Source organism: Mya arenaria, chromosome 9, assembly GCF_026914265.1.
Source record: "Mya arenaria isolate MELC-2E11 chromosome 9, ASM2691426v1".
NCBI classification, from domain to species: domain Eukaryota; kingdom Metazoa; phylum Mollusca; class Bivalvia; order Myida; family Myidae; genus Mya; species Mya arenaria.
In genome coordinates this window covers 21,599,710-21,743,888 of record NC_069130.1, presented here as the reverse complement: position 1 = coordinate 21,743,888, position 144,179 = coordinate 21,599,710, and the positions used below count along the sequence as shown (strand labels likewise).

Below are 144,179 nucleotides of genomic sequence, written 5' to 3'. Positions count from 1 at the left end.
ACGGACCATGGGCCGGAACGGACGGACCGTGCGTTGGGACCAAATATAATGGACCATGAGCCGGAACGGAAGGGACCCTATGTCGGGATTAAATATAATGGACCATGAGCCGGAACGGGAGGGACCCTATGTCGGGATTAAACATAACGGACCATGAGCCGGAACGGAAGGGACCGTGCGTTGGGACCAAACATAACGGACCATGAGCCGAAACGGAAGGGTCCGTGTGTCTGGCCCAAACATAATTGACCATGAGCCGGAACGGAAGTGTCCCTGTGTCTGGACCAAACATAATTGACCATGAGCCGGAACGGAAGGGTCCGTGTGTTGGGACCAAACATAATGGACCATGAGCCGGAACGGAAGGGTCCGTGTGTCGGGACCAAACATAATGGACCATGAGCCGGAACGGAAGGGACCGTGTGTTTAGACCAAACATAATTGACCATGAGCCAGAACGGAAGGGTCCGTGTGTCGGGACCAAACATAATGGGCCATGAGCCGGAACGGAAGGGTCCGTGTGTCGGGACCAAACATAATGAGCCATGAGCCGATACGGAAGGGTCCGTGTGTTGGGACCAAATATAACTGACCATGAGCCGGAACGGAAGGGTCCGTGTGTCTGGACCAATCATAATGGACAATGAGCCGGAACGGAAGGGTCCGTGTGTCTGGACCAAACATAATGGACCATGAGCCGGAACGGAAGGGTCCGTGTGTCTGGACCAAACATAATTGACCATGAGCCGGAACGGAAGGGTCCGTGCGTTGGGTACAATCATAATGGACCATGAGCCGGAACGGAAGGGACCGTGTGTTGGGGCCAAACATAATTGACCATGAGCCGGAACGGAAGGTACAGTGTGTTTTGACCAAACATAATTGACCATGAGCCGGAACGGAAGGGTCCGTGCGTTGGGACCAAACATAATGGACCATGAGCCGGAACGGAAGGGTCCGTGTGTCTGGACCAAACATAATTGACCATGAGCCGGAACGGAAGGGTCCGTGCGTTGGGTACAATCATAATGGACCATGAGCCGGAACGGAAGGGACCGTGTGTTGGGGCCAAACATAATTGACCATGAGCCGGAACGGAAGGTTCCGTGTGTTTGGACCAAACATAATTGACCATGAGCCGGAACGGAAGGGTCCGTGCGTTGGGACCAAACATAATGGACCATGAGCCGGAACGGAAGGGTCCGTGTGTCTGGACCAAACATAATTGACCATGAGTCGGAACGGAAGGGTCCGTGTGTCTGGACCAAACATAATGGACCATGAGCCGGAACGGAAGGGTCCGTGTGTTTGGACCAAACATAATGGACCATGAGCCGGAACGGAAGGGTCAGTGTGTAAGGACCAAACATAATGGACCATGAGCCGGAACGGAAGGGTCCGTGTGTCTGGATCAGACATAATGGACCATGAGCCGGAACGGAAGGGACCGTGTGTTGGTACCAAACATAATGGACCATGAGCCGGAACGGAAGGGACCCTATGTCGGGATTAAATATAATGGATCATGAGCCGGAACGGAAGGGACCCTATGTCGGGATTAAACATAACGGACCATGGGCCGGAACGGACGGACCGTGCGTTGGGACCAAATATAATGGACCATGAGCCGGAACGGAAGGGACCCTATGTCGGGATGAAATATAATGGACCATGAGCCGGAACGGGAGGGACCCTATGTCGGGATTAAACATAACGGACCATGAGCCGGAACGGAAGGGTCCGTGTGTTAGGACCAAACATAATGGACAATGAGCCGGAACGGAAGGGTCCGTGTGTCTGGATCAGACATAATGGACCATGAGCCGGAACGGAAGGGACCGTGTGTTGGTACCAAACATAATGGACCATGAGCCGGAACGGAAGGGACCCTTTGTCGGGATTAAATATAATGGATCATGAGCGGAACGGAATGGACCGTATGTCGGGATTAAATATAACGGACCATGGGCCGGAACGGACGGACCGTGCGTTGGGACCAAATATAATGGACCATGAGCCGGAACGGAAGGGACCCTATGTCGGGATTAAATATAATGGACCATGAGCCGGAACGGAAGGGACCCTATGTCGGGATTAAACATAACGGACCATGAGCCGGAACGGAAGGGACCGTGCGTTGGGACCAAACATAATGGATCATGAGCCGAAACGGAAGGGTCCGTGTGTCTGGACCAAACATAATTGACCATGAGCCGGAACGGAAGTGTCCCTGTGTCTGGACCAAACATAATGGACCATGAGCCGGAACGGAAGGGTCCGTGTGTTGGGACCAAACATAATGGACCATGAGCCGGAACGGAAGGGTCCGTGTGTCTGGACCAAACATAATGGACCATGAGCCGGAACGGAAGGGACCGTGTGTTTAGACCAAACATAATTGACCATTAGCCGGAACGGAAGGGTCCGTGTGTTTGGACCAAACTTAATGGACCATGAGCCGGAACGGAAGGGACCGTGTGTTTGGACCAAACATAATGGACCATGAGCCGGAACGGAATGGACCCTATATCGGGATTAAACATAACGGACCATGAGCCGGAACGAAAGGGTCAGTGTGTTTGGACCAAACATAATGGACCATGAGCCGGAACGGAAGGGACCGTGTGTTTGGACCAAACATAATGGACCATGAGCCGGAACGGAAGGGACCGTGTGTTTGGACCAAACATAATGGACCATGAGCCGGAACGGAAGGGACCGTGTGTTTGGACCAAACATAATGGACCATGAGTCGGAACGGAATGGACCCTATGTCGGGATCAAACATAATGGACCATGAGCCGGAACGGAAGGGTCCGTGTGTTTGGACCAAACATAATGGACCATGAGCCGGAACGGAAGGGACCGTGTGTTTGGACCAAACATAATGGACCATGAGCCGGAACGGAATGGACCGTATGTCGGGATTAAACATAACGGATCATGAGCCGGAACGGAAGGGACCGTGCGTTGGATCAAAACATAATTGACCATGAGCCGGAACGGAAGGGTCCGTGTGTTTGGACCAAACATAATGGACCATGAGCCGGAACGGAATGGACCCAATGTCGGGATTAAACATAACGGACCATGAGCCGGAACGGAAGGGACCGTGCGTTGGGTCCAAACATAATGGACCATGAGCCGGAACGGAAGGGTCCGTGTGTCTGGACCAAACATAATTGACCATGAGCCGGAACGGAAGTGTCCGTGTGTCTGGACCAAACATAATTGACCATAAGCCGGAACGGAAGTGTCCGTATATTGGGACCAAACATAATGGACCATGAGCCGGAACGGAAGGGTCCGTGTGTTGGGACCAAACATAATTGACCATGTGCCGGAACGGAAGGGTCCGTGTGTCTGGACCAAACATAATGGACCATGAGCCGGAACGGAATGGACCCTATGTCGGGATTAAACATAACGGACCATGAGCCTGGACGGCAAACATAACGGACCATGAGCCGGGACGGAAGGGACCCTATGTCGGGATTAAATATAACGGACCATGAGCCTGGACGGTAGGGACTGTGTGTCGGGACTATACATAACGTACCATGAGCCGGGACGGAATGGACCCTATGTCGGGATCAAACATAACGGACCATGAGCCGGGATGGAAAGGACCCTATGTCGGGATTAAATATAACGGACCATGAGCCGGGACGGAAGGGATTCTATGTCGGGATTAAATATAACGGACCATGAGCCGGGACGGAAGGGACCCTATGTCGGGAATAAATATAACGGACCATGAGCCGGGACGGAAGGGACCCTATGTCGGGATTAAATATAACAGACCATGAGCCGGGACGGAAGGGACGTTATGTCGGGATCGAACATAGTTAACCATAAGCCGGGACGGAAGGGACCCTATGTCGGGATTAAATATAACGGACCATGAGCCGGGACCGAAGGGACCCTATGTCGGGATTAAACATAACGGACCCTGAGCCGGAACGGAAGGGACCGTGTGTCGGGACTTAATATAACGGACCATGAACCGGGACGGAAGGGACCCTATGTCGGGATCAAACATAGTTAACCGTGAGCCGGGACATAAGGGACCCTACGTCGGGATTAAACATAACGGACCATGAGCCGGAACAGAAGGGACCCTATGTCGGTTTAAATATAACGGACCATGAGCCGGGACGGAAGGGACCCTATGTCGGGATCAAACATAATTGACCATGAGCCGGGACAAAATGGACCCTATGTCGGGATCAAACATAATTAACCATGAGCCGGGACAAAAGTGACCCTATGTCGGAATTAAACATAACGGACCATGAGCCGGGACGTAATGGACCTTATGTCGGGATCAAACATAATTGACCATGAGCTGGAACAGGAGGGAGCCTTTGTCGGGATCATTCATAATGAACATAAAGATCGATTCACATTAGTGCTGTTATTATGGTATGATATTTGCCTTGGGTATTAATGTATTGACTGTAGTGGTATTGGTTAGTTAATATATAATAAATGCCCTGGTTTATACCATTGAAGAATTTTAATTCAATGACATAGCAGTCTGGCAATACCTACTTAAGCTTTTTATGACATGCTAAAAAGTTCACTTATGTTTTAGATAAGTTTGGTCTCATATCAGCATTTTAAATTTGAAATCCCTACATTCTTCAGCGCTTTCAGCATATTGTTTGAGTTCTAATAGTAGTCAAGGTATTATACTTGGTAACCCCTGGTATACCAGTGTCAAGGCATGCCACTTTGCATTCGGAACTCCTCGGCCATTTTTATCGAAAACAACCTCGGATGTATGTCGGTACATCAGTAGAAGTAGTTCGCAAATTTTTGAATGATATCATTAATTCAATGTAGTAGTTAGCTTATACTTGTTGATCTAAGTTTAAATTGATTGCCAGTGAAGTGTATTATTGCAAACATATTTACAATTCCCAGGAGTCAAATCATTACCTTTAACTGCAAAAATAATTTACTACGCGATCTATTTAAAGTGGACTTAAACATACCAAGTTCTGATTATGTAAACCGATCAAATACATCCGAGGTTGTTTTCGATAAAAATGGCCGAGGAGTTCCGAATGGCTACTTTAAAACAATAATGGCTAAACTGCACTAATTCACACATAAATTATTTGACTACTGTGATCATCAGTTCCCAGCTAATACCGATTAATGGCTTAGTAACAAACATTGAGTAATAAGTATTACTTAGCATCGAATGTTAATTTCGTATAAGCTGTGTTAATTAAACTGGCGATCCCTGCGTAAATCATTGTGTCGTACGAACGGCTTATGCCGACTTAATAGCTAAGTAAACTATAACAAACTAATAATAACTATTAATTAGCACCGAATGCAAATCCCAAAAGACAAAACCGCATTAGCGAGGTTAAATCAACGTCTGCATGCAGCAAGAACGTTCGGATACATTAGCGTGTTTTCGATTTGAATATGTTTGTGTAAATATCAGAGAAACTTAAATTTGAATAGATTACACTAGTCATTCTTTAATGTCGAAAAGGGTCAGCACTTGAATATAGAGCGTGAATTTAGATATTACCCTCAATGTTTGCTTTATATGTACATGTTATTGAAGACGAATTTCAAATGTTGATAAGTTGCACCTTGTATTTAAATTTGTAGGATAAATATTTCAAATCTAACTTTATTACCAAAAACAAACAGTACGGAAACAAAAGTCTACAGCATAATGTCCGAAGACTCAAAACACAATATATAATTGATCGCAAAGTTCATTTGTAACGCTTTTTGAAACAAGAGAAAGGTTTTCAAACTCAATAACGACCGTTGATATAACACTGTTTACCATATACGCTTTTTATTTACCACAACAATATGTCAATATGAGCACTTTATTTCTATATCGAATGCTTTCGTACGGAATATTGAAGAACATACAAGCATATTGCACCAATATAACTTAATATATGAAACCATAAGTGGGATTATTTTGCTCGAACTTAAATAGTATTTGATCATAACAAAACAAATAGCTTGTTTATCATTGTACTAATGTTCATGTTGTTATTTTGTATGTAAGAATAACTGGGTTTTTTTTAGGCCGGAGGCCTTACTTTACAATACACTCAGTGTAATATTCTGTAAGGCATAAAAAAAAATATGTCCGTTTCGGGTAACCCGACTATTTTTTTCCGTTTCTGAGCAAAAAAAATATTCGTTTGCGAATAGAGAGTTACGAAGGGCGGATAAATGCAGATTTTTATCAGGATTATTGTTTATATGATAAAACAAAGTCAGGCAATGACAGTAATGTAGGAAAGACTACCATGTGCAAGAAAACACTCTGAACTTACGACAGATTTTGAAAAAAAAATTAAAAAATAAAAAAAAATCCCTACCTACCCTACCTAGAAATTTTGGGAAGGTTACCCTAAACAAACAATTTTTTGGCCTAATTAAAATTATTGCCTTACGGTATTTGGTGTTGGCTCGTCTCCAAAAAGTTGTTGCGCCTCTAACTCGATTCTGCTGCATATGGTAAATGCTTATACAAAAAAGTCGTGTGTTTTACAATTAAAAAAGTACAACTTAAAATTAAAAGTACACTTTCTAGATTATTTGTTGAAGTATTCATTGCAGCATGACATAAGTTTCTACCTGCATTCGCATTTCAATATCATTATCATGTTCACTGGGGTACTTCGATGGAACTTAAATTATACTATACACTATAACGACTTACAAAAAAATTATTCATTTCATTCCTAATAAAACACCAACATATGTTTAAGATATGTATCATGTGCTTCCGGTCCAGATTATAAGTATCTTCCATGGCCGAGAGTGTAAGATAGGTTCATTCCGACCCGAGCGTAGGGTGTTTTACGGAAACGAGGTTTTACGAGTTTCCTCAAAACACCCTGCGCGAGGGTCGGGATGAACCTATCTTACACGAGCGGCTATGGTAGATGCTTTTTCTACCACCCCAGTTAAACAAAATTTAGTAAAAATGTATTTTGTGCTGGAACTCTTTTGTGCTTAGTGAAAATAATTGCGTATAGATATGCGATAGCACGTGGTTGTCATGGATATGCGCGCAATGATCCAGTTAATGTTAATAGTCAAATCGGTATTTTTAAATAGTTCTAAGGAGTATGAAGCATTATTTCTTGAATGGTGCTTGAACACTGTTTTTTGGTGACATTTGAAGCGAGAAATAATTAATTAGCGTTCTAAATATTACCATAAGACAAGATTTCCTTGATACTATTGACGACAGTCTTCAACAAGGGAGGTAATTACAATGTTGTGACCATTAAAAAAGGAGTTCCATACGAGCAGTTTATCTTCGCCCGTGGGCTAGATAAGAATATCTAGCATGGTTAAATTATTTGATCTACTTATCTGAGGTGGGAGAAAAAAAATCAAACCCGACGCTGGCCTTGTTACCGACCAAGCAGCATGCCCTAGGAGGGTCGTGTTCTCGATCCGGACAGGAAATACATGATATATATTTTTTCTTGCAAACCTTCAATTATGCATTGGTGAAAACTTTGACGTAGTAAACGTATTTTGTACAATTCAATAAAAAGCGCGTGCGATGTTGTTTACTGAAGTCATGACGCGTAGTAATTTTAGACCAATGCAGACGTCAAACGGAATATTCACCGGAAATGCATGTCCGGTGTGCAAGAACTAAACGTTTCACAAATGCTACCATTGCCTATCAAAGAACCAAAAATGAGGCTGAACCCAACTCACTCCGACCTTTATTACACGGTATTCGGGACCTGATAACAAGTACTCTTGACCCAATCGGTCGGAACGCGGTGCGTATAAACTGTATGGGGATATATACACCCATTAAAAATGAACGAAAATAGCATTATACAGTTACATTTTAATATGTTATGAGTCAAGTACCATTTTCAGTAATTTTAATAATGATTTTGTATGCTTTTGCATTTTCCCTGATTCAGATTTTTTTTTCTAAAATTAAAAGACAATATCGTTTTTTTTCAAATATAAAAGAATTATCATTGATTGATCAAGACTCCTGAGTTTCGCTCAGCGGTATTAGTATGTATATGAAAACTACAGAAACAAGCTCAGTGGCCAAAAAAAACGTTTAATGGCACAGGGTAAACGCTAAAGACATAGAATACAAATACAAACAATCACAAACAAGACACATGTTACAACAGCGCAAAACTCCACAAACAACACAATACATATATACTATATATAAAACTAGGTATGTTTACCAAGAATTGTTAGGTACCGCCTTGCAACGGTCAGTAAAATGTGAATATACTGGGGTTTTTAACCAGTTTGTGTGCATAACCTCACTCTTATCCCAACAATCCCGACCAAAGACAATTTGTCTATGTATAATTAAGCCAAGATTAACTGCAATTAATTAATATAATATTACGTATAAACATCGCGCTAACACTGTATAATGCGAGTATCGTAATAATTACATAAAATTAGATTTATAGATTTAGTGTTGCGTATTTTGTCTAAGATGGGTTGCAAAGATTCATCGATGAACTATATATATATAATCAAATGTATATAGTCCTTATTGTCGGACAAATTTACATGGGTAATCATATATAATGTATATTATTTTGATTAATATTCTGAAATTTAAACGGACACAAACCACAATGTTCGAACAAGATATGAACGGAATTACAAAATGAACTGTTTGTATCATTATTTCATCAAACCAGTAAATGGACTTGAGCGAAATCTACCCACGATGATTCCGCTGAAATCAAAAATAGGTTTCGGATCAGCCTTTGGAACGACGTGTTTAATAAACGCTGTGGCATTGTATGTTATGTTCATAACCAAAAAAACTCCAAGACTCAATCGCTTTTTATCTACTGGATTGATGGTGTTTCACATTATGTCAAACGTTTGTCTCATTGGAGGAAACATTACATGGGGAACCATCGCAGCATTTCCATTTATAGGAATTTGTCGGACATGTGTGTCATTACATTTTATAACAGTTGCAATAATGGGAATAGAACGAATGATTGTTTTCACTTCAAGTAGGTTTTATATAAAGTACATTATATACACCCGTACGAGAAACGCGGTTGCTGTATTTTGGGTTGTCTATACGGCATTTTCGTTGAGTTTCACGTTCCTCAGTTGCACGTATGTTGCCGGGGAGGTTTTCCCAAAGTGTGAAAGCAACATGAAATATGAACCTGCATTTGCCATTGGAATATCTTTTTTGGTGTGCTGTTTTACTTATGTCAAGATTTTCATCATTGTGAACAATTCTGTGAGGGATCGTTCTGAAAGAAATAATTTGTGGAAAGACATGATTCAAAAAGGCACAGGACTGTCATTTGCATTTCTGTTTGCCTCGATCATTCCTCTCCTTTTACTGATAGTGAGTGCAACTGTTGAAACAGACAACGGTATTTACCAATACACAATGTTCAACATTATGGAACTATTTGCATCTGTTGCTGATCCTTGCCTCTACGTATTTTGGTTCAAAGAGTGCCGAATGCAGCTCCTGAAGATCGCTTCTATAGCTTTTCCGAGACTTGAAAGTCGGGTTGAAGCAATGCGAATTGACATCTTCAATATCGTGGTAGCAGAAAGGTCTGGCAATCAGCCTAATGCAAATTCATGTCTTTAATATTGTGAATGGGAGTTGACGTCTTCAATATTGTTTTGCGGAAAGAGGAGGCCTTCAGACTAATGCCAATTCCTGTCTCTTATATTTTTGGTAGCGAAAAGGTAGAGCCATAAGACATATGTGATTTTATGTCTTCAATATTGTGAAAGCGGAAATAGGAGCCTATCAGTCTGATGTGGAATCATTTCGTTAATATTGTGGTAGCAAACAAGTAGAGGCAATCAGATTATTGGGATTTCATGTCTTTAATATTGTGAAAGCGGAAAGGGGAGGTCATCAGTCTAATGTGAATTCATGTTTTTAATTGTTTGGTAGCACAAAAGTAGAGGCCGTCGGACTATTGTGAATTCATGTCTTTAATATTGTAAAATCGGAAAGGGGAGGTCATCAGTCTAATGTGAATTCATGTTTTTAATTGTTTGGTAACACAAAAGTAGAGGCCATCGGACTATTGTGAGTTCATGCCTTTAATATTGTAAAATCGGAAAGGGGAGGTCATCAGTCTAATGTGAATTCATGATTTTAATTGTGTGGTAGCAGAAAAGTAGAGGCTATCAGACTATTGTGAATTCATGTCTTTAATATTGTGGTACCCTACAATAAAAGGCCATCAGAGTAATGCTAGTTCATGTCTTGAATATTTATTTTTGGTGCTAGGCCATCAGACAAATCCTTTAAAAAAATACTTCCATCAAAACATTACATTTATTTATATGTATTCATTAAAAACATAAACAATTACAGTTTAGTGCTAACTTGGAACTTCAAGGTTGGACTATATTTTTTTGTTTTCTTTTCATTTGGAAGAAAATACTTGTCGTGTTTTTATTTTAATAAAGTATTCTTTGCTGGTCCCATTTTTAGCACACTGATGCTTTTAATTATGAAACTCTGTGATCACACAGTTACCAAACCGTTTATTTACTAAGGCAGACTGTGTGTGATGTTCATAGTTTCAAACAAAAACTGCATCGTTTCTTTGAAAAGTTAATGCATTAGGTACTCTGAATTGTATTCCTTCGTCTGCATATAGAGTTGGGATCGCTAATCATATAAGTACTTGGGTTCACCTTTTGGTCTATTATTATTTGCTTTATGATTAAGTTCCATCAAGTTATTGCATACTTTGATAAGATCTTCTTTTTACTATATTCTGGATTGTTGGGATGAATGTGAGGTTGTGCAAACTGGTCTAAAGCCCCAAGTAAATATACTTTTTACAGACCGTTCCACAGCGGTACATTACAATCCTTGGTAAACACACCTAGTTGTTTCATGACGTATATGTACACTGTCTTGTCAGTAGAGTTTTGTGCTGTTGGTCCATGTTTCTTGTGATTTTTCGTGTTTGTGTTCTATGTTCATTGGCATTTACCCTGTGCCATTAAACGGGGTTTATTTTTAATCATTGGCTACTGAGTTTGTTTCTGAAGTTTTCATACGAATATCATTTTCCTGTTGTTATATTTTACAATGTGAAGGAGTATTTATATATATATATATATATATATATATATATATATATATATATATATATATATATATATATATATATATATATATATATATATATATATATATATATATATATACATTTACATACACATTTACCTCCATATCGGAACGGTTAAAATTAGGCGGACCTTGCATCTAAACAAGATCGCTATTCATGTCATAGTCTGACACAGTTATGTTTGTAATACTAGTAGTCTGACCTTTACCCTTGACTTTAATAGACTTTATGTAAGAGTTCTTTAAATATAGGTTAAAATCAAACTGCTCATGCTTCATACACAGAACAATAATGTTAAAAACATGAGGTTAAACTAAAAATTCAATGGATATTAATCGTTCATCCTTAACATTGAATTGAAAACTGTCTCTCGGAGCAATTGATATTGCTTAGACTTTGTTTATCTCTCGCTATGGCGTTGTGTGTCTCATAATTTGTGTGCTTGTTGTCTTCTTATGTTTACGCTTGTTTGTTGTTTCCAGGGTATTTTTTTAATATTCTTGAGTGTCTGTGGGGCATTTAATGTTTGTTTGTTTTTTAAATAAATTTTCTTCTCAGCGTTGTAGTGTCTATTGCATTATTAAATAGTCTTTCTATATGACGTACTGACTTAAACTTAAAGAAATCTGATGAATTTCATTACTTTTCAAAATCGTACATTTTTTTTGCATTTTTTATAAATTAAATTAAGGAAAAAACAAAGATGGTTCTTTGTAATTTAATAAAACTGATTTTCTGAATCTAAGACTATACTTGAACTTGAGACTGTACGTAATCACGGTTCGGGTCTTGGGGCCGAATTCACTAACGTCATGAGACTCAGGCTAAAAAAGGCGAATTTCAAATGTCGTGAATTACCTATAATATAGTTCTTTCTTTACTGAGAATGTGTACATTATTGATAAACATGGAATGGAACATATATGTCTAATTTAACAACATCGCTCTCTAAATATCCACTGTATACTAGAATAAAGATTTGCACTTTTGAATCTTGAATCTCAAACTGCCAATCAAGACGTAATTGAATACGGACCAAGAACTTTTACAATATATTAGGTTGTCCGGTTAGCGCAATGGTTAGCGCACTCGGTTCTCACCTAGGCGACCCGGGTTCATTCCCGGCTTGGGCGCATGTGAGTTTGGTTTGTGGTCACCAAGCCGGACAAGTGGGTTTCCTCCGGGTTCTCCGGTTTCCCCCACAACACAAGACCACACTCTCGCGTAAAATCGTGCCAACGAGAGTGATTAATATAATGTTGTAATAACTTGTTTCACAATCGTTGTAAAATAAATATGTTTAAAATAAACTAAAATATGCGGTAATGATGTATGACTTATTCAATAATATCGTAAATATTCCTATGTTTACGCTTCTTTGATTCCAATCAGGATCAATTTGAACACAACTGAACGATCGTCTGAGATGATATTGTCCTTTAAAAATGATTCTGAAATCTTAATATCAGTCCATTTTCAGTCTTGATTTCCCATAAGAATTACATTATCTTAGAAATGTGACAACATACAAAAATAACAACTGATTCGAAAACTTTTTGTCGGCCGTAATCTGTTAAAAGATTAATCATTAAACCGTTAAATCCCCTGTTGATGTTCCTCTTAGAACGCAAAAGATTGAAAAATAAGGGAACTATTTCAAAACAAAAGAACAACAACCTTAGTAAAGTTCGATTTAGAGTATAACTTCAGTCCATGAACCATGTTAGAGGTCGGAATTAAAGACAACGCTTTATCATAAAGAATTTCAACGTTCAGCTGGCTATTCAAGCAACACCGACTCAGAAGCTATTAAGGCGTCACCATATTTGGAAATGTACTTTTTGTGTTCGTTATAGTTTGTGTTTTTTAAAAATACGATGCCTTATTGTTTCGTTTTCTTTACTTCATTTAATCTCCCCTGAAATTAAACTAAAACATTACTAATAACATGGAATTTTTCTTTATTACTTTTGCTCCGTCATTTTACGTATGAATGATGTCATGGTATTTGTTGTTTTTAATTTAAACTAATACTCTTCAGTATAACATCAACCGGAAAATACTATAGGAACCACTGATTTTTATTCTCAAATGCATGATAATCAATTTTAAAACATTTCATTTCCGAAAATGCTGTTTTTCAAACCAAAATCACTGTAAAACTTAAAATCAGCCGATTGAATGATATTAGGAAAATGTGCTCCACTGTCTAAATTATTGTCAAAATCAAACCTCCCTCTTTGGTGTTATCCTGTCTAAGACATATATTCCCTGTCTTTGAAACAGTTGTTATGCTATACAACATAGTTTAACAGGTGTCAATATTCATATTTATAGTTACTTAAGCAATGAGACACAGTCTGCATATTATTGAAACGAAATATTAGTCAGCCTGTAGTAAATGTACTCTTACACGGTTTAATATTTTCCGATTTGAAACATGTATATTCAAAGTGTCACTCTTCAAAAAATCAATGCATACACATTTTTGCAAAAATACATTTTGAGTATTACACCTTCAAAGGGACACTCTTATTTAAAATCAATACATACACATGTATAACAAATATCTGTTTTACTGATAAACCTATCACTGCTTACTAAAAATGAATTTATAAAAAAATATTGTTACTGAAAACAAGATTGTAACCGTGTCTTTAATAGCTGAAAACGCAAAATAAAAAATTTAAATGATTGATGAATGCTAAAATATTTACAGTGATCTACTTTAGCCTCATAAGGTAAAAATACCTGGTTTTATGCACATTTTTTTTCAAATTAAACTCTATATCCCTCATAAGAACCATTGTTTTCGACATGTGTTCATCCTTTTTCGAATATTTAAACAATATTTTTTATTGTGTTATATCTTGTATGTGAGTAATTATAATAATGCATCTGTAACTACTTTCTAAATAATGCCTTTATGGAAATTACTAATAACAAGGTTGTAACCTTGCATTTAATGTATTTGTGGTAAATCATTTTTTGGAGTAAGAGTGCATCTTTAATAACAATATCAGATATAAGTATAGAATATAAATCATACTGGCGTTTGTACAAATAAACAAAATGCAAAGCCGGAGAATGGAAGTTGATGGTGCCCTCATTTAGTAGGCGTGTAACTATTGCATAATGTCAAACAACAAGGTAGAGTAACACATCGGGAACGATAGCAAACACAATGAACACTTATCTCCCTTTGAATATTCGAGAAGCATTGTGCATACGGAACATAGATTCATTAACGTGTGCTTATGTCTAATAAGAACCATGGATATGAGTTCCAAATCATAGGAATACAAATACTCGGGCGTGATAATGGCAAAGGAACAAGAAACCAAGCATTATTAGACAACAACACGTGGTAAAATATGTATCATTTCAATTCAAACACGACACATTTGTTACGTTTTTTTTACACAATTATATTCAAATCGTATGCCAATTAAGCGACTATTATACCATTTTTATGTAATACTATCTTCAAATGGTTCCCGCAGTCATTTACCAGGTTACTAGAACCAAGCGTGCCGGTATCACCCTGTGATGGTGTAAACAAGACTATTTGTTATATTAATATTTTACTTTTAGTTTATGACGCATAGTAATCTTTTTTTTAATAAACATTCGCTCCCTCAAAAAAATATCATCATCTCATCCTGTGAGATTATAACGGCACGTGAGAGCAATTATTGCCCGATGGAAACAGCACGTGCACAACTGACGTCATATTCACGAAAATGGAAATGGCGACGGGTAGGCATTTTTTTTAAGTGATTTAATCGGAACAAAATTTGCCAGTCAAATAGATATTACCTTTTAAATACAAAATGAAGATTTGCAGTTTTAGTTTCGAGTGTCAAATTCATAATTAAGACATTAGTGAAGACAAACTAAAAATAATTTAAATTTCTTTCAAACCTAATAATTCAATTATATTGTTAATATTGTTAATGTTTGCTGCTTTGAATTTAATTGAGATATTTTTTAATTGATCACAACTGAACGATCGTTTGAGAACCGATTCCAATTTAGCAACACAGATATCTTTATATCAGTCCATTTTTCAATGATTTTTCTTGATTTCCCATCAGAACTAAAATATTAGAGATATGACAAAAGAACAAAATTAAATTGATACAGAAATAATGGGTCAGCCGTAAATTAATATTTTATAATATTTATTATACAAACCTTTAAGCAAAATGTCTTAGAACGCATCATTTGCAGTGACAGCATGTTTTTGATTATACATTTATTTGACAATAATTCGGCACAGTATCTATCAAAAACCAACCACACGCTTACTCAAGAGGGGTGTAAAAAGCCGCCTAATTTCTTAATTAGTAAATCAATGAATGTGAACCAATGTAATGGACTTATATATTAATAATTGATCATATCTAATAATAAACAACAAATACAGATGATATTTTCAAAATACGGATGTGTAAAAGGATTTCGGGAGGGTGATGATTACACTTATGGTGGTGCGCGATCACGTGATCAACTTCAAAGCAATCGGTTAATGACTTCGAACAAAATTATGATTCGCTTTTTAACTTTCACCCATTGAGCTCACCTAAATGTAATTTACGAATTAAATATATTCATCTACCTTAAGAGTATATGCAAAAATAAAGTACAAATGGAATATTACAAACATTCGACACGGTTGAATGAATATAGTAGCAAGTTTTGCCCGATGACATAGATATGCGTGACTTATACTGTTGGTGCAGTGTGGCGTTAACTAGGTTTCAAGTTTACGGTATTGCAAGGTATTTGACATGCATTAATTTTGATTAACACATTTAGCGGACAATGTATTTTGAAATTATACTCTAGTTGAAGGAAGCATAATGATAACAAGTTAGTAGTCAAAGTAAGCGAATCTTTAAAGAGTACTTTGATGATCTTTATCCAAACAGCTATAACTGTGAACAGATAAACAGGAAGACAAAACATAACTACATTATACTGACAAATAGTGCGAATGTGATAACTAAGAGAGGTTTTGAAGTATTTTAAAAATGATCATACGCGCAATTTATTTCATATATGGACATATGACAGGTAGATTTGAATTAAAATAAAACCGAAAAATCAAACTTAAAAGATTGTTCGGTATATAATAACATGAATATTGCGAAAAGACCCATATAACGCGTTCGGTGAGTAAACACGTATCCGTCTCGATGTGATACAGGTAACCAGAAAAACGTCCTGACATAATATACACAATGTTCAACAAGGCTCAAGACTTTGGATAAATAGGTATCGATGTCATTAATACAATGGAAATTGCAAAATCAAGCCTAGTTGTCGAATGTTTAAAAGTAAATTTACTCAGTGGTACAAGGCAAGGACACAAACGACAATGGTCTAGAGATGCAGACATATTATAACCACATACGCAAATATTAACAGCCAAAACAAACTGACACCACGTACACACATTCAAACACACCACGCCCTCGTCGAAATTGCTTCGCGGCGCTGTCGTTCGTTTTATCATGCAAATATACACATGTTTCCGTTTTCAATTTGGCTTTTAACTTTGAGCATTGTGTCAGAGTACAAAGTATCCGTCGACTCTTCACCTTCTGTTCGATAGTTCCTAGTACCTTCATAATGTAAAAAAGGTTTTTTGATTAGGTAGGTAGGCTTGCGTCCGAATTTTTAATGTACAAGCCCTAGGGCGCACACCTCACCTGAAGTACCTGGTTAAAGTACTGTTCTAATAATAGACAAACCATACGAGAAACATAATATGCAAATTGAATGCAAACAATGCGTCTTGGATTTTTATTAACTCTATGTTACAAATACATTGATAAAGGTTTAAAGCATTAATCGATATTTTATATTGTGTTGTCTATGTTGCTGATTTTCCATTGCAGCAAATTCTTGTTAATGTTACATTGCCCAAGACCATTTGTTGCTCCTCACTTCACTTCTGATTTACACATCGGAAGTCACACACATTGCAGTAGGTCGCCCTTAAACGACAATAAGTTATAATTATGTGATACAGAGGATACTTGTTTGTTTTAGTGTAATATAATTTACCGAGTAAGCAAAAGCTATATTCCACGAGTAGTCATGAGTGAAATATTTTCTTTTGGTATTCAAGACGCATTGGCAAACGTCTACCGGATTCTGGACATGAGCACATAGCGTACAAATACTAGACACATCACAAAAAGATCACAAATGGTTTCAACATATCGTTATCAATAGATAATATGGTTAATGCCTTGGAACTGTCATCGAAACTGGAGTCACTGGGGAATTAAATGGGCACAATTCAGGTTGACACTTGATAGGCCCAAAACAAAACAAAATACTATTAGCCTTTAAAAATAGGATTTTCAATTAATAGCTACGTGGCCACAAATTCCACAGTTCAAAGCGCCAAAATATTGAAAATATTTTTAATTTGTACACATATCATATACTAATTTTGTTTTGATCATTAAAGTTGCGCTTTCACAGATTGAACGTTTTGACACTAATATTATTTTTTTGTCTTAATCCAAGCCAATTTATGCGAAAATGCATGTAAACCAGTCATATAAGACTGCTGACAAAAAATAGATCGCAGATCAAGTTCAAAAATTGATGTTTTATGCATTTTTCTTAAACCGTTAGTAACGCTTTTAGCCATAAAACATTAATTTTCGAACGTAAGTATAAAAATCTGTGATCTGATCGTTTGTCAGCAATCTTTTATCACAGGTTTCCAAATATTTACGCAAAATATTGCTCATTCCAAGACAAAAAATAAAAAAAAAGTTGTAAAAACGGTAAATCTGTGAGAGTGCAGCTTTGAAGTCAAATGAGTTAAACATAATCATGGATTAAAATTAAAATAAAATTATATTTTTGCAACCATCGTGTGTAACCTTTATGTTGCCCCTCTAAACTAATTTTTGGTACCATACCACACATTTATCCTTACAATTCATTTCTTCTGTCGCCATAGGCTAAATTAATCAGACATATTTGTTCAACATCGACCAACCTTACACGTTTCTTTTATGTACAGTGTTAAATCACTACATCCACAAAATATCACCTAATGATCTATTAATATTAATATTAATAACACTGATTTCAATTTATACTTCAATGGTTAACATTTAGAAAGTTTTACCAAAACTTAACTTGAAATTAGGGATTTCAATAAACCATTTTAATGAGTTGGGTGGAGTTAAATCCATAGATGTGCGAACAGGCTTATATCATTTGCAGTAATATAAAGCTATGATATTTGTTGTATTTATTGTATCCGACTTGGTACTTCCGAAACATTGAAGCGGAAGATTCCACACTACTCGTACTAGGTATGAGCAACCGCTGATTAATCGGTTATGATTATACTTGCGTTTTATTAAAAAGCGTTTCGCCTTTGAGTTTTTGTATACTTCTCTGTTTATTACTTACTCGCAGGATGTTTGTCCGGGGCATGTGACACCATAACAGGGATTAATAAAACACTGAACATTTGTGCAGCTGTTGCCGTTCCCGTTGTTACCGCCATTGCCACCATTACCGCCGCCGTTATTTCCTGTCGGCGCCGCCATCATCACCAACACCACTGCAAACATGAGGTTTCACAATATATATTCACAAAGATATTGAAATTAATGTTTATCTCCGAAACATGAATAATTGTCTTTGTTTCAAAATGAAGTATCAAACTAAATAGATACTTGGTGGTTAAAACATACCTTCCCAGCCGATGAAACTGGGTTGTTCATTTTAAAACTACAACGCTAAATCGTGTAAATGTATTTGGCAATGTAAACAGGATATTCGTTAAACGTTTAGTTTCAGGGCTTGCCTCTGAAGATTATATTGTATTGTTTTTATTAATGTCTCCCTGATGTTCATTGGTGATTAGACGTATACAATGATGACGTAGTGCATATATGGAAGTCCACACGTACAAGAAGTGTAGTGAAGTGTCACGTCTCCGTTTAATTTTTGTACGTCAGACAACGTTTGAAAAAAAAATTCTATATAATTGGTGACTTTGTGCTGGTATGGTTTTTGGCTTTTGATCATTGTAACATTAAACAATTTGTTTCATCTCCGCATGTTTTAATTGAATGCAATATATCAGTAAGCTCCATCGTATAATCTTAATAGCATTTTGTGATGAAAAGTTTGACTTTCACTTAATGTATTTATAAATTTGTACTTCTTCAAGATAAAGTTTGGGTTAGTATGTCAAGGTAAACATATTCAGATTGAATAATACCGTGTATGCATTAATTTATTAGTAACACTGTTTATGGATTGGTATGCAAAATTTGACAAAATATTAAAGACATCGCGAAGGAAAGTAATTAATTGAAAAATAACCATGTTTGCGTGTTTAAGTCTTTTGTAAAATGTAATTAGCCCATGTCCATTTTGATACTTTACAATAATGTTTTTGTTTGTTCACTGTGTTAATTGACTGTAATGCTTTAGTGTTCACTTTGTTGTTTTACTGTAGTGCGTTCATGCTCACTGTGTTAATTGACTGTAATGCTTTCTTGTTCACTTTGTTGTTTTACTGTAGTGCGTTCATGCTCACTGTGTTAATTGACTGTAATGCTTTCTTGTTCACTTTGTTGTTTTACTGTAGTGCGTTCATGCTCACTGTGTTAATTGACTGCAATGCTTTCTTGTTCACTTTGTTGTTTTACTGTAGTGCGTTCATACTCACTGTGTTAATTGACTGTAATGCTTTCTTGTTCACTTTGTTGTTTTACTGTAGTGCGTTCATACTCACTGTGTTAATTGACTGCAATGCTTTAGTGTTCACTTTGTTGTTTTACCGTTGTGTTTTAAGCGTCATTCTATCAAAGGCACTGTGATAATTTCCTGTAATGCTTTCATGTTTATTGTGTTTGTATTTTCGTGCGTTTATGTTCACTATCATATTTCATTGCAATGTGATCAGCCCATGTCCATTGTGTTATTTCAGTGTCATTCTATCAAAGGCACTATGATAATTCCCTGTAATGCTTTCATATTCATTTTGTTTGTATTGGCATGCGTTTATGTCCACTATGATAATTCATTGTAATGTAATCAGTCCATGTCCATTGTGTTATTTCAGTGTCATTCGTTCAAATGCTTTGTGATAATTCATTGTAATGTGATCAGTCCAAATCCATTGTGTTATTTCAGTATCATTCGTTCAAATGCATTGTGATAATTCATTGTAGTGTGATCAGTCCAAGTCCATTGTGTTATTTCAATATCATTCTATCAATTGCAATGTGATAATTTCATGGAATGCGTTGATGTTTTTTTTCTCATTTATTTTTTACACAGAGTACAAAAAATACACATACATTAAGGCAGTAAAAGCATAATAACTATTCTATGGGTTTTTTATCTATTTATAAGCCCTAATCCCCCCGCCTACACACACACACTCCTATACACAAACGCACACAAACACACACGCATCCACTCACACATACACATTCTTCAAATCTCACAAGCATTTTCCCTTAATGGATTTTACAAGCTTAGTTTGTAGTAAGTTATACATACTTAAAGGTAGAAAGGTAATAATAATCAATTATTGTTATAAAATACTGAATCAAATAATGGTTTTAAGGAGTAATTTATGACCGTATCATACGTTATGTTAGAGTGCTGAAGTTATGCACCAGTCAATTGTAACCACGGCGCAACCAAATGCGTTAATGTTTATTGTGTTACTTTACTGTACTGATGTCTTGTCCAGTGTGTTCTTATTGTATTCCGTTATTGCTCACTGTGATATTCAGCTCTAATACGTTCATGTTTATTGTAGTATTTTAGTGTCATTCTTTCAAATTCATTGTCACAATTTCCTGTAATGGTTTCATGTACAGTGCCCTTTTCCTGTTCTGCCTTCATGTACCATTGAAAAATTCTACTGTAATGATTTCATATTCATTGTGCTATTTGACTCTAAGGCTTTTATTTGCAATGTTTTTTTTCTACGATCATGTTAATGGTCCTATTATATTTTTGTCCTCTTTAAAGTTGTGTAAAATATACTCGGAAAAAAGGTCTTGCGACATGGTTTCTAACTGAAATATATGAGTAGGTGTTCAGATCCAGTTTGTTTTAGTATAATATTATATTATAAGAAAATTTAAAACGCGTTACTGCACTACCAAATTCAAAATGATGTAAAACTTTGTAAATGACAATATGTCCTGTTTCTCATGAAATGTTGTACTGTACTAAGACGTGAAAAGTCACAAAAGAGAAATTTCTCGGTTAACGATCGATCAAAGTCCAATTTCAAGTACGCGTTTATCGACATGTAGCCTAACACAAATACGACTTTTAACAAAACTTACGATCATTTTGATGACGATGTGAACAAGACACCGTTCGTATTTAATACATATTGTTTCACCTACATATTAGGGTAGGTTAGAGATTTCAATTTTCTTAAATGTTTACAACATGTAACTGATACACATTTACTTTGAACTATCCATATTTAAACTCGTTGTCGTATAAAAAAAAATTGCCAAACATAAATTTGTTTTAGTCCATGCACCCGATAACACGCGTCAAAGTGTTCAGGTCCCCATAATTATTTAGTGCAAGCTAATTATATTGCAGGCATTAAGTGCTTTATGGCTGCTTTTATTATAAGTCGTCCGGTACTTCATCCGCAGGGCTGTTGATCTTGTGGGATTCTTTATATTATAGTGAACGTCTTAATGACGCTGTGACACAATTATCGCGTAAGCCGGTGCTAAGGGCACCTAAACTGTAAAAAGCACTCTTTTATGTGTTTTTTTAAAATAAAGTCGAGATGTAGTCAAAGCTTTGGTGTTATTGTCATCGCCTGTATATAAAAACCATTTAAGATATTAAAATGAACTTGGATATATAGGCGCGTTATTCTTGCATTACTATGTTTTGCGTCATGCCCCTCTTTTGATTGACAAATGACAGTAAAAATGAACGGTTCGCCGTTGTCTTGTAATACCTTTATAGTATTTTATGCTTTAAAAAGATAGGCCTGCCGAGTTATCGGTAACGCATCGTGCCCGAGCCTTGGATCATTATCTCCGGATCGAAAAAAACAGGATCGTTTTTTATTCCATATTGTAATTTATCCAGTTGTGTAAATATTGTCAAAGAAAACGCATTCTTCGAAATTCATCGAAAATAGCGTGCAAAATTATTTATTGACGTCTTGCCGTGTTTGAATTTGATATCAATGTTGACGTCAGATATTTAAATTTTTAAAATATATATTTTAAAAGTTTGTTTACATTTTTAATCCAAAGTCATGTTAAATTTTATATAATCATACATTTAATTTGGCGTTATTGAAATTTACTACCGTTTGCATGTTCTATAATCATACAGTACACTGAGTAAGTAGCGCACAATAATGCGTGTAACTCATATTGCATGGGGTGGGCCAGACGGAATTTTCCAGCTCGGTCAAATTTACCTTTATATATACGGTTTGTCACAACACTTGACATTCTGTAGCGGACAGAAAGGGGACGTTTAACTACATGGAGTTTAATAACCAGGCCCCAATTTCTCGAAACTTCTTAAGTCCCTTATAACAGGATTAAGCTAAACTCACTATTTTTGTTGTTCTATAATATGCGTTATATTTACCTCTTTAAAAGTTTTTAGAAATTATATAAGAAAAATCTGTACGCTAATTAGAAGAAACCATTTTTCATTTATCAAAATCCATTATTAGTATGTATTTTGGCTAATTGAAATAAGCGACTTAAGCCTGTTAAGCTTAAGAAGTTTCGAGAAATTGGGACCAGGCAGCAAACTAGATCGTTAATTCAAAACGAGTACATGCAAATTGACTTATACTCCGCTTATATATATATAACACACACAACACACATGTTAATGAAAGTCTTAACATCGTTTATGAAACTTTATCAAATTTGTTAACCACAAGCATTTAAAACAGTGAGAGTGGAATTGGTGTCCTACTTTCACCCATGATGTTGTGGGTCCGATGCCAGCCAGGAGTACCTTTTTATACCTCTCAAAATAGACACCTGTACTGGTTTTTGCCCAGGTAACGGACTCGAGCGTGATTATATGAGCTGTCAGCTTTCGTCACTATTGAGCTTAAAGAGATTAGTATGAATTAAATAAAAACATAATACATAACCAAATAAGTAGTTAATAGATAAAATAATCTTACTGTACATCAACGAAGGATTTACGTTTGCACATACAAGCCAAACCTTAAGGGTTTAATAAACGAAATCGGTACCCTTGGACTCGTCATATGGCATAATTGTTTACTATGTATGCGCGTTTTATTACCATTTTGTTACCCAACTTCTTCCCCCATTTGAATTAAATTAAGAACACATGATGGTTTGTATAAAGTATATGTCTAAAATTTAGAAGAGATGATTATATTCCTCTTTAATGGAAGCAGTTAGCATATCGAATGTATGTCATTTAATTGTTGAATATATAGCTCATTTGGTTATACTTCACGAAAGTATTATAAAAGGGCAATGAGAGACAAACTTACGTCGATATAAAACGGATTTTGCCCTTAAGCAAATTTCCCTATTTATACAAATTGCGTTTTGAATCGTTTGAATCCCGAATGGAACGGTGAAGTGTTCCGTTTGATAATGGTTGATCGATGAACGTATGAATGAAGGGGTGGAAGATGATGTTCTAAGTGGCTCCTTTTAACAGGAAGTTGTCTTATTCAAGTACATAGTAGTAAAAAGTGGATGTTGGACCATAGTTTACAGAAGCCCATTTTAAACAAAAATGTCCACTTGATTGTATGTATGAAACAAACAATTGAGGCTCGATTTAGAAGTTTCATTGAATTTGTTACAGAGGTTGCGTTTCGGGTTAATATTTAGATGATCAAATTTATCAGATTTAATCTCAAAACAATCTCACAACCATGGCCAGATCATTAAAATTGGCTTCGCTGTTTGTTTCATAGAAATAACCTAAATGTTGACGCTGTAAATGATTGGTGAATATTATTTAACCTACATATTAGGTTAGGTGAGAGAATGCAATTTTCAAAAATGTATTCCACATGTGATTGATTAATACTTATTTAAAATATCAATAAACGCCTTGTCGCATAATTTCTTTTACCGAAAATAAATTGGTTTAAATCCATGGTCCCGATAATAGCTGTCCGGTCACTATAAATAGATACCGCTAGATATCAGTATGTGCTGTATGACGGCTATAATAATATGCCGTTCTGGCTTCGTCTATAGAGCTGATGATCTTTGTCTTATGCTTCGGAGAAAATAAAATATGTTTTAATGATTCTGGATCATTCGATACTGCAAAACCCTTCACTTATGACGTTGACAGTATTTCTCTCTACCCTTCAGTGATACATTATATATACTTTTTTTCATGTTATGTCTTCTTAAGAAGCCGAGGTGTCGTATTGGCCATAGTGCCGATGTCGTCGTTGTTGGCAGCAGAGTCATCGGTTTGCTAAAACTCAAACGTTTACTTTTGTTAAAGATAATTAAATGGAGGTTGGTACACATATTTCAATGCACGCATGTACAATAAGGCGGATATTTCCAGCTTGAAGAAATTTGGCGTAATGCCGCTTTTTCGACTGTTAAAAACGATGTCAACGGTCGCAGCCCTTTGCGTTCAATCCGCTCGTGTTATAAAAGGGACATTTGATCTGCTTCCTAAGGGCATATATTCAAGAATGTATTTTCCGCTCCTATCCAGTGTTCATATTAGTCGGCTAGATGTTTAACATAGGTAGTTAATAAAATGTGCATTTTAACTCGTTTTGAGCTCGATTTTATTTATTGACAGAACCTGATAGTATGTAGGGGACAGAAAGGCCTAAGTATGCTAGTTTTAATAAACAGGCGGTAAAATAGGTCATAAATTCAAACCAAGTGCATGCAAATCAATTGACGAAACAGTTAGCAATGCATATTCCCACAAACAAAACCTGTCCAATGTTCAGTTACTTTTCCGTAACCCCAAATCACTTAAATCAAAGACAAAGTTCATGCTAAAATAATTTCAAAAAGAAACATTTGTATGTTTCTTCCTTTTTCAATATTATTGGCAGTTCAAGTCCACTTCCTTAGTCTCTTTTGACTGCAAAATAGGCTTAATCTTTGTATCGTCAACTTTCTCCATCTGGCCCCAAATCTTTGAGTATGAATAGAACAACATGAAGTTGTTTACAAATATTGGAATTATCACAGCCAACAGACACACGCCAGATATCGCACACAGCACTCCTACAAGCTTTGAAAGCGCTTCTTTTGGAACAACGTCGCCGTAACCGACGGTTGTCATGGTGACAATAGCCCACCAAAAGGAATCGGGTATCGTTGAAAATGTGTCATCTCCGGAGAAGAAAGCCATTGTTGAGAATATCATCATAGCAACAAGGAGGAACATAATCATCAACAACATTTCGCGGAAGCTTGCTTTAAAGGCATACAATAACACTAAAAAGCCTGTGGAATGCTTTACCAAACGGAATAACCGGAGCACTCGAATAATTTGCATGCAGTGCAAGACATCAAGGAAGGATGCCTCGTACTTCTCACGTGGATAAATATATTCAAAAAGGTACTGAATATACATCACCAGCAGTGCGAACACGTCCACCCAATGAAGGAAGGAATAGAGAAGAAGCCTTATTCGGTTTGGGCAAAACATGCAGCGAATTATCAAATCAAGCGAAAACAAAGCAACGCAAACATATTCAGTTATGTCCAGGGCGGTATATCTTGTCATTGAACCTTCAGGGAGCGGTTCTAGTTCACTGCCTTCTGCTTCCGGTTCAGGTGCTGTGTCGTCAAAAAAATGTCTGTACTTGTCCCATTCGGCTCCGTAGTATTCCTTCCATTCGTCCAGATTTAGCTCCCTTTGGAACACAGGATGGGTGCCAGCGATTAGGGCAAATAGGGACACCAGGACCAGGATGGCGTTCAAGGCAAAATATACCTGAAAATATATAAATATTGATACTCTACAAGGGATGAACATAAAAGAGATTTCCGACTTAACGTTCATGCTTATTATCTATAACTTACCATTTGTAAATTGAATTACAAGAAATGCGAACAAAAGGTGAAAAATAAACATCATGATTGCATAATATGAAATGACAAATCCTTATATTTTCCAGACTTAATAAATATTTGATAAATTAAAAAATATGCAAACATAAAAAGAGCGAAAACACCAAATTTACTTCTTTAAGGGTAAAGGTCATGGTCACTGTTATTCAAATAAGATAACCGTTTGGTACTGAATAACTTAATTAGGGTTGACTTATTGTGACCAAACTAGGTATGTCCTTTTGGATATCTTCAAAAGTCCAAGATAAAAAATATATATCAATAATATCATAATAATTTGGCTTCCATATGATTGATTTCCATCTGTCCGCATTCATTAATTCATATTAATGTAAGAGACAATTTTAAATTGCGTAATTTAACATGAATTATATAGGTTTCATTTAGTTTCTTTCTTCTGAATAATAAAACATGTTATGTATAGAAGACCATAGTGAAGTCCATTGCATTCTAAAGTGCGGACTATAAATCAGAAAAAAACTGAGGTCGTTAGCATATAGATAAGCATGCAAAACGTCAGAGTCCGAAGAACGGTGAATTAAAAAAATGTATTGCATTTTCAGTGCCATCTTTAAGCTTTATGTACTTAATAACCTTTGATAATGAAAATTTGGTCGATAACACTTCCGTATAAGACAACAGATCAAAAAGGCGATATTTTTCCATAACAGAACAGATCGGAAATGCCATTGAATCTATTGAGACTTAATAACACAGTCCGCCTATCATTTCACATAGAAGCGTCCAAATCTATACGTTATCTCAACTGTGAGAAAGCAACTTTTGATTAAATAAGTTCATTTCAATTCCCGAAAATGTTGTCCACGTGCGTAAATAATGAATAAAAAGATCGTGGTAAAAGCCGAAAGATCAACCTCCAGGCAATAAACCAATGAACAAAAACAATGGAACCAAATCCCTTTTTATCAACATATTTACAATGTTATATCGTATACTTCATGCGCATGCGCAACACTGATTGACTGAGTACCAGGTTCGGGCCCGGGTCAGGGCCTATATTCACAAATGCACTTAGTCAGTGTTTTAAACGCAAGACAAAAAATGCGCAAATATTTATTTATTAAAATATTCTTAACCAATGCTGGTTAAAATGCTGTACATGTAAAAAATGACATAGTTTAACATTATCATCTCATGTTATATTGATAATAATTTTACAAATTTTGCATTTCTGTGGGTCTTCAACTGACCGATTCTCAAACTCAGATGTAAGATGATAGTGAAACTGGCCCGGTTTTCAATAAAGACATCAGTCGATTTTATTTGTAAATTTAAATATCTTTGTATCAAAATTAGTTTATATTTTTTACTACATAGATGTGTAAATTGAACTTTGCATTGTATCGAAAATGAAAGCAAAGTTAAAAAACGCAAAACAATAATTAATTATCAGCTAGAAGCAGTCAGATTTATTTTGGAAGATACTACTAAAATCGTTGAAGGAAACTAGCCAAACGCCTATGAAAGTGGTGTCCATATATCTACATGTATATAAGTAAAGAATATAATAATTTTAGATTTTGACGAATGCACCCATAAATAGTTAGAGTATATTTAAAACTGTCTATTTTTCCACCAATGTTTAACTAGTAAAACTTGTAAAAGGTTGCATTTATATAGTGTTCGCGTTTTTGTGTGGGCCAATGACAATCGATGTTTTTTTCATATTTCGTGTTCATTAATTTCACTTTGACCGATTCTGACGAGTTCACCAACCAACACCAAATAAGTTAAGAGTCCAATGATTACGATCTAAATGAAATGGAGCTGAGTACCTCTGTCTGCACTGAACAATACTTTCACTGATAAATCCCTTTAAATCACCGAAAAGCATTTGTTCATGTGCAACGCACCAAACACGAACCTTTGCAGCAACAGAATAGAATGGTTCATTCAGTATGAGCCACATACGCCCCTGTACGGATTTCCAACCGCCACCTCGAGCCATGCTCAGTAGAGAGGCTGTTTCGTCCCTTCGCCTTTGTTCGTCTTTCTCAAGAGTCTGAAATTTAGGAAACTATAACATTAGAATCGTTACATTTAAGTCTGCAAACTATCTCTATACAGCATTATTTTTTTTAAAGGAATCTAAAGCATTGTGTACAATCATGGGTTTTTCAGTTAAAAAAGAAACCTTAATGTAAATTGTATTGTGTTGTGTTTTGCCAATAATAATAATTATTGCTAAACGTATTTTACCATCTGGTGATTGTTAAATAGTAGATTGGTAATGGAGAAATAGTATTTTCTACTGTTTAGAAAAAGGCATGGTGTGTTTCGTTACCGTTGAGCATTTAATTGCCATAGACATTAACTCAAACACTTTATTATAAAAAGTGTCCTGTGTGGCATCCTTTGTAATAAAAAAATAATAAAAACATCCAAATTTGCATAGAAAAGGGCAAAATTAAATCTTACAATATGCAAGTAACAATAGGCATATATCAACACGCTTCCCATACTCAATTTCATCGAAGTTATATTGTGCATTACTCGTAACGGAAAAATAGAAACATAACATTACGACTGTGCATACATGTCTGTTGTAAGGATTCCTGAAACGGTTGATCAATTATTTACATGAGTTTATGTTTTCACAAGAGTTATTCATAACGCGTGAGCGATTATGTGTCCCGTTTGCTTTTTAATGCTTATCCCATCCGATACAGTATTTTCCTTTTGTGTGTAAAGACGAGAGAGCGTGTTTGCATTATTAATGTCGGAAATACGATATGTTTGACATGTATAGAATTAAAAAATGAAGAAATGGGGACACATATGAAAAATCAAACCTAAACTCTGTTAACAAAGGCGATGCCAAAAGGTTTTAGTTGTTTAACATATACAACGACTATCATTAAAATTCCATTCGAGTTTGTAATTTGGTTCAGGACAAAACGTGAATCTGTTTTCCTGTATAGTACATAAGACTCATGTCACACTGTTATGATACACATATATTGCTACGACGATATTATAACTCCCCTCCTGACGAATTAAAGCCAGACAGATATAGCTTCTTGTGGTGTGGGGTCGAAGTATGTCAACGTTCATTGCATATTGTCGGAAACGCCTTGCAGGCCTTTAAACCGTTTACAAATTATCATCATTCAGAAAGTATGAAACACATTCCTATTCTCTTTTTCGTACTCGTGTCACCAACTGTATTGTGTCGTCTGTTTTCTTCGTCACAAAGAAACTGCTGAGTCAAAGTATGCCAAAGTGGTGACTGCATACGTATTGATGCCACATAGTTTGCGTGGTGGCGGCTCCATTATGACATTTCATAGAATAAATTCAATATTGTACTACACTGTGCGTGTGTTTTACAAGGAGTCCACATTAGTGCCATTTAAAACCTTTGTGTGCACCGTTTTGGCAGATCAACCGGAATAATCATTATCAAAACTACTACCAGTTAGTATTAATTTAATATTAGTATGTATAATGGCTCTTAAACCATAACTGAACTCGATATATAGTACAAGGAGTCATTGTCATACCGTACTTATGTAGACATATCGCATTATATGATAAAACTTCGTGTAATAATTGCAAAATATCTATATGTCCGTGCTTTTCTGAAATAATGTCGATTACGTATCTATATATGTTGCTACTAGCTGATCTCGATATTAACATGACGGAATCATCGTTAAATTATAAAGGTACTCGCTACACATCTCATGTTGGCTGCAGAATAGTAATACTATAGAAATCAGTTCCTTTTTAAACTATACATTAGTTGCAATAAACAATAATCAGCAACATGTAATTTGCTTTAGATTATAAACTAAAGCTTTCAATAGGTAAACCTTTGCTTGCATATAAACGGTAACTAAAGCCTTCATAAAGACCTTTATCTGTAGGATCGACGACAAGCCTTAGTTCCAGATTTTGATTATCACAAATGTGTATTGAAGGTTTATAAAAAATTGTCCGTGTCGTAACAAAAACATTAAACTATGCCAACTATCTATATTTACTCGAATGAACCAGTACGTGATTAGCAGAAACAAAGTGTTTTCAATGTATAATCCGTCAGATCTTTATGAAGTTATTATCACATTCAATTCCATGCGACTTAAAGCAGAATATTTTATCTATATACATACATTTACATTAAATAAAATACCCAGGAACGATTCCTTCCCATGCTGAAATCAATAACAAAAAGGAAATGGTCCCACATAGTTACAAAGATAAACTAATGATATTTAAACCCGTCTCAGACGACTTTCATGCCGTTTAGCTCACCAAAAACGTGTGTATAACTCGATATCCACCGAACGTAAACAAAACCCAGACAGGAGTCATATTGGATGGAATGTGAATTTAACAAAATTATCATATTTGTTACCTGTAGTACAGCTTGGTCATCAAAGTATCCTATATATTTCACAAGACAACACTTTGACAGAGCAGACTTCTTGAGGCCCCAAAACTCCATTTCCCTGAAACGCAATGGTTTATACAAGTTATATTTAGGTGTTTGTGTTCACAACACTGACCGCAAAGCGCTCGAGCTGAAGTTATGACGTCGTTCTGATCGAAGATTGAATTATATCAATTAACTTCATTAATATTTGAATAATAGCAATAAAGTGTTAAGTTGGTATTCGTTCTACTGATGAACTTTTATTCAAGATATAATAAAGATATTCAATTTGATATCTGCAAGTTATTCCATTAACCAGTAAGCTAGAAAATTTCGAATGTTGTCTTATTATATGATTATTTACCAGAAAATGCTAACAAAAGAGATTCAAATAGTGCTTATTGAAACAAATCTGACAACAGCCAAAGAGAAACGCTGTTAAATGTATTTAATTGTATTAGCGCGAACATAACACAGACATGAACCCCTGTCCCGGTCACCACTTACCTTTGAAAAATCGAAGGACACATTTCACTTGGCATATGCAGTTGTCCGCCCTGATGATATTGCAAGATACATTGAAACGCCGCAGGGTTTCTTTCCAGGAACATCTGATCGGGCCTCTCAATTATCTCCCTTGAACACTCGATTGGCATAATCGAAAGCATTTTTGACCACGTGGTGCTCAACATCTCGAAGTTGGTACCGCTGACGCTCACAGACTGTATTTGTAAAGCCAAAGCTGAATCCATGTCGGTTGTAATAGGACGACTGCCTTCCGTCATTTTCTATTGAAAATATTTAAAGACAACAGCTGAAAAGAATTTTACAAATCTTAATATCGGACGGCATTCAAAACGAAACATGATGTTTATATATTAGAAACTATATAAATAAGGTGTTTGTCACGTCCCGTAACGTTCTGTTATATCAGTAAATATGAAAAATACACACACACACAATTTCACACGTTCCCCTCGCCGGACTCAATTTCAAATTCGTGAATGAAATACATTGTGTTGTCTTTGTGACGACACTCAACCCAATTCAGCCAACGTCTTTTTAAAAACGGGGTTTATGTTTAACACCATTAAAGGGGTTTATGTTTAAACTTATGGCTACTGGGCTTGTTTCTTTCGCTTTTTATATAGATATTTATAACAATTTGAAGAAACAGTATGCATTTATATAGCATCAATTTGAGGAATATAAATGTAATAGTTTCATTGTCTACTGGTTATTTATAAACGGTTGTCTTGGGAAATATGAACTTTACACTTTTGAAAAATAAGTTTCTATCATACAGCGAAAATGAGTTTGTATACTATAAATTGTTTCAGTATACTAACTTTATTTTATTTAATCTACATCAAACTTTCATTAAAAAAGAGTAAAAAACAACTTCAAGTATATTGAGATGGTATAAGAACAGTAGAGAACGAAACAGACAGTTTATTAAGACATAGACATCAGTACATATATGTAACAATGTTTTCTACTTAAATATATTTAAGTCATTTATAAATCTTTGGACAAATAAATAGGTTAACTATAACATTGTTTTATAAAGGAAATGCAGAAAAAAACAACAAAACGTTTTACATTAAATTGTATCATTTTCATTGAATTGTTTCTCTCATATATTTATAAATATTTTCGTTATATTTAAATGAATTCAGTAATTAATGTATTTTTAAATGTTAAGAAACATCGTTTGATTCAAGTTATCATAAGTTGAAAATAGCATTGACAAAAATATTGGAACTTGATCTTACCTTACTGCTGTATTTCCAGTGTTCTCATTGGACTATGATAATAATAACATATAAACAAAACATTTAAAACAATAGATTAATTTTGATAATAAAAAATACAAAATTATGAACTTATAATATAAGATAATTTTATAAAGTCTCCATCCTGGCGATTGTTTTAGTAACGAAATAACTAAATGAAGCGATCATTTTAAAACACTCATTCAGATCTTAAAACTTTAATGACTTCAAACCAGTGTATTAAAGCAAACCATTAAAGTTAAAATGAAATTCTATAACCTATGTGTATATTATAATAGTATTGTCTATCTCTATTGAACACACTGCTCTGGTGATCTGCTGGCACTGGAGGCTTTTCAAGAAATCTGTTAATGATTCCTACATTGATTATTGTAAAAATAGAGATTTACTCTGAATTCCCTGCCTATTGTCGGAAATTACGAATGGTCATTATAAGGACATTTCCAGACAATTAAGAAAATGGCCATAAGCTAATTCAACCGCCATGACCGGGTTAAACATATGAAATTGTTATCATGTTAAAGCTTGTTGAAATTAAATAAAGAATTTGTATTACATTTGAAAACAACATTATAATAGCTCTGAATGGTAAATTGTAAGATTGGCTATTGATATTCAAATTCATTTATGAAGGAAACGCAAACGACATCAAACACTCACACTGTATCTTATTCATCATAAACTTGTAAGCACGATTTGTAAATTTATTTCAAAGAGATACAGTCATTCATTATAATCCTAGAATGTTTTTTTCTATTCCATATTAAACAGTGAAAAAAGCACAACGCTTTCCAATCACTTATCATGATACTGCTTTGTGTTTAGGTTACATACTACTAATTAATTTTCCTATACATTCAATGCAAACAGACAACACTGCAAAAATGCCATTTCTAGCGTTTCGCGTATATGACAACCATACATTCCTTCAAATATTCAATTCAAACCTAATTGATTTTAATAATAAAGATGGTATGTCGCGTTTCAGACAAGAACATTGACTGACTTTGAAGTGTTGTCCAGTTTATTTTTTAAGGAATCTGTGTTGCATCAGACCGGAAGTCAGTAATTTCTAGTCCGGCAAAACTCATAAGAAACTTTGAGATTAATATACAAAAGATTCCCTCTAGGTGAGATTCAATTTAATGAACAACAACTATAATTTGTGTGCATAACTCAGACATGAAAAAATATCAACCTTTAGTAGCATTCGCAAAAATTAAATATAGGGCATCCTGGACCACATCATGTTATTTTGGATTTAGATAATTATGATGTTTTGAACCCTATTTAGTTATGAATACTTTAAGTATTTTAAGAACATACTATAATTTCTAAAGAAATTATTCTAACAACATCCAACTGCGTCCACATTTAAGAAAATGTACAACGTTGGATAAATGATATTGATTTATGACGTCATTTCAGAATTTAAAATCTGACATGTATCGTTTAAAAGCTAAGTGCATTTTCATTGGTTAAAGAGCGAACATTGCAGTAGGTAATAAATAAGGTAAATCTTTCGGAAATACATAACTGTTAGTAAAAGGACATACATTAATTCGAACCTTTGGACACAAGGCCATACAATACTATTACATAAATGAATGCCAAACAATAGGATATAAATGAATGTAAACCTATAGCACATAAATTAATGTGAAGCAGTGCGACATAAACTCATGTAAAACTACAGAATATAAATGAATGTAAAACTATAGGACATAAAATAAAGCAGTGGGACATGAATTCATGTAAAACTGTAGAACGTAAATGAATGAATAACTGACATAACTAGAATATATTAAATGAATGTTAGACTAAAGGACATGAATAAATGTAAACCTATAAAACAAAAATGAATGTTAAAATTTATGACACAAATGGACGTAAAACTATAGAACATAAATTAATGTTAAACATTAGAACATAAATGAATGTCAAATGTTAGGACGTAAATAGGTATGAATGTTAAACTATAGAACGTAAATGTATGTAAAACTGTAGGACATAAATGAATGCAAATCTAGACAATTATGGAACCCTAGTAATAGTCAAATGCAATTGTAACAAAGCTATTGAACAAACCATTTAGAATAGGAAAGGTTTGTTTTATGTAATAAATGTTAAAATGGTTACATGTATACTTTAATCATATTTGATTGGAAAGTTAATTACAGGTTTACAATCCAAATGTTTAATGATATAAATGGAAATATAAATGATACCATTGTTACACTAATGCGCTGACATCAAGTACCTTTTTATCTAATGCTTATGTAAACGTTAATCAATTGACCCAGCAAGGCCTTTGTAAAAACGCTTTCGAATCCAGTCAGCGTGGTTCAATTACCACGTTGACTGATCTATTAGACTAGGACTCAAAATGATAATTGATGATGTTTTGTCATATTACCTGTTTACCGATGTTTTGTTTCATCATGTCAGGTAATTGTTTCTGTTGTACTGCCTAAGTTTACGAAGTGTGCCTTTATAAATGGGGTTTCCCTTATATCAAATGCTTTACTTTGAAAATATATTTAATGAAACCGATTTAGTTCTGTTACTCAACGCACGACCACTGTGGCCTATAATTTGACCTGAGACCCTGATCTTCAATGCCCAAGCTCATCATCGTTCTGGTATGTCTTCTAATTTACTTATTTGTAATAAGTCACGCTAAAGCCATGGTAATTTGCTTTTATGTTTAACGTACGTTGGCTGGTAAGTTTTTAGCCTTCGATATGAAAAGAATAATAAAGAAAAATCAATTTGTTTTCCAAATCAAAATAAAACAAAGCCATCTTTTGTATATTTTAAAATGATAAAGACAGGAATTCTATGCCTGACGAAATATATATTGTAATAAGTGGGTCCTTATAAACATAATTATAATTGACAGTTCAATGTCTATATAAATATGGAAGTGAACAGGATGTTCACTTTCTGGTTTTGGACAGATCTGACACCATGTCGGGTCTTGATCTGTTCACATATCTCTTAGGCGAATCCATTGCATAATGCGCTTGTGGTCCCCTCGCCTTCATTATGTTATACTCTTACAATCTCTTAAACAGTCTTATCGGAGGTAAACTAGTGTATCTACTCCTCAACAGCCTCGTTGACAACATAAACCTCCTGTTTGATATATTAGCTATGGAAAGAAGAAAAAAGGCATCAGTGTTAGCGTTTTGGCACAAAAGCCTTCTCGCACTTGAGAGATGTCAGGACGACCACTCAGCTTATTGAAAGCTAGAAGGAAATCCAAGGCGGAGGACATGAAGATAGAAAGGATCGAAGGCACTATGCTATGAACTCTTCACCATGGAGGGATTGTAAACAACTTACAAACGGTTACCACATAATTCCCTAAAAGGTCTAACAAGCCAAACCAGGAAGCGCAAAGAAAATTAGAACATAAATACGCATGGTAAGTGGCTCAGTGGTAGCTTTGAGCATGAGCCAAACTTCCAAGCAGCCTTTACCCTGACGACATTCATTTCTTTTCGGACGAGGAAATCACCTTAAGGGCATACTGCCATTACAAGGATTGTGCGGGTGCTATGTTTGTCGGTTGACATTGACAAGGTTACTAGGCCAGTCATTGTTGCTGTTTATAAGGACCAACTAAAATGCGAGGCAGAAGTAATGCACAGAGGCAATAAGAAATCATTTTTTTCTTTCACAACAGTGAGAGTCTAGTTTGAGAACTCATTTACACGAGCTCTACTAAGTTTTTAGAGAGTTATTGGGCTTTTCAGACCAGAGCACGTACTGGTCCTATATGGGGGAGGCATCGCAATCCTCCAAGCCAAGCCATAAAATACTTATTATACAATCTAAGAGGCGTTGTACAGAGGCAGAAAACGTTTCGTGGTCACTGCTTCGTTGGGCCACAACATTAAAAAATACACTTATGTTACGTCTGACTTACCGATGATGCACAATACACCGAAAGTGGGCTTTCCGTCCTTAACACAGGATCATCTTCAACGAACTTAAGCTTTAAGTACACTGGACCAAGTTTAATAAACGTTTACATTATTTCACTATTATTCAATTTTGGGTCAATTCTGCTTACATTGAATAACAAACATAACATCTGATCAATGGTTACTAAACATAAATACAAACTGACTTGATACCTGGTGCATAAGATGATACTTTACTAACTAGAAATGTCAGATGAATAATTAAATACTCCCTCGGTATTAAAAGACTTCAAGGCAGATAACGCTTGCATGTTATGAACACCTTAATATGTTATTATTAATTCATTGTCTAGCAGTATCGAATAAACCGTTCCGGTGACCTGATGCCACTTGGCGTTTCAAGACAGATTTCCAGATGGTGTATTGACTACAATTTCAAGTTATATTTATTGGCATATCGGCGTCCTTACCCTTTTTTATTCAAAATACATAATAATATGACTAAGAAGCATATCTATATACAACCGTGATATGAGTTCCGGTATTATAAACCTAACCCAGCACCAAGCTTTTGCTAATGAAATAGTGTAGCGATAGGTAAAAAGAGGGAGACGAAAGCCCTATATGGCTCTATATAATGCCTCAAACATGAATGATGCAATTCCATTGGTCCACGGCTGGTCATGCGGTAACCCTCTAGTTTTCCATATTTAATAACAATTTTTTGCATCGTACCAAAATGGTGTTTTTTCCGATTCCGATAAGTCAAAGAAAACGGCATTATAATCAGTTTTAATATGTTTTGGACGTGATACTTAACTAGCGGACTTAAACATACCAATTTGTGAGTATGCAAACCGTCCAAATACATCCGATGTTGTTTTCGATAAAAATGGCCTAGGAGTATCGAATGCCCTTCGCTCTCGTCCGATGTGGTTTTCATTGCCCCGTACATCCCATATCGAATCACTTATAAACCCCATAACCTATAATATGGTTTTGTTGTATTGCCTAAACATATACTGGATATCAAGTTAAACAATGAAAGGCGTTTCTACCAACTAAAATTGATCCATATTTAAAAGAACATGAATTTGAAGGTTGATTACACACTCTGTCTAACGGTTTAAACTGTTACTTTTGTTTAACGTGACCTTCACTTTGTTTTGACGACTTGATAAACAACTTTACCAGACCAGCATTATGACCAAGGTTACCGAAGATTTGAAAATGTTTGTGATCTTAACATTATTAGATAATGGAAAGGTACATGTAAAATGGGACCTACTTTTCGAATTGTCTTTGTTATTCTGGTATGTTTAAAAAGGGAAGTACTGTCTAATGCTCTTTATAACTTATTGTCCAGCCCGATTGTATATCAATTAAGAATATGTACACCTCAACTTCCATTCCTTAAATAAACTGCCTTTCGGCGATTGCATTTATCAATCGATGAACGCAACGTCTTCTGATATGTTCGGATCGAAAACCATCGCATAACAATAAACATGAAACCTATTGATCTTGTTATTGTTTGTATTGTGTCAGCAGGTCCCGTAAAATATGAATCAACATTTTAGAAAGTGTTTATTTATTATATTTTAAATGTATTGTTGCCATAAGTGTTTCAGGTTTACGTTTAAAAATGATCAAGTGGCTGATCTTTTCCCACGTTATTGTGACATCAATTGAAAAAAATGTTTCTGGTTACAGTCGGGTCGTTCAATTTACAGAATGGGTAAGAAAGGATTACTGAAAGGTATTTTTAAATGAAACAATTATTGAATGAAATAATGAATTATTGGTGCAAATATAAGTAATTAATTGTCATGATATCATTATTGGAGAAATGAACGCAATTGGGCCGATTAAAGTAAGCGTGGAGTTCTGGACTCAACACACCAATTGACCAGCCCAATTGCGTTCATACCCCGCCAGTGACATCAACCCTGCAATTCATTCCTTAAATAATGTGTTGCAATGATAACAATATATTGTGCAAATACAGTGAAAATGATGAAACGACATTATTCAATAGGATTTAATTCATTTCTATACTTTGTAAATGCTCTAGAAATTAATTATTTTCAGGATTTTGCAAGTATCTATTTACAATATTGATACATTTCAAAGACACTTTTGTTATCTTATGCTAATTATGACCATAGAAACAATAGAATTTAGACATAATTAACAATCTATACCATTGAGCTATCAAATGTGCTTAGTAACTGATGGTTTTAAACACAAATCAATTAATACAGCTTTTTAGATTTTAGTTTGCATTGTTCAGTTGTAATTTCCATTACTTTTGTATCTTTTCTCAATGTTGGATTATTGTCTGTGCGTGACTCATAACTCATATTGTGCCTTATTACTATGGAAGGGATTATCCGCCAGTTGATATATGCTGCTTTATGACATTTCTTATTTTAAATTGCAATTGCATTCGTCTAAATGACAGGTGCCTTCGTGCAATTGCTTCGTGCCTTTTTGTTATTGACAAACGCATTTGTCTATGTATACAACTTTAAGTTGCCTTCACTTTATTGCTTAGTGTTAACGTCTAAACGACATATGACATGTGTCAAGTTCTTACATTTAAATAACTAAATAACTAAATTGTGTACAAAACTACACCTTAACTATAACTAATAGTATTTCTATACTGTAATACGACCATTGAAAGCTAAAGTAATATTCATCAATAGCAGTATGCATTTGTCAATAAGCATATAGACGATAGACGAATGCATATAGACGAACGCAACTAAACGAATGGAATTAGAAGGGAACCAGTAAATATTGGTATCCTGCGTCAGCAACATTAAATGGGAATGGAAACCAAATGCTGGTACCCTACTTATCCACGGGAGTGTACTCTCGCGACTTTTGCTACGGTGGCAGTCACAGTTTTCGTACAGGAGCTGTCAAAAATATATCTAAAAGAGGTAACGTATAACATTATCTGACCCTAAAAAAATGATATTGCTTGATGCTATTTTCTGCTTATTATTTTTTCCTGGATGTTTTTATTCGGTACTGAGCGAGACACATATCCAAATTCTTATCTGAGTTTCGGCCTGAAATTGAAATGTGTTGTCTGCTAGGCGGTGAGATTTTGACCAATTGTCGATGGATAACATGCATATTTTGAATTTTCTGAGGCCATTAAACAAATCCAAGTATGAGCATAGTGTATCATTCGCAAGAAAATATGTACGCCTGGCTGTCATCTATAGAAATCTATGCATGTGTCTCATTCACTCAAATGTTCAATTTCTTTGTCTTCACTGGCTTCAGGACATCCAAAGCATGTATACTAGAAATTTGTTATCGGCATCACTAGTAAATCCGGGCGGGGGTGGGGGCGGTGTGGGAGGTTGCCCCCCCCCCCCCCACCTATAAATCATCCAAGTTAACTTTTATTTCAATATCGGAGACAAAAAGTAATAAAATGCGCCAAAATTGCACCATTTTGGACTAGAAATTGCTAAAATTATATTGGGGAGTACCCCAAAACACCACTGCCAACACCTTAAACCAAAGGTGGGGAGCTGCAATCCAACTGCAATTAAGAAAGTCACACTTCACACCTTAAATTTTCATCGGGCTTATGTGTTAGGCAATATCCTCGGGGCGGATCCAGGATCTGACTTTAGAGGGGGCATAACGTATGGACGCAACTTTTTTGACATGCGCCCCTCCCTCAGAACCAATTATTTTATAGGAGGGGGGGCGGGGGCAAGCTCCAACACCCCCCCCCCCCGCCGGGATTCAATAGTGATGCTGATAGTTTCATAATTTATTTCATATGCATAAAAGCCATAGGCCCATGAGCATACAAGAATTATGCATATATACATATATCATGACAATTCATAGATCAGTGGTCAAATACAATTTCATAGATACATTTTTTACAATAACTATCACTATATTATTATATAATTCAAACTATAATATATATATATATATATATATATATATATATATATATATATATATATATATATATATATATATATATATATATATATATATATATATATATATATAATACTATTATAATATAATTACAGTGAGGAGACAGTGGCTGTTATATAGATATAAACTTATTACATATGTTAAATATAAACAAAAGTATTTCTTAATTCAAAAGCATATGTACATACATCGATAATTTTCTACATGTAGCTTTCCTATCACTGGCAATAAGTTCAACAATTTCAGTACATTTGGTCTTTTCCAATAATATTTACAGATATATTGTTTTCTTAAATCAATTTACAATGTAAATTCTAACAAGAAATGAAACTCATCTTCGAGAATATTACAAATTTGACATTTACGTTCATTAACAGATAACAGATTTCTGGTATACATACTTTGGCTGTCCTGAAGCCAGTGAATGCAAATAAATTGAAATTTTGAGTGAATGAAACACATGCATATATTTCTATACATCGTCTATCGTCAATATGCTTATTCGTAAATGCATACTGCTATGTTTGATTGATGAATAATTAAGTTACCCTTTAATGGTCTTATTTCATTATATCATTATTATTAGTAATACTATAAGAAGTTTAATTGTACTCTTGTATTTTAATTAGTATACAATAGTCAATTAAAAGTAAAACTTGACATGTGTCATTTATCGTTTAGACGTAGACACTAAGCAATAACATGAACAGGACTAAAAGTTGTACACATAGACAAATGCAGTAGTCCATTACAAACACGAACGAGGCAATTGCATGAAGGCACTTACGATTTAAAGAATGCACTAGCAATTTTAAAAGAGAAATGTCATAATGCAGCGTGCATTAACTGGCGGACAATCCCTTCCATATATGATGCATTCATAGTTTAAAGAACGAGTTCATTGGAACATATAAATCTAATAGATTGATCGATGCTACTCTATTTATGCACAACCACAATGTGGCGATTTTGGTTGCCGATGTAACAGATCAACAGTCCATTTGGCACGTATGGTGAGATGTTTAACAAGGGTTATTTTGGACCTATGTTTTGATCAAAGACAATTGCTAGCAAACGACCTTATAAGAATGTATTCTTAATTAGGATAAATATTCCTATAGTGTTTTATTACGAGTGGTTTGAAAAAAAGCCCAGTAGAGCATTTAAATGAAATTTTGACATAGCGACCTACTTTTTTATCCGAGTTGACCTTTATTGTATAATTTCGTGTAACTTATTAACAACAATTGACAAAGGTTTATACAATCTGTGTTGAAAATATGTCCATTGGAGGGTTTAAAATGTAGTTCATACATCTGATATAATGAGCTTAGTAGTTTTACCAGGCATGACCTATACTCGAACTTAATCCAGTTTTCATGAAGACAAACAGGTCGATCAAGAGTATGTGGCCTGGACTTGATAGTTTTAAACAGGACCTTGGATGAATCTTCTTTTTATTCAAACATATACAAAAAGCACTTCATACAGCTATACGTAGAAAACATTTGACATGTATATAAAAAGTATCTTTCATATGAAGAACCAATTGTTTTGCGATTTCCTGATATAGAAAAAAGGGGGGGAGATTGGGCGAAAAAAAATGAAAGAAAGAAAATACCCATATTTTTTTTTTAAATAAGAAAAGGAGAAGAGACAATCTGGCTTTCTAAAATGAATTATATATCTGATGATTTTAAAAGAAAAGCCCATTTTTGCAAATGGGCATTTAATTTATCTTTCATAATAGCTATTTTACGTTCAATATTGATTCGAATATATAAGTATTTTTTCAAAATTTCGGAAGTAAGGAATGGTTTCTCTGTGTTTTTAACAGAATATGTAGAATTTTAGAAGTATAACTATGAAGTTAATGCAGCTATAATTTCTTTCAACGGTTATTCCTAATACAACATTTTTTAGATTTAGTTCAATTCTAATATTTTTGAGTGGAGAAAGCGTTTCAAATCATTCCACAGGTCTTGTATGATATGACATTCCCAGAACATGTGGTTTATTGTTTTCTCAAAGTTGCATAAACTAGAATAATGGATAATTTGCATTTAAATAGATATTTATTTGTTGGTATAATTCTGTTGATAATCTTAAACTGAAAGGCGCGTATACATGTGTCGATTGTTGCTATATATGGCAGCGAATATACTTCCTTCCAAATAAGTGTTTCGTTTAAAGAGTTTTCCCATATATGTTTATGTTTTATTTCAAAAGTGTTATTTTTAATATGTTTATTATACAGAAACTGCGTTATCTTTTTTTTTCCAACATCGATTTTTTTTTCAACCAAAACCGTAATATCTGATATTTTTAGTTCATTTTTCATATATTGCGGTATATTATTGATAAGTTGGAGATACTTTAGATAGTCACGATTGGGGATTTCGTATAGAAGTTGCATGTTATCAAATTGATAGATTTTTTTTTAAATCTAAAGTCGATGATGTGTTCGAGATAGAGTATCCCCTTATCGTGTCATTCTTTATAATATATTGTTTCATTATTACATTTTAATTCGGAGTTGTTGACCTTTCTTATGTGTGTGTTGGCTTGCTTCTTTTTAAACATGTTCCAAGATGTAAGGATGTTTTGAAGAAAATGTTTTGACCACATAAAATTTTGATATCGTCTTCATACAGATTACTGTCAAATATGATATTTCCACCCTTTTTGTAAAGTATTTTATTAAAAAATATTTTCCATTTCCCATGATTACTATCATCAAATAATCTTTTAATCCAGCTTGATTTCATAGCTTGTATAAATAATTTTAAATTCGGGAGCCCTAGTCCCCCATTTTCACGAGAGGACTACTACTTGGCCAAGTTTAAGTGTTTGCAATCAAATGCCAGTTTAACCAGTTGCAGATTAAGGGGGAGGGGGGGGGGGGGGCTTAGCTTGTTTTTTAAACTCCTAAATCCTCACTAACGCCATTCACAATCCGCCTGGAGTATCTAAAATAACTGTTTGCGACATTTGATAGAACAAACAAGTATGAATATCAACAGAATGCATCATTTTTGGATAAAAAATAGCCAACACTTTTCGTATTAAAGTACCATGGACCCATACACCAAGTTTGGAGCCTCATTGTTTCAGTTTCTATTAAGTGTGCCCCCTCAACCGTCAACTACTGGATTCGCCTTGTTTACTATCAGTAGAATAATATTTGGCTCAAGAGCTGTAACCCAGCTATTACAGTAAAACAGTTTGGTTAAGTTTAGTTAAGTTTATTCTGTTTATTCTCCGTAGATGAAGAGAAGTATCGCTTACACATATATATTTACATTGCAAAGTATAGCCTTTAAAAAACAAACATTATGGACACAAATAAAACAAAAAAATGTTTACTATATACAATACATTGAATCTCACATTTTGACAGTAGCAGACGCTTATTTTATGTTTGTAATATAGTAAGTCCATCACTTTGATCTAGTTACAATGGCATATATTGTCAACCTAATATGTCTTTCGCAAAATTTGACACAACTATGAATCACTGGATTCGACATTCATCAGTGATGTCGTGATCGACGATTCCTCTAAACATCTCAATAAGTCCATGGTTGGGATTTGGATCATAATCGGTATCTCCCGTTTTCAAAAAAAGAATACCTTATGCAGAACAATTTCTTTTGTTACTGCATCACAATAATAGCATTCGATGCTGTATTTATTTACAAATTATATGCATACTTAGCCGTGCATTGAGTAGCATTGCTCTTTTAACCTAAGAAGATTTTTAGAAGTCGCCATATCAGACAAAATTAATAATTTTAGTGAACAAGGGAAAATGGTCCGAGGTTTTCAATATCGCTTATTCTTATTTTTCACGGTTTTATAATATGTTTGGAAATATGGGAGATTTAGAACATTCTGTAATGTATGAAGATAGTTCGTATTTGCAAATATATACGGTATTTTGTGCATGTTATCATTTATATTAAAACTTATAATAATAGCTCAGTGATTTATTTATTAATTGGTTTGATTCCTAGACAACTGAGTGCACTTCCTGTGCGTGTTTCTTTAGGGACACCTTTGACCCACTTGATGCATGAATGTCGGTAGACTCTTTCCAAGGGAAACAACTGGTTCGAGGTAACACCACTTCAGAGTTCGTTTCCGTTAAATGCAGCGTTTAGTCTCCATTGTCCCGTTATGAGAATCAGTAATATCCTTTCAAAATTCAGCGCTGTTGAATGTTGAACACTACAGGGTCCAATAATTATATATCATTTGATTCGGCAAGTCAGCATACAGCTGCTGTTGTTTTTCCATTTGCGAACTGTTACCTTCCAATTTCACGAAAGCGTCATCTTGCTTTAACATCCACGCATTTGTCCATCAACCAAATATGGTGGTTGAGTTCTGCCATTTCGATCTGGGATATTGGCTTGTTGAAACCGAGAAAAATTCTGCATTTGTCGTGTTGGCGCGCTATTTGTGTCGTTTATATGCGCCAAAACACCATCATAGCAGTACGGGATAAAATATTAAAGCCATTTATGGAGCGCCAGAGGTCTATCTCAATGACAATTTTAGTCGATAAGTTAAAGTATTTTAGAGTGATAAGTTTCAGTGTATGCATACCGTGTGACAAATTACGTCACATGCTCTTTCGGAAGGCAAAATTTTGCTTCAAATGAAGACTTTAAACCAAGATAACTTTACTATTTATTCACCATTTTAAATAAAAAATGGCACAGTCTACGCCGCTTACATACACTGCCTCCGGTCTTTTACCAGAATTTGATTGGTAATTTAGTTTCTTAAAACACTCCGAAAATCCTTTTAACAACACCGCCACCTGATGGAGCAATGTCAAAACATTATTTTGGATAAAAGTTTGTCGAAGTGTTTGAGAACCTTATCAAACCCCGGTGGTAATAACATAAAGTCGGTGCTCTTTTAGCGGCAAAGACTGCCCTTTGATTCATTTAAAAATGGTGAAGAAGAAATCAGTTATCCTTGTTTTAAGTCATCATTCAAAACAAAATGTTGCCTTGCGACGTAGATTTTATGACGTAATTTATCACGTGGTATACACACACTGGTTTTGTTATATTTGTATTTATGTGTAACAACTGAATAGAAAAGTAGTATTTAAGTAAAAAACACACCTGAGGACACAAAGTCAGTTAACATACCAACTGTGACGTTTCCATATATATTTAAAACAGAAAATTGCGACTAAATTCCTTTATCTATATGAGCTCTTTTGAGCGATTATGAAAATTGTGTATTGGCTCTCTCAATATTTCGTTGTGGTTTGTTAGCTTTTTGGCGGGGACAAATACAGCATTTATATAATTTAACTAATGTGCTTTTATCTCCAACCAAAAGAATGTATGTTTTATAAATAAAGATTGGCGGAGCGCTAACTTGCAAACATTTCAGAACGAGGTGGCAGAAATCGGCAACAATAGTAAAATGAAGCAACTTCGATTATATAATTATGATAAGTAGGACAAAATTTATGAAAATATACTAATGAGTTCTTTAAGGTTCTTGACATGTTCAAATCTCAGCGAATTTCATACGGGGCCCTTAAAGCCACATACACATATTTTTCCAATAATATATGATTTTCGATAAACTTAAGTTCTTGAATACTTATCTGATTTTTGTCAAATACAGATGAAAATGCTTGAAATCATAAGTAGAACAAAATATTGAACACACATTTATAAAACCAAGACTCCTTTATCGATAACTGGAACAATCTACAAATATGAACACTGATTTACATAACATTTCTTTTGTTATATATGCCCATTTGAGGCCCCGCGGTAAAATATACAAAAATGAAATCATCATCATCATCATCATCATCATCATCATCATCATCATCATCATCATCATCATCATAATCATCATCATCATCATCATCATCATCATCATCATCATCATCATCATCATCATCATCATCATCATCATCATCAGAATCATCAACATCATCATCTTCATCAAACATTTTCTAACCTAGTAATCAGATATAATTTATAAGATTAATAAATCATATAATGTATAAAGCACGAATTTGAACTATCACTGCAAAAAAAAATATTTTAAAAATCGAAACATATTTAGAAAATTTCAGAACCTTCAAACGGTGCAATAATTACATAGAGCTTTATGTAAATTGTAAAGGTTTAATGATACCTTCTTTGAGTCGTATTTCGCAGGCCTACCTTGTTTTGATTCGAGGGACACAAAAAGGTCCATTCCCAATAGAACATTTAAATAATTGTTATCATTCATGTACACTGTCATCGTCGGCAACCACGGTACTTTCTTCCGTTACACTTCATACATACCGTGGGGAAATTGACATACATGATCTTGTTTATATGAATTTGCTTGAGGAAGGGGAGACAACTCTTATTCTAATTTAATCGAATGTTACAATTGAAAACTCTTCAATAAACCTGTACTGTCAGTTGTTTCCGCAGGCGGTTGGCTTGTGATCATGCTGAACGAGCTCAAAGCAGGCTTTCACCACAATATTTTTGTTCTAAGGGAAAACATTGGTATGAGTGTCTGTGCATATGTGGGAGCCAGATTTCCGGAGAGGATTCCTTGCGGAACCAATGAAACTGCATCATTGATTATTCATAATTAAACTATTTTCTTAGACAAATCGGCCACGGTACACAACGAAGCATTATGTGGTGTACGGGGGGCACGGTGGTACACTGTATATTGTTTAATTAATGTCATTTTTATTACGTTAATCATTATCATAAAGTATAAGAAGTGGTGTGTTGTTGCAAGTGACATGGCCATAATCACTGAAATAATAATAAATTATGAAATCAATGCAGGGGTAAAATATAATTTTCTTTGTCTAGTATCTATTTCATGTAGCCCAATCAATACAACCATATGCGACTGGTGACTTAATATGCATGAAGTTTTATGATAACTGTGATCGAAATGTACAAATTGCAATGTTTATCTTCGATTTTTATAAAAATCCATGAGGAATTTTGCATTCTTCTTGCAACGAGTAAATGAATTAATGCTTTTAGATGGTTTATTGAAACATAACAGTAGATTATAACATCATAAACTCCCCATTAAAGTGATATTTAAAGATTGTTAGAATATATGTATTAATCATTGTTTAGTCTTCTAAATCATATTGTTTAAACTACCAACTTACTGGGCCAGCCACTGTTAATATATAACTCTATACCTGAATAAAACCAATCACTGTTGACTGCTGATTTACTCAAACAAATGTATTGGAAAACTTAAGAAATCAAGCAGATTAGTTCGATGAACTATTGTTTTATGTGTCATTGACAGTAGTTCATATCCAGATCATACTCCTACTTGAAATAACACACATTCAAAGTCAACCATGTGTTTTTAAGGAATTCGCCCATGCTTTTGAACCAAAAATTAGTTTCCTCGCTAATACATCTGAAAACACTCAATCATTATTTTAATGTATGATACCAACATTGCAGAATAAAAAACATTTAAAGTACAAAATATATTTTGATTTAAGTGGAGTGCGAACCAAGCCGGTTAAGTAAAGAAAGAAAGAAAAACCGACGCCTAAACCACTACGCCACTAGGACAAATACAACAGTCAAAGGATAGTTGACCTGTAACAATTGTCTAGTTTAGAGTGTAATTTGATAAGGCTTCACAATTTCAGGGACTTTAATCCACAACATGAGATGATCTGGCTGGTTTTCTTTCTGGAATTAGGAGTTCTCATGGTTATCGACCTGCTGTATATGTGTGATTGAAATACAATAACAATAGGGCCGTGATGGCCCTAAATCGCTTACCTGAGTGAAAGCTTTAATCCTGCGACACTAGACAATGTTACACACTAACTATATTAGAAGATTCTAAGTTGTTTTCCTTCGTATCTTTATGTAACACAGGTGACCGTCAGGGCGGAGCAATATTCAGACCCTTGAGGCATAATTATAACAATCTTGGTAGAGGACCAATAGACAAGGCTAAACTCCAAATATATTCCATTGATGTAGCTTCAAAAAAATAGGAAAGTAGGTCAAAGGTTCACCTACCAATATTAATATCGATTTTTGTTTGCAAAAGTGTACACATGGTCATAATTTCAATGCTCTAATAAAAAAGTAGGCCAAACGGTCACCGTCAAGGTCATCCAAGCCGAACATTGACATTTGTTTTCAAAACTGTACACATGGACCAAATTGAATTGCTGTGGCTTCAGAAAAAGGAAGTAGGCCAACTGTTAACTGTTTATGTCAATATTCATATGAATTTTTGCAAAAAATAAAATGGTCAAATTTCTACTGCAGTAGATTCAAAAATTAGAAAATAGGGCATAGGATCAGAATCAAAGTCATACAAGCCAAAATTGTTAGTTTTCAAAACTGTTCCCATGTTCCATATTTTATTGCTGTAGCTTTAAAATATGAAGTAAGTCGACTGTTAAACTTTTAGTGTCAATATTAATATGTGTTTGCAAAACTGTACACATACTCAATAACTAATGAAGCAGCTTCAAAAGTAAGAAAGTACAGCAAACGTCAGAATCAAGGTATTCCAAGCATAACATTGATAGTTGTTTTCAAAACTGTTCCCATGATCCAAATTTTATTGCTGTTGCTTTAAAAATAAGAAGTAGGTCAAATGTTGATCAGTAAATGTCAATATTAATATGTGTTTGCAAAACTGTATACATGGTCAAATTTCTAATGCAGTAGCTTCAAAAATAAGCAAGTAGGACAAGAACAAAAATCAAGGTCATACAAGCACACAATTGTTAGTTGTTTTCAAAACTGTTCCCATGGTTCAAATTTTATTGCTGTTGCTTTAAAAATAAGAAGTAGGTCAAATGTTGATCAGTAAATGTCAATATTAATATGTGTTTGCAAAACTGTATACGTGGTCAAATTTCTAATGCAGTAGCTTCAAAAATAAGCAAATAGGACAAGAACAAGAATCAAGGTCATACAAGCACAAAATTGTTAGTTGTTTTCAAAACTGTTCCCATGGTCCATTTTTTATTGCTGTAGCTTTAAAAATAAGAAGTAGGTCAAATGTTAAAGTTTTAATTTCAATATTAATATGTGTTTGTAAAACTGTACATGTGGTCAAATTTCTAATGCAATAGCTTCAAAAGTAAAAACGTAGGACAAAGAGTCAAAATCAAGGTCATCCAAGCACAACATGTATACTAGTATTTGGTTTCAAAACTGTTTACATGGTTCAAACTTTATTGTTGTAGCTCAAAAGTATGTCAAAAGATCAAAATCAGATTCACTGAAGCAATACATCAATATTTGTTTTAAAAAATGTACACAAATGTCATGGTTCCACATATATGAGCCCTACTTTAGATAGTGTAGATAAACAAGAAGTATTTTGCCTTAAATTTTGTATATAGCTTGTTTGACACATTTCAAATGAAATGGCAGGGAACATTTCTTTAAAGAATGCACTTTATTGTACTTCGTATCAAAGATTTGAAAATAAGGAGGAATTTGTAGGGTCATGAACTGCAGATTGTAAACACAAACACGTGACTGGCAGTGTTCACTTTCCTGTAGCTTTAAAAATTGCTTTAGCTATGTTTAGTACAGATACAGCATCCCTCTGCAGGAGTGATAGTTGATTTATCTGACATTTCTCTCTACCAGGGCATTTATTTTTGCGGCTTTAAACTATCATGTAGACCTCTTTTAACAAGAACAAGGGAGACTAAAACATTTGCACAATCTAAAAACAGGTTGTCTCTCTGTAATTCTTGACTTGGCAAAAATAACATTTTTTTATGATTTCAAGCGCCATATTCCCGTCATGCATTTGCGGATCCGGATGGATTTCTAAAGGAACCGAGCTGGATGTTTAAAAATCCATTGTAACTGTTGAATTGAGATACAATCTTAACTGAAGACTGCTTCGCGTCTACAAGCAATTGTTTACAGACACACGGACACACAGACGATGTACATCGCATCATTGCAAATTATTAAAAAAAAGCTTGAAACATAACCATTCGGGTTTTAAGTTATCACTGTAACCAGTAATAATATGTGACTTCAAAATTGTCAACTAGGTTTTTCCAACACTTTTTACCTATATGTTCCTCCTGTTTCGACAATATATGACAATACAGATCGAAAGTTCGCAAACTTTTGTTTGTCATTTATTAAACATCACATACATAAAAGTTATATATACAATCATTAAAACTAAATTTTATTAAGTAACATGAAGATTAAGTAAGAAATTTGGCTAAATGAAATAAGCAACTTAAGATCTTTACTCTTAAGAACTATCAAGAGATTGGGTCTAGGGTGCCGTTTTCAATCGTAAGGCTTAATATCTTAAATTACAAGGTGAAACCCCGTAAACTGGTGTATTTTGGCGTTAACTGTGTTTCAATAAAAATAATAACATATATGTATAGATTCTGCTCTAATTTTACGGGTGTCCCGCGGACAAAACATCCCATCCTATGTCATTTTTGACTAGGTTGGCAAAACCTACTTTAAAAAAACACTATTCAATCACCTGTGCTACCAAAATGGGAAAACCTTCAGTCTTTAGAAAAATATCAAACATGCCAAATAAATATTATAATATTTTGAATTTTAGGGGAAAAAATGTCACCTTTTTGCCTTTAGAAGATAAATCACTGATATGCAACTTAAATGAGAGATTTCTTGTACACTGTTAACACAATATTCTGAGACCGGGTATGATAAGGTTCGTAGGTGTTGTTCATACAAGTATTTATAATTATTTTCATAATTATAAAAGCATAAAATACATTATGCCTGTAAGCAATATAAACCGTCCCGGATTATGCATATCAAAACATATGATATGTTATTCATTGCTGATCATTGTTTTGTACTGAAAATGATTTTGTTCTATAATTGAGGATAAATAAGAAAAGAAAACTAAATGATGAACTAAGACATTTATCAACTTCAAAATATGAAGATGCTCACGTTAATACATACGGCTATAACAATATACAAATTTATTTTATGTTGTTCGATGAAATATGGAGTGAAACAACAGCATTGAAAATACTAATTGTAGTTACCTCCCTTTAACCAAAACTGAGCACCTTACTCGTGATCAAATAAAAACTGCATGTTCACTTCTTAATTCACTACTCGTGAACATATGTTTTTCTATGACACTCGTGAAACAAATACGATCTTACACTGGAACAAACACATATTATCTATTTACACTTCTGTTCCATGGCCATTTGATTGTTTTCATGGGTAAAGTGATATCATCAAAATGATATTAAGTATGATACTCTGTTGATGAATCATGAGGAATAATAAGGAATGAACTTTTATGTTCACCTTTTTTGTTAATCTTTGGCTATGATTCATTTTGATGTAAATCACAATTTCAATGTCACTATATATTTTTAATTTGTGTCACTTTCAGTCAGGCATATCAATAGAAACTATTGGCATGACCACCTTCTGTTGATCCTCTATGGGAACCTTTTTGAGTTTCTGTTTTGTGGGCGTGGCAGAATCCTCCGGGGTGTTGACAGAGTCTGAACTAGACTGGGGCGATGTGTAGGAAATGTTCCCATATTCCTGCAGACAGGGACACAGCCTCAGTAAAAACTGGCAGAAGTCTTTTCTTATTCCAAACCACCCTGAAACAGAGTAAAGATGAATTACATTAGGCCAAAAAACAATGGTTCTGTTAGGGTTATTCCTTTTCCTAAACAGGTAGGGTAGGTAAGCTTTTTTAAAATAAAACAAGAGCTGTCACAGTATGTGACGAATGCCCCCGATTGTGACATTGACCTATGAACAAGGTCAGTACATGAAAAGTTGATCTTGCCTTTACATGTCAAATACATATGGCAAGTTATTTTAAATTGCCTCTAAACATAAAAAATACCACCCATACTTGACAACCGACACTGTTATGTCCTTATATATGCAGCATTCCATTGTGAATAAACACCCAAGTGTGACCTTGACCTTAGAGGTAGGGACACGGGTCTGTCATGCGACACGTCATCTTGGTATGCCGAACACATGTGGCAAGTTATTTAAAAATCTGTCCATACAAGGGAAAGTTACAGCCCAGACACGACAACCTATACTCTATGTCCTTATATGCAGCATTCCATTGTGAATAAACACCTAAGTGTGACCTTGATCTTAGAGGTAGGGACACGGTTCTTGCACGCGACACGTCGTCTTGGTATGCCGAACACATGTGGCAAGTTATTTTAAAATCTGTCCATACAAGGGAAAGTTACAGAGCCGGACGGACGGACGGACGGACGGTGCGATTTTAATATGCCCACCTTCGGGGGCATAAAAATAATATTAGCATTTATATAATAACATTATTGTTATCATTGATGAATGGTATTCAAGTAATCTTTTGTATAAAGCTTTAAAGGTTTAAAACTACGCATAAAAAACACACACTTAAACTAGAAATGTGTCCATAGGACACGGATGCCCCCACTTCGATTTTTTGTCACAGAAAATAAGCCATAATGATTATTCAGGATAATCTGCACAAGGGCAAATCCTTTTCAAAAATTAGATCGGATAAGATATTTTTTAAGTATTGTTGGGAAATAAAGGGCCCTAACTCCTAAATGATTAAAGCGATTTCCATGGCTATCGAACTTGATCAAGGTATTATGGTCACAAACATGTGTTAAAAGTTTGGTGAGGATTGGACAAACAGTTTTCAAGAATTAGATCGGAAACAATCTTCGGGACGTATTTTTCAAGTCTTTTTTTGCAAATAAAGGGCCGTAACTCCTAAATGACAAAAGCGATTTCCATGGCTATCGAACTTGATCAAGATATTATGGTCACAATCATGTATGTAAAGTTTGGTGAGGATTGGACACATACTTTTCAAGAATTAGATTGGAAACATATATTTTTGAAGTATTTTTGGCAAAAAAGGGCCGTAACTCCTAAATGACTAAAGCAATTTCCATGACTATCGAACTTGATCAAGATATTATGGTCACAAACATGTGTTTAAAGTTTGGTGAGGATTGGACAAACGGTTTTTAAGAATTAGATCGGAAACAATCTTCGGGACGTACGTACGTACAGACGTACGTACGGACAAGGGCAACCCTATATGCCGCCACTTTGTGGGGGCATAAAAATAAATACCAACTGACAATAAAAAAGGTACGTTCTGCGCCTATTTCATACATAGGGAGGGTCAGGTAACCTGGACCAAAAGTAGATATTAGGCCTAACCAAGTACAAATACATGTATGGCTAAGGCTACTGATGTTGTTTTTAATTCATTACAAAAACATAACATTTCCTTTGATGGAATTAAGGCTTGTAACACTACTATTGTAAAGGTGGTTGTTTATAAATAAAGTGGCTTCCTCCCTTTGCTTCTATAGCATGTTTTCACATTTGAAGCATATTTTAAATATGCAAGTATACTGGTTACCTCCCTTAGCTTTTTTTGTATTTGTTTCCATTTGAACTATAGTGGTTACCTCCCTTTGTTGTTTTTTATATCTATACATTCTTAGTTTAGTGGTTACCCCTCTTCCCTCATTTTGCATATTTATACATTATAAGTATACTGGTCACTCCTTTTCCCTCATTTTGCATATTCATACATTATAAGTATAGTGGTTACCCCTCTTTCCTCATTTTGCATATTGATACATTATAAGTATAGTGGTTACCCCTCTCCTTATTTTCCATATTTATACATTATAAGTATACTGGTCACCCCTTTTCCCTCATTTTGCATATTCATACATTATAAGTATAGTGGTTACCCCTCTTTCCTCATTTTGCATATTGATACATTATAAGTATAGTGGTTGCCCCTCTCCTCATTTTGCATATTTATACATTATAAGTATAGTGGTTACCCCTCTTTCCTCAATTTGCATATTTATAAATCATAAGTATAGTGGTTGTCCCTCTCCACATTTTGCATATTTATACAGTCATTATAATTCATAAGTATAGTGGTTACTCCTCTTTCCTCATTTTGCATATTTATACATTATAAGTATAGTGGTTATCGCTCTTTCCCCATTTTACATATTTATACATAATAAGTATAGTGTTTGCCCCTCTCCTCATTTTGCACATTTATACATTATAATTTATAAGTATAGTGGTTACCCCTCTTTCCTCATTTTGCATATTTATTCATATTAAATATAGTGGTTACCCCTCTGTCCTCATTTTGCATATCTATACATTATAAGTATAGTGGTTACCCCTCTTTCCTCATTTTGCATATTTATACATATTAAATATACTGGTTACCCCTCTGTCCTCATTTTGCATATTTATTCATATTAAATATACTGGTTACCCCTCTGTCCTCATTTTGCCTATTTATTCATATTAAATATACTGGTTACCCCTCTGTCCTCATTTTGCATATTTATACATTATAAGTATAGTGGTTACCCCTCTTTCCTCATTTTGCATATTTATTCATATTAAATATACTGGTTACCCCTCTGTCCTCATTTTGCATATTTATACATTATAAGTATAGTGGTTACCCCTCTTTCCTCATTTTGCATATTTATTCATATTAAATATACTGGTTACCCCTCTGTCCTCATTTTGCATATTTATACATTATAAGTATAGTGGTTGCCCCTCTCCTCATTTTGCATATTTATACATCATAAGTATAGTGGTAAGTTAGTAACCCCTCTCCTCATTTTGCATATTTATACATTATAATTTATAAGTATAGTGGTTACCCCTCTTTCCTCATTTTGCATATTTATACATTATAAGTATACTGGTTACCCCTCTCCTCATTTTCCATATTTATACATTATAAGTATACTGGTTACCCCTCTCCTCGTTTTGCATATATTTATACATTATAAGTATAGTGGTTACCCCTCTTTCCTCATTTTGCATATTTATACATTTTAAGTATAGTGGTTACCCCTCTTTCCTCATTTTGCATATTTATACATTATAAGTATAGTGGTTACCCCTCTTTCCTCATTTTGCATATTTATACATTATAAGTATAGTGGTTGCCCCTCTTTCCTCATTTTTGATTATTTAAACATTATAAGTATAGTGGTTACCCCTCTTTCCTCATTTTGCATATTTATACATTATAAGTATACTGGTTACCCCTCTCCTCATTTTCCATATTTATACATTATAAGTATACTGGTTACCCCTCTCCTCATTTTGCATATTTATACATTATATGTATAGTGGTTACCCCTCTTTCCTCATTTTGCATATTTATACATTATAAGAATAGTGGTTACCCCTCTTTCCTCATTTTGCATATTTATACATTATAAGTATAGTGGTTGCCCCTCTTTCCTCATTTTGCATATTTATACATTATAAGTATACTGGTTACCCCTCTCCTCATTTTCCATATTTATACATTATAAGTATACTGGTTACCCCTCTCCTCATTTTGCATATTTATACATTATAAGTATAGTGGTTACCCCTCTTTCCTCATTTTGCATATTTATACATTATAAGAATAGTGGTTACCCCCCTTTGCTCCTTTTGCACAGTTTCACATTATAAGTATAGTGGTAATCCCCCCCTCCCCTCTTTCTTCCTTATGCATATCTTAACAATATACTTACAGTGGTTTCCCCCCTTTGCTCCAAATGACAATAATGTGAGTGTAAAGAGACTGATAAACAGTGGCACTGTGATGGCAGAGTACTTGAAATGGTTGTCTCCATCAAGACGGTTGGCCAGCAACACCTGAAAAGATGAAATAGTTATGTTTCATATTCTAATCTACTGGTACATGAAATAAGCACACTGGTTGTCAATCAATCATTTGATTGACCAATAACAGGACCAGGTTATGTCAAAACAGTATTACACATGGTTTTATTAACCAATGAAATTCTTTGATGACCACTTTGACCACCAATGACCAACAAACTCCGACAAGCGACTAGGCAGAGCGAGGTTCCCATTCATGTCATGTTAACATGACATTCAAGATAGCAAGTTTCTTTTCAGAAAATTTTAAATGTTTCTTCAAATCTTGCTTAGGGACATGGCCAGGAGCAGAAGCTGTGATGAACATTTTAACATGGAACCTTATCTCAAATATACGCATAGGACCTAACCTCACATACAAGCATGTGACCATACCTCAAATATAAGCATGTGACCTTACCTCAAATATAAGCATTTTACCTCACCTCACATATACCCATTAATCATGATACCTTACATCAAATATAAGCACATGACCTTACCTCAATTATAAGTTTGACCTTACCTCAAATATAAGCACATGACCATACCTCAATTATAAGTTTGACCTTACCTCAAATATAAGCACATGACCATACCTCAATTATAAGCATCAAGGCCTAATCTCAAATATAAACATGTGACATTACCTCAAATAAAAACATGGGACAACACCTCAAATATAAGCAAGGAAAATTACCTCAAATATAAGCATGATATATAACCTCAAATATTAATAGGACTTCACCTTAAATATAAGCATGGGCCTAACCTTTAATATAAGGATGTGATCTCACCTCACATTTAAGCATGAACCCTTACCTTAGATATAATCAAGGGACCTTACCTAAAATGTGAACATAGGACCTTACCTCAAATGTAAACATGTGACCAACATGTATCCTCAAATTTATGTAAAAATGTTACCTGAATTCAAAACTAAGCATGGGACCTTATCTCAAATGTAAAAATTTGACCTATCCTCAAATGTAAACATGTGACCTCAATTCAAAACTAAGCATGGGACCTTACCTCAAATGTGACTATGGGACCTTACCTCAAATATAATCATGTGACCTTAGATATTACCTTAAACATTAGTATAGAACCTTACCTCAAATATAATCATGTGACCTTAGATATTACCTTAAACATTAGTATAGAACCTTACCTCAAATATAAGCATGGGAATGACTAGGAGTGAGTATCCAATGGCCATGGTGAGATTTCCGCGTCGCTGATCTCGGATGATTTCGGGGGATCGTGACAGGAGAATGGCCAGAATTATGGCATAGATCACTCCGATCATTGATATGCACATCACTATCCATATTGGTATAAACACAATCTGAAATACAGAAACACAGGACTGATGTTGCTACACAGACCAGTATATAAATCAAATTGTTACATGCCCTTAAAGCTGCACTCTCACAGATTTACCATTTTAACAACTTTTTTACTTTTTGTCTTAGAATGAGTCAATTTTTGTGTAAATATCTGCAAACCAGTGATATAAGACTGCTGATAAACGATCAGATCGCAGATTTTCATATTTCCGTTCGAAAATTAATGTTCTTTGGTTAAAAGCTTTACTAACGATTTAAGAAAGAAGCATAGAACATCAATTTTTTAACTTAAATATGAAAATCTGCAAACTGATTTTTGGTAAGGAGTCTTAAAATCACTGGTTTCCATGCATATTCGCAAAGATTGGCTGCTTCCAAGACAAAATATAAAAAGTTGTAAAACATTCAATCTGTGAGGGTGCAGCTTTGATATTGCTCCAGCTATTCACACATGTACTTTGATTGGAGGTATCACTAACATGTCTGTGTGATTTTGAATTCTTTAAATATGAATACAACAGTTGAATTTCAATATAAAATATTCAAAATCTCTAACTGTGAATGACAATTTGATAATGGCACCCTACATCAGCCCCTGGTTACCTTTTTTTAACCAGTATTTATTGCAGAATTATTGAACAAAGTAAATAAGCATTTGAGGTACAGAAATGCCTAACATACATACAAACAAGAGGGCCCTAAATGCCCTGTATTGCTCACCTGATCCAATAAAGATCATCAAGAATAGCATTCTGATCAAGTTCCATGAACATTATGGTCATAAATGTGACCTCTAGAGTGCTAACAAGCTTTTCCTATGATTTGACCTAATGACCTAGTTTTTGACCGCACATAACCCAGATTTTAACTTGACTTAGAGAGTATTAATATAAACATTCTGACCATTTTTCATGAAGAAACATTTATAAATGTGACCTCTAGATTGATAACATGCTTTTCCTTAAATTTGACCTGGAAACCTAGTTTTTGATCGCACATGACCCAGATTCAAACTTGGCCTAGAGCTTATCAATATATACATTCTGATCAAGTTTCATGAACATACAGTCATAAATAAGACCTCTAGAGTGTTAAAAAGCTTTCCTTCAATTTGACCTGGTGACCTAGGTTTTGACCGCACATGACCCAAATTCGAATTTGACCTAGAGATTATTATTATTAACATTCTGACCAAGTTTCCTGAAGATACAGTCATAAATGTGACCTCTATAGTGTTAACAAGCTTTTCCTTTAATTTGACCTGGTGACCTAGTTTTTAACCCAGATGACCCAATATCGAACTTGTCCAATATTTTATTGAGGGTAACATTCTGACCAAGTTTCATTAAGATTGTGCCCAAATTGTGACCTCTAGAGTGTTAACAGTCAAATTGTTGACGACGGACGACGACGGACAACGGACACAGGGCGATCACAATAGCTCACCTTGAGCACTTCGTGCTCAGGTGAGCTAAAAAGTATTGATGAAATGCATAAAGTTTAACAGCCAGTAAGTCACAGAATTGAGAATTAACCATAATTGGTTTTACTAGGTCTCTCTTCTGAATTGGTTACTTTTAAAAATAAACATATATAGTTTTCCAACTGTGTAGCACTCAACAAAAAATCTTTTTAACTATTATTGTTATCAACTTATTTTTCGCATTTTTTTCGTATTTTTCCATTAAAAAAGATTACTAGGTATGTCAATTCATTACAAAAATCTATTTTTATTAGTAATGGGCATTCCATTAAATAATCTACTTCAAAATGGAATTTCTTACCACCCAGCTCCACTGAATGACATTGTCCAGTCTCAGAGCAAGGAATATGAATTGTAGAATGTTCACAGAGCAAAACAACTCCAGCTGAAATATAAATAATATAAACAATTACTTAACAGTGGCACAGACCTATCAATATGGTTTTAATAGAGTGTTTGACATTGTTTAAAGCAGTGTTTGACATTGTTCAGTCACAGAGCAAGGTAGATAAGTTTTAGAATGTTTACAGAGCTTGGTGTGGTGTATCTGTGGTTTAGTGATAACACACTTGACTGTCAATCCAGGGGTTGTTGGTTCAACTTCCCACCACAACACTTAAACAATACTAATCATCTTCTGGGAGGGACGCTAAATAGGGGACCTGTGTGACAGTGCTTTACACTTGTGCATGTAAAAGAACCAGGGTTACATTCTGCACTATACTAAAAAAAAACTAAAATGACTAACAATCTTATCGGAGCACTCGCCGAATTGGCAAGGCCCAATTCAGTGCAAGTATAAATAATGTTACACACCACCATCAGAGCTTGCTCCTCCAGCTGGAATAAACACCTGTGTGTCAGAACATTTAAACAAGAGCGCAGTGGAGCGAACGCCAATGCTCACCTGTTGTATTTCAGTAAAAAAGGGGCATAAATAAACAATAAATTTATATTTATTAAAGCTAGATTTTATGGGCCTTCCTAAGTAATTGCATATTGTCTATGGCAACATGTGTACCAAAGTTCATATAAGTATATTGAATGATTTTTAAAGTTAAAGGGACTAGACACTAGAGGATATCGTTTCAAGAAAAAAGCAGAAAATTGTAAAAAAAAAAAAAAACAGTTTTGCGCATTTTTACAATTCGAAATTTACTGGGTTTGTCTTCCACGTAAATCCCAGTAAAATTAACTTTAAAATAGTGTTGGTATATGTATATGTACTTATCATGTGACTTTCACATGCAAATTATACATACTATAAACTGGGAAACGATTATTCGCTATTTTTAAATGGGTGAACTCAGCTGAGTATACTTTTATTCATGTATAATGATGTATCATCGGCCTCTTACTAGCTCGTATTGACAATTCAAGGCTTGTTTTGAGGAAAACTGTATTAGCTTATTTTGGGCCCATCTGGTGTCAATTCCCTTTAATGCCAAGGTTTAAATTTTTGCAAAAAAATGCCGACTGAATGCCAAAGATCACACGATCAACACAAAGGCGATAAAAAATAACTCTACTTCTTTTCTTTGAATAATGGGCGAGTTAAAAAAGATAGATGGACAGAGGGGTGAACAAAATTGTATCATACTACGCATCAACAGCACACACTAGTACAGAAGTTTGCAAATTTTGTTAATACGCTTCACAGGTAAATGATAAGGGAGAGCCTTATCAAGTAGAAGGAATATCTGAGTAGGCCTACATGTTGTCCAGTTTGTGCAGTGGTTAGCACACTCGTTTCTCACCTAGGCGACCCAGGTTTGATTCCTGGCCTGGTCGCATGTGAGTTTGGCTTGAGGTAACCCAAGCCGGACAAGCGGTTTTCCTCCTGATTTACCAGTTTCCGCCATGACACAAGACCACACACTCGCATAACATTGTGCCAACGAGGGTGATTAATATAATGTTGTAATAACTTATTTCACAGTCGTTGGAAAATAAATAAGTTTAAACTAAGTATGCTTACAAGCATGTTGAATGGAATTTGTCTTAAATTAAAAAAAAATACATATATTTATTTGAAAAAGTACCATTGGGGCAAAAAAATTGTTTAGCTAAAGAATTACATCTAGTCCATAATCTGGTAAGGTACATGTAGGTAGGATTTTTTATGATTTTTTGGCTTTATGTCGGAATGTTATTGTCATCATTGGAGAATGACATTAAAGAAATCTTCAGTATAAAGCTTTCTTAACTACTTATTAAAACACACAATTAATCCTAAATACAAACAGTAGGGTCGCCTCCTTTTTGTAGGTATATGTAGGGTGGGGTAATCCTAACCAGAAGTATTTATCTTTAGGCCCTGAACAGTGCTATGGTAACAGCAACACTTCGAAGACTTACCTCAAAAGACCTCTCATTCTTGATAGCCCAGACGCAGAAGCCAATGGCCACAATGGACATAAACATGAGTGGGATAAATACAAACATCCACGAGTGTGCCTCTGTTTGTAGGTTGTCACACGCAAGAATGTCGAAAACAAGTAACATCAGGTGAAGACTTGTGGTAATGACCATGGCTTTGTATTGTACAAAACTGTCACCTTCCAGCCTACAATGAGAAGAGTTTGAACATTTAATATACAAGCTATATATTCAGAAAAGAAAGTACATATAAATAACATGTAAACGTTAAGTTTGTCAAGGTCTTCATATTAATTATAGAGGAATATATTATACTCAAACATTGTGATTGAAATTATACATAACTTTTTTGCCCTCATCTATTTTTCTCAAAGAATTCAAATCAACTCATTCATATATGCATGATAACAATTATATGATTTTTAGAAGTCTGGCACACACGCATTCCTATGCAAACACGCAATTTTATTGTCCGGTTAGCGCAGTGGTTAGCGCACTTGCTTCTCACCTAGGCAACCTGGATTCGATTCCCAAACTGGGTGCATGTGAGTTTGGTTTGTGGCCACCAAGCGGGAAAAGTGGGTTTCTTACAGGTACTCTGGTTTCCTAGACAACACAAGATCACACTCTCTCGTAAAATCATGCCAACGAGAGTGATTTATATAATGTTGTAATTATATAACTTGTTTCGCAATCATTGTAAAATACATATAAGTTTAAACTAAACACAAAATGCAACATTATGCATTTATTGGTTCAATGCTTGTTCTGTTTACATTAATAGTGGGTGGAGTAACTATTTAATATTACAGGATTAATCAGTACATGATAGCCTAGCGTTTCCTAAGTATCATATTATGTATTTTTCAGCATTAAAGTTGAGACATACATATAAATTAAACAAAATAGGTGGCATTTATTAATGGCCATTTGTGAAATCACTACAATCCTAGAAATATCATACAGTGTTTGTTTTCGGCCGAATCCCCTCCTGAAAAAGTATATATGTTTCTCTTACCCAGGTAAAAAAATCCCCTTTTCGGGGGTTGGGGAATATGTCAAAAGGTTAGTTGAATAAAAGATTTTCAGTTGAACATTATATGAATCATGTTACAGAATTTTTCCCATTTTGCCAGAAGGACATTTTTTCCCCTTTCAAAGTGCCCCGCCACCATTCCCTTGAAATTTGAAAAAAAAAACAGTGTCATACCTGTATCGTGGATATCGGAACCAAACGTAACTTCCAACAATGGACCCAGATATGACCAAGAACTTCCAAATCCAAATTGGGGTGAACACAACCCAGTAACTCCATTGTATCGTGTTGTCAAGGCGAAGAGAGAACAGCAGGGAGAAAATCAGTAGGCAGGCAAATATGACAAATTTGCTGAAAATGTAAAACAATGAGTGAAATAGATAAATTCTTTAATATGCTGAATCTATACTCACTGTCAGGGCTTCTAAAAACCGGCAATTTGCTGGTCTGGACCGATTTTGACCAAGCCAGAACGATTTCAGTTTCATAAAGTGTAAAAAAAATTGGTCCGAAATTTTTTAATTTTTTGTTGTAATTTCAGTCCAAAACGACTTAGTCAGTAAGTTACTGTATTTAAGCCACATACAAAATAGCCTAAATCTACACCTACAAGTACTGTATTTAGGCTGCATATAATAATATATATAAAACAAGAGCTGTCACAGTATGTGACGAATGCCCCTGAATGTGACATTGACCTATGAACAAGGTCAGTACATGAAAAGTTAAAGATCAAACAAATACATATGGCAAGTTATTTTAAATTGCCTCTGAACATAAAAAAATACCACCCATACTTGACAACCTTCATTCTTATGTCCTTATATTCAGCATTCCATTGTGAATAAACACTAAGTGTATCTTTCACCTTAGAGGTAGGGACATGGGTCTTGCACGTGACATGTCATCTTGGTATGTCGAACACATGTGGCAAGTTATTTTCAAATCTGTCCATACAAGAAAAAGTTACTGCCCGGACATAACAACCAATACTCTGTATCCTTATATGCAGCACTCCATTGTGAATAAACACCGAAGTGTGACCTTGACCTTAGAGGTAGGGACACGGTTCTTGCACGCAACACGTCGTCTTGGTATGTGGAACACATGTGGCAAGTTATTTTAAATTCTGTCCATACAAGGGAAAGTTACAGCCCGAACACGACAACCTATACTCTATGTCCTTATATGCAGCATTCCATTGTGAATAAACACTAAGTGAGACCTTGACTTAAGAAATAGGGACACGGGTCTTGCACCCGACATGTTGTCTTGGTATGTCAAACACATGTGGCAAGTTATTTTATTATCTGTCCATACAAGGGAAAGTTGCAGTCCGGACATGATAATCTGTAACACTATGTCGTTATATACAGCATTCCATTGTGAATAAACACCTAAGTGTGACCTTGACCTTAGAAATAGGGACACGGGTCTTGCACGCGACACGTCGTCTTGGTATGCCTAACACATGTGGCAAGTTATTTTCAAATCTGTCCATACAAGGAAAATTTACAGTTCGGACACGACAACCTATACTCTATGTTCTTATATGCAGCATTCCATTGCGAATAAACTCCTAAGTGTGACCTTGACCTAAGAGGTAGGGACACGGTTCTTGCACGCGACACGTCGTCTTGGTATGCCGAACACATGTGGCAAGTTATTTTAAAATCTGTCCATACAAGGGAAAGTTACAGCCCGGACACGAGTTATTGAGCCGGACACACGGACAGACGGACGGACGGACGAACGGACGGTGCGATTTTAATATGCCCACCTTCGGGGGCATAAAAAAATGGCTAATCTACAATAATTGCATTTAGGCTACATATAATAAATGTTTCTTTTCAGACTTAAGTCTACAATTACTTTTAGACGGCACATATAATAAACAATATTATACCTTACATGAATGTGTCCCTTCTTTGTGTATATAAAGTTGATCGGTTCGTATATCAATGTATTTTAATAAAAATCCAGTTTTTATGACGTCAGCGGTCCATATTATATTTTTGGCCGGTCCGGACCTCGTCAAAAATATAATATGGACCGCTGACGTCATATAATATGGACCGCTGACGTCATAAAACTGGTGAGTGCTGCTTGCAATTTTCATTTTTTCCCCAAGTAATTATTATTAGATTTGTTAAAAAAAAAAAAACATCAAAGGCACTTTAAAATTATCAAATGGTAAAAAAAGTGTTCGGTATATTAATATAAGAAATATAACACACCACTTTGGGCCATATGGCATATGACCCTCAGTGGTATGTAATATTTTTTAAATATATAAAAACTTGGCTAAATCTACAATAACTGCATTTAGGCTACATATAATAAATGTTTCTTTTCAGGCTAAGTCCAGGGTTCTCATATTAGTTTCGGTTGAACCGTCTAAAATAGTAAAGTAACAGACCAGCTTCTACTTATTCTACTTAAAATTCATTTTGTTTTCCAAATATGAACCGGCCCAATTGCTATTTGAACCATCCATTTTGGCCGGCAGCCGGTACTTATTGAAAGCACTGTAAGTCTACAATTACATTTAGGCGGCATATAATAAACATTGTTGTTTTTTTGCTCAACCTACACTCTCTTTAAGCCGCATGAAATTGTAATTTTTTAGGCTAAATCTTCAATTACATTATCTAGACCATATATATAAAATGTTGTATTTTTTGGCGTTTTGCGTCCAACTCACATAAATATCCCAACCATAAAGTTTTTATGGCCTGTAATTTGGACGACCAAATGTTTTTCATAACAGAATTAAGGAGACCTTAGCAAGAATACAATAATGCCAAACAAATTATCATTTATTGTGGCCTTAGTACTTTTTTATATCCCAGAAAGTCACAGATAAATTAGTGTTGATTTAAATTGAGGTAATAATAAAATGTCCTGAGCTTTATATTTTATCACAATTTTTTCACCAATGATCTCTCATCAAGATTAATCAATATTTTGCCCTCCACACTCAGGTTATGCACCAGTCAATTGTAACCATGCCCCCCTCTCCAGGTCCGAGGGTTATATAATACCGGGGATAGCGAGTGTTTTTACCTTCCAGGTGGCACGGCAGTGCCTAGTGAATGCAGTTTTTTTGCGCCGAAAATAGCTGTATCCTGGGGTGCAGGGGCATTTGGTGGGAATTTTACCTTCAGTTTGTCCCCGCAGGATGAGGATTTTACCCAGGATTGGCTGGACCGAAAGTCAAAGTCCCCGCTATTCCCCAGATCCAGCTGGGCGTGGTTACAACTGACTTGTACATTAGTAATAGTTTTCATACTCTTTTTATACCATGTAATTAACTATAATAATCAGCAACCCAGTTGCCAATTTCATTGATTAGTAATGCACATAAAGAATCTTAGTTTTGGCACAATATGTTCCTAAACATTGCACAAATTGCTGTATAACCCACTCAATAGTATGAATTATATCAACTAAATGGGACTTTGGTTGTTTTTTTCAAAAGGTTTCCAATTTATTTTCATTAAATCATTCAACCTATGAGTATCCTTATAGAAGATAAAGTATTGGTCTAAACGCCAAAATAAGTTTTAAACAGTCAGAGTATAGAGTATAACTTTCCTATATTTTTCTACACATGATTGTGTATTCAGAATCATGTCTGAAGTATGACACAAGGCCATTTTCACAATGGATTTCTCTTATACTCCTTTGGAACATAATGAGCCAATAGGACTCTGAGAATCTTGGGCTACATAACAAGAAATTATAAGTCTGAGGGACCTGACATGGTCATGTATCATATATTTTGTTTGTTTTTGAGTAAAAGTACTCAATAGCTGCAATATTGCTTGACCCTCAGCATCAAAACCGGTACCAAGTTCACCATTTTTCTAGCTTTTTTGCTTACATGTAGCGCCATGCAAGGAAGATACTGATATCATTATCAATTTAAACATCTTTCAGCCTAGGTTTGAATCAGCGACCATTTGCACCAAAAGTGAATGCTCAATCTCTTGTCTATTGTGTGATGACATGCTTGTATGAGTTGTCTTAAAACCTTATATGCCTGACGCCGAACTAGGCCACCGAAATGGCCGTCAACGAGACTTTTGACGTTGTTTTTTTCTGTGGCAGACTCGAGACGTCCACCATCCCAGCATAAAGGAGCAAACGGTCCTTGTGCAGAGAATCCTCACGGCCACAATTTTGAAATTATTTCCATTATAAATTTACATTTCTACGTAAATATTATTGCCTACTATTAAACACTAATATTGATATATATGTCATTATGCCCAAAAAAAACATGTTCAGATATCATAAAACACTTACATGGGTCGATTGGTTATCAACTTATCAAGTATCTCGATATCTGCAAATCTGGGACAAATCTGATAGGTTGTGTACATGTATAACGGTATTCATGACCCAGAATATATTTATGTGAAAATAAGGACTTGAATGACGAATTAAATCCAGTTTAGATCACTGTCTGGTATATATTGAACAACTTTGTCATTATTATTCAACATCGATGCACATCATTACTTTAAATTCGTTCGCCCAGCGTTAAATTAGTAGAAAGTCGTAGCGTTACAGAGATACATAAGAATTGTCAGAATAGTAAGAAAGTATCCTAGTCCAAATAATTGTACGTTGACGGATTTTTTTTAGATTTTTGATATGGCAAGTCCTTAGGGATTGGAAGAATCCCGTATAACACGTCTATTATTTTAGACTAGATAGTATCCCTGATCACTCATTATTGTAGCTAGATGCCTAACAATCTTATAGATATTGAACATGATTGACGTCGAGACTGTTAAGTATGATTTTATATTGAAGCCTTTTTATGAAATTATTTTAATTTCTACTAATTTAAAAATAAAACAATTATATCTGGAAACACAATTTAAAGGCTGATAATAGAACCAATTAATAATATCCGAAATATTTCTAGTCCGGATTTTGTTGCAATTGTCAAACATGTTTACAATCATATTCATATTAAATGGATACACAATCATACCTTGGATTGAAGTCTTGAAAAAGATTTTGTAGATTGACCATATTTCATTCATTCATTACGCTAATCAAGAAAGTATTCTTCAACATGGAAACGAAAAACTAACAAAAGAACTGAAAATCACAGATATTATTTTTCCAGACGCACCGGTTGTTTGTTTATTTTTTGCAGCGTTACTTTTGCACAACTATTTGCTCTATTTATACTTCGTTCTGTCAGAATTGTAAGTATTTCGCTACACATTCAGTACAATTTCAACTGATACCCACTATGCAATTCATAAAATCGGCTAATTAAGTTTCATAATTCAGAAAAATGGTAAAATACCCAACATAACAGATTGCGGTGGGTGGGGTAATGCAAAAAATGATTCATAGCTAAATAATGTTGCAATATACTAGATGGCGTCACTTTATTTCATATAAAACCTGGTCATGCTGAAGTGCATTTAATGGGAATTTCATGTACGCACAAAAAATAATATGATTTTTGAAAGTGAAATGTCTGTTATTGGTTAGGCCTTAAGGCTAGTCTAAAATAATAGACGTGTTATACGGGATTCTTCCAATCCCTAACGTCTAAACGGGAATGTGCAAAAAACGGGGGTGTTTTAAAAATATTGAAATTCTTTTAAGTGAAGTATTTTATGGTTGAAATTGATCATAAAGAGTTATTTTCATATTTTACCATGTAAGTGAAATGTTATTTTGCACTAAACAAGCATTTCATGCATTAAAACAAGTTGTTTACCTTTCCAACAAAACGAAAGTTGACTGACACTGACAACAATTATGCGAAGGGGGACAACTCGTTACAATCGTAAGAACTCGGCCTCCTCCGACAAAGCTTCGAGAAAGACCTCGTTATACAATCGTAACAACTCGGCCATGGCCGAAATGTTCCGAGCGATTTAAAACTGTGCCCTGAAGCCTTGCAGGTGCCCTTCATGTATATATCGTTATGTTTTGACAGAATGAAATGAAGAAAAGCCGCCAAACTCATAATTATAAGTTGGATATTTATTTTTTGTGTACGGAACTAATATAAAATAACATTATCTGGTAATATTTCTTGTTTTTATGATATTTTATAGACGCTATATGCTTTAACCCGGAATCCTGATCGGAACAACTACCAACTTTTGATACTAAACAATTTGTATGTGAAGGATTTGCCATATCAAAAATCTTAAAAAAAATCCGTCAACGTACAATTATTTGGACTAGCCTTAAGGCAACATGTCACTCAACGTGCTAGTCCACCTAAATGGCCGTCAACGAGTCTTTTGACGATTTTTTTAATATGGCAGACTCGTGACGTCCACCATCCCAGCAAAAAAGTAGCAAGCGGTCCTTGCGCAGAGAATCCTCGCGGCCACAATTTTAAAATTATCTCCGTTATAAATTCAAATTTCTACGAAAATATTATTGCCTACTATTAAACACATATTAAGTTATGTCAGTATGCCCAAAAAACATGTTAAGTTATCATAAACCACTTACAAGTGTCGATTGTTTATCAAGTATCCCGATATCGGTAACTCTGGGACAAATCTGACTGGTTGTGTACATGTATAACGGTATTTGTGACCCATAATATATTAATGTGAAAATAACAACTCTAATGACAAATTTAATTCAGTTCAGATCACTGTCGGATAGAAATTGAACACCTTTGTCATTATTTTTCAACATCAATGCATATTATTTCAGTATATCATTTCGCCCGTTGTTAAATCATGGTAGAGAGTTGTAGCGTTACAGGGATACATAAGAAATGTCAAAATAATAAAAAAAGTATCCCTGATCGCTCATTATTGTAGCTACTCAGCGTGTAAAAACTCCTCAAGCCCCTGGACCCTAAGATTAAAAAAAGAAGATTTCCGATTTTGCATGTAAGCACCTTTAAATCATTATCTCAATACATCATGTATTGCATTGAAACTTTAGATATGTATTCTTAACCATCTAATCTACTAAATTAATGAAGAAAGATAACACTTATTTGAATTTAATGCAAAGAATGGGCCAATATTACTTGACTTAGAAATTCTGGTTAAGGTTTTGCATGTAAGCACACATATAGGTTAATATCTCAGCAACTGCATTAAGACTTTATACAATGGTAACTCAACCATCCAATCTATTAAATTAACCAAGTTAGATAACTCTTGTTTGCCAGTGGTCGGAATAAGCACAAGCCTGCAAGACCTGCACTGGTAAAATGTCTTCCAAGCTTGCTCAAATTCTGAATTTTATATAGCAGGGCTTGTTCAGAAATCTGATTCCAAGCAATTGTATAAGAGTTCGGGCTCGTTGACGTTCATCCAAAAGTCTAATTTCGATGACTGGTTTGCATATAGTGCAAATAATTGCTTTTTAATATTTGACTTAGAAATTCTGGTTAAGGTTTTGCATGTGAGCACATAGGTTAGTATCTCAGCAACTACTTGATGTATTGCATTCACTATGACTTTATATAATGGTACTCAACCATCCAACTTACTTAATTAACCAAGTTAGATAACTTTAGTTTGCATTTAATGCAAAATAAATGCCCTTTATTATTCGACTTAAAAATTCTGGTTAAGGGTTTGCATGTAACCACATTTTAGTAAATATCTCAGCAAATACATAATGTATTGCATTGAAACTTTAGATATGTATTCCCAACTATCTAACCTACTAAATTAATGAAGTTAGAAAACGCTTTTTTGAATATAATGCAAATTATGGGCCTTCATTATTTGACTTGGAAATTCTGGTTAAGGTTTTGCATGTAAGCAAACATAGGTTAATATCTCAGCAACTATTTGATGTATTGCATTGAGACTTTATTCAGTGACACTCAACCATCCAATCTATTTAAATAACCAAGTAAGATAACTCTAGTTTGCATTTAATTCAAATTATGGCCCTTTTTTATTCGACATAAAAATTTAAATACATCATGTATTGCATTTAAACTTTATACACACTGCTCCCAACCATTCAACCTTCTTAATAAATCAGGAAAGATAACTCTATCTTGCATATTATATTATTTTTGCACCTTTATTATATGCGACTTAGAAATTCTGGTTAAGGTTTTGCATGTACATGCACACATAGGTTAATATATCAGCAAATACTTGATGTATTGCATTGAGACTTTATACAATGGTACTCAACCTGACCCAACCTACTTGAATAATCAAGTTAGATAACTGTATTTTGCAAAAAATGGCCCTTTATTATTGGACTTAGAAATTCTGGTTAAAATTTTGCATGTAACAACATTTATGTTAAATACATCATGTATTGCATTGGAATCTAATCTAATTTTACAGTGATCCATGTTTCACCAAAGCTTTTCAATCCTTACACTGAAAAGCGGCGGAATAGTCGAGCGCGCTGTCTCTGTGACAGCTCTTGTTAATTGTTGTTATTCATTTGTGTTTGATACAATTCAAAACATATTTTATAAACAATACACTGAAATGTCTTGGTATCCTTTGCCGTTTTGACAGAATGAAAATAAACACAACTTTGTTGCTAACCTACCTAGTAGCATTTTTAAGAATGTTGCTCTTAAAACTCAGATTTTTAGGCCTGACTTAAAATCTGTTGAACCAAATAAAAAAACTGAACTAAATTGTTACTCTTGTATATGAAAATGCAATTGGAAATTTCCCTATGGATACAAATATATGATGTAACTGTGCTGTTTTCACCAAAAGCTTCTCTTAACGGTGTTTACCCAAGTTTTATATTTACATGTATATATATATATGACACATCAAAATACAGTTTGTGCCTTGTGTTTCCTGATAATAAAAACAATAAACTCATATCCATACAAAGAAATACAAAGAAATAACAGACTGAAGCATGACTGTGTTCAATGCATTGATTTTATATAGATCATCTACGGGCACTTTCATTTAAGTATAATTAAACAATTACTGTTGAGCTAAAATATTACTGCTGATGTGAAAGTATCAGAACATATATATTTTTAAAAAGTTCAATTAGAAGTACTAATACATGTATGATACTAAACAGAAAATGAACTATAACCTTGGCATTGTGAATTTTGTGTTATTTTTTTTCACAAAATTTGGAATTTTAATAAATAAAGATGTAGGCCAAATAAAATCTCTAATACTCTTTTTAATAATTCATTTTTCTCGCTTTTTAAAAATAAATATAAAAAAACTACTGTTGATGACTATGTTATTGTTTTCTCTCAAGAATTATGGAAATACTTTTTGGCCTTGTGAACTTAAACAAATATTGCGGAAAAAAAGCTTCAGTTGAACCCTTGGTTAGACAGAACACTAAGGTCTGACTTTTAATTTCTAATGAATACAACAGCTTGTCATCATTGTTCATGTATACTGTTACATGTTACTTTTTGTATTTACCATTTTAGGGCATTCTGCTGGGCAGTGTGGGCAATGGCTACCCAGGATCATCCAGGCTTCCAATCCAGTGACTTTAGAGAAATGCCATCTCAGTCAAATGTCTTTTACGGAGACTCGCAGATAAAAAAGGACAGTGAACTCCAACTTACAGACCAGCAAGCCCAAGAGCTTATCAGAAAAGCAGAAATATCATCCTCCAGCATTCAACAGCAAGTTCTCAGTTCTACAACAGACGCAGATCTTGTACCTGTAACTGCATCGTCCCCTTCTGACAAGACATCTGAAATGGTTGCAGATCTAAACTCTTCCAGTGACGCTGATGATGATGGTCGGCGTCTTAGCCAGTCTGATCGTCAGCATATCTGTATGACATGCTACAAGACGTTCAGAAACAAACCACAGCTTTCACAACATGAACTTGTCCATAACAATGTAAGGAAACATGTCTGCTCCTACTGTGATAAAGGTTTCAAGCAGATCTGTCATCTGAATCAGCATATGAGAGTGCATACAGGTTGGCAACTTTAAATTTTCTCTTAAACCTTAGGCTTATATGTTCCAATCAATTGTAACCTCTTTTTTACCAGCAGTTAGTCCCCGCAAGACAGGGATTTTACCTGGGATTGGCTGGACCAAAGTCAAAGTACCTGCTATTCCCAAGACCTGGGAGTGTGGGGGGGGGGGGGTGCGAGTGGGTATGGTTACAATTGACCGGTGCATAATTTTTGTAAAGTTGGTTTAAGTTGAATTTCAGATGTTAATTTTTTTCATGTAAAATGCGCACATTATAGGATGAAGCAAAAATATTATTTATTTTTATTTTAATGCATTATCATGTTTAACTCATTTGACTTCAAATGATCAAGACAAAAAATCATGATTTAGGTACATATGAAAAAAATATTGGCGATATATTTTGCTCTTTTTTAAACATAGGAATTTGTGGCCACATAGAGCTCTATTATTTCAAAAAACTATTAAAAGTGTATTTAAAAATTGTACATCAGGCATTTTATTTGATAATATTTATCTTTATTATATTTATTAAAACAAAAATGAATCTGTTTAAATTACATAACGTTAGAGATTTTGATAATAATTTGTTATTTGAATTGTTTGATTTTATTAAAAAAAGACCCAACACACAGATATTCATTTTCTTAAGCCATTGTTCTGCATGTATGAATGATAATTTAACTATGTGAAAGAAATCTCAAGTATCAATAATATAACTTTTCAAATGCATTTTTCAGGAGAGCGCCCATACAAGTGTGATGTTGAAGGCTGTGATCGTTCATTTGCCCAGCTGTCGAACCTGAACCACCACAAGAAAAACCATGAAGAGCATGTTAAAAGGGACATCTCGCGGCATTTCCGATGTGAGGTGTGCGACAGAAGCTATGCCACAAAACAGAGTCTCAACACTCATATACAAAAGGTAAATCATAAAGGGTTATACATTTATTATGCTCCCCGTCGAAGAAGAGGAGGTATATTGCTTTGCACGTGTTGGTCAGTTGGTCACTCAGTCCATTGGTAGACCAAAGCCTGTCTGAGTGATAACTCAACATTTCCTGGACATATTGTCATTGAACTTGACATGAAGGTTGGGCCTGACCTCTATTGATTTTATGGGTCATTAGGGTTAATGGTCAAGGTCGCAGTTACCTTTAAATGGAAAAGGTTGTCAAAGCTTGTCCAAGTGATAACTCAACAATGGCTGCACCCATGGCCATCAAATTTGACGTGATGGTTGGGCCTGACCAGTGTATGACCCTTATTGATTTAAGGTGTCATCATGTCAAAGGTCAAGGTCACAGTGACCTTTAACGCAAAAAGGTTGACAAAGCTTCTATGAGTGATAACTCTACAATTTCTGGACGTATGGTCATTAATTTTTACATTGAGGCTGGATCTGACCAGTATATGACCCCTATTGATTTTAATATCATAAGGTCAAAGGTCAAGGTCACACTGACTGTATATGCAATAAGATTGTCCTAGTGTTAACTCGTCCATTATTGCACCCATGGCCCTGAAACTTGACTTGTAGGTTGGGCCTGACAAATTAATGACCCCTATTGATTTGAGGGGTAAAAGGTCAAGATCCCAGTGACCAAATGCAAAAAGCTTGTCTGTGTGATTACTTGACAATGCCTGCACCCATGGCGCTCAAACTTGACATTCAGGTTTGGGGTGACCAGTAGATGACCTGTATGGATTTTGAGGTCATAGAGTTAAAGGTCAAGGTCACAACTCTAATAGTCATTAAACTATATTTCATATTTACTTATTCCCAAATGCTAAGAGGATACATGTTAATCTGCAAATATGTCATCATCTGAACATGGTTAAAAACTGTACCTACTATCCTCACACTTTGAATGGTCATAATTTTAAAAATGCCTCAAAGGCACTCATTTTCAATGATAAATCAGCTGTCTTTTCAGTCTATACATATTTCAGTGTGCAACGTTAATGGTAGACTGATGGCCCATGGCAACGAAAAAATGACTCGGGCTACGAAAAATTCCTTTATAATAGCCAGACTGGCGATGAAATCATGCTTGTTGGTTAAAAAAAATGTCAAGTGAATGTTTACCTCGACACCTATGACCGACTTTTGGATAATCTCCTATTGTTATGGATGTTTTCTGTTGCAGTGATCTCCCTTGTCAAGCAAAACTAATGCATTCAACTCTTTAACAATTCAACTAGTACAGATATGTTTACTGTAAACGTAGTATCTAAAACATATACATTCAAACCCAGGGTCTTAAAAGGGGCTATGCTTTGTTTCTGTGATTGAAATATCCTGTTGTAAATTCATAATTTTAGGCACTTAGTCATTAATTTCACAAGTCTGTTATATATTCATAATATTTAACAATAATTAGATTGGTTTACCCATTTTGAAGGGTTTAATATATACTTTAATTTCTTTATATTTGGCATTATTCATTAAATAAGCTATTGTCCAATATTCTCTCTTTGACCTCTCTTTAACTTTCTGTTTCAGCTACACACAAACCTGAAAGCCCCAGAGGGATCAGTGACAAGTCCTATTGTTACCCCATCTTCAGCCAAGAGAAAAAGGTGTAACAGAAAGGATGAACCAAGAGATACTGGACAGTTAGCAGATGTTTCAAGCTTTCTAATGGATTGTGAAGACATTGACAATGAGGAAGAAGATATTGATGACGACCTTCCAACACAGGTCAAGGTCAAGCCGAGATTCAGCGCTAAAACCAGCCTGACGGTTAGGATAGGAACACCACCTGGAGACAGAGAAAGGAGTCAAGGACCTAGGACAACTCTGCCCCTTCCCTTTTCATTGAATCAAGGTTCGCCTTCTTCTGACAATAGAGGCCCTAAAGGTCAAGATAGCTTCATTTCTACTCTTTCAGATCCTGCTGGTCAAGGTCACGCTAACATTTCAAGTTTTTCACACTCAACTTTAATAACAGGGCATCAGCAAGAAACACTTCATTTACCCCATCAAACAAATGTTTCCTTGCCATCAGATTTAGATAAAGAGTCAGTACTTAGATCTATATCACATAGAGAATATGTAACACCTGATTCTGATATAAGAATTTCCTTAGAGAAAGAAAGAGAGGTTTGCCAAAGTATAAGTCTGGAAAATTCACTTTCAGATAAGATTTTTTTATCAGAACAAATTTTACAAATGGTACAAGAAAGACACAGAGAGGAATTGGTCCAAGATAGACTTAGAGAAAGGTTTTTAAGCAGATCTGATGAGCATTTTCTCCCTGTAGAACAAACACAACAAAGGTCATCTGATAGAGAATACGTTCACAGTCAAATTAATACTAGATCTGAACCAAGTTTCTTTCCACAAGATCAAAGCAGGCCTAAAAGCATATACACACCACCAATTCAAAATCTTCCAAGCCCTCACTCCAGTAGTGACCCAGTCTATCATCCCCAGATTTTACAACCAAACCCGCTTTCAATGGCAGATTCACCAACACAGAGGCCTCACACATCTACATCCTGCCAGGCTGATACACCCACCCATATCACCCATCATTTTCCCAAGCAGTCAACTCCTCAACAACAGCAGCAGCAGCAGCAACAACAACAGCAGAGATCAGAATCCCATGTCATCTTTAACCCAGCATTTTCATCAATCCCTCATGTTCACAAAACTAATTATCAACACTACTAACATTCATTCAAATCTTCCTAGTCACTGCATGTTGTTTGTTGTTCTACTATTAGTCAATTTTAGATTTGATTCAGTTAAGTTTATGAATACAAATCTAATGGTTTTCATCATTGTTTATGGCAATAGATCCTAAATGACTTCTGTTGTGTACATTCAGTTTGGTGCTTGATTACTTTAGAGTACATAAGTGAATGTTTGCAAATATGAATACTGATTTTAGTATTCTTGAAAAAAATTATCCTATAAAAAACTTGAAAATGGCATTTTAAAAAGTTATCAATAACTATAATACAGATAGTATGAGATACTTATCACTATATGTATTTTAGTTATGTTTAAAATATGCGAAGAAAGTGCTAAAATGAGTGCTACAATAGATGTTTGTATATAAAATATGCATGCATGAACTCTTTGGAGTGCCATAAGTTAAATTTATAGACTTGAATAAAAGCCATTTTTCTTTGTATGTAAGATAATGATTTCTGGTCATTTGAATTCGCCAAGCATGTACTTGTAGAAAAGATGTTTTTACTTAATGTAATGTTTGTGTGTATAATTTAGTGGTACAAGTATGGTCATTTATTGTCAAGTATGGCCAAGTGTTGTTGAAAATCTATCGTTTCAATTAAATTCGTCGATAATCGATTTATAATCTCGTATTTATATATGAAGCTCATTTTTTATTTTTTAAAGTATGAACCATTTTGTATTCAAGTTAAGATCCCCAGATTTTCATTGAAAAAAATACTCCAAGCCCACGAAATACAGCAAAAGAGTGTGCTTTCATATTCATCCATTGTTAATTTCAATTAAGAACTTAAAATGAAGGTTGTTATTCTTTTTCTTACCACTTTTTATTCTTTAAGTCCACTTAAGTTTAAACAGTTTTATGAACTTGTTTACGTAGTTCGATGGCATAATCGATGATTGATCGAAGTGGTTTAATATAGAATGTTTATTGTAATTTGGCCCTCTTAATTTTGCAATTAATAAACTTAAAATTTATACGCAGTAATAACATCAGAATGCATTAGATTAGTTTTAGTGTTTTTAAATGGTGTATATAGTATGCTTTATATACAATTTTTTTTTACTTCAACTAATATTTGCATACACTGCACGTGCATGTTTTGTAATGTATTTTAAAATGAGTTATGCTTACAAGCTTCGAGAATGACACCTTCATTTCAGAGGAAACTAAATACAGGTGTCCATCATTATCATTTTCATGTTGTATTTATTCCACGCCTTACTTTGCAATAATTCCTCATTGCTTTTATTGTATTTTACTGTAAAATAAGTTTTATCGCCTAGACATTTATACAAAACTCACTCAACTACGAAATAAAGTAAACAATATCGATTTTTACTGGGTGTTTTAAAGGGGTATTGTTACATGTTACGATTGAAATAGTTCAATGTGGTGGTTATTATAAATGTAATGAATATAAAGTCGTTATCACGGATCAATAATTTGGAATAATTATCCGCAGTTTTTTGTTGTTGTTTTTTCAGACTAAGTTTAATTGGATAAGTGCAACGGTTTCTGGTTAAACAAAATACTTCTCTTTATCGTGCTAGTCTGCAAATAATGTTAATAGTTTCCACAAGTTTTGCCATAAGAACAAAGAAGACGTTAAAAGCATATACAATGTACTACGACCCATTCAAATCCAGTAGTGACCAAGTTTATCATCTCCAGAGCTCGGGTCTTTTGAACACGTCATAATCATTTACCTTACTTTATAAATATTTTACCCTGTTTATATATTATTATTTTTTATTAAAGAGGAGCTTATGTTTATTTATTCAAGAACCATAAAATTATAATTTCACAGTTATTGGTTATTTCCAGCTAAAAACATGGCAAAGTAACTATTAAGTTTTTGAGCCAATCTGATAAGAGAATTGTATTTTTACTTTTTGCGTTTTGATTATCATTTCTACAAGAGTACTTTAGGTTTCGAAACTTCTCCTTGTATTGGACAAACAATCACCTTAATAATGTTTTCCCGGAAAAGAATGTGTTTTTTTTTCCAGTATAACAAAGTAGAATATGCTGCAAACAATGCATATGGATGGATACTCATAGCCCTCATAGAAAAAGTATTCCCATTATAAATTTGATTGGAGCTATACAAACGTATACTTTCCTTTGTCCTTGAGTGTACTACAAGATGTGTAGTATTTCTTTTTTTAAAACATCAATTTTGATTTATTAACACCTCTTTGCTGGCATTCTTTAAAAAAATGAAGAGCTTTAATTTAATATTTCAATCACCAGGGTTTGGTGTACATGTGGTAATTGCTTTGTATCTTGACAAATGAATGATATTTGAAAGATTTTTCGTGTAACATTAATTGTATTATAAAACGGAGATTAAAAGGCATTTTTACCTGCATTAAGTTACGTTGGTACATTAAGAAGTGCGCAAAATAATGTCAACATATATACCTACACTGTTTATTGCATGGTAAGGTTGCATGTGACACTGTGGTATAAAACTCTTGCTACACTTACTACCCTAGTGATTGAGAGTACTAATAACTCGCCCTTTGCGCTTGATGTACATAGTTTCCATAATTTTCGAAAAAAAGTTGTTAAAGTAATTATTACACACTTTATCAAGAATAACAATTCAAGCCACCTAACAATATTTATGTCTTTTATTTTCATTTTATTTTTATATTTTTCATACTTTCGTTTTTGCATTTTCAGGCATTCGCAGTTGATGCACTATTCCGGCTTTTATCTGCACCCCTGTACTGCTTTATTCATTCTTGCATGGACATTTGGCAATACCGGCATCGTGATCAGCTCACCAATGTTGTATTTTATGTGTTTGCTTGTGCTGTCGCTGTTGTTTATTTGATTAACCCTCTTCCTTACGTTTTGTGGCATTAGGCGTTTCTTGCTTTAGTTATATACTTTTTTAATTCTGTAGCTGGTACAAAGCAACTTTTCTGATATCTTGTAGACATTTATAACTGATGGGCAGTATTGTGACAGCGCTAGTCAAATATTGAATGCGAAAAAACATCCTCAGAATGACATTAAGCCTATTTGTTGCAATCAAACACAGTGAAAATACAGGGACACACATTACAAAGCCTCTGGCTAAGATGCACTACAAAGACTGAGAAATAAATCAGTTATGGGACCCACTTATGATAGATTTCCACATAGCATGAATAGTTTTGACCAATGAAAATAAACATATGTATGTATATTTTGACAAGTAGGTTGTCAGCTTGAAAATAATGTTAAGGTTTTGAACATGGATAAGCAGCGTTGAATCACGTCCAAGTTGTTAGGACAGTCTGAAAATTCCTGATGGTGTCCATAGAGACAAGCCTGTCTGAAGTGTTCATAAAACAGTCGGTTTTAACGACTTTTAAAAAAATGAGAGTGATACTTCTTGCCCTGGCGTCAGCCTTACACCCTGGTTTAGGTTTTGCATGTAAGCACTTTTAAATCGATTTCTCAGCAAATACACAACATATTGCATTTAAACTGTTCCCATCCATGGCCCTTTATTATTCGACTTATAAATTCTGGTTAAGGCTTTGCTTGTTAGCGTGCATACGTCAATATCTCAGCACCTACCTACTTAAAGTTTTGCTTTGAAACTCGATACAAGGCAGGCCTTTTTCTATAGTACCGTTCAACATCCTATTAATTGATTATGTGATTTTAAGTTTTAGGGAAAATTGAGTTCAGAAATCTTTTGATTTTTATTACATTCAGAGATCAGTATGAAATATTAGCTGTCATGATTTTTTTTGCAATAAATATTTACACTCCAATGGTTGATATTTCAGCCATTTTAGGTCTTGAAAGGGAAAAGAAACTTATATTTAATAATTTACTCATTCGTAGGAGACTGAAAAGCATTTAAGGCATACTCACGACGCAAATTTTCCCAAAATTTCTGAGGTCTTTTTCCCAAAATGGGCATAAAAAGCCCAGCAAGGAATCCAAACTACCTAACCTACTTATTATAAGTAATCGAGGAAGAGTATCTGACATAAACTGCAAATTTATTATTCGACTTGAACAACGGAATAAGGTGGTGCATGAAAGCACACAAGTCAACATCTCAGCAACTTGTATGGCAAGGATACTTTATTCAATTGTTTTCATCCATCCTTAAGGTATGCAATTCTATTTTTCTTATAAAGAAAAGTATGACCCTTTGAATGGATAAGTCAAAGTCTCCGCAACTTCTCAATGTTTTGTTACGATACAGGGTCTCACAACCATCCAATCTACCTATTAACTAATCCAGTCATATACTTATCTTGTATGAATTGCATATGATGACCTTTTATTCTTCAACGTAGACATTCTGAATAAAAACGGTGAAATAGTTAAGCTCGCTGTCTCTGTTTCAATATAAAACCGTTTTCTTTTTTGCAATGCTTTTTTTCGAGAATAGGTATCTTTGATGATAATGGTTCAATAGTATATTATTTTATTAATATAAAAGAAAAACGTTCAGTTAAAACATCAATTCTATCAGTATTATCTTTGTTAGCCAATGTCTTGGCTAACTCATGTGGATATCATAAAATGTATTATATTAAGTTACAAGTAGGTGTTTCCATCCCTGTAAGTGTCTCTTTATTTGCATAGAATTATTAATCTGTATTTCCAAACATTTTATCTCTAAACAGTATTCTTAATTGGATGAGGATTTTCCAAATAAGAAAAGTTAGTCTCGCTGCTATTACATGATAGTAATATACATGATGTCTCGTGTTTTTTATAGCTTGTCTGTACATGTTTTTATATTTTAAGAATGTTTTCAATGTTATAACATGGTATACCTACGATGCTTTCATATTTCATACATACAATTTTATACAAGTCACGTCCTTTACCTACATATGTGTTTCAATATCAAAATTTACATGATTTTTTTAATATGTCTTTATAGCTCTATATTTTGTAATATGTTTTGATCGTTTCACTTGATCAGTTTGACCATAAATCATATAAGTGTAATTTTGAGAAATGGCAACATATTTTACCAAGTCAAATGCATTTAAACATGTCGTTGTTGTATTATCTCCGTTTTCCCATTTTATGCTTGTAACCTGCGGCATTTTAAGCTCGTGTATTGTTGTGTTCTTCAAAAAAGTCAAGGTATTATGGTAGCCTTGGTGCTTTTGTCGTTCAAAAACTTCTTGTACATAAATCAAAAACTGTTCAATAAATACTTTCCAAATCATTTATACATTTCTTTCTTTACAGCTATACCCCTAGTTATGATTTATAGTTATGTAATTATTGAGCTCTGCTCCTTTTCCACTTGAAAATAAATCGAAAGGTAAGCATTGGCATACGCATGTGGTTCTCTTGTTTTTATATACAGTCAAACCTGTATTAAATGGCCACCCTTGGGAAAAAGGTCAAAGTGGCTGTGGGGGGGGGGGGGGATTTGGACTGGCCCGATAAGGCAGGTGGCCCTTTAAAGCAGGTGACCGTTCAACCAGGTTTGACTGTATGATGAATACTAAAAAAACGCACAAATCGTTTGCGATGCTTATCTTTCAGTCCAATTTTATAATCCTAACTTCTGTTTTAAGCTTTGTAGATATTAGCCAGACACAAAAGTATCGTTATGTTTTGAAATACAATTATTCGGTACAAGTAAACAATAAAGCAAGCATGATCGTAAACAAATGCTGTTGATGCAATAGAAGTTTATTGAACAATTTGCTACAAAAATTTTTTTGTCATTTCTGACATGGTAAAGTAACGCATTTTTAAGTACGAGAAGGCATGCTTTTTCGGGGAATTCATTTACCATTCCTTTTTGTTTGATATAGCAGAGACATTTGGAAGAATACGGTATTTTTGTTAAAAACTTATAGAATAATATTGTTTTGAGAAACATATCAGAATTTTATAGTAGATCAGTAAACCATGTATTTGCTTTTTTGTATAGTGTAGTTTATGTATTTCAATTCGTTTTTGTGTCGCCTGAAATTGTCAGCAAAACCGTGTGCAGAAAATAAATCAAGTATTTATTATCAAATCAGGATAAAACTGGGTGACAATGTTTTTGGGCATTATGTCTCGATCAAGTTTGATTGTTATAAGTTTTCCCAGCAGCGTCAAAGTTATGCCCCTTTTAAATGAAAATACATTTCGCTTTGTTTTCGTTTGGGTATATTTGAAGTTGCTAGTTTTACATTTAATTTAAAAAAAGGTGTTCCATTGGGTTTGACTATGGCGGACGCTCTTAACAGGCGACACATCAAATTCCATGGAATTTTAGTTCTTCAATATCATTTTATAATTTCTTAACCTGTATTTCATTATAACTTTATAATGTATTATTTCATCATAGGCATAGATTATCGTTTATAATATGATTGAGAAAAAATGTACACCATTTTAACAGTTAATGAACTCTCTTGAACAGTAACCTTTGTGCAATAAAGAGATTGATGAAGCCGTCTATATAACGTTATACAATCCATAATTTAAGTGTTAATTTATCTCATTTTCAGATTTTAACTTTATTGCATCAAATTGTATATTGTTAATAAATGCATGTACGCGATGTTTCAGCTTTCAGCAAAACGAATTCGAAATAGAAATCGCTATGCTTAAAATAAAGTATTAAGAAAGAACCTTTTGTTTGGATGTTCTCATTTACACATCAACTTCAAGGATGTACATCCTTATTAACGACCCGCACAGTGGTTTATAAAGTGCCCCTTTATAACTTCCTCTTTCGATTATGAGCCCCACCAAGGCGATGTCCTTGTCCCGCAATAGACCAAGCTTGGCTCCCCACTGGTCCCCAGGCGTAAGCTCACGGCCATTTTTTGCTTCAGCCATTCTCATCCCTCATGCAGAAATTCGTGTCATTATTTGCTGCGGCTTTCCTCTTGAATTTGCTTTTACAGGCATCGATTACTTTGGTAATTTATCATCGTATAGCTAATCTGTCAAGCTAATGGGTTTATTAAGATATATAGTTTGTAGCTAGACATCCATGAAACTTGCTCAAAATATAAGCCTCAATACAAAACGGATGAGTTTGATATTGCACTTACTCGAGATAAAAAAAAATGTTACGGGTCCATTTCATAAAAAAGTACAGTGGGAAATACTCGGCCATTTTTCATCGAAACAACCTCGGCTGTATATGGACGGTTTACAATGTCAGAATTATTTACATTTAACTACGCTGCAAGTAGACCATCATTTAGGACTTATATAATTACTTTTATAAATACTCGTATTAATGATTTATTCAATAAGTATACTTTACAGGAATCAATTTGAACTTATTAATTCAAATTAAAACACGCACAGTTAATTCATATTTTTAATATTAATATTAAGAACAACTTCTAGTGATGAACCTGCATACTTTATATTGAAGGTGCATTTTCCACTCCAAGCGAAAGGCACGTGATCATTACATGTTATTTATACATAGACCTTACATGATAAGCAGTTTTGCGATTTTTTTTCAATCCTTCGAACGGAGAGATATGGAGCTGACAATAGAATGAGACAGACGAGAGTACTAATAGACAATGCCATATATGGGCTATGTGCTCCTTCACATGAACACGCGCGATAAATATGACTTCTTATCCTATACAAGAACTATTTAAAGGGTTAATATATTGAATAACAGTGGAGTGATAGGGTAAAAACACGCTCGTGCGCTTGTTATAAATAAAGCAAATATCGAGGTTTCTTTACACGTAATATTATTATGGCATAAGAAAATACCTGGCAACACATAGAAGTCAGTTCAAGCTTAAGCAAAGCATGGTCAATAACACTGGCGATATAAAATATGACCCTGACAATATATAACGCAAACTCATATTTTAGGCATCATTTTCAGTACTTTGTTTGAATAGATTAGCATGTTCTGCTTCTAGAAGTACCATGTGTATGTTTTGTACTTTCTGGTGTCATTGTCAACCTACGTGTGTAATAATCAATTAACAGTCATATATGAGTTGTGGTTTGTCTTTATGATTCTGTTAAATAGAACAACACAGCTGTTCCAGGCGAAGTTGACAGTGTTTCACGTATATAACTGTTGTAGGACTCCTTTCCGAAACTCCTGTTAAAGCTAAGGTCCACTTTCCTATTAAAGTTACTACTCGATTCTGACGTAACTCTCTGACGTACTACTAAACGAGATGTCACGTGGTGATGACGCTTTTTCGTCCCTTCCGGTAAGCCAGAAAGTGTTCATTTGACCCTTACCCTGCAATACAAATGAAAAAAGGATGCATCGAACATACCCTGGTCACATCAACGCTACGAGTACCGTACTAATAGGTTTTCAGTCGAAATTTTGAAAAATCGCGGGTATCGCTGATTCTTGCGAGCATCGTACGTTGTTTGTTTGTTTTACACGTAGAGAACTTGGATACTCGCCGATCTCGTAAAGAATATAGAAGTCGGACCACGGTAAATGCCCGTAAGGCATCGCACGATGCCCTTGCGGATTTGAACACCGCAAGGCCAGTACGAGCCTCGCACGATACTACAGTCAACTTAATAAATACATCTTAATTAAATTTTGCTGGGTGTATTAACCTCAGCTAATAAACTAAAAATGAGGAAAATTTTAGATATCGCCAAACTGGTTTATATTTGTTGTACGGACCCCGTTCGGCTTGTCTGAGATGTCCCTACGGATATCCCACGATTGCATCCTCCAAGCTATATTACGGGGCCCGTTGGCATGTGAACAGAAGCTACAATGTTTTTGGGGACCGTACTGATTTTAAAAGTTGGTGAATTCGTACTTTGATATAAATAGTACGGACATCGCCCCTTACACAGGAGGTATTGGGGTCAAGTATTACCATGGGTACGTTTTGTTGTCCTCTAAAAAAAAACACCACAAGGGATTTTACTGAGCAAAGAAACTCGAAAATAAACGTGATTTACATCAGCAAATAGCAGTTTCCTTATCAAGTTTAAAGTAATTGTGTACACCCATTATAGTTATCCTTTAACGTAAAGGAAAAACATATGACGGTAATCTTGTTCTAGAAAGTCCAATTAAAGTTGAAGGTCATTTAACGTAAGCACATTTTCCGATTTATATAATTGTAATCATTCTATCGGACGGTATTGGTTCCTGCGTAAGCGGCTTACGCTTGATCCACCGGTATACAGATGGGTTTTAATAAATTGTGATACTATTTCATTTAATAAAAACAGTTGCTCAGCCTCATTTGGTTACCTTGATGAACATTTCCGCGCGGAAAGTAGTGCAATATCCCCCAAGAAGCTGCAATGCAGTGTTGGTCGCCTCGCTGATATGTATCTTCTGGGCTAAATAAGTCAAGAGTATAAAAATCAAGTGAAATCTTTATCGATAAACCGCGTAGCCAAATATCTACCATGGGCCTGTTTTGTGACACAAAAATACAAACATGAGCATCTAGGACCCAAAGCTAGATTACGCTACCTTGGTCACGAACTCATTAAACGCCCTTCTATGTGACTGAGCATTATTATCCACTGAGAAGGCTTTCTACCTTCTGAGTGAGCATTTTTATTGAGTTTCATCGGGGCAGTATTCATAAAACTGCTTAAGTCATTTTCTAACTTAAGTCACTTCACTAATTATATTATCTCAAGTCATATGAAATGCAAAATAAAGATTTGTTAAAAAAACACTTATACATTTATTTTCGTATGACTATGGAATTTTTAAGAAAATTGAAGTTAGGTAATGACTGAAGAATTTTTATGAATACCGCCCAGGGCATCTTTTTTCTTAGAGAGCATTCATCATATACTTACAAGGCTATGTGGAAAATTATAATAAATAATTAAGCAAGATTCAAATATGGTCGCTGCACCAATTATCGCCTTGATGCTAGTCCTCTTGTTAACATACAAGGGTGTAAACAGAATAAAAAGTTCTTATGAAGTTTTTCAAACAAATGTAACTACTGCATTATATTTTGGCATTTATGACCTGTTTACCCTGTGTATGCGATACGCATACGGCTTTAAGCTGCACTCTCACAGATTGAACGTTTTATTTTTTGACTTGGAACGAGCAAATGTATTCGAACATACATGGAAACCAGTCATATAAGACTAATGACAAAAAATTATATCGTTGATTTTTATATTTTTGTTAAAAAACTGATGTTTTATGCGTTTTTCTTTAACCGTTAGTAACGCTTTTAACCATAAAACATTAATTTTTGGTCGGAAATATGTCAATCTACGATCTGATCTTTGGTCAGCAGTATTTTATCACTGGTTTGCAGATATTTACGCAACAATTGTCTTATTCCAAGACAAAAAATACAAAAGTTGTCAAAAACGGTTAATCTTTGAGAGTGCAGCTTTAAACGGAGTATTCAGAAGACAACATATTATGAAGTGGAAAGGAAGCTCTTAAATAGCCAATTGAACAGATTATTCTACATTGCGCTAAACATGATTTAGGTATAAGTTTGAAATGACTAGTATTCCTTTCGCTAAGGGGATACGTCCTCGTTTAGCTGTCTTACGTTCCCCGCTTGACTCCATCCGACTTGCAGTGTTGACAGTATCCCCGAACAAGCAGTACCGTGGCATCGACAGTCCAACCACGCCTAGAAAAAGGGCATGTATCGAAAGAAATATACAAAAAAGGTGTTTCGCTGTCTTAAAACAAACTTGCCATAGGGTTCCTCAAGATCATAAATATAAGACATTTATCAAATTGATTATTAAACAACATAAAAACACATACCTGTTGGTAACTATTGACAATTTCACTTCATACACCAACCCTGTGTGCAACTATTGACAATTTCACTACATTACATTCTATAATAATCTGGTTGTAAATGACACCATAATGACGCTTATTATATATTATAGGGAGGTAATGACACACAACTTACTATGGTTATATAGCAATTTCATTATTTTCTTTCTTAAATAACATAATGCATAGTATTAGAAAAGGCTCTCGATAGAAATTCATTTTTTTTTCTTTAAAATAAAACCAATAGCATTTGTTTTTTGTATTCATGATGGATGGGCTGACCTTAAATAGAAATCTTAGAAATATATTGTTAAGGGAAGAAATAACAGCGATTCGATCATAAATTTAGAACGCGTTAATGACGCAGCAATGTTTGAAGTTAGAACACCGCTACATGCAAATCAAATGCTTACAAGTGCTGCATTCTCTTAGATATATTTCTGAAGAATCACTATAATTAGAGGAAAATGTTCCTGTCTCGTTCATTTCTAATAAAATATTTGCCGGTATTATGTCAAGTAAGGAAGTATATCTTTCCAAGCTCTAATAAGTTAAACTTTTATTTGAAGGAAGGCTTCACGACCAAAGCAATAATAAACCTTGCAATGTAAGGTATTTATGGACGTGATTATTTATACTAGTAATTCAAGTTACAGTGACAATACAGCAAAGCACAAACTATATCAAAGTTTCTTTGTCAGGCCTTGTAAAATAATATTTTAAAATGAATGAAATCCAATTTCAGACTGAACTTCCTATCAATACGCATATAATGCCATGCGAGATCCGGCAAGTTTCGTTCTCAACATCATATTTTAAACGATAGATAATAACTGTCGTGATTACTTGAGTCGTACTTTCAACACGGTTATTACGTGTAATGCACACAATTGGAACAACGTGAGAAATAAAAAAAATAAGCTTACTAGTTGAGTAAAACCAAACACTTATTACGGCTGTTTGAACGCTAGGATTTCAAGATGGCAAGGTTTATTTACAAAATATCCAGAAGGATATTCACGGCCAATGTTGACAAATAAATATACATAACAATGTTTTCGGATATTTCACTGAATATATATGTCAACATTGGCCGTGAATATGTGAATATCCTTCTGGATATTTTGTAAATAATTTGTATATATATATATTTCAAATTTAAAAAAAAATACGAAACATAAAAACCCTTGGAAAATGCAACGATGTTATATTGTTATTTAACAAAACAAAATTTAACAGTTGCCAGTATATCAATATGAGATCCAATGGAGTGAGATATAATATAAACCCGTGAAAGTAAAAGTAAACCGAGGCTAAATAATAATATTTATGTGAAAAATAAACCCCATTCCTGCACATCAAGCTACCCAGTCATGTACCTGCATAGCAAGCTACGATTCCACATACCACCGCAGACAGCTATCAAGTAAAATATATGCGCAGCTGGCTACCAAGTGGCAAACCAGCGTAGCAATGTTACCAACAACAAACCTATAACAAGCCACATACTTGCGTAGCAAGCTATCGCCCAACAAACCTGTACCAAGCCTTATACTTGCGTAGCAAACTATCGCCCAACAAACCTATACCAAGCCACATACTTGCGTAGCAAGCTATCGCCCAACAAACCTGTACCAAGCCGTATACTTGCGTAGCAAAATAATCGCCCAACAAACCTGTACCAAGCCTTATACTTGCGTAGCAAACTATCGCCCAACAAACCTATACCAAGCCACATACTTGCGTAGCAAACTATCGCCCAACCAACCTATACCAAGCCACATACTTGCGTAGCAAACTATCGCCCAACAAACCTATACCAAGCCTTATACTTGCGTAGCAAGCTATCGCCCAACAAACCTGTACCAAGCCTTATACTTGCGTAGCAAAACTATCGCCCAACAAACCTGTACCAAGCCACATACTTGCGTAGAAAACTATCGCCCAACAAACCTATACCAAGCCACATACTTGCGTAGCAAACTTTCGCCCAAAAAACCTATACCAAGCCACATACTTGCGTAGTAAACTATCGCCCAACAAACCTATACCAAGCCTTATACTTGCGTAGCAAACTATCGCCCAACAAACCTATACCAAGCCACATACTTGCGTAGAAAACTATCGCCCAACAAACCTATACCAAGCCGCATACTTGCTTAGCAAACTATCGCCCAACAAACCTATATCAAGCCACATACTTGCGTAGCAAACTATCGCCCAACAAACCTGTACCAAACCTTATACTTGCGTAGCAAACTATCGCCCAACAAACCTATACCAAGTAGCAAACTATCGCCCAACAAACCTGTACCAAGCCACATACTTGCGTAGCAAACTATCGCCCAACAAACCTGTACCAAGCCACATACTTGCGTAGCAAGCTATCGCCCAACAAACCTGTACCAAGCCTTGTACTTGCGTAGCAAACTATCGCCCAACAAACCTATACCAAGCCACATACTTGCGTAGCAAACTATCGCCCAACAAACCTGTACCAAGCCTTGTACTTGCGTAGCAAACTATCGCCCAACAAACCTATACCAAGCCACATACTTGCGTAGCAAACTATCGCCCAACAAACCTGTACCAAGCCACATACTTGCGTAGCAAACTATCGCCCAACAAACCTGTACCAAGCCTTATACTTGCGTAGCAAACTATCGCCCAACAAACCTGTACCAAGCCACATACTTGCGTAGCAAACTATCGCCCAACAAACCTGTACCAAGCCACATACTTGCGTAGCAAACTATCGCCCAACAAACCTGTACTAAGCCACATACTTGCGTAGCAAACTATCGCCCAACAAACCTGTACCAAGCCACATATTTGCGTAGCAAACTATCGCCCAACAAACCTATACCAAGCCACATACTTGCGTAGCAAACGATCGCCCAACAAACCTATACCAAGCCACATACTTGCGTAGCAAACTATCGCCCAACAAACCTGTACCAAGCCACATACTTGCGTAGCAAACTATCGCCCAACAAACCTGTACCAAGCCTTATACTTGCGTAGAAAACTATCGCCCAACAAACCTATACCAAGCCGCATACTTGCGTAGAAAACTATCGCCCAACAAACCTATACCAAGCCACATACTTGCGTAGAAAACTATCGCCCAACAAACCTATACCAAGCCACATACTTGCGTAGTAAACTATCGCCCAACAAACCTATACCAAGCCACATACTTGCGTAGCAAACTATCGCCCAACAAACCTATACCAAGCCACATACTTGCGTAGCAAACTATCGCCCAACAAACCTGCGTAGAATACCCTAGGCGCAATTTACAACCAAGTGACATACTGCCGCAGCCAGCTAGCCTTCTTAGAAAGCATTTAAATACCTGTGCAGCTTGCAACCACGTCACATACCTGCGCAGCACGTTCCAGTATGATTCCCAATACGAACTTGTAGCTTCTCATTAGGAAGATGCTTCACCTTGAATGTCTGGACTCTTGTCAATATGTCGAGGGACATATCCGCTATGATTCCTTGAACAATAAGAAACAAATCATACTAGTAATTAGCATCAAAGAAAGACAGACCTGGCTATTTCTGTACAAATATATCTTCACCATCAAGATATCACTGGATTGTCATTTAAGCGCCTTCATTAATAGAAATAAGGTGGGGATAGTCAATAAAATCATTATTTGCATCTACTTCAGAGGTACAATCTTTTGTAAGGACAAAACACAAATTTATTCTTTGCTTCATTTCTAATAAAAGAGATAGTGGATACAGTGACTGAAATTCAATTCCACTTGACGCACTCACCGTAATGCCAAAACACATTGTTGTTCAGAGAGTGTCAAATATTTTGAACCATATTTATATTTTTGCAGCACTTCTGCGTCTGAATGCAAATGCCTTTGTTCTAATTTACTAAAGTGTGTTAACGTAAACTTTCGATTAATTTACAAAGCTCTTAAAACAGTTTATTATAAACAGAAGGATGCATGCAAATTATGATTGCTAAAAATGGTATCTTAAAATACAAAAAAGGGGGGAAAGCTCAATAGACAAACATTATACGATAACCTTGTTTATAGACACAAGTACCTAGCTCATTGAAACTAAATGTTTCGAAATATATAATTATTAATTCCAAATTTGCTGTGATAAAATCCACGAAAAAAGTCGATTCACTCATTTTGTAGCTGTAAAAACATAAGTTTACATCTGTAAATTTGAAGTGCAGTGACGTAGCCCGAGGCAGAACGGTATACGGGGGTCCGGGGGCACGCCCCCCACCCCCGGAATTTGTTTTTGCAAGAAGCGATTTCCTGCATTCTGGAGTATCTTTGGTCGATGGTTTGTGTACATTGAGGCAAATAAAAAAGTCGAAAAAAGTTATTTTTAGAGCTATAGAAATTGTAATATGCCCCAAAAAACACCGAGGCAGGTAAAATTAGCCATGAATTGTTGGTTTTTTATTTGCACATGATAAAAGTTTAAGGTAAACTAAAACAACAAACGAGTTTTTTCCAACAAAATCGGACTTATAGGCCATTCAGTTACTAAAACAGTATGTCTTGTCTTCATGAATTTAACTAAAGCAGCTTATATTCTTTATAGCGTCTACTTCTACAATTATATATAAAGAATATGTATATGAAAAACTCATAAACAAGCTCAATAGGCGAAAGTCTAAATATAAACCCCGTTTAATGGCAGAAACATGGACTAATAAAAAGTGTTGAATCTCGCTGTTAAAAAAGTAGTGATATCTATTTTATTGTCATTTATGTAGGCTAATATTTGTAAGGTGAATAGTTGAATAAAATAAATACGTGCATGGCGGCCAGTTTGGATTTTTTCGACCATCTTGGATTTTTCAACATGGGTTCTAATAGGGTGCTTTTCCCATTTCTGAAGTATTTTGGTAACAATTTGACAGGACTAAAAAGGTTTTCATAGAATATACAGTGCATTTGGCTTTATTTCAAAGGATTGTGCATTGGCATTATCATTTACCCCTAAATGTTAAAGTAGTGATGTCCCAAAAAAGAACTAAACATGAATGATAAGGGGAAGTACGTTAAAATAATAAGGTACGGTAGACATAAGAATGTTTTAATCAAATCTTTGCATTGAAACCAAATTATTTTGTACCATAAGTATTTGAATTAAGAAACACTACGTTTTATTCCATGTAATGTGTATAGGTTTGTTGTAATTGTCGTCTATTTGTTTGTTAAGAAGTACACAGTGTTAGTGCACCTCTCTATATCTGCATAAATTATGTATTTATAATTATGATTTTTTTTTATATCATTCTTTTTCATAAATTGTGTTTATGGTGTTATTGCTGCTTTTGTCGCCATTGTATATGTACATGTTTTGCCAGATTTCTTGGAAATAAATGATCTGTTCTTTTCTGTTCTGTATCCACACGCACGAAATCATATAAAGATCAATTTAGCTGCGAGTATTTGTAAAAAGTTTTTCTTCTTATGCTAAAATGAAAATGATCAAGTCTGATTATTTCATCAATATGTTCCACTCTTTCATCCATACGTATGAAATAAATTGCTAAACGTTGCTTTAATAATTGCTACAGCTAATATAATGTAAGTTAAGTCATTATCATTGCACTGCAAAGGCATCAGTATAAGCCTAATAAGTACATACAGATACATTACAGTAGTCGCTCCATGACATTCTATGTGGACTGTTTCCAATGCAAACTTTAAACTAGACTTGGTTTAATGGCTGTGTTATTGCATATTCATGTTATTGATTTTGAACAAACCAAACTTTTGCGGGGAAAAACTCGACGTTAAATAACTTTAAACCGTTATCAAACCTATCCTTTACAAACTAATAAAATGTTGACTTACAAAAGGGACAACTTGCAATATATTTGAATACTTTCGTGCCTTTAAATCAGACACGGGGCTGTTGAGTTTCGATATGGATTTGTCTTCCTGAAGGCATTATTTATAATCGAAGAGTGCTTAAGAAGCTGGAACTAAATTTTATTTAAAAAAGTCAACCACAATTATCCAACCTGCATGGGTGGATCCATTTCTGTTGGGTATACCACTCACGACCAGGTAGGCGTCCCCAATAGTCTCAACCTATGAAAGAAAATATCGCATTGTTTGACTGATCGGTTGAGCTGGAAAATAATAGTTAATTACATGTCGACTTTCGATTTGATATGTTTGTAATTTTGAAATACAATCATTGAATACGGAATCATTTATAATAATTAGTATTAATACTAAAATATGATAAATATTACTCGTATATTTGAGATTTGCAATTTATGTGTCAGAATATTGAAACAACATGGACATTGCTTTATCGGACACTTAAATAAATTGAATGTCCATAATGTCTGTATTGGCCAATTGTTCGTTAATTACATTGTAAACGTTATCAAACGGCCCTTTAGATATACCTTATAGGCATCATGCTGGGCAATGATGGCATCAAAATTCGAGTAGAGATCGTTCAGGAAGTCAACAACCTGTATGGGGGAGCTCTTTGAAGCTAGCACAGTGAAGCCGACAATATCGGAGAAAAATACCGTAGCTGAATCAAACACTTCTGGTTTTAGAGATTCACCAGTCTTCAGCTTTTCTGCGCATGATCTGAGAAACGAAACATTAGCCCATTGTCTCGAAATATCCTAGGCATAACAGTTGTCTTAGTAAGGTGACATCCTGTAAAGGAGTGTTACTTAGGTCACATCATGTACAGTATGATTACCTAGGAAGCATCCCGTACGATTGTCTAACTTAGGTAACATCATGAGTCTGTACAGAAGTCTTACTTAGGTATCATCCTGTACAGTAGACTTACTTTGGTAACATCCTGTACAGTTGACTTACTTAGGTTACATCCTGTACAGTAGACTTACTTGGGTAACATCCTGTACAGAAGTCTTACTAAGGAAACATCCTGTACAGTAGTCTTACTAAGTTTACATCCTGTAAATTAGACTTACTCATGTAACATCCTGTACAGTATTATTACTGGGGTAACATTCTGCACAGTAGTCTCACTGAAGGTAGCATCCTCTACAGTAATCTTACTTGGATACTATTCCGTAGAGTAGACTTACTTAGGTAACATCCTGTACAGTAGTTTATCTGACTTCTGTTTCTCGTATACAAGCTCTTGTGTTCGTTGTTCCACCAATTCTTCGAGATTGTTGGCGTATTTCTCCAATCGCTGTAGAATCACGTCCACTATGTTCAACGATCTGACGAGACAGTAAGAAACAATGAGTAGATACAAGTATCATTCAAACAAATGTTTAAAGACCACGTTTTAATATCAGGTCACTGTTACTAAAAATAGAAAACGATTGGTACTAAATAACTAAAATAAGGATAACTGAATCTCATAACGAAGATTAAGGCTCTTCTATCAATCATTGATACATGATTTCGCCGGAGTGTGGCGTTTCTTGTTTATATTTGGTATTAGTCTTAGAGACCGTAGATACGTTGGTCATAGCCAATTTAAATTACTTATCCAATAAAACTTTTATATGTAGCGTCTATATTTACATTTTTAATCAAAGGAGCTGTGAATGTTATAATAATAAACAAATACAATAAATGATCGCGTATAGTCTGGGTTTAATCCAATCATTATCATGTTTATTTTCGGTATATTCCTACAAGTCTCCTGTTTTGTTCTGTTTTTTTTTCAAATTAGCCTTGTTTTTACCAATTTTGGCTTGATTGTTCTAACTGTATTTTTGTACAAGCTAAGACGTTTTCTACATATCTTGCCACTTGTTTAGAACATTTTTTAAGTTAACAATATTCCTAACTTTATCGTTGCTTGCTTTGGAACTTTACTGCTCTGTAAGTGTAAAGATAGACTTGTGATCTGCAGTATTTTAAACACGATTTGAGATAAGTATTTCAGCTGAACCCGTTTCATTGAAATTATAAGCACATCATCAAATAATGCTCTTTTAAAAGTTGACAACAATCTTGTTGGTCACATTTTGTTTAACTTTAACCAAGTTTTAAACAATCGGCCTAATGTTTACATTGACTATGATATAATGGTAGCTAATTCCTTCTGAAGTTTATGGTATTTCACCCAATTTCAGAGTGGAATGTATTACGCAGTGTCGTGTTTGATCCCTCACGCTTGATTGTCAGTGATAGATTGTTCATAAAGGTATTTATGCAGTATCTTCCTTTTCCAGTGGGGAATCATCTAATGTTCCCATCTGTTCATTTGTAAACTTTGTTCCGTGATAATAATTGTAATATTATATTCTTTTCTGTGACTGAATATGGCATAATGACTTCATACGCTTATCAAAAAACATATATGCGTCAAATACGTCAATTAGCAACTGTCTGTTGGCATATTCTTGCCGATTTTAGCAACGTCATTACATCATATTAATCTTTAAACGGTAATTGGAAAAGACGTCTCCTGAATTAACTAGAGATCGAGGCATATGAATGACATTTGAGGTATTGTTTAGAAAATGATATATTTAATTACACTCTATATAAGACAAATTTCCATACATATTATATACGGCCAAACACAAAGTACATTTATTTTCGATTTCACTGCCGAAAAACATGGAGTATGTAGGCAGGGATTATTGTTTTCGTAAGGCTATGTCTGATATTATTTTGTCACTGAGCGTCTTAGCAATTTTGTCTAAGTTTGTTTACTCGCCTCGTCTCGTGCAATGATCTACCAACAATTATCCCAAAAAGAGAAGAATACAATACCGGTTAAATTAATTATCCACTATCAAGACAGAAATAGGGTCGGTTGCCAAAAATAGAGTGCTGGTCGGGAAACCAGAAACAAACAGATTGTTTCGATTCACGTGAGTCTTGTTAGTTAATTCGTACGAACATCAATCTATTGCCAAAATATGTTGAAAACCTAACCTCAGATGTGAAAATTCAGATATATCAAGGGTTTAAACAAATGGTAAAAATAAGAAATTGATATAGATGTTATTCCTCATCCAATTTAATTAGTGATAACATAAAAGAAGTCCCGGCTCCTTTGTAATGTATGCACAATGACCGTACGTGCTAAGAATTATGCATAACATTTTGTCTTATAGCCACGGTAACCCATTTATTCAATAAGCCCTTTCCATCGCTACGTCCGTTCTTTTAAATTACAAAAGGGTTTTTAATATGAAGAAGTAGATATATCAATTAAAGCAGAACTCATTTGTAAATAAATCAATTATACACTATACATCACAGAGATAAGTCCAGCACGGAAACTTTAGGCTTAAAAGACACTAAATCAAAAGACGTCTATCATTTTCTCCCAATGAATGTGTAGGAAAGTACTCTTGATAATCACACTTAATCAGTTGTTCACGAGATGCACAGTTAAAGATGCACTCTTACTCCAAATAAGCTTTACTTCAATTAATACAGTTGTTTAAATATACTAAAAAGGATTAATAAATGCCGAAAACAATGGTTCTTGTGAAGAATACCAAGTTTAATTTGAGAGAAAAGTGCAGCGAACACGGTATTTCTACCTTATGAAATGATAGAAGATCACAGTAAATCTTTTATCACTCACCAATCATTTAATATTTTTACGTTAAAGGTTTATAACTCAAAATGTATGCTTGTTATACATGTGTTTGTGTGTGTGTGTGTGTGTAGATTTTGAATAAGAGTGTCACCTTAAGATCTTTATGAAGAGCATCGATTAAAGTGTAATGAAATCAATCATGGTTAATCCGATAATACTCACGCGCCATGTTGAATATTCTTCTTCATATATGCCTTGATGATGGCGAATGACGGCCGCTCGTTTGGACTTTCTTTCCAACACAACTGCATGAGCCTGATTATGTGTGACTTCACCTGACCAAAATCCTCGTCTGTGCGAGGACGATATAACTCATCACCTTGGTAGCTTTTTAGTATCTCGATGATTTCTGCACAGTGTAAACATATGAATAGTGACAGTTCTTACAAGAAATGAATTTGTGGTGGATAGTGGACTTAACCAAACTCCTACTGAGATGACATCAGTACATGATTATTGTTTATTGACACTGGTATTTGCAAAGTAACTTCCCTTTATATTGAGACTGATACTTAGACATGTCAGAGTTACTCCCCTTTGATGTAAAATGACCATTTGTAATTAAAAAGGAGTCATTTAGGAAACATCAACTCTTAACATGTTTCTGGCATATTATTATTGTAAGTTATCATCGATACTAAGTTCATTATGTTACTTATTGTATTCATTAATGTACTGTGCTAATTAATCGTTAGTATCGTTTCCAATGTTAATTATCGGGACAACATATTATTTGGTAAATATCTGAGTATGTCTCATTCATGTATTTTCAGACTGTGTTCATTGTTGTTCTAATTAAAGATATACAAAAAGACCACGTTCTTATAATCACCTCACCTCCCTCGTTTTATTTGATGATTTTATGGTAATTAGCAACCAATTGAATAGATCCGGTTAAGGTTTTTGTTTTTGTCAAAGTTATCCAAATTGTTTCTTGTTTGATCAATATTTATCCAATAATAATATAAACTTCTTACCAATCAAATCCTTTTAATAAGTCAGCAAAAAGCTATTAACTATCCAAGTTATATACTTTGCAGCCACTGTAGATTGTTAAGACATTTTCCGTAGGATATCTTTAGTCTAGTTTACATATACATATATTTTGATTGGCTAGCAGCAATTTTGCTATAAACCTTAACCGGTCAATCCAGAAAAATAATCAGTTGATGAAACTGACAGTCAATTGTATAAAAATTTATATTGAAAACTACAGAAACAAGTCCAGTAGTCGAAAGATTAAACTCCGATACGTTGTCTACAGGGAATCTTTAGGAAATAATATGATTTGTTCGTAATTGTAGTAACTTTTGGATAGATCTTTACCAATCAATAAAGTGTTTGGCTTACTTAAAACAACATAATAAGAGTTCATTGAATTGGCTACAGGAGCCATTCAATATGCGACTTAAATCAATTTTATAGTCATACATCATGGACGTCATTCACTGTATAGGTTCTTTATATATACCGAGTAATCCGATTAGCTACATCAGTCTTAGATCAAACCAAGACCAATATTGAATTCCACCCCTGGTCTCACATTTCCTACGGGTAGACGAAATACGAGTAAAGTTTTCATGTATTCTTTTTTCATTAGTTTAAAAATAGAAGCGTAACGGAAAACATTTTACCTATAAAACATTATGTTTAGAATGGAAATTTCATATTCATTATTGATATTTCCATTCCTTCTTAGTGTTAATTGTAATAAAAAAATATACAAATACTCATCTATATAGGATTTTTGTCATCTATATAGGACTTTCGGTCCCTTGATATTATCAGAGACAACATTGAGTGCGATGTTTGATGCAAACATTATGGCATCTTAGTGCTTAACAAAATTTGCGTACTGCGAAAAATAGGAGCGTTCGCTTGAAAAATAAGATTGCATATTGGAATCGGTAAACTTGAAGTACTAAATACAATGTTGGTGTAGCCTGTTGTTTAATCAAAAACAGCTTGACAACCTTTTTCAATATTAAAGGAAAATCGAACTACTCAAAAAATAAGTTATGTTGAAAACTCGTATTATTTTTGTACTAAATTGCCCCGTCCTAATATTTCTTACAAACACTTTAAAAGTTCATAACACATTTCTGTTTTTACTGAAATATCCTACCTTTAGTCGTCATGTGCTCATATCCGGCAAATGTCCCCAGGCGGAAGTAAATTTCGTGCAGAATGATCCCGAAACTATACACGTCACACTCTCTTGCACTGTTATTTCGGATATTTGGGTTCCGCAGAAGTTCTGGAGCCGTCCACAGCAAGGCTAAATGGTACTGGATATATGTCTTGTGTGTTTTTAGAAATACGATCCTTATGTCGATATTATTGCTATATTAATCGCCATTTTGTATGTCTTTGTTAGTTTACATATTATATGATTTACAACGATTGTGAAGAAAGTTATTATGACTTATACTAAGTCATTCTCGTTGACACGATGTTGCGCGAGAGTGTGATCTTGTGTTGTGGGGGAGACCGAAGTACCCGGAGAAAACCCACTTGTCTGGTTTGGTGGCCACTAACCAAACTCACATGCGCCCAGGCCGGTAATCGTATCCGGGTCGCCTTGGTAAGAAGCGCGTGGGCTAATTTCTGCGCTAACCGGACATGTCTTTGTTGTTTGTATGTACGTTGTGTGTCTCTCGTTAGTTGTATGTCGGGTCATAACATTTTGCCTTTATTTAGGGTCGTTGTTAAAAACGTTACTGGTTACTGGGTTTTTTATTCAAGTTAACATTGCATTATTACCCATTTCTATCAAACTCCCTTTGCCGCAAAGTAATCGCTTCCGTCGCGCAAATCTCGTGATGATGATAAATAGCAAGTGTTGTCATTCAAATGCTAAATTTGCTTCCATTTGACACGAATGGATGACGTTGAAAACAACGTAATTAAATGAAATTTAAATCAATTATTGACTAAATGCGAATTAAATGCTCTCATTGAAAAAGCTGAAACCCAACAATTTTGGAGATTCTCTCCGTTCGTTAATGGAGATCACTGAGTAGGAGCTTGATTACCTATATCCAAGAAATATGTTCCAACCAAAAGGTATACATATCAACAAAAATATACCGCAGGTGACAATAATTTGTTGCGTATACATGACAATATGCGTGGTTATTTAGCATATCTTCAAATGCCAACTAACATAGAAATAGGTTAATAGGTTAAAGCAGGGGTAAGCCCACCAGGCACACATTTCATGAAGCCCTACCCCCCCCCCCCCCCCCCAAAAAAAAAAATAATAAAAAAATCGGCATTTAGCACACAACCTCTGTGTATTGAACTTGAACTACTTGCCTTGGTCCCTCTTATCAGATCTCCAATCTGAGTATCCTGCTGGGCAGTTTTGGAGGTTTCATTATAATATTGGACCTTAAAATTGGCCCTAAGACAATAAACCAATATACAGGAAATTGGCTCCTACTGTGACACCAGTGCGTTTAGCAGGAGATGCACAGCAGGGGGTTATCATGCCAAAAATCCTTAAACTAGGCCTTTAACGGGAAACACACAACGGCACAGAACAACAAAGACAAACTAAAATTTTATCAAATGATTGAACTGTAAACCCATTAGTTTGTTATCCTATCTTTTAGGACGATTTTGCTGAAAGCTGATGGATGATGTAAGCATGTTCGAGTCTGTCCTTGTATCCGTTTTATTTAATCATTAATACATAACAGGGCTACCCACCATAATAAAACGCTAAACCAAACAGGAGACGGTGGTTTGCAGTCAACACTCGTTAAACATGATTAAAAACACCGTTGATTAAACTGGTGGTTTTACCAAGATTTTTATGTACTTTATCAAACACTAGTCTTGTCAAATCTCTCATCAAGAAAAGCAAAATGAAAAATATAAGCGTAATCAAGTTAGAATTCTTATAAATGTCAGTGAATAATGCTTGTGAAGGTGCTTATTAAAAGTTAAGATAAGGTGAGAATAAGGGGGGGGGGAGCTTATTTACCCTCGCCATCGGGTTATGCCCATTCGACGAGCACATGGTGAGAATAAGTGCGCTTTACGTACTTTTAAAGTGGGCATGGTCATTCAGCTCATTGGCATCTAGAAACTTGTTTAGTCCATAGTCGGTTACTTTGAGCATCCAACGGTTATCGATAAGGCAGTTTGAACTCTTCAGCCGCCCATGGTGTCCAAGTTTGCAAGAGTGAAGATACAGCATGCCCTAGGGTAGAAAAAGTTCTTAAATGGAATTGAGTAAGTTCTTTAAAGTGACAATCTTCAAAATCAATACATACACATGTATAACAAACATACATTATGACTGTTAAACCTTTAAAGCTGCACTCTCACAAATTTACCATTTTTACAACTTTTTTTATTTTTTTGTCTTGGAAAGAGCATTTTTTGCGTAAATATCTGCAAACCAATGATATAAGACTGCTGACAAAAGATCAGATCACAGATGTTCATATTTCCGTTCGAAAATTAATGTTTTATGGCTTAAACCGTTACTAACGGTTTAAGAAAAGTGCATAAAACATCAATTTTCGAACTTAAATATAAATATTTGCGATCTAATTTTTTGTCAGCAGTCTAATTTAACTGGTTTCCATGGATTTTAGCAAAAAATGGCTCGTTCCAAGACAAAGCAAAATAAAAAAAGTTGTCAAAACGCTCAATCTGTAAGAGTGCAGTATTAACTACTTACTTAATAATGCATTTATGGAAAATATTTATTAATGATAACAAGATTGTAAACGTGTTTAATAGCAGAAAGCGCAAACATTTTAAATGATTGGTGAATGCTAAAAGATTTACTGTGGTCTACTATAGTCTCATAAGGTAGAAATACCGTGTTTTATGTTCAATTTTTAAAATTAAACTCGGTATCCTTCATAGGAACCATTGTTTTCAACATGTATTAATCCTTTTTGGAATATTAAAAAAAATATCATTAATTGTGGTAATTCTTATTTGGGAGTAAGCGTGGGTCTTTAATGGAATTGAATCGCATTAATGAAATTGTATTGGTTGGTGGATTCAAAGCCTGATAGTATAGCATGACATATGAGACAGAATTTTTTTAATTGAATTGATTTGCACCAAGGAAATAGTATACTTAACAGCCATGGTTAAGCGTTATGTTTCTGCACCAAACATCTTTTATTTTGGGTATGAATGTTAAATTCTTTTAAAGTATCTATGACGTTTGCACCGACTTGCTAAAAGAAGCATAATGCTTTTCACATAATGATCGTTTCCGCTAGACATCTCTTTAAAAGATTTTTAAATGATAACACGTATTGAATATAGTCTTAATACACTCAGTTTTCATTTCACTTTTAAAAGCCTTTTGATAACAATGAAAAAATGTAGTTTGATAGCTTCAATACAGTACGTACATTACTTCTTGGGTAATTTGCAATAATGGAAAAAAATGTTATTACGGTTTCAAAACACGCAGTATAACAATAAATAACACAATTTAAAACAACATTAAATGAACTAAATTAGTAATTAAAACACAGAAGGTCATATTTATTGCGCTAAAACACGAGATAATATTGTTTTATTATGCTAGAGTTCCTGTATATTATCAGAGAACATCTAGTATAGAAATTCATCGGGAGAAATATGATTTTTAAATGATTGACTATTTTTACGTCTCAACAAAGTATAAAGAAATAGTTTGCAACATAAAAAAGATATTAAATGCATTGAATTTGCATTTACAATTTGTTCTCAAAATTGCGAAATTGTTGTCGGTTTGTAGATGCTCTCATAAATTACTTTGTTCATCTCATCGTATATGTCATTCCAATTGGACACAATAACACATACAATTTAGCCCATGAATTTCTAAACTTGTACAATTAACATATAACTAGATGACGTAATTATGCACAAAAAGTAGTCTTCATGTACAAGTAATGTTTCGCAATATCTGTAATATTGGTTAAAACAAACATTTCTCCGTGCAGGAATGTTTGACAATTAAAACGCTTATTTGCAAGCAAAATTTCTGGCACTTTGATTTCATAAAAAAATAAAAAATATATATATATCACTCCACTATACCACTTTAAAAATGTCTAACTCACCTGAACCAAGTCCATGGCCAGCGAATCTTTAAATATGTTGTCGAGGTGTATGTCATCATTTTCTAGAATATCCTGAAATGGGGTAGCATCAATCTGACTCGCATTTAATTATATCCGCAATTGTAGCATATAAGATATGTTTTACGATAGGGAAAACAGCAAATCGTTTGTTTTATAATTGAATACATTTAGAGTTGTGGTGTTGGATTTGCTTGACAGAGTAGTTGTTTCGAAAAGCAGCTAATCCTTGTTTTACAACGGTACTTAAAGCACACTATGTCAGTAGAGTAAAATTCAATTTTAATGAAAGAAGTATGTTTCTTGATTTATGTACGCTTAATATACGCATACGTCATATGATGAAACTAGTTTATGTGGCTGATTCGCAACACTTGAGACAAGACGTCGTGTTGTGTGTTTTCGCTCGAGCGTGAAGAAAAACTCGCTTAAAGTATCTGGTCAACATCACGATATTAAGAGTAGGTTTATTCGAAAAACAAGTGTTGTTCTGTTGCTCTGTGACTCGCTTTGTTAATTCGCCCTCTGCCCTGCACAAACATGGCAGACAACAAATATTGCCTTCTGCAAAGCTTTCACGAGCATGATTTCAATACTACTTATGCGACCACATTTGGCATTCCTCAACCCGTTGGTACCCTGTACTCAGAGGAATTTAAAATATAATTGGGACTGAAGAGTACGCGGTACACACACACGTAAACGCTAACACTATTTGGCACGAATATTCTCAAAACATGATGTTTTTTACACATGATTCGTGTAGAAAATAAAGGATTGTTCTGTACTCAGGGTTTTGGATGGTGGGGGAGGAAGCTGGGCTATACCCTTTTCATATACAGTATCCTGCTATTAAACAACACTGTTCAACGGTTAGCTCTGGCTTTTGTTGAACATGTCCAATAACAAATTTGATTTTTGACAAACAATTACATTTTATAACCAGGTCAGCTGCTCACATGCTAAATAAGTCAATACTTTCGAAAACATTGAAAGCGTATTCATATGCCTTTATGAAAGAAAGAACAGAAATATGATTTACTTGGATTTAAACATATTGGTCTCATCCATACAAATAATTATCACACAAAAGGTTGGTATATAAATACAAATAATACAGAAACAAAACATAGTAAGACATACAAGTATAATTAAAGAATAGTATTTGTTAGCAAATTTCTTATTTTATTAGCTTTACTTAAGTACACAGTTGATTTAACACCGCTCTTTTATATGATGAAAACAACTCAATCAATTTCCACATACTCAGGTTACTAGTGTAATACTTGTTTATATAACGTTTCCTAATGTCCTTGTAACAATCTTTAATGTCTCATCTTTCTGATTACCTGTAACGATCCTTTTGGGCAATATGCGAAGAGCACACAGGGAGAAGGTGCATCAAAGCACGCACCAAGGAACGGGTTGACGTTATCATGTACGATCTCACGCATCTGCATGTGGGAAAATTTGATAATATCATTAATAAATAATCGATAAATGAAGTTTAAAAACACATTTTGTAAATTATTAAACGTTTCCATGAACATAAATTAGAAACATTGTGTATTTGATGTCGTGTTGGAATCAGTATACAAATGTGATATAAAATACATTTACATCAAATCAACTATTATGGAAGTACAAAAAATATTACATTGTTGTAGTAAATATGTAAAAACAAATACAACAATATCGGTATAACTTTCTATTCAAATCATTATTTACCGTTTTTAAGTCATAAAGATCATCTTCAGTCAAAATAATATTTGCCTTGACACTGCGGATGGCTACCGTCTGTCCTGTAATACGAAAAGTAACAAAATTCGTCTCTACAATTCAAAGTTACTTGTGTTTACTACTGCATGTCTGGTAAATGTTCCTACCCTAAATCCCGTTATATCAAACATATGAAATAGCCAAATTTCTCCTGCTTACTCTTTTATGCACCCTTTTTTAAAAATAAGTAAAGACTGTATCACAAATCAAGCGAAAACCCGTTGTCTGTCATATTGAATTTCGAATAAAACTTCATGTTGGATTTTTATTTCAAGCGGAAACACCGGTTTCCGGTCATATGACCAGTACTGAAAGAAATCGATATTCCAGCGCCGATGGAACTTTAGTCCTGCACAATAAAACAAAATTGTAAATATTTATGTACTTTAATTTTGTTTTTGAAAAAACGCATAAAAGAATATATGAATAACTATTTTAAAAAAGTACAAAATAGTTCGAACGTTTCGATATTCTGATGTAAAAAAATATTTCAAATACTGCGTCAAGAAACCACGACGCACGCACGTTTTGGGTGCAGTGTACATACACTTTGTATGTTATCTGCTTTTTAATATAATATGAAAATAAAAGGTAAAAAAAACAACATGTTTTTCCAGTACGGACATGGAAATCAGCCCGACGTTGAGCGTCATTTTCTGCCTCCGTACGTGCCCTCGGGTCGGACTTTCTTTTCCGTCTCGGTAACACATGAAACATATGCTTTTGTCTTAGGTTGTTTTTTTATAAAACAAGCTCCTGTTTCTAGCTTCATTCAGTATGGGACTTTCGGGTGTTTTTATGATTCCTGAGACGGCTTATACAATGATAATTACATGTAGTTTTGATTACAGAATTTAAAAGATGTTTAAGAAAAAAATCTTTTATACCAGAGAAAGTCTTATTTTTCCCATGTTTCTGTTTTAAAGAAAACAATCCAATTATCAAGCCTATGATAATTGTTGATGAACTTGAAAAAAATGTTAACAATAAATTGATATGAGGAACATTAAAGATAAAACAAACTGCAATAATAGGTATGTAAATAATATTTATTCTGGTGGTTTTATATATTATATTGGTTTTGATATCTGTCACAGGACAGTCGTCTTAGACCGAGACAAGTCTCTTTTTTTAGCCTTTACAATAGTGGATTTCCTTTCCGCAAAGATTTACATTTAAGTGACACTCTTATTCAAAATCAAAACATTCACATGTATTACAAACATAAATTTTGAGTGATGAATCTTTAAATACTTACTAAATAAAGCATCTATGGAAAATATTATTGACTGATAACTAGATTGTAACAGTGTATTTAATAGCTGAAAACCCCCAAAAAATAAATAATTGGTGAATGCTAAACGATTTGCTGCGGTCTACTATAGTCTCATCAGGTAGAAATACCGTGCTTTCTGCACATTTCTTTAAAATTAAACTCGGTTTCCTTCATAATAACCATTGTTTTCGACAATTGTTCATCCTTTTTGGTATATCTAAACAATTGTATTAATTGTGTTGAATCTTATTTGGGAGTAAGAGTGCATCTTTAAAGTTATCAAAATGCTTTATTCCATATTGTCTCATGTTTATCAGCCTTTGCATTGCAGATATTGCACGAACACAATATATACAGTATGATGCCCTTTCCGCAAAGTTTCATATTAAAGTAATCAAAATACTTCTTTCCATATTTACTCAGCTTTAATACCAAACAAAACGCTTAATTGCAATATTAACTTCATTTACCCTTCGGGCTCTTGCTTCTCGATTAGCTCTGTTTTGTTTGCATTATATTTGTCCCTTTCGAGCAATACTTGCTTTGCAGCTTCTATGTTTGTGAGCCAGACTCATAAACATGCTATGTAATATAATGTCGTCAATTAGTCAATATAATAATACGCCTTTAGAAATAGGATGCCTCCAATATAGAATATGCATCTCATTTTAAATCGAAATATTTATTATCGAGTGTCAAATGTTCATGTTTTGAATTGTTTCACAGGCTTACAAAGAAACATGTTAAATATATATCGGTAACATTTGCGCGACCAATTTTGACCGTGAGGGTAGACACAATCTGTTCACCCCTGTAAAATTACAACTAAACACATAACACCGCAAATTACAAGTGAGAACAACTGTATTTTTAGTTAAAATATTTTCTTAATTTATAATACAAACACGTGACCCTTTTTCTTGTGTGAGTTTAGAAGCTTGTATTCTTGAATAGGCCTGGTTGACAGTGCCGTTATGTCTCCGATGGTGTCTAAAAGTATCCTTTAACTATATGTACTTATTAACATTTCATTTCGTCGACCGCCAACATAGGAAAGTAAGATAAGCAGGAAATAATACAGTTCTCGCTATGCAGTATGTAGGGTATTTTGAAGGAAAAACGTGCAGACGTATCGAGTATATTTGACACGTACAACAGTCCGTAGATGATACGTTTAACCCTAGCAACGGCTTAAATGATAAGTAGAATACTGTTCATCGATCTCTCGCACCGGCTAGATGATACGTACAATACTGTTCCACCATCTCTAGCATCGGCTAGATGATACGTACAATACTGTTCAACGATCTCTAGCACCGGCTAGATGATACGTACAATACTGTTCCACCATCTCTAGCATCGGCTAGATGATACGTACAATACTGTTCCACCATTTCTAGCACCGGCTAGACGATACGTACAATACTGTTCCACCATCTCTAGCATCGGCTAAATGATACGTACAATACTGTTCCACCATCTCTAGCACCGGCTAGATGATACGTACAATACTGTTCCACCATCTCTAGCACCGGCTAGATGATACGTACAATACTGTTCAACGATCTCTAGCACCGGCTAGATGATACGTACAATACTGTTCCACCATCTCTAGCACCGGCTAGATGATGCGTACAATACTGTTCCACCATCTCTAGCACCGGCTAGATGATGCGTACAATACTGTTCCACCATCTCTAGCACCGGCTAGATGATACGTACAATACTGTTCCACCATCTCTAGCACCGGCTAGATGATACGTACAATTCTGTTTAACGATCTCTAGCGCCGGCTAGATGATACGTACAATACTGTTCCACCATCTCTAGCACCGGCTAGATGATACGTACAATACTGTTCCACCATCTCTAGCATCGGCTAGATGATACGTACAATTCTGTTCCACCATCTCTAGCATCGGCTAGATGATACGTACAATACTGTTCCACCATCTCTAGCATCGGCTAGATGATACGTACAATACTGTTCCACCATCTCTAGCATCGGCTAGATGATACGTACAATACTGTTTAACAATCTCTAGCACCGGCTAGATGATACGTACAATACTGTTACACCATCTCTAGCATCGGCTAGATGATACGTACAATACTGTTCAACCATCTCTAGCACCGGCTAGACGATACGTACAATACTGTCCAACCACCTCTAGCATCGGCTAGATGATACGTACAATACTGTTCAACGATCTCTAGCACCGGCTAGACGATACGTACAATACTGTTCCACCATCTCTAGCATCGGCTAGATGATACGTACAATACTGTTCCACCATCTCTAGCACCGGCTAGACGATACGTACAATACTGTTCAACCATCTCTAGCACCGGCTAGATGATACGTACAATACTGTTCAACGATCTCTAGCACCGGCTAGATGATACGTACAATACTGTTTCACCATCTCTAGCACCGGCTAGATGATACGTACAATACTGTTTAACGATCTCTAGCACCGGCTAGATGATACGTACAATACTGTTCCACCATCTCTAGCACCGGCTAGATGATACGTACAATACTGTTCAACGATCTCTAGCACCGGCTGGATGATACGTACAATACTGTTCAACGATCTCTAGCACCGGCTGGATGATACGTACAATACTGTTCAACGATCTCTAGCACCGGCTAGATGATACGAACAATACTGTTCAACGATCTTTAGCACCGGCTTACAAGATACGTATAATACTGTTCAACGATCTCTAGCACCGGCTGGATGATACGTACAATACTGTTCAACGATCTTTAGCACCGGCTAGATGATACGTACAATACTGTTCAACGATCTTTAGCACCGGCTTACATGATACGTATAATACTGTTCAACGATCTCTAGCACCGGCTGGATGATACGTACAATACTGTTCAACGATCTCTAGCACCGGCTAGATGATACGTACAATACTGTTCAACGATCTTTAGCACCGGCTTACATGATACGTACAATACTGTTCAACGATCTCTAGCACCGGCTAGATGATACGTACACTACTGTTAAACGATCTCTAGCACCGGCTTAAATGATACGTACACTACTGTTCAACGATCTCTGGCACCGGCTTAAATGATACGTACACTACTGTTCAACGATCTCTGGCACCGGCTTAAATGATACGTACACTACTGTTCAACGATCTCTGGCACCGGCTTAAATGATACGTACACTACTGTTCAACGATCTCTGGCACCGGCTTACATGATACGTTAAATACTGTTCAACGATCCCTAGTAGCGGCTAAATGATACGTACACTACTGTTAAACGATCTCTAACACTAGCTTAAATGATAAATACAATACTTTTCAAAGATCTCTAGCACCGGCTTACATGATACGTATAATACTGTTGAACGATCTTTAGCACCGGCTTACATGTTACGTACAATACTGTTCAACGATCCCTAGCACCGGCTGAAATGATACGTACAATACTGTTCAACGATCCCTAGCACCGGCTGAAATGATACGTACAATACTGTTCAACGATCCCTAGCACCGGCTGAAATGATACGTATTATACTGTTCAACGATCTCTAGTACCGGCTTAAATGATACATACACTACTATTCAGCGATCTTTAGCACCGGCTTAAATTATACTTACACTACTACTGTTCAACGATCTCTAGCACCGGCTTAGATGGTACTTACAATATTGTTCAAGAACTCTATTACCGGCTTAGATGATACGTACATTACTGTTCAACGATCTCTAGTAACGGCTTGGATGATACTTACAATATTGCTTAACGAACTCTAGCACCGGCTTAGATGGTACTTACACTTACTTACACTACTGTTCAACGATCTCTAGCACCGGCTTGGATAATACTTACAATACTGTTTAAAGAACTCTGGCACCGGCTAAGATGATACTTACAATACTGTTTAACGAACTCTAGCTCCGGCATAGATGATACGTACAATACTGTTCAACGATCACTAGCACCGGCTTAGATGATACGTACAATACTGTTCAATGATCTCTAGCACCGGCTTAAATGATACGTTCAATACTGTTCAACGTTCTCTAGCACCGGCTTAAATGATACGTACAATACTGTTCAACGATCTCTAGCACCGGCTTAAATGATACGTACAATATTGTTCAACGATCTCTAGCACCGGCTTAAATGATACGTTCACTTCTGTTCAACGATCTCTAGTACCGGCGCTAAAATGATACGTTCACTACTGTTCCACCATCTCTAGCACCGGCTTAGATGATACGTACAATACTGTTCAACGATCTCTAGCACCGGCTTTATTGATACTTACAATACTGTTCCACCATCTCTAGCACCGGCTTTAACGACACGTACAATACTGTTCAACGATCTCTAGCACCGGTTTAAATGAAACGTACACTACTGTTCAACGATCTCTAGTACCGGCTAGATGAGACTTACAATACTGTTCAACGAACTCAAGCACCGGCTTAAATAATACATTCACTCCTGTTCAACGATCTCTAGCACCGGCTTAAATGATACGTACAATACTTTTCAACGATCTCTAGCACCAGCTTAAATGATACGTTCACTACTGTTCAACGATCTCTAGCACCGGCTTAAATGATACGTTCACTACTGTTCCACCATCTCTAGCACCGGCTTAAATGATACGTTCAATACTGTTCAACCATCTCTAGCACCGGCTTTAATGATACTTACAATACCTTTCCACCATCTCTAGCACCGGCTTAAACGACACGTACACAACTGTTCCACCATCTCTAGCACCGGCTTAAACGACACGTACACTACTGTTCCACCATCTCTAGCACCGGCTTAAACGACACGTACAATTCTGTTCAACGATCCCTAGCACCGGCTTTAATGATCCGTGCAATACTGTTCAATGATCTCTAGCACCGGCTTAGATGACATGTACAATACTGTTCCACCATCTCTAGCACCGGCTTTAACGACACGTACAATACTGTTCAACGATGCCTATCACCGGCTTAGATGATATGTACAATACTGTTCAACCATCTCTAGCCGGTCTTAGATGATACGTACAATACTGTTGAACGATCTTTAGCACCGGCTTAGATGACATTAACAATATTGTTCAACAATCTCCTGCACCGGCTTATATGATACGTACAATACTGTTCAACGATCCCTAGCACCGGCTTAATTGATACGTACAATACTGTTCAACGATCCCTAGCACCGGCTTAATTGATACGTACAATACTGTTCAACGATCATCAGCACTGGCTTAATTGATACGTACAATACTGTTCAACGATCATCAGCACAGGCTTAGATGAAACTTACAATTCTGTTCAACAATCATCAGCACCGGCTTAATTGATACTTACAATACTGTTCAACGATCATCAGCACCGGCTTAAACGACACGTACACTACTGTTCCACCATCTCTAGCACCGGCTTAAACGACACGTACAATTCTGTTCAACGATCCCTAGCACCGGCTTTAATGATCCGTGCAATACTGTTCAATGATCTCTAGCACCGGCTTAGATGATATGTACAATACTGTTCCACCATCTCTAGCACCGGCTTTAACGACACGTACAATACTGTTCAACGATCCCTATCACCGGCTTAGATGATATGTACAATACTGTTCAACCATCTCTAGCCGGTCTTAGATGATACGTACAATACTGTTGAACGATCTTTAGCACCGGCTTAGATGACATTAACAATATTGTTCAACAATCTCCTGCACCGGCTTATATGATACGTACAATACTGTTCAACGATCCCTAGCACCGGCTTAATTGATACGTACAATACTGTTCAACGATCCCTAGCACCGGCTTAATTGATACGTACAATACTGTTCAACGATCATCAGCACTGGCTTAATTGATACTTACAATACTGTTCAACGATCATCAGCACAGGCTTAGATGAAACTTACAATTCTGTTCAACGATCATCAGCACCGGCTTAATTGATACTTACAATACTGTTCAACGATCATCAGCACCGGCTTAGATGATACTTACAATACTGTTCAACGATCATCAGCACCGGCTTAATTGATACGTACAATACTATTCAACGATCATCAGCACCGGCTTAGATGATACGTACAATACTGTTCAACGATCATCAGCACCGGCTTAGATGATACGTACAATACTGTTCAACGACTTGAAGCATCAGCTTAAACGACATGTACAATATTGTTTAACGACTCGAAGCATCGGCTTAAACGACATGTACAATATTGTTCAACGACTCGAAGCATCAGCTTAAATGACATGTACAATATTGTTCAACGATTCGAAGCATCAGCTTAAACGACATGTACAATATTGTTCACGAATCGAAGCATCGGCTTAAACGACATGTCCAATATTGTTCAACGACTCGAAGCATCAGCTAAAACGACATGTACAATATTGTTCAACGACTCGAAGCATCGGCTTAAACGACATATACAATATTGTTCAACGACTCGAAGCATCGGCTTAAACGACATGTCCAATATTGTTCAACGACTCGAAGCATTGGGTAAGATATTGACATAATGCAGTAGCTACTCTAAAACAGCGATTATTTTAGATGATTTATATCGTGTTGCAATTATATGTTTTGCCAAAAATATGTTTTCAGTTGCGCTCTACTAAACATTCCTAATTTAGTTTTCATAATCTATGTAATTAAATACCTACGATGTAGCGCGTTGTGTAAATGAAGTGTATGGTGGAAATGCCTAACAAGAGTGCACCACATCATGAGACTTACCTTTGAAGAAGGCTACTGTCGTCTCAACTATTGAGCCTCCTAAAAAAAATAAAAAAAGTCGGTAATCATCATCATCATCATCATCATCATCATCGCCGTCACCACCACCACCACCATCATCATCATCATCATCATCGCCGTCACCACCACCACCACCACCACCACCACCATCATCGTCATCATCATCATCATCATCATCATCATCATCATCATCGCCGTCACCACCACCACCACCACCACCACCATCATCATCGTCATCGTCATCATCATCATCATCATCATCATCATCGCCGTCACCACCACCTCCACCATCATCATCATCATCATCATCATCATCATCATCATCATCATCATCATCACAACCACCACCACCACCACCACCACCACCACTATCTTTTTCACCATGTTCACCAGAAGCAGTACCTGATTGTGTTACATGAACCAAAAACCACTGCTTAATAGGATTTATAAAATGACCACGATGCTTTATATTCAGTATAATATCAAAGTTCGTTGTATTGAGATCATGGCTTCAAAAAACGACCGATTATTGCATCCTTAACATCTTACAGTATTCAATGCATTCTTATCTAATTTACGCCAAGCGCATTTATTGTGGTTCGTTGCAGTTTGCACCATCTAGCATCATTACTGCTTCCATTATCCATGTTTTTTAAAGAAAGAAATGTTGTTAAAAATAGTAATATGCTGCAAGAGGAAATGGAGAGCAGCAGTCAGCCGTTATGGATTTTATTCTGGTAAATCAGATTCTCAAACACAAATGTGGTTAAAGGGTTATTAGATACGAGGGTTGCCCGGAAATTGTACGGAATTTTAATATAACAATGACATATTATGTTGGAAAGTTGATAGATAATTTGTACGAATGTAATACATCTATTGTAGAAAAACAATGTTTCTTAAATATTGAAGATTTTATTTTAATCAGATAATCAATGACTAGTATATATCTGGTTTTAGGAACATGTCTGTTTTGGGTTGGCTATGATTCCTTAAGCCACTACTGTTGATGGCCGACCCGACCTATCGTCATTGTCGATTGGTGATCCGACGTTCTTAAATACGTCATTCCACTTGTAGCCTCACATTTTAAAAGTATAAAGAGATCATAGTGACGCCGCTGAATGCTTGATTTTATCAGATCATCGCAAAATTTACAACGCCGCGCAATTTAATGTTGCTAGTTGATGACTAGAAACAAAGCTTTGGAAACAGATGATTTTAAGTTATTGCGTAAGATGATGTCTCCAAATTTTCTGTAAATGATTATAAGACGAGATACTTACGCCATAAATTTTAGAGTTGAATGTTTTTTTATCATATTTATTCGTAGGGATTATCCTTTTTTTAAAACCATTGAGATAGTTGGACCTGCGTCAAAGTCACATATTTTTGCGGTCAGAAATTAAAATAGATGCATACTGATATCATTAAACCATTACTTAATAGTTTGGGTAGACCTCCGAACTTAACATATAAGAACATGGTTGGAACAATGATGTACTTACGTGTGAGCTCAATATTACTATTTGACACCGTCCCCCTCGACAGGTTTAACTGCAAAAGTATATACTAATATTTCATAAGAAATCATTTATACAATAATATTTAGCATTTATTTAGATATGTTTGTTGGAATATTCTGAACAATTCCGAATAGTTTATATATGTGTAGCTTTCATAAACAACATTTAACTCTCATCGCTGTGAAAATCGCAAGAAATTTAGTAAATTTTCCTTCATTTTAACACAATTATTCAAATGGTAGTGTTTACTTTAAAAAATGTAGTTTGTGATAATATTAACCAGTGGGCAAGATAGCTCAGTAGGATGCCCAAGCGCCTATAGGCTCAAAATCCTTTAAGATCGTCATGCGAGGTTTAACTTATCACATTATATCATTAAACAATCGTGTGAACTAAGAAAACCTTTTAAAACCTTAATTTAAGGTCAATTTGGAAGTTTAAAGCGATCATCTAGAGCCGGATTTTCAGTCTACTTCTGGTTAAAATCTAAAAGTCTGTACATGGGTTTAAAACTGAGGGTATGCAGACCGCGTTTAAGGCATTCTGCTTCCGGTTAAGATCTGATGTCTGCTTTGCTCTCGCTTGTGAAAACAAACACACTTGACAACTAATAAACAATTATTTACAACACTAAAACTGGTATTATATGATGTTGGTGTTTTTACACAATATGAAATACGGTCGAACGGCTGAGGGTGCTACGCACTATCCCAATAAAATGACTTAGTAACATATACCAAATATTCCTTAAGATGATTAAATTATCAAAACAACGTTAATAACATACATATTTCCAGAAAAATAAGGGGTTTTATTGTCACACTGTATAATTTTATGTTCGAAGAGCTATATTACTCTTATGTACAGTGCAGACAAATTGATGTGATACTGAGATATACAATGTTGCTTTTAAGCTTACCTTTGACCCAATGCCGACCTTGGACCTTGGCATCTCGATTTCCCCGATCTGTACGCGCCACACACGTTGTATCATATTCTTTTCCAATTTCCGCTTCCTTTCATACAAATGATTGAACAATTATAATATAATGAAAATTCATCAAATGCTACACATGTATTTTTAGTGCAATATTTAGCAATATTAACCTATATAATACATGTGTCCTGTCAAACATGTGTAGGTTGTTTTTTTGAAATACATGTAAGCAAATTTTACGAAAGAAGATTTTATCTGGGTTTGGCTGTTACATCTATTTGAGTCGAACTAAAACGTCCACAATACAACACGATCACATCATATATTTATACGATATACGCTTTCGTTGGTACATTCTAATTCATCGGGTAAATGGACTTTATTGCGCTGACGAAATACGTCGCCTGCAATGGTTTGTGAAGTTGTCGTAACACAAATCGATATACGTTTATATGTCAAGAAAGAAGAGAAACAAAGATCAAAGATGTCTTCTCTTATAATAATGATTCAATTGTGTGATTTTGGCACAATTTGTATTTTAATTTTTATTTCACCTTATAACAAACCCAATTACAAGGGCCGCACAAACCACCGTCACTGTTGCTATTGATGATACAATTACCAGTGTTGTTGAACCTGAAAATGGATAGAAATATGTAAAACGTTTTCATCTCATACATCTTAAACCATTGTAATAATCATTTAATTGAGTAAAATGATGCGGAGGCAAACGCCAAGAACGCTAAACCACTAACTCGTTTGTCCGTTTGTAATTTTGTTTTTGATTTTTGTGTCACTTAAACAAGTCCACAGCACACACTGCGCTACAAGTTTGTCCCTGTAACATAATACTGTAATGTAACACAAAGCACAGTAGGGCAAAAATCATATGTCGAAGGCTAAGTAGTCTCCCTCGACAGATTTAAGTGCAAAAAGTAGATACTAATATTTCATAAGAAATTATTTATACAATAATATTTAGCATTTATTTAGATATGTTATGTAGGAATATTGAGCATTATACGGAGTAGTTAAGATATATGTAGCTTACAAAATAAAACAGTTAAGGTAACTTGCTAATCTTTTACCACTCATCGCTGTGAAAATCGCAAGCAAGTTAGTAAATTGTCCTTCATTTGAATCCATATATTCAGATGGTAATATAGTTTAATAATCACATGTTGATAGCTAAGTAGTCAAAGGAACAAGAGACACACAAAACAACAAGCACAGCGTGTAAGTGACATTCTTTTTTCAAAATCAATACATACATATGTATAAAAAAACATACATTTTTAGTGGTAAACCTTCAACTACTTCCTAAATAATGCATTGATGGAAACTATTAATTACTGATAACAAGATTGGAATCGTGGACTTAGTAGCTGAAAACGCAAGAAAAATATTAAATGATTGGCGCACGCTGAAAGATTTACTGCGATCTATGATGGTCTTACGAGGTAGTTCCGTGTTTTCTGTATCTTTCATTCAATTCAAACATTGTTTCCGACATATATTCATCCGTTTTGTTATCTTAAAACAATTATTTTAATTGTGATAAATCTTATTTAGGAGTAAGAGTGCATCTTTAACATTTGTACGCCGATTTCTTGGCAAAGCCAATTATTTATAATATCAGAGTTTTAATTACACTTAGGTCAGTATTTAATTTTGTGTAAATTGAGGTTTATGGCCAAACCATCCGTTCATGCTACAGGGTTTAATATTCGTTAAAAACATACTTGTGGCCTGGTAGACGAGACAAAGCTCGTTATAGAATCCACACTTTGGAACATCTCTTGGAGCCATGCCGTCTGCAGTGTCCCAAATGAACCCGCCATCGATATCATTGATGACCTGAAAACAGTAGATTATGTAGGAGTAATAGTGCATCTTTATGCCACACGGTGTACCAATCGACCAGCGTTACAAATAATACACGTCATGTTTAACCTGTAACTAAACGGCAATTTATCGATCAGATTTAAAAATATACTAGTAAAGTATAAACTGAAATAGCACGTTATGTCTATCAACCATAACGTTCAAATAAAAAAAGGATTTTACTTATTATGATTTTCCAGCATTTATTTTTATTTTTTACATATAAGTAGTCAGAATGCAATTTCCTTTCGGAGGCACGATTTTTGTTTCCATTTTTAAAATCAAATTCAAGCAAGTTATTTGTTTAATAGAAATATGATAGGCAAACCCCTAAAATATTTTGAGAAATGTGCATTGTTTTTTGTTTTTTTAAATAATACCCACCCATACCGTTTCTGTTTCTTTCTTAAAATTTCAAATTAAAATTCCGATTGTAAAATAACATTATGATAATGGCTGTATAAGGGCGAACTATAAGTTCCCACATATAAGTACACATGCAACACTTCTTTCCACAAACAATACATACGAACTCATTTCCACAAAAATACATACGAACTCATTTCCACAAACAATACATACGAACTCATATAGACATGTTACCGTATTCATGTTTTCTGAAATGGCTACCATCCGAGCCTCGACCTTCGATCCTACGTATTGATGGACCCAAAAATACGGCACCCTGTCACCATTTATACCTATGTCACATGGGCCTGATATACCTGTAAAAAGATTGGAAACAGATCGATTCAATGTGATCATTTGTTATTGGTCACCAAGCCGGACAAGTGTGTTTTTCCGGGTACTCCGGTTTTCCCCCACAACACAAGACCACCCTCTCGCGCAGCATCGTGCCAACGAGAGTGACTTAGTATAAGTTATTACTTCCTCTACAATCGTTTAAAATACATAATGTTTAAACTAATGTGATCATTCAAGAAAACGAAACTTTAGCGGTATTGACATTTGTTATAAACTGGCTATATATAGCTATAGGAGTTAAACAAAAGTTATAGCTAGTTCCATGGCTCTAAGAAGATACAATGGTTGCTCACCATTCGCCGAATCACAAAAAATGCTGTAATTTATTTACAAAGGAAATAGAAAGTTTCATCGCAGAATGAGGGTTAATACGTGTGCTTCATGTTGTGTGGTCTAGAGACTGTAACATAATATTAAAACAAAAAAAATCATTGAAAATGTACACGAATCAACTCCTTCGCTTTTGTAAATTAGGTGCTTATCTCCAATATATTCATTATTTATTGATAAAATAAAAACACACATTAATTGACATTTCCTTGTTGCAGACCTGCTATCCAGAGATTTGGCTGAATTATTTAGCGGAAGTCTAATTTATATATATATATATATATATATATATATATATACAAATTCAACCTTTGGGACATTTTGCCTATTTGAACAACCTTTGGAAGACATTATCATTACATGCTATATATCCTATAATAATATATCCTTTGCATATTCCTTCATAAAATATGCATAATTAAATGTAGTAAAGCATAATTAATGATGTTTTTTTCCCAAAATACTAGCCATCGAGAATATACAATTTTTGACTGTCGCCTAAAGGTAAAGCGCCGGATGTTCATGAAAAAGTACAACCTTTGGGAGAAGTACCCCAAATGTTGTACTGTATATGTCGCCGAAAGGTTCAATATTATATATAATGTAATTTGACTACTTAACTCAGCCGGTAGAGTGGTCTGAATGTTTCGCGGCAGACCCCGTTCGAATGTTTTAGTCCTACTGACAACGTTAAGATGCCAGTTCGGTAACCATGATTTATGTAGCCATCTCCTCAATCCTTTCATTATATTGTCAAATTATTATTTCTTGCATTTTATTTGCTGTGTTCATAACAATATATGAAGCTAATTTTAATTTAAAGTCGGGCTAGGTTGTGATCTTACTCTCACACTAAGACGAAGATTTATGAACCTTAATAAACAATACAACAAAATATATGCCATTATTAATAAACCACATACATGTTGTTTGTCCAATGACATGCTCTATTGCCGTTTTCATCATTGCATTACTATTGTAAAAAAAGCAGCATTGTTTGCACTTATGACTGGGTTGCTGAATTGCTTCAACCACCAGTTGGTGTGTGAGTTTCTTTAAACTCGCACTCGGGCCTTGCCCATTCGACGAGTGCTCTGGTAAGAGTGTTAGTTATCTAAAATAATTCAAGAATGGTGCACAGACACAATAAAACCCTGGTTTGAGCCAATCCAATTCTTTGACGTGCCACAAAATATAGAACTGTCACACGGGACCCCGATTAACGTCCATCCCGGAAGATGATTAGTATATAAGTGTTGCGGTTGGGAATAGAAACTGCTGTCCCTGGATTGACTAGTGTGACACAAGACCACGGTACCACCCGGAAAACGTTGACAATCTATTAACCGTGTATTTCGGTATTTTCTCCCTATATATGGCAATACCGATGAGCAATGCGATGGTTGTCGGAATAAATCCTCCGGCGGGATTATGTATGCCAAAAACGTGCCCTGGTATCCAAACGCGTAGTTAGCAGCTAGCCTATGTCATTTTCGTGAGCTGGAAGAACATCAATACTTATGAAACGGGTATAAAAATTACAAGTTATTATGACTATATGCAAAATGCAGCATGAATGACTCATTTAATAATAGTTTAATACAAAAAGTTGAAATTGTTGTGTATGATGTCCACATCCTGTTATGCCAATGCCAAAACAATTGTCTGATTGAGGGTCAGACATCGACGGCCCTATACTTGGAGGAAGAATTGACGATTGGATTTTAAATATGTCTCTGGTGTAATGTTGTCTGCGATTGCATACGTTTTCTTCTCAGACTTAAACAGACGTGTCGTTGCAAACCCACTGTTCCTATATTTTAAATAACAAATAGAAACCACTCTTTGCTAATATCTACCGTTATGGCATTCCTTAAAACACCTAGTGCACGTGCGTTTTTCAAAATCATTTCAGAACTGAAAAAAGAGTGAAATCTATATACATTGTTAATTTATTATGTTTTCAATTTGAAAAAAACAAACTGAAATGCTATGAATATATGTAAGTTTCACTTGTATCTGTTTGATTGTTAAACCAATCGAAATAATTATGTGAGGCTTTTTTTCCAAGAAAATAATGACTGCAAAACAAATCAGTAACGTATTATTTCACTTGAGAAACAACCACCAGAAACCATACAGTAAAATTACACTAAGAAAAATGATTTGTTTTAATGAATGTAGTGCAGTTAATCTCTAAAAAAATATTTAAAGGTGCACTTGACAATTATTCTTAAATATTTGATACGGTATAAAAGCGGTTGCAGCAGGCGAGAAAATGCACAATATAAGATTATAAGTATCTCCCATGGCCGAGAGTGTAAAATAGGTTCATTCCGACCCGAGCGTAGAGTGTTTTGCGGAAACGAGGTTTACCGAGTTTCCGCAAAACACCCTGCGCGGGGGTCGGGATGAACCTATCTTACACGAGCGGCTATGGTAGATGCTTTTTCTCCCACCTCAGTTAATCAAAATTAAGAAACAATGTATTTTTTGCTGGAACTCTTTTGTGCTTAGTGAAAATAATTGCGTATGAATATGCGATAGCACGTGGTTGTCATGGATATGCGCGCAATGATCCAGTTAATGTAAATAGTCAAATCGGTCTTTTTAAATAGTTCTAAGGAGAATGAAGCATTTTTCTTGAATGGTGCTTAAAAACTGTTTTATGGTGACATTTGAAGCGAGAAATAATTAATTAGCGTTCTAAATATTACCATAAGACAAGATTTCCTTGATGCTACTGACGACAGTCTTCAACAAGGGAGGTAATTACAATGTTGTGACCATTAAAAAGGAGTTCTATACGGGCATTTTATCTTCGCCCGTGGGCAAGATAAAAATATCTAACATGGTTAAATTATTGGATCTACTTATCTGAGGTGGGAGAAAAGAAGGTACAACACTCGCCCCAGGCGGTAGTTCCTGACGCGAGGCCAAGACTGTCTGTACATCATCTTTCCGCGTATCTATACCCCATTTAAACACAGCGACACACGAACATCTCTAGATTGAATATCAAATTGATATTGCCACTAACCGTTTTTTTCTTGAATCCATCGTGTATGCGGTCGAACAACTTCTTCCTTGTGTCGATCACTTTGTGGTTAATAAAGGTGATATGGTGCCCCTCTTTCCCATTTCTAACCTACGCCCCTTAGAAGGGGTTTACATACTTAATTATTATACGGCTCCAGACATTAATTAAGTAGAATTGTATTTTAAACATTGGCATAACACATGTAAATGGGGGGTAGACGATGTATAACAAATATAAGATATTTTGAACGTTTGCGATTCAAAGATTCATCTGGGAACAATTTAATTTATTCAAAAATGGTTCTTATATAGTTTTCCCATCAATTTATAGAAATCATTTCAATTACAAATCGAACTTCAGTTTTCCAGACATACTCATTCGTTTCACGATGTCCCTCCCAGAGGAGTCCGACTGCAAATATTAATTGTTCAGATATTAAGAATGTGTTCATTGGTTGCACAACACCTAGTTTAGTTTAAACTCTTTTTACTAATTTGTGGGATTATATTGTTCCTGAAACAATTCTTAGTCAGTAAAACCTTTAAAATTGATTATTTTGTTTTGTATTCGAATAACAAGGGAACACATAAATCCGCTGGCGACTTTTGGACACCAATTAACTGGGGGTTGACGTTTTCACTTAAACCCAGGTTATGGTTACACCATAGAAGTCGAGACAACCGTTGAAGTATAAAAAAACACGAAAAGAATGAGGTCACAGGAGCGAAATTTTATACAGGATAATGAGGCCTAAATTGAAATTGATTCGACTTTTTTATTGAAATCCCTGTAACGGAAAAAGATTTATCACAAGTTTAGAAAAGTCCTCGGTACACACAGAACATAATGCTTGACAAACCTATTGACTATTTGACATACGATTTTGTTTTATTTTGACTGACGAAGAGGTGTATCACTGTTATATTATTGAAAGGCATTTACTGCATGTTTTAAAGACTAATTAACACATAACAAACACTTTGCAAACACGTCAGTAAATGTAAAGTTGTGTTTATGTAAGGTTTATTCGTGTTTCTTAACATGACTTTTACCTCAATTATACACCAATGATATATCTAAATCAATACGTTGAATAAATAACTGAGTCGGAAATAAAAACGTATGTTTTATAATCATCAAGGTTTAATCGAAATCCTTATTTAATTTACATGGAAAAGAGCTTTCATATGAAATACGTTTAAGCGACATACAATATACATAGATTTTTATTTCTTCTTCAGGAAGGATCGCTTAAGATCATATCGTTCTTTACATGAAGCTTACAAAGGCCATTTTTCCTGCAACAAAATAGAGGGAAGAACAGAACAATAACACTAACATAATTTTACGGAATATTTACATTTGTTTGGATTGTATTCATACTCTTTTTAAGTTCTTAACCAGACGACTTACACTGAGCAGAGATTATCGGTTGAAAATTCAAAACAATTTGTACTTTTGGGACATATAAATTTGCATAGGTCCTTAAGTACGAATGTCCTGAAAATCTTGTGACAAGCATATCATCAACTTTTATGTATTTACTTCAATCTTTGATTTCGCATAACTTGACGTAAAAACGTGAAGGATTCTGTATTTAAGACACAACCGTTTCATTCATTGGTAGGTATATTGTCCTTAAGTCTATAATAAATTCATATAGTGTACTAGATGCCATTTTTTTCTAAATCGAACAACTTATAAAATATTCAGTGGTTCACATATATTTTACTGTTTGAAATTATGAAATAAAACGAAAAGGACTTTATGGACTTATGCATGGCATAAAGAACGATATATTAATCAGCTTTTAACACTACCGAGCCCGGTAAACAAACACTTATTATTACAATCATTTTGATGATCTATTATCCACGTTGTGGTGACAAAAATATTTTTCTTTTCTGTTTTCGTTTTTACATGAAAGGATGAGGTATTTCAGAGTATGATTTTACAAATCGGTCTAACAATAAACAATTAAATACATGTCACCACAAAAACATAACGTCAAATGAACAAACGCATCAAGAAAAAAAAATATCGGAAAAAAATGTATATATTATAAACAATTTTTCAATTCTTCTCATTTAAAGCTTGTACACAACCATTGTACTAATAGAAGTCCAGAATGATACATGGTATATGCTATGCAAGTTGATGGTAAGCTTCGGGTTCAAGTACATTGTAGGTTTTTGACCCACGCCTAATTCATTCATAAAAACTATTCAAATATAGAAAATAAATTATATCCAGTAAAAAAGAGCATACATTGAACTAGGGGCGACATGTTTATGTCTAGATAGTCAAGTATGGGTGATAATTACCTCGTACTTGAATACTTAATTAGAAAACAATCGAACGCGGGCCGTTTGAAAAACAAAAACAAACAAAAAAACCAAACAAAAAACAACATAAATATGTAGATAAACATTTGAAAAAACAACTAGAAAAATAAATTAATACAAAATGTCAACATATTCATTGGTATTGAAGAAGTTTTAGAATTCAGATAGTAGTGAGGCAACTGGGAATTCAACAACAAAGAGGTCAGTTCACATTGTTATATATGTATGCACACTGGACGAAACGTCCTGATCTCATAACACTCTCTTGCCAATGAACTGTCCGCGAGTCTTACTCATCCTTTAAAAATATCAAAGTTACCGTACTCTAGCTTTTACATTTTTAAGACACGCATGCTATCCAATTTCTAAATTACAACAAGTCAAGACCAATGAAAAAAAACTCATTTGGCAAATTTCCCACAAACAAATGGGATTAACCCACCCCCTTGGCCTCAGAAATATGTTTCAGTCACACTTGGGGCTGTGACGGAGTCAAGCAATAACGCAGCCTCTATGGGGTGCGGGGAGAACTTTATAAACTCAACAACGGCAATAATACACGCCAAGTGGCGACATGTCAAGCCCGCTAAATAAGCTTCAGACAAAGTCAGAATATTTTCCATGTTATTGCAACACAGATATACATGGAGTTCAACAGTAAGACGAAAACTATTTATATTTAGTATGATCTATTATTTGGTAACGTTCAACTTGGAAAATTAAAAACAAAATCGAACATCTCAAATTATTGTGTACTTAATTAATAAATGTTTCAATAGTACTGTTTCAAATGTTGACCTCTCAGTGTTACCTTCAGGCCTGGCTGATGTGTGTGCTACGTCACCTTATAATTGTGAAACTGTTTTGAAAATCGTACTATGTATGATCAATACAGCCAGGACAATGTTTTCTCAGGATCGATTGATTACGTTTTGTTGAAAATCCTTGTATACATGGTAAAGTTTCAACCCGGACTAAGTTCAGTCAAAATAAGTTATATCAACAGTATTCATTTTAATATTTAACTTGTATTGTGTCCTTGACATTTGACGTACAAATCATTGCTGTGCGTTCATACCGCTTGTAGGCTCATACTTAGGCGGGATTCCGATCGTTCAATCCTCATAAACAGACAGAAAAAAGGTACAAACATTATCACTACGAAATCGTGGCTTAATAAAATCAATCTTTATTAACAGAACAGAATAGACCATTCCGAAACAACAGTTTTTCTTAAAATCCGCTTTTCTACGTTCATCATAATTATCAAATCACTATTGAACCCATGGACAAATCCCGCCAAATATGAGATACTGCGATGACCGTGATAGTATGCAACTGACTGGTATGTTTTGCCTATTAACCGAAAACAGTAATCTAATATCTACAGCGTGCTTAAAGATAAAAGAGACATTTAGAAACGTTTCCAGTTATAATAATATATCATTTGATTACGAACAACTTTGAAAAGCAAACAAATCGAACCTCTTAATTTATTATGTACTTAGTTAATGAATGTATCAACAGTATTATTTAACTGTTGACCTCTGAGTGTTACCTTAGGACCTGGCTGAGGTGTGCACCACGTCCCCTCATAATGATGAACCTTCATGGCAAAGCCGTTTTGAAAATCCTATTTTGAAATATCAAAATACAGCCAGGACAATGGTCGGTCAGGATGGATGGATGTACTCACGTTTTGTTGAAACTCATAGAATGCATTGTTCATCCCGGACTAGCTTCAGTCTAAATAAGTTCTATCAACAGTGTTAGTTTTGATATTTAACCTGCAAGTGTGTCCTAGACATTTGACGAACACATCTGTGTTTATGCGCTAAGGGCTTTATGGTGATCCTTTATACTTGTTTAAGATACAGTTCGGGTGGAAGCACTTACAAACCTTTACCCACTCAGTGATCTTTTTCAATATCATTATTTAACATAACACAAACGCTGAGGTACCAGTCATTCAATATGTATGCGTTTCAAGCCTTTGGATATACGGTTACAATCCTGTTATCAGTCATTAATATTTTCCGTAAATGCATTAATTAGTGAGTTGTTAAATACTATTCTCTCAATATTCATCTTTGTTATACATGTGTTTGAATTTGAATGAGAGTGTCACTTTTAGGAAAAAGAACTATTGCTGTGCGTTCATACGGTATGTATGTTCGTATGTAGGCGCGCGCCCGATTTTTCAAACTGCATAAACCGACAGAAAAAAGGTACATACATTATCACTAAGAAATTGTTGCGTAATAAAACCTATCTGTATTAGTTAGACCATTCAAAAGCAACAGTTCTTCAAATCCGCTATTCTACGATCATCGTTATTATCAAATCACTATTGAACTCTCAGACGAACCCGCCAAATATGAGATTCGGCGATGACCGTGATATTATGCAACTGACTAGTATGTTTTGCCTCTACAGCGCGCTTAAAAGACGAGAGAGACATTTAGAAACGTTTAAAATTATAATCATAAGTATGTGTTGTGGCACCATTACTGATAATAACATTTTACTGAAAATAGTTCATGTATGCCATATTCTAGCATGACACATACTACTCTTACTGACCATAACTTTTCTAAACCCTAAATAATACTTGTCCTTGAGGCCTAGGTAAAATGTTTATGTCATTTCTATGCAGCAAAAAATAAATATGCATCTTTGTCCTTTTATATAAAAATTGTGTTTACACTCATCAGAACATTGGATCTACAAAAATAATAAATTGGATAACATGAAATTCAAAATCAAATTATTATTAAATCTAATACCGTTTGGATTACAATCGATTAAATCGTCTGGTAACATACTTTTTGTCTTCAAAATGTTGCAACGATGTAACCCAAAGGTCGGATTGCCAAACCATTTCGGACACTTTTTTTAAAGCATTTTCTAGAAAGATTATTGTTGTTCTTCACATATTACGACCAAAAATGTCGCGTATATCATGCTCAAAGTGCTTGTTGGGTCGGGAGTAGAAGGGAAGGGCGATTTGGTACATGTGATATATGCCTTTCTTGTTAGAATGTTCATTATTCAGTTATAGAATTCACATTGTATACTAATACATAATAGCCTTACTCGGTAACTCGATTTTATCTAAAGTGACAACAGAGTGACCTCATCCAACTGTTTGTGGTACAAGTACCCAGAATAGGGACACACTAGTCCTGAACTTCAAGTGACATCCGCATTATGGTATTAAAAATCATGATATAGACATGCTTGTTCTGAATTAAACGTATAGTGTCTATCGGCATGCCATGGCGGGCTAGTAGGCATAAGGGGGCTACACTGATACGCAATTGTACATTACGTGTCATCGCCTTAGTAAGCACACAATATGAACATACCAGGCATGAACTGAAACTATATTGACCTCATCCTACATTTGGTCGCTCTGATATACATACTTAAGCGATAAATAAGTCATGTAAGGAGCATCATGTGACATTTGCCGACTGGTTGTCGTCAAAATAAGCACATATAAGGGTCAAATCGGACCTAAGCCTCACACAGTGGCCTCTTCCTTCTTATTGTCACTCCAGAAGATACCCTTTTAACCAGGCATGATATGCCTTTAATCACATTTATATTTAAGATTGTTTCTTGAAACAAAATATATTAACGTTATTTCGGTTTTAATGTTGTTTAAAGAATGATTTGAATTGTTGTTCATTTATGCTGTATGTATGTATGTATTCGCGCCTCCGATCGTTCAAACTGCATTCATGAACAGAAATCGCATATCACTAAGATGTCGTGACGTCACAAAATCTATGTTTATAAACTTATTATGCCATAAAGAAACACATTGTCTCATGAAATCCGCTCATCATTATCAAATAACTTTTTAATCCTTGGACAAAAAGTAGCAATATTGTCAGGGTTATTGTGTTACAGCTGTAATCTCACGGTATTAATTTACATTAAATGCAGAAGCCCGGTAACCTCAAACTCTAAATGTTGTTATAAGGTTATACTATGTTCGTATTGTCCTGATTTTTCTATCCTGTGATAGATCCCCTCGGAGATGGGATTCTGCGATGAACGTGATATTATGCAACCGACTAGTATTTTTTGCTTATTTCAGCGATAAAATTTAGTAATCAATACTGCGCTTCAATGACGAGTGAGATATTTGAATTCGCTTCTAGTTATACACTTAATTATGTAAATATAATAGCATTATAACGGATGGTAGAGGTTTAATGAACATAACTTCATTGGCATATTATAGCATGGTACATTCTACTGTTACTGACAATGCATTTTCTGATAAACAATACTTTACTTTTAGGCAGAGGTAAAATATTCATGTCATGGGTAGGCAATTAAAAAGGCAATTTAATTCTATGTCCTTTAATAATAACAAATGCGATAACAGTAAATATAAAACCCGTATGCAGAACTGTATTCTTTTCAAACACAGTAAATCTCGGGCAAAAGAAAATTTTGTAATCTGGTAAAATAATTACATGTCTCCCAAAGGTCGCAGCGATGTTACCCAAAGGTCGGATTGTGTTAAACATTTCGGACACTATATAAAGTCATTTTCTTGAAAGGTCACTGTTGCTCTTCATATGTTATGAGGAATAAATGTCGCAAGTGTCAGGTTCAACGCGGGGAAAGGGCAACTACTTCAATTTCAAACATGCAATTTATTCATTTTTTTGTTAGAATGTTTATTATATAGTGATAAAAATACCCGTGTATAACAATGCATGACAGCCTAAAGCGTACAGTCGATATTATTTATAATGTTATGTGACAAGAATGCGACCTCATCCTACAGTTTGTGGTCCAGTTGGCACCTAACAGGTCAAATCAAGTCCTAAGTTGTGCATTAAGTCACTCCGGTTTCTGGTTGATGCCATAATATATACCTAATAGGGAAAATAATGTCCCGAACAGTACATTTAATGTACTTTGCCGTGACAACGCGGCAAAGTAGTCAAAATATGGGGACAAACTGGTACTCAGCTGCACACAAAGTGTCATTGCCCAATAGGCACATACTAGGAACATACGAGATATGACCTTAGGCTATTTATGTGATGTTCAAAGTTGGGGAGCGGTAAATATTTATTTTTATGTATGCAAAATATTCCTCTTTCGTTAGAATGTTCATTAAACAATAATGCCTACTTGTGCGACAACCAGTAGGCGAAGGCCACTATTTCCTGTTCAGGACTTCAGTGTCGCGTTTAAGTGCATTCTAGGACGGTAACAAGAAAGCAAAGATCGCTTTATGTTCATTTCAGGATGTATATGTCTTTGTTATATTTTACAGGGACTTGATTTACATTATGAATGCATGCATGTGCTTTAATTTTTATTTACATAAATTTTAAATAAAACAAGTATAATCACAAGTTATTTGTTATTAATTAAAAACTGTTTTGACATAATTATATACTGAACTATCATTCAACTAACATTCATAACGGTGTTAAGGTGTTGCACATTTTCACGACTTTATGTTTTATGTCACCAATAAATTGCGCATGCTGTTTTGTCTATAAATTGTTTGTTCGACATACCGTTAATCCTTATCCCGACTTAGGATTAACGGTGTTTAATGTGTATATTGACATCGGCTTACGGATTATTGCCCTAGTAGAAACAAACCCGAGACATGCTAGTACAAATCTTAACTGAACTAAACATAAAGGGATATACGCCATGACTGGCAGCAAAGAATTCTCATAAAACGGACATAGTAAACATCCATTAAACATTAAGTGTTGTAGGCGATCTATATCATTCGAGTTTTAAGAACTATGTTTGGGAAAAATACAAGAATATGAGGATAATGGGGATATATAGTACATGTGGAAAATAAAAATATTGGAAATATATTGTCATAAAGTTATTAAAAACTATCGAGTAAACTGGCGAGGAGGAAACAAGTCAATGATTATGAAAAAGTGTAGAAATCTAACTGCTATGCGATTTTGGTCAAAAGAAACGCGTCAGTTAGAAACTAGCAATATATGTCTGAAGATCTCAGCAAGTTGATACCAAATTCTGCAAAAACAGTGATATCTTGCCACCGACTTGTAAAGTATGCCTATATGAGCAAACAAGTAATCTTAATAATTATTACAATACGCTTCAAAAAAGTGATACGTTTGGAATCGTTCCAAATTATCCAAATAAATATGTATTTCTTGTAGCACCATAACTTATGACAAAATTCTAATTACCATTACTTATTTGATATATATTCTAGCATGGCAAATACTACTTTTACTAACCTATTAGGCTGAGGTTAATATTCATTTAATTTTTAGGTGATTATCATCTCCATCCTTTAATACCATTAGTGTATCCACATTTCATCAGAGCATTGCTTCTACATAAAATATATTATATTATAATTTATATATATTGGATTACACAAAATGTAATGAACCATATGCCAAATTATGTTTTATCAAACACCATACCTTTTGGGCAACATGCTATTTAACCATCTAATAACAAGTACAAGTTTCCCAAAGGTTGCACCCATGTAACCCAAAGGTCGGATTTGTTTAAATATTCCGTAGACGATTTACAATCTTTTTCTAGAAAGGTCACGGTTGCTCTACTGCTCTACACACGACAATTTCACATATACCATGTTGAAAGTTGATGGGGGTCGACACTCTAGTTTCCTTTTACAGTTGTCTGAACTTACAAAATAGTGACCTCCACCTACTAATTGTGGTCCGCGTATCCACAAAATAGTACTAGCACCAACTGGCCGATGCCCTAGTAGAAGCATGAGACGTACCTGTCCTGAATTGAACATAATGTGACATCCACGATGACTTTATGCCCTAGTGGGTTCATAAAAGGAACAAACAGAGCAAATTCAGCTGTTCATATAGTGTCATCCGCATACAAATTGTCACCCTAGTACGCACAAAATATGAACATGATATTCGTGAACTGATTGTTTATGACCTCCGCCTACAGGGCATCACCCTGTTACGCACATGCTAGCGTTAAATGCAATAAGAATTAATATGAACCAACTGGTCTAAGGCCGGACATACATTGACATCCAGGTACTGGTGGATGGGCAGACAACTGATAGAGACAAACTTGTTTCAAAATGGGTTTATTGTGACGTCCGCCATTCCTCGTCGCACTATTATGCACATAATTGAGTCAAACGGTAACATATATTGACAATCTGTCAACTGGTTGTCATCAAAGTAAGCACATAATAAGAACCTACCGTACATGAACTTAATTTTATTGACCTCCGGCTGTTGTCCAAGTTAACACATATAACACATATAAGGATATAACAGTCATGAATTCAAGTTATGACCTCCACGTACTGGTTTTTGTCCTATTAAACAAATGATATCCATTTGCTATTGGTTTTGGCCCTGGTAGTCTCATGATACCGACATACTAAGTATGAGCCAAAACCAGAGTGATATCAGCCTACTGACATCGCCTACTATTTATCTGCCTTGTCGGCACATAATAGGGATCTACTGGGCCATATCGGAACACATGGTGACCTCCACCAACTGGTTGTAATCCTACCAGCTGCATTGTAGGGACAAACTAGACATACTGTAATCATATAGTGAACTGCGCCTACTGCTTGTCGCCATAGTAGGCGAAAGAAAACGACATACTAGTCCTGTCTAAAATAAGTGACCTCCGCCTACTGGTTGTTGCACTAACTGGCACAAAATAGGAAAATACTTCGATTAAAGAAACCAAAAAGCTGAGACTTTCGCCAACCGGTTTTCATCTTCGTAGACGCAAAATAGCGACCGAATAGACATGATAGTGATCGCCCCTACTGTTTTTTCAATAGAAAGCAAATAATAGGGACGGACTATTTCGAGACTATAAGGCAAATTATAGAAAGATCATAGACGTGAAACCGAACCGAACTGGACATAGTTAGTTTTGCCTACATTTCGTTGCACTTGTAAGCACTAAAAACGATATACGAGCTGCACACATACTTCTGCATAAAACATTTCAACATAACTTTTTTGGTTTAGTATAGCATGACACGTACTACTGTTACTGACCACAGATTTTCTGAGACCTTAACAATATTTTTAGGCTAAATATTCATGTCATGTCTAGGAAGTTAAATATCAGATATACCTTTATGTCCAGTTATATAAAAATGCATTTACACAGCATTAGAACAATGAATTTACAACGACAAAAATATAAAACACAATAAAAATAAGAAATGCGATAACATTACATGTAAAAACTCGTATGCAAAACTATATTCTTTTTGAACACAAAACTTACTTTCGGAAAACAGAAGATTTGACCATCTGGTAATATCATTTCATGTCTTTCAAAAGTTGCAACAATATTACCAAAAGATCGGATTTGTTTATAATATATTTTAGACATTATACAAAAATCACATAAATAACCAGCCTATGCTGAACACAAAATGATCTCCCTACTGGTTGATACCCGAGATGGCATATATCTTAAACCGCAGCATACTACTAGTCGCCCGAGTAGGAACATAATAGCGGCATTCTATCCCTGAATAGAAGACCAGAAGACCTCAGCCAACTAGTTCTCGAAATTTTGGGATCATAAAAGGGACATTTCAGTCTTGGGACAAAACATGTAGGAGTCTTTACCTGAAAAAACATTCCCTGAGCCTGAGGAGAGTATATAATGACCTCATACTTCTGATTGTTGCCATAGTTTACTCATTATAGAGAGTTACTAGACGTGAACTGGGCATAAAGTGACATCAAACTACTGGTTATCGCACTAATAGACACATAATTGTGACGTACTTGACCTAAAGTGAATATGCAGTAACCTCCGCATGTCCTAGTGCCCTAGTGGGCATAAATAAGGTCATCATTCAAGCTCGAACATTAGCAGGCCATACTGCTTAATACGCAAGTATCTTTATCATTGGAATATACTGGGCCTGAGTAAACGTATAATAGCTTGCACGTACCGATTGTCGCCCTCATGTGCACATTTAGTGAATCAGCCTACTGGTAGTCTCTCTGTTCGGCACAAATAAAGACATACCAGACCTGATTTGATCGCATAAATATTGACCGCCGCCTACTGGTTGTCGCCCAGGTAGGGATTCAATAAGGACATATTATGAGTCCTGAACTGAACAAAGAATGATATCCGCCTAATTTTACCGTTCTAGAAGACACAGTATATGGATATACTTGGCTTGAACTAAACAAATTGTTGAGAAGAAATATAGTTGGAACATACTAGGTTGAACTGATCATACAGTGTCATCCTGGTTATGCCTGACGCCCTTGCATATGCATAAAAGAGACTTACTAGTCCTAAACTGAATGTATAGTGACTTCCGGCATGACCTTGGACCATAGCTTATGCTCATTCGGAGCTCCTCGGCCATTTTTTTCAAAAACAACCTCGGATGTATTTGGACGGTTTACATACTAAAAAAGAGGTACGTTTACGTCCGCTGCAAGTAGATCGCGTAGTGATTTTATTTAGTAGTTAAACTTTATGACTTTACTCTTGGAAATCTTAATTATGTTTGCAATAATATACTTCAATGACAATCAGTTTAAACTTAGATCAGTAAACACAATTCTAAAACACTACATTTCTAAAATGATTTAATTAAAAAAATACGAACTACTTTAACTGATGTACCGACAAACATCCGAGGTTGTTTTCAATAAAAATGGCCGAGGAGTTCCGAATGAGCTTATACTAAGCTTAATCTGAACAAATGGTGACCGCCGCCTACTGGCTGTTATCCTAGTTTACACATATAAGGGAAATACTAGACATGAACTGACAAATACAACCTTTGGGTAACATCGTTGCGACCTTTGGGAGACATTGGAAATTTTCACCAGAAGGTCATTTCTTCTTCTCGCTAATAGTCAATGCGCGTTTAATAATAATATATTATTGTTAACGTATTTTTATGTAACATGTTTTATTATCCCAGTTGTTATTTGATAAATATATTTGAGTTTTGTTTTGTTTTTGAACCAACGTTCTGATGAAGTGGCTACACGCGTTTTGATTCGGACGGAGAATTGATTTTTGCTTTTTTTGATTTGCTAGATATCACACCTTATTAATTCTTTACTTAGGACTTTTAAATAAGGCATCGTTTATTGTTACAAACAAATATGAATAGCATGGTACTTCAAATTAAATTTCTTTGACGCGTACCAAATAAGACGTTTTCAAATATATATACAATCGAAATCCTTTGTCTCGATATATCAGGGACTGGCCATAATACTTCGAGCCTCGCGAATATTGAGCCAAGCGATATTGCGTATTGTATGTGTATATTTATACGTTAAAGAAAGACTTGTTAACCTCGTTTGTTGTTTGCTACGTTATCTCCTAAAGACTAATTATTACCGTGTGCATATCGTACAGTTCACAATATGACAAATTTGATCATATGAAATAATTTGATTTTTTTAAATTTATTTACGCAATAAAATTATATAAACCCATCCATAGAAAACATAAACAACTAATCTTGATACTAAGTTAGTAGGAATACGTGTGAATAGCTTAGGTTGTACCGAGTCCTCTCAAGATTGCTCAACATTTGACAGTTGTATTAATTCTTCCATTTGGAGAAACCTTCAGCGCAATAATTTTATCTGAAGACGCCTGATTAAAACACAATCAGATTTATACCTGTACTGACATTACTATTAAAACGCACATAAGATGAGTTTGGACATACATAAATGTGACATAATGCAAATGTTACGAAAGTTGAATAGGAGATGTTAATCCGACGTGTTTATGATCAATGCGTACTTGGTTGATTTCAAGATGTTAACAATAGTAAAAAGCTAGAAACGTATGTACTTATGAAAATAAGTGTTGTATGTGAGCCCAATCTTAACTATATTAATATAATCAAACATAATATAGCATGTATCAATCTATTAAACTAACACAGTGGGCGATTTGTTAAACACGAAATCCTCGTGCACGTTCTTATCAATGAGATATTTATGTCAAATTTGTTCTTATACATGTATTCAACAATATTCAACCCCTATATTTTAATCAGGCATGTTATTTACAAACTTAAATTATTATTGTGTAAATGAAAAGTTAATGATAACTTGTATTATATATAATAGCAATATTCAAATATTCAAAGTTTATTGGCAAAGATCGGCATACAAATGCCTATTGCCATTAAACACATAGTCATGGTGATAATATACACAAATAGAAACACACAAAGATTCAGTAATACAGTACATATAATACAAAAAAAAGACACAAAAACATAAAGCAAAAAACAACAACATAATAATAAGCCAATTGGTTTATACTTAATTATTTCATTAAATTTTAGAAACAGTTAAGGTTCCAGGGTTGATTTTCTTAATTCCATTGAAAATTTGATAAATCTTACAATATTAAGTAACTTACAAGTTGATTTGTTTAGTAAAACAGATTTTAACATATTTATAGAAGGCCAGGAGGTGTTGCCTAAGTAAGTTTGTCTCAATCTATTGTATAATTTAGAACATAACATAAAATGATACTCGTCTTCTATCATATTTGAAGAACAACATTTACATTTTCTGTCAACTCTGGCAGTACCAATATATCTACCAGTTTCAATTTCAAGATTATGTGCTGATAACCTAAAACAAGTCATATATTTTCCTAGCCTATCATGTTGAATTTGTACAAGATAATTTCCAAATGATTTTTTTTCGTTAAGTTTACAATTTAATGAAAGTTTTGGCATACTATTTATAGAAGCATTCCATTCTTGAATAAACTGATCACGAATTCTACATTTAAGTAAAGGAAGATAATTTATGTTTACATCGAAGTTTAGTCTTATATCCATAAAACCAAGATGATCAATAATGGAATTTATTCTCTTTACCCAAGAATAATTATTTATATTAGCATTCAAATCATTATATACCATATGTATTGGTGAATTTACACTTTTTTAACCAAAATTTAACCTATCGTTCCTTGCATAAAATGGATAAAGGAAATCTGCCAAGCTCACCATATACAGCAGCGTTAGGGGTTTGTTGCTTTACACCTAAAATATACTTAAGAAATGTAATGGGTAGCTTGTCAACTTCCTTAAAGACATATACCCCCCATACCTCTGAACCGTACAGTAAAATTGAAACAACCATAGCGTCAAACAAAGACAATTTGGTTTTAACATCGAGATGAACTTTGTCAAACAATGACAAGAGACTATGGCAGGCCTTTAGAGCTTGATCATTTAGCATTTTTATTGCATGTGACATATTGCCTGTATAATGAAAGTTAACACCTAAATAAGTAAAGTTATCTACTATATTTACCAATTCATTGTTAATATAGAATTGTACATTTCTAGCTTGCTTCCGTTTTTCAAAAAACACAAGTTTTAGTTTTATTTACATTGATTTTTAAACCCCATTTAACAGAATAATGATAAATAGCATCCATCTGGGCTTGTAAACTTGCTGGATCTGTGGTAAATAATACAATATCATCAGCGAATAAAATCATATACATTAATAAAAGTTCTAAATCCTTAGTAATAAATGCTTGAAAATTTAAATTCTCAAAGATATCATTTATAAACAATATAAATAAAAGAGGAGAAAGAGGTTCTCCTTGTTTCAGACCGACTGTTACGTCGAAAAATTGGGAAAATTCCAACTCGCCAGCAGAGCATAGTTTAACACATGACTGTAAGTCAATGACATTTTTATGTTTATGCTAATAAAACTTAAACTTGACTCTGACATACATTAAACGTCTGTATTCGTACCAGCTAAAGACAGAAATTAAAGTGAAAGCATGTTTGCTCAAACTGTTAAACCATTTAAATATGATAATGATTATAATACCAATCAAGCAAATTTAATCGATCAGCGCCTCGGCTTGGGGCGCAATTTTTACACCTTACTTAATATATTGCTTAACGCTATGCCTCTATAATTTTTATATGCACTCGCGTTACCACGCGTTCTGTTATGTTATATATTGGTGTTATTATTACCCTCTCCTAATGACTCCGGGTATTCTGCGTTATCTAACACTATGTTTTACAATTTGAGCAAATTTGGCTGAACTAATTTCAAATGAATTCTTAAAATAAAACGCCATTAACATATTGATGCCGGGGCTCTTTCGATATAGAAGATATAAAATTCTTAAGTTCTGTTTCCGAGAATATCCCATCTAGCGACTCATACGCCTTAAAAGGCATTTTTTGTTTTAATTTTTCGCAGCACCAAAAGGTTTCTAAAATGCTTATACAACTCATCTATAGATAAGCCTTCTGAGCTGAGTATACTTTTCTTGTACTGAGTTTTCATTTTTTTCCCAAACTGTTTTGTTTTTGTTATTGCCATGTTAGCAATTCTACACCCTCAATTTATGTATTATTATTATTATTATTATTATTATTATTATTATTATTATTATTATTATTATTATTATTATTATTACTATATTATTATTATTATTATTATTATTATTATTATTATTATTAAACGCGGTTAATCGTTACTGTGCGACTGAAGTAAATTTAAGAATGAATTACGTTTATCGTTATCACACGCAATGTGTATACTGGGGATATCCAATTGATCAAGTACTTGAATTCCTGTTTGTAAACAAATACCTTATAAACATATTGTTATTGCCGAGTGGTCATAGAATTGTGTGGAAGGAAGTATTTCAAAGTTGCTCAAAAGAGAGAAATATCGATAGTTAATGAAAAAATAATCTACCGGGTTATTTGCTTTAGTTTTATTGAAAATAAAGTCGCTTATTTTACTATCCTTACTAGTAACGTTTTTACGTGGTTGTCTGAACATTTATCTTTATGTAGGAACATTTGTCAACATTTGTTCGAATTGCTCGTTGTCTATATTATTATCAGTTTCAGTTTATTGGCAATATCAGCAAATACATGCTTTTGGCCAAAATTAACATCAAATATCACATAGATGGCCACAAAAAAAAGAAATGAGAAAATTATCAACATACAAACATATGAGTATTTGATAACTATAATTTTAGGCTACACATGGTTACTCACACATGCTCACATTCACACATATAAAATACATACATATATTAATACAATCAAAAATCAAAAATGCTACTGTATGTAATCAAAACTTATGAAGCCAATTTCATCCGCCATGCGGCCGTTTAAATTGCAATTTAATGCAAGTATATAATCAGTGCTATATATTTCGATTTCCTGTTAAGTTTTACAATTTGTATGCCTTTCAATAATCGTAATATTATCTTTAACACTATCCTTAAAATAAATGGAGAAACATCCACTATAACGATTTTTGTTTGTATTTTTATTGGAGGTACACCATTTGTGATAAAATAGCAACAGATAAACATGTAAAAATGGAATATAAGACTGATTGTATGTTGTTTGTTTTAATCATATAACTTGCAGTGCGTTTTTCAATTAATTATTTGAATAAGACTTCTAAGCTTGTTCGGTCAGAAAACAATCAGAGTCAATTATTGATTAACAAAGACATCAAAACAATCTTGAAAAACTGCAAACTTTCCATTAGTTTTTTTTAACGAAGCCGGGCATTAATTTGTGTCATTATAACTTCTTTAATTATAAACAATGCGAGAGATTTGAGTAATAAACGCTTAAACCAAGCTGACTTAAAATAGACCGCTTGTGAAAATACCCATCACAAGACGATAGGCGGATTCGAAATAACAAGACCGACCAATCAACGATCCGAATCCGCTACAGAGATAAGCACCCTCTATTGAAAAATGTACTGGACGCGTGGCTTCTGTAAACACCAACGGGGTTTAATGGTCTTATCCGATAAATCAATACTCAACCACATGCTACAAATGCATTTGCGTTTACGTTTGGAGAGGAATTATAAGCAAGATATTAGTATGATTTTTTTTTCAATTGCTAAAGTGAATTTGATGTTATATTTAAGATATTTAGGACATTTGGTATATATAAATATAGACATAATTCAAAATAAAATCCTTAAACGTTGTTAATGTCATTTCTGCACACGTTTTTGTTTTTGATTCTAAAAATTGATATGGTTTCCGTTAATGTAGGTCTAATACATTTGACTTAAACATAAAATATTACAATGAGGCATTCATTTAGATAACGCTACAAAACAATTATGTTTTATTTAATATCATTGTAATGTCCCAAGGCCTATGTCAAGCCTTCTGTAAGTGACAATTGATCCCCGACCCGAAACTCGTGTGAATAACTTCTCGGTATTGATCTTTATTTCAATTGTCTTGTGTTCCCTATTTTTACATAACATTTATTCAGCATCAAATGGTGTAAAAATAAGCACTAGTAACTCTGCAATATATGGTGAACTAGGACGGTACCCTCTGTATTTTACTAGACATGTAAGAATTGTAAAATATTTTCTTAAACGGATTAATTTAAAACAGACAGTTCCTTTTTATACAAAACATTGCAAAGCCTTCGATACGATGCGGAAAATAACGCAAATTCAAACAAGTGGTGTTCTAATGTACGCACACATATCCGGAGTCGATTTATATTGATTATTTTATTCCTTTTTTAGAAGAAGATTAATCGACTCATTTATTGGACATTGGAAAACTTATATAAACTCATTAAGTTCATTAGTGTTATACAGAGAACTACAATTCACTATTCATATGTCATCGTATATAGATAAATTGTATAGCTATAGACTTAGGAATATTATTGCTAGATTTAGATTGTCTTCTCATATGTTAAATATTGAAAAAGGCAGATATGTTAATATTGAAAGAAATCAACGTAAATGTATTTTATGTGTTCATAATGATATCGAAGATGAATATCACTTTGTTTTGATTTGTCCGAAATATAATGGCATAAGGAAAAACAAATATAACTAAATTTTACTATGCAAGACCAAGCATGTTTAAATTCATTCAATTATTAAACTCGGAAAACGCTGCATGTCTACGAAAACTAGCTTTGTATTCCAAACATACTTTTAAGCTACGATATACTGCTTTGAATAATAATGCTTAATTTTTAACATGTTGAAATCATTGATAGTTTATATATGTATAATGCACTCTCGCATCTATCAACTATTGCCATGCAATGTGTTATATTATTGTAACAACGATGAACTGTAAATGTTAAAGTTAACAATAAATGTTCTGTTCTGGTCAATGATATATAACGTTCAAAGACAAAATGCAAAAACATATGAAACAAATCATCGTGATATCATTATAACCATCATGCACGCTGAATTGTGTGATTAACTTGGTTGATATTTTCCTTTTACTCTTTTATTCTTTCGATTTTTGAGTAATTTCTAAAAATTCTGTCAATGATAAAAAATCATTTAAAACGTGTTATACATTAAACTATATATAGTTTGATTGTTTATGTGTGTGTATTCTATATTTCTGTTTTGTATTCATATAATATAACGATGAGCTTTTTATGTTTAAGTAAAAAATAAACTTTCTGTTCTGATCTTTTCTATCAATAGAGAAGTATACTATACATCATAGTATCAAATTCTTAACATAATAATGTTCTCGATCGTAACAAAGATGCATACTATAAATATTTACTAACTTGGCATATTTTTTTCCGCTGTCTGAGGAAAAAGGGTAATACATTTTGTTTTGTTGGCCAAAAGCAAAAATATGGTTTACAGCAATGATTTCGTAGATTATGATGTTTTTGACATACAAAATGATATTCATCTCGATGACATTCATATTACAAAAGCTACATATTCTATATTTTCTTGGAAAGTGATGCTGTCTTCCTGTTTCGATTAAAAGGTCATGTGAGGAAATGTTGTAACGACCGTTCTATATTTATTCATGTGCATACTATTTAGATATTTTCATGCTTGAGTTCATTTTTATACCAGCGATATGTTTCTAGTCTGTTCGATTCATTAATATCTGCATTCCATATATGTCAATTATTCTTTGTCGTATTATTTCGATCAAAATCATAATTGAATGTAAAATATAGGGATGGCAACGAGTAGTAAAGTTAATACTCGAGTACTCGGACGATCGTTCGATCTAGTACCCGGGTACTCGATTACTCGGAAAAATTGAATATGTGTTCGCAAAGACAAGATTGTGTATACATGTATCGTTAATGACGTATATTGCGCGTTGGTCGTATTATTGGTCATTTTCACCTTTAAAGTAAACTTTCATTACGTATTTTAACAAAAAATGATATAAAAAGAAAACAAATGTTGTTTCAGGCTTTTAATTTGTCTTATTCGTTTCATTTTATACAAGTATGCACCGCAGAAATGAACAACAATCAGAATTACAATGAACGAAAATTAATAGCATACAAAAATAGTGAACGAAATTCAATACGAAGTTCAGTTGTTTAGTTGTTCACTCTACAATTTTTTTTAAATGATAGTTTTTTGTACTGTGTCATTGTTGTTTACCTCATTAATATTCATAATTCTTGATTTAAAATATCAACCAATCAATTGTGATAATCATTGCAAAAATAGTTAAAATACGCCCATTAAGAAATCAATTCTCGTAACATTCGATACTCTTTCGCTCGTTAGCGTCCATTGTTTGGTGAAAGGTCTCTAATTGGTATACAATAGAATTGTGTAGGTGAAAGTACCTCTATCAAAACTTCGCTAATTGACATCAGTGCTAATTTGAAATAGAGGTCCTTTGTTGACAGTTTAAAACTATCACAACAATTGTCAAATAATTGACTGAGGTCAATTGTGTACACAGCGGGGATTAGAGGGACCGTAAATTGTCCTCTTGGCAAATAACCAGATCTGATATTTTGTCTGTAAATCGTGAATTTGGTGATTTTTATAGATTTGTTCCCGAGTACTCGAGTAGTGATTTGGTACTCGAGTACTCGGACGTTCGATCGAGTACTCAAGTCCTCGGGTACTCGTTGCCATCCCTAGTAAAATATCAACAAATCGTAGACTTGCCTTTTTGAAATTGATTTTAAATAGTTTTATTAAGACTGCTCCAAGTCAATCTTTTAAGAAATATTTGAGAATTAAAGTTCGAAAAATAACAATGAGGGTTATTTCTCTATAGTTCTTTGGGTCGTCTTCATTGCTCCCTTTAAATGCAGGTACTAATAATCTTCCCTAAATGGATCTGGGATATTCTCCTGTGGTAAAGATGCGATTTAATAGTTTCAATAGAAACGATGATATATCTGTAAATATGGTTTTATAGATTTCAGCATTACAGCTTCCTTAATCTGCCAAAATGACCTTTTTATCAAGATTGTCATCGCAAATGTTTGCTCTTAATTTTGAGTTGTTAGTATAATCTTAAGTACTATATAGTGTTTTGAAATTATCCTATAAATCCGACGCATTTTGATTCTCAGATTTTGGTTGACTTTTTTATATTCGTTTTTATTTTATTTCTAAAATTCGTTAAGGTTTATTTTGCTCAGGCTCTCACGGCTTCTTTTGAAAGCGATTTTCTAGAAGTTGTATCATTTTGTTTTTTGGCAAACCGACACAAAGACGAATTTGAATTATCTGTATGAACGAATTTGTTGAACCCTCAATGTTTAATTAGAATCTAATTGTTCTACAAATCAAGACAATTGGTTACATTTGAATGACAAACTACTTTTAAGTTCTTCAATTTTGGATGGATTCCATTAAATTGTATTATCTTTATTGATATTATTACTCTTACTATTATTTTTGGCATTATTTTTCCCAGCTGCTTATTACAAGCGAAAACGATCCATGATTGATTCGAAAATTCGGTTGGATCTTGTATTTGAAAGTCTGAAACAGAAAATATATTTTGAAGCTGAAGTATTTAATAATCCAATACGCCTGATTGATTCTTTTTGAATAAAATGTATATTTGCCCATACCTGATCGGTGTGCAGTCGACATATAACAAAAATATCAAATTTGGAATGACATTACTCGATGAAGCGTTTACCTTGTGTAACTAGCACATAATCTTTTGAATCACGTGGTGGAATATAAGCACAATCTGACAGCTGATTACCCGTCGAATGTTAGGTAATCTATGATTTAGAGCTACTGCCATCCGCTGTAACCAAACATTTATTAAGTTGGTAATCCTTTTCAAAACCGAAAACAATCAAATTGATCATATCGTAATAGTTTACAGTTACTTTATCGTTTTTTTCTCAGCAATTTCAAAATATTTGCTAAATGATTTGTGATGATAATATTCATTTCACGCGTTTCGTTAGTATAGCGTGAAATATTTGTCTTGGCGAAATGATAGTATTTGAATACAGTAGTGGTCAGTCTTGCACGAGGATTTCGTGCTATATTGGTATATTAGCGTGAAGAGTCATTCTACCAGTCGACTTCATTCAGTTCACTTCGTAACCTAAATTTTCACTTCAATATTTTTAGTGATTTTGTTTCACTGTTTTATATCCATATTTGAAACCAGACAAATGAATGAGGTTCGACATTCATACGTTGTGGATGGACACTTGGCAAACGAACACAGGTTTCCAGAGTTAACCGTCTCTGGTTTTGCCTGGCCGGTCGGTTGTACTGCATAGGACTTTGCCAGTGAATTTCATTGTGTTGTGCTCTACATAAATACATGTGCTCGTTTTATACTTACTTAACCTGGCTTCACGTCATCTAATCGTAAATCGTAAATGATTCTCAAATTGACAAAATGTGGTCTACAATACAATGTTTACGTTTTCTAAAATAAAGACGGGAACCAAGATTAGCAGAGCGTATTCATAAGACGTCAAAATTACGCGGTGTACTTAAGTTATAATATAATATAACGTACTTTTCTTTATATTTCATCATAATAGTGGCCATCAATATTAAGTGTTAGAGGCTTTTATACATGTTAGCATATGCACAAACCCTAAAATCTCTGACTGGTAAATACCAGCTAACGTTTTACGGGCGTCAACATCACCTCTATCTAGTAGTTTAAGCTCCCAACAAAATTCCCCACACTGGTATAGAAACATCTGCGGTACAAGACCATTTATGTATTTTTATTCAAATAGTAAATCTACCCAAAGCGCCTTCATTGGTTGGGATCAGGTTTGAGCACTAGATTTCCGCTACGTGCCTTTGTCCGGTCTTCGGGTGCCACATCGCGTCTTTATAATAGCATGAAACCCATCCAGAGTCAACAAACTGGCTTATAATAGAAAAATACGTGGTTCTCTAAGCTGGCCCTTGTTTGCTGATATAAGATGGTAGTTCAAGTTGTCCCCTTCGTACCAGTATCCGGTCTTAAAAAGTCAAATCACATCGTTCTAGTATTATGAACCATATTATTCATAACATATACTATTATATATTAATAACGAATGTTAAGTAATTCACCATTCATCAGCCTTCATGAAATATTTCCTAATTTGCTGTTACGGTAATATTATTTATTAATACCTTGGATATATGTTATATTTCGACGTAACCCGCATAGTTATTTGTTTTAAGCTGCGTTATTTATTGTTTTCATTTTTATCCGTTATCCTTCGTTGGTTAAAATAGGGCCTATATAAGGTTCATGTCGCTCACACATGGAGTGAACCTCAGTTACAGTGATTTATAAGTTGACTGCATTTTTAAAAGTTTCTGTAGATGCTCACTGTCATGCGATACACATTAGTCATAACTGATATCGAAGAATGAATTTGAATTTAGCAACTAAGCATTCAAGTTGATGGAAAGAAGATATTAATTATAACTGTTTTTTAAGTATAGTCGACTCAGGTTATTGCAGATGTACGTGTATTACGTATTAAGTATGAGTAACTACGTTTATTGTCTTCGAATGAACATTTACATGTTAAAATATTATTTTGGGATACAATATTTGATCTTGAGGATTTGGGGAAAACTAGTTAGATATGCCGCTTGTAAACCATACACCATCAGATTAAAATGTTTGTTTTTGGTGAGGAGGTTTAAC

General features: G+C 34.7%; 4 protein-coding genes across 5 annotated transcripts; 1 reads left to right on the top strand and 3 right to left on the bottom strand.

Moving 5' to 3' along the window:
- Window positions 1-25,268: 25,268 nt before the first annotated feature.
- On the bottom strand, window positions 25,269-31,489 carry LOC128245857 (potassium voltage-gated channel protein egl-36-like). Its single transcript, XM_052964078.1, has 3 exons — window positions 31,212-31,489; window positions 30,687-30,780; window positions 25,269-26,168 (listed from the first exon to the last, which is right to left on the bottom strand). The coding sequence occupies exons 1-3, from the start codon at window positions 31,487-31,489 to the stop codon at window positions 25,269-25,271; spliced, it is 1,272 nt and encodes a 423-aa protein (XP_052820038.1).
- Window positions 31,490-50,572: 19,083 nt separating this feature from the next.
- Window positions 50,573-67,590, bottom strand: LOC128202668 (transmembrane protein 185B-like). Its single transcript, XM_052903707.1, has 7 exons — window positions 67,445-67,590; window positions 62,611-62,787; window positions 61,380-61,587; window positions 59,323-59,406; window positions 57,361-57,537; window positions 56,060-56,183; window positions 50,573-52,090 (listed from the first exon to the last, which is right to left on the bottom strand). The coding sequence occupies exons 1-7, from the start codon at window positions 67,483-67,485 to the stop codon at window positions 51,867-51,869; spliced, it is 1,035 nt and encodes a 344-aa protein (XP_052759667.1). The 5' UTR covers window positions 67,486-67,590; the 3' UTR covers window positions 50,573-51,866.
- Window positions 67,591-67,596: 6 nt separating this feature from the next.
- Window positions 67,597-82,648, top strand: LOC128202667 (zinc finger and SCAN domain-containing protein 22-like). Of its 2 annotated transcripts, XM_052903706.1 has the most exons (5): window positions 67,597-67,664; window positions 71,855-72,360; window positions 73,100-73,284; window positions 74,866-75,190; window positions 78,758-82,648. In XM_052903706.1, the coding sequence occupies exons 2-5, from the start codon at window positions 71,880-71,882 to the stop codon at window positions 78,769-78,771; spliced, it is 1,005 nt and encodes a 334-aa protein (XP_052759666.1). In that variant the 5' UTR covers window positions 67,597-67,664; window positions 71,855-71,879; the 3' UTR covers window positions 78,772-82,648. The 2 variants fall into 2 exon arrangements, with proteins under 2 accessions (XP_052759666.1, XP_052759665.1); XM_052903705.1 differs by having other exon boundaries at window positions 74,866-82,648.
- Window positions 82,649-83,631: 983 nt separating this feature from the next.
- LOC128245856 (atrial natriuretic peptide receptor 2-like) lies at window positions 83,632-112,354 on the bottom strand. The gene is made up of 14 exons (XM_052964077.1): window positions 112,326-112,354; window positions 104,237-104,310; window positions 103,858-103,962; window positions 102,491-102,562; window positions 100,455-100,611; window positions 98,527-98,679; window positions 96,564-96,750; window positions 93,907-94,047; window positions 93,241-93,433; window positions 92,845-92,914; window positions 90,203-90,322; window positions 86,575-86,658; window positions 85,284-85,375; window positions 83,632-84,293 (listed from the first exon to the last, which is right to left on the bottom strand). Exons 3-14 carry the CDS (start codon window positions 103,960-103,962, stop codon window positions 84,183-84,185), a joined length of 1,485 nt encoding a protein of 494 aa, XP_052820037.1. The 5' UTR covers window positions 104,237-104,310; window positions 112,326-112,354; the 3' UTR covers window positions 83,632-84,182.
- Window positions 112,355-144,179: the final 31,825 nt, after the last annotated feature.

Excerpts from the sequence above, each read along its gene's own strand:
- LOC128202667 (XM_052903705.1), top strand. The coding sequence starts at position 71,880 with ATGGCTACCCAGGATCATCCAGGCTTCCAATCCAGTGACTTTAGAGAA. Across the intron at positions 72,361-73,099 it reads GCATATGAGAGTGCATACAG|GAGAGCGCCCATACAAGTGT; the intron begins GTTGGCAACTTT and ends TGCATTTTTCAG. Across the intron at positions 73,285-74,865 it reads TCAACACTCATATACAAAAG|CTACACACAAACCTGAAAGC; the intron begins GTAAATCATAAA and ends TTTCTGTTTCAG.
- LOC128202668 (XM_052903707.1), bottom strand. The coding sequence starts at position 67,485 with ATGGTCAATCTACAAAATCTTTTTCAAGACTTCAATCCAAG. Across the intron at positions 56,184-57,360 it reads TTCCCATGCTTATATTTGAG|GTGTTGCTGGCCAACCGTCT; the intron begins GTAAGGTTCTAT and ends TCATCTTTTCAG. Across the intron at positions 52,091-56,059 it reads AGCAAAGGGGGGAAACCACT|GGTGGTTTGGAATAAGAAAA; the intron begins GTAAGTATATTG and ends ACTCTGTTTCAG.
- LOC128245857 (XM_052964078.1), bottom strand. The coding sequence starts at position 31,489 with ATGACGGAAGGCAGTCGTCCTATTACAACCGACATGGATTCAGCTTTG. Across the intron at positions 30,781-31,211 it reads TGTCCTTCGATTTTTCAAAG|GGAAATGGAGTTTTGGGGCC; the intron begins GTAAGTGGTGAC and ends ATTGCGTTTCAG. Across the intron at positions 26,169-30,686 it reads ATGACCAAGCTGTACTACAG|GTATATTTTGCCTTGAACGC; the intron begins GTAACAAATATG and ends ATATATTTTCAG.
- LOC128245856 (XM_052964077.1), bottom strand. The coding sequence starts at position 103,962 with ATGCGTGAGATCGTACATGATAACGTCAACCCGTTCCTTGGTGCGTGC. Across the intron at positions 98,680-100,454 it reads TGACCATGCCCACTTTAAAA|CCTTGCTGTGGACGGCTCCA; the intron begins GTACGTAAAGCG and ends AGTACCATTTAG. Across the intron at positions 90,323-92,844 it reads AAATGGATCCACCCATGCAG|GAATCATAGCGGATATGTCC; the intron begins GTTGGATAATTG and ends TTATTGTTCAAG.